Source organism: Arachis hypogaea, chromosome 19 (assembly GCF_003086295.3).
Source record: "Arachis hypogaea cultivar Tifrunner chromosome 19, arahy.Tifrunner.gnm2.J5K5, whole genome shotgun sequence".
Classification (NCBI taxonomy): Eukaryota; Viridiplantae; Streptophyta; class Magnoliopsida; order Fabales; family Fabaceae; genus Arachis; species Arachis hypogaea.
This window is the reverse complement of record NC_092054.1, coordinates 157,892,857-158,034,944: the sequence shown is the minus strand read 5'-3', so window position 1 is coordinate 158,034,944 and position 142,088 is coordinate 157,892,857. Positions and strand designations below refer to the sequence as shown.

Genomic DNA, 142,088 nt, shown 5'->3' with positions numbered 1-142,088 from the left:
TAAGGGGAAGCTATAGCTGGGGTCAGAGTGATGGGTTGGGAATGGTTCTACCGGCTTCGTGTTATGATGAACCATGATTAACCCTCTGCTGGCTACATGCCAAACTGGGTCTCATCGGGGTCCCCCTGCCCACATATATGTCTCAAGGAACTTAATTAGGGGTGAACACGGGTATTACCCGCCCAAACCCAAACAGAACCAATTAAATTGGTTCTGAAATTAAATTGGTTCTGAAATCAACGAGTAATCGAGTTCAATTCAAACCAAATCGATGGTTTTTGTTAGTGATTGATTTGAGTATCGGTTTTAGAAGTGCGGAATCCGAACCAACCCGCGAATCTAATTATATATTAATTAAATAAAAAAATATATATATATATATATATATATGACTTTTTTATTAGACAATGATTATTCATTATTAATTTGTTTGGATTTTAATGAGTTTAGTTTTTAATGTATTTGATATTTAACATGTTTGGATTATTTTTATTGATGTTACATGTTTATTATACTTGTTGAATTCAAAGTCATCGGGTACCCAATTACTCGAACCGAATCAATCTATTTTTAATCAGTTTGTTTTGGTTCGGATATATGTACAAAAAAATATAAATCCGAACCAAATCGAACTAATTACATTTTGATCGGTTCGATTCTAATTTTACTATAAATCCGAATTAAACCGACCCGTGCTCACTCCTAAACTTAATAAAGGAAATTATCAATAATATTATTAAAGACTATAATAAGTATACACTAAGATTAGTTACTAAAATCAGTTACTAATATAAATAATTATTTGGTGATTGATTTTAGTGTAAAAATAATATTTCTCTATTATTAAGGTGACGCAGGAAGGACAATGAGGCATACATGATGGGAATGGGATGCAATAGCTCTATGGAATGATGGCTCCGATCCGTGAACTCCCACTAGCTCAACAACAACCTTAGCTTGGCCCTACCAAAATCACTGTTTGAAACATGAATTTAAATATAAATTATTTTTGAGATCAAGCTAATAAGTGTGTTGTGTGTACAATGCTGAATACATATTATTGAGAGAGAGATAAAGATAGCCATTGCTAGCTGAGATTTTACAAAGAACCCACCAACGAACCAAACCGCTTTCTCTCTGCTCTGCCAATTTTTCAGGGGGTGCTCATGATGGAACATTGAACTAGTGCCCAAATAAACAGCCAGAAAGAAAAAGTCACCAACTTTGTGTTATAGGGACCAGTGGGTTTTTGGTGTTACTAGCAATAGCAAAGGTAATAATTTGCAAGTGTTGAAAGCGAGAAATAAAGGGTACCCAAAAGAAGGAACAAACTCACAAACTCTGCTCTCTCATGCTGTGATGCATGCACGTCTTCATCATCACCACTCACTCTAATTCTATTCTCTGATGGAGGTTACAGAGGTTTAAGCTAAGTTTTCTTCACCTTTCTGTACCAGTTTTTCAGTGAAGCTTTCGTCTTGCTTATTTAGTCATCGAATTCATGCTCACTCATTCATGCCAGTGTCTTGGTGATATAAAAGCAAGCTATGCTGAATCGTCCATAGCAACAACGTAACTAGCTAGCGATCAGTGATGGCAGATTCTGAGAAACAAAAGAAGCTCACATCATCATCCTCATCATCTTCCTTCTTCAGCTCTTTCACATCAAAGGGAGTGTTCCAAGAAACAGAGAGCATGATGATGAGCCCAACCTCCATACTTGACAGCAAGCCATTCTCGGGCTTCAAGAAGAACCCCTTTTGGTCAGAAACCAACAACAACAACAACAACAACAAGAACAACAAGAAGCGTTGTTGTTATTCTGAAAAGTTGGATTCAAAAGGCGTTGGTGTTGCCCTTCTTGATGAAACAGCAGAAGCAAGAATGGTGGTGTTTGGTTCACAGCTGAAGATTCAGATTCCTCCCTTACCACCAGAAGGTGAGAGGGTGTTCAAAGGGTGTGTATCTGCCACCGAGTTGGAACTGATGGAACTCTCTGAGGACTACACACGCGTGATTTGCCATGGTCCTAACCCAAGGACCACTCACATATTCGGTAACTGCATCATTCAGAGTACCCCTTCTGTTTCACCCAAGCTTGATCCTTCTCACTCTTTTCTCACTGTCTGCTTTCTCTGCAACAAGAATCTTGGGCATGGTAAAGACATCTACATGTACAGGTATGTGATATGTCTAATGCTGATTACAACTACTGCTTTAGTTTACTGTGCCAAGTGATTTAGTTATTCAATCCATGTTCAGGGGTGAGAGAGCATTTTGCAGCAATGAATGCCGTTACCAGGGGATGCTGATGGAGGAAGCTGAAGAGGCTGTTTATGGGACTTAGTTCCTCAACTCTCAACCATCAATAATAATCAACTTCCTCTTCCATTTTCAGTTTTAATTTCTAGGTTGAAACTATATATAGAAATTGTATCTGTAGAAAATAGAGTTGGGGGTTTGAATTAAAAAGTTAGAGGTTATTTTTGTTGAAATCATGAATTAGGGGATTGCTTGGCTTGCCACAATTTTTGTCCTTCAATTCAAATATGGTAGTGATGATTATTGTGTTATACTCTTATCTATGGCTTCACCTTACACTCTAGTCTCTGCTGTCTTTGTTTTATAAAGTATTCTACACACTACAGTAATAATAAGGTGAATAACAAACAATATGATCACTCACATATACAACCAATGACATCATCTTCGGTAGTTTCTTTTCTTTTCAAATTGTTTGGTACCTAGCTAGATTTATGGTGGATGTTTATTTCGCTAGAAAAAAATTATAGGATGAGAGATAGTTGTCATATTATTAAGCAATAAACATTTCTCATTTATGTAGTAGCATATAGTTAGATATTTATGTAAGGGGAGTACTAGGTAAACAATGATTATCTTAAGCAATATGAACAACTACCAATTAAATAAAAATACACTACACTTTAATTTAATGCTACTAATTAAATTTACTCTTTTAACCCTATTAATTTACATTGTTTACACATTGTTCAAAAATATTAACTACATGGTAATAAGTAGAGTAGGATAGGATTTGGAGCCGATCCTAATTCTACTTGTGTCTTGCAGGATGAGAATATTTCAACCCTAATTCTATCCGTTATTAATCTGTGGGTATTCGATCTTATCTGTGAGTTACAAAAAAGATGCAATATTATTATAAAAGTTGATGATAATTTAAAATATAACTGATTTTTATGTAAAAAAAATATTAAATTATTAATTAATCATCTTCTTTTAGTGACTAAAGATCTTTTACATTTAGTGAGAGGTCCTTAATTCAACATTTACTTAAAATATATTTTTATATAAATATATAACATATACATATATAACATTAACATTATATCATCGCTTGAGAATATAGAACACTTGCATCAAGCTTTACGAGAGAATAGCTTACTTAGTTTTTTCTTTTTTTGTCAAGTGGATTGGACAGCCCCCAATCTTAGATATTACACCCATGTTTTACACACACAACACACTCATACACACTACCACAAGTATCATGGGTTCTTAAATCAACAACTAGCCCCAACTAGAATTTGAATCCGGATATAGCATCGTATAAGACGGATAGGTATACTAACTGTGCTGTACCTCAGCTGCAGCTTACTGAGTTTATTCAGTGGAATGATTCTGTGCCATTTTCTAAACAGACAAAAACTAACGTAAATTCGTAACAGGACCCGTTTTTGGTTGTTTAAAGAAAAAAACTAACGAAACAATAACTAGTAAAATATTAGTTACCTTCTTTTGTTAATTTCCTTTTCCCACCGGGGAGGTCAAGATAAATATAAAGCATAATCCTAAGTCTTATTTTTATTATTACTTATTTTCATTAACCGCATTATCCTTAAAGAGTTTACTAATGTTGGTCCAAAAATAAAATAAAATTAAGAAATATTAATGACTTAATATTTCTCTTTCATTAAATAATTGTTTATGCTGATTTGGACCTCTTTGTGACAGTGATTTCAAACCCATCTCACAACCGGTTATTTCTTTTCTTTCTCAAGCCCAAGAGACTTTGAACTAATAGAAGGCCCTAGAACATACCCTTATCTTCTTATCATATTCATGGGTTCATATCGAAACTGAACTGAACTCAAATGGAAAAGAAACCAACGAAGAATACTAATAGGGGAAAAAAAAAACAAAAAGAAAGAAAAAAACCGTCATGAACATCTTTGAAATTTGAACCTTAATTTAATTTAATTTAATTTAATTTAATACTGATAATAATGTCATCCGTATATATGTTATCTCTAATCCCCTTTTTGCCCTCCAAATTTCCCCTTTATTCCTTCACTTCTTTCTCCTCTTCCACACGCCCCGCTCATCCACCGCGATTCCGCCGGAGAACGCGTCGGAAACCCCCGGAGACTGAAATGTCCGTCACCGTTTCGAGGTCAGGGTCCTCTCTCCGCCTTGGCAGCGACGATGCCGAGTCTTTATTGGGTTCCCGAACTGGTAAGCTTCTTCCACCGCGAAATTTCTGATTATACTCTTTTTATTGTGGAAATTCAGGTTAAAGTTATTCCTTGGTTCGAAAAGTTTCCGCCTTACGAAATTCGAGCTAGATTTTAGTATATTTCATTGCTAATTGATGATAGCATAGTGAAAAGAGGGAAATTGATACTGTAGATAAAGTTTCTATGTGGTCGTTGAATACAGTTCTTAGTTCAACCATTTCTGCCAACCAATATTAGTATTTAGATTATGCTGAATTTTAAGGATTAGCTGACACTGATCGGTTGATTGCATTGTTATGATTGCTTGTTTTAATTAGTGTATTCTGCTTGTGCTTGTTTGTGCACGATTGATGCAGGTGCAGGAAAAGGGGATACATTAACAACCGAGACAGATCTGGAAGCTTGCTCCAATAGTAAAACAAGTGTTCCTAGAAAGAATAAATACCGTATGAGAAACATCACATTGTTTGGTGTAGACTTATCCCCGGATAACATCGCCGTCGCTATGGTATACTTTGTTCAAGGTGTTTTAGGCCTTGCAAGGCTGGCTGTCAACTTTTTTCTAAAGGATGATTTACATCTGGATCCTGCTGAGGTATGTCTTCTTAGTTGAAGGGGTGTAATCAATTAAGTTTGAGCCCTTGCTTGGATCAAATGTAGAAACAACACATGTATTTGCTTAAATTCTAATCTTTGTTGGAGGGTGGTGGGATTGAATCAGTTTTACATTAGTATTTGAAGGATCTAACAATTTCTATATATTCACTAGACAGCTGTGATTTCTGGTTTCTCTGCATTACCATGGCTCGTCAAACCTCTATACGGTTTTATTAGGTAAGTTCTAACTGCATCCTTATTTCCCTCCTACTTAAGTGGGCAATTCATTGTGTTTTCCTTTTTGTATATCTCCATGGAACTAAATCTGTTAATTTTGCTCGCAGTGATTCTGTCCCACTTTTTGGTTATCGAAGGAGGTCATACCTAGTTCTGTCTGGGTTGCTCGGTGCACTCTCATGGAGCTTGATGGCTACCATTGTTGACAGCAAATATGGCGCTGCTTTTTGCACACTTATTGGATCTCTTTCTGTTGCCTTCTCAGACGTGGTGAGTAATTCCTGCTTAGTGATTTAAAGGTACCTTTTGTGGATTATTTATTACTTAGGAAGAGTACTCCTTATTCTGCTGTAGTTATCTACACTTTGTATGTTCCTGTATCAATAGGTATATCATGGTAAAGGACTTTGGGGACAGGAGTAACAACACGAAAAATTGTTTAGTGGGATAATTTAGAACTTTATATGACCTTAACAAGCCAACTTAGCCCTTAAAAAGATTGTTTTTGAACCAGATTTATTAAAAATATAATGCGAACTTTGTCACTGTGCTTCAAGAACGGAAACTAACTAACAACTGTAGTCATACTGTTAGCTCTGTTAATGTGCTTCAGGAACAAATACAACGTCACATCTCATAAACCCACCATTTCAGTCTCTTCTGTCCCAATGTTAGAAGCATTTTAGTTTGTCTCTGGTATTTTGGCTTTAGTGTTTTAGCGTCTTCTATGAATTGAAATTTTCCGGAGAACTATGTCAGAAACTAAATTTATGCTTTAGGTTGTAGATTCAATGGTTGTGGAGAGGGCACGTGGTGAGTCACAAAGCACCTCGGGATCTCTTCAGTCTTTGTGTTGGGGTTCTTCAGCTTTTGGTGGAATTGTAAGCTCCTATTTCAGTGGGTCATTGGTGGATACTTATGGAGTAAGGTACTGAAAGAAGTGATTGAAGGCGCTTCTGTTTATTGATAGCAGTATACAATTTTTATTTTATGTTTTTCTAATAAGTATATAATGTTCCAGGTTTGTTTTTGGTGTGACAGCATTGCTTCCACTGATAACATCTGCAGTTGCGGTTCTTGTAAAAGAACAACCTATGCTCAGTACAGTAAGAGGGAATAGTCTTCCTTTTGCCAGTTCTGAGTTTTTGGAAAGTTCAAAGCAGAACATTATTCAGCTGTGGGGTACTGTACGACAGCCTGGTGTCCTTCTTCCCACATTGTTTATTTTCTTGTGGCAAGCAACTCCACAGTCTGACTCTGCAATGTTCTTCTTTACGTATGTAAATATGATCATTATCCTTTTGAACATTATCTGCACATGCCACTTTCTTTCATCTTGAATATTTTTTGTTACCCTTTTCAGCACGAATTCTCTTGGTTTTACCCCCGAGTTTTTAGGACGGGTAAAGCTTGTTACCTCCATCGCATCTTTGCTTGGTGTTGGACTTTATAACGGATTTCTGAAGAGTGTGCCTTTGCGTAAAATATTCCTTGCAACTACCATTTTTGGTTCAGCTCTTGGGATGACCCAGGTTACTTTTATATTTCAAGAAATCTTTATATGTTGTTAATCTGAATTTTTAGAATACTGTTCTAAATATCTATACGTTGTCTTTAACCTCTCTTGTCAGGTTCTCCTGGTCACTGGATTAAACCGGAAGTTTGGAATAAGTGATGAGTGGTTTGCAATTGGGGATTCATTAATTCTCACTGTTTTAAGTCAGGTTATCATTATCTTCATTCATTAATTAGTTCCTGTGTGTTTATTCAAATAATGAAGTTTCATAAGTTTCGAATTTCGATTGTCTTTCATTATTTGATCTGGAAATCTGTTCTACGACTGCAGCTGAAGTCTAATGTGGTTTAATGTAATTTTATATATTAAGGCTATTTGATCTTACTACTTGTGTATTTCAGGCTTCCTTCATGCCCGTTCTTGTTCTAGCAGCAAGGTTATGTCCTGAGGGAATGGAGGCGACCCTTTTTGCAACTCTGATGTCAGTATCTAACGGCGGGAGCGTTCTTGGGGGATTGATAGGGGCAGGCCTGACTCAAGTATTTGGAATTACCAAAGACAAATTTGATAACTTGGCATCTCTGATAATCATTTGCAACCTCAGCTCATTATTACCCTTGCCTCTTCTTGGCCTCCTCCCCGGGGATAATCCTGATGAAAATCTGAAGGACAATAATGCCGATGTCGAGATGAAGTCTAATTGATTCTCGCGGTGGTTGTTTGCCACTGGCTTTGTTCATACACGCATACACACCCGGAGTTTTGCATATAGCATGAGGATAAAGTTGCCACCCATATTCTCGTTTTGTTAGTTCACTCAGAACTAAACATGACTGATTTTGAGAGGGGAAAAAAATAGCATTTCAAGTTCCTTAATCACAATTCATATCACATTTCTTAACCAACCAACAAGTCTTCACTTCCGGTGCTGTGGAGTGGCACAGCAGTGCTTCTCAGTTCTCACGACAAAGCGAAATTTGCTTCAGAAGTATTATGGGGTACCTAGCCTTTTAATTCCTTGTAGCTTGTAGTGTTTCTGTAGGATTTTTATTTTTCCCCTATAAAGTGAAATTTGATTCACAACATGTGCTGTATATAGTGAGTAGTAATATCCCTGGCCGTGTGCTGATGCTTATTTAACGTTCTCAATGTCCAGAAAAAAACCCAAAAAAAAAGGGTGAAACAAATACTCTCTACATAAAAGGATTCTCTAAAAACGATGTATTGAAATTGAATTGGTCCGAGAGTTCAGAGTTCCTTAATTAAGTGCCCAGTTATCTTCATCTTCATGTAAAGTTAAGTTGATAATTCAGAGTTATTTAATAATAATTTAGTTAAACATATCAAATTATTTTATAGTTTTTAAATAATAACTTCACATGAATAAAATTATAGCATTAAACGTGAGTATTTATCTTTTCTGTTTTTGTTTCATTCCTACTGTAAAATTAAAATTTTTGTGTCGCCAAGAATTGGTTAAAACTTTTTAAAATTGTGTCCAACTGGTTGGTTGTTAATATATATGGCTTTCTTGCAACATTTTCTCGTCCATGTTCTCTTTCCTATATTAACACAGAACATATATAAAATAGGTGGAAATCAGTTGCAGTCGACTTCACTTGAAGTTGATATCTGAGAGACTAACGGCTCTCAGATATCGACTTCACTTGAAGTTGATATCTGAGAGACTAACGGCTCTCAGATATCAACTTCACGTGAAGTCGACTCTCAGATATCAACTTCAAGTGAAGTCGACTTCACCTGAGTTTTCACCTATAAAATGAGATAAAATCTAGAGCCAAGGAACCAAATGGAAAATATTTATGGAATACGAACTGTTTCCTAATCCCCTATCCAAACAAACTTTAACAACCGTTATATATGTTATTCTGATTGAACAATAATACAATACAATGCACGATTTACACGAACTCTTAGACGGTATCCTTTTGTCGTGTTTATGTTATAATATGTTTGGTGAAAGATAAAAAGATGGCGAGGAATATGCACCCAACTTTGTGATGAAACAATAAGATGACAAAAAATAAAACAAAAGTAGATGAAATTGTATATCTAAAATGTGGAGAAGGAAGAGCGCACGTAGTTTTGGATATGACGGCTTTCATTGGTTCTCATGTGGCGGGTGGTGGATGTTACAGTCAGTGTTGCACTTGCACATGGTGGGTCTCATTCTGCTTTGTCATTCTCCACTCTCTCTTCACATCTTGGGTCCTACTTCCAAGCCATGCCATTCTTGCTTCAACATTATTCACATATGTGTTACCATTATCACCATCATTAGCCTAAACAAAATAATGCACTATCTTCTTGCAACATATATATTTACCATGCATGCATGGTGTTCTTCTAATTTCACAACTAGCATTGAGTCTCTGTCTCTGCATGCATGATCCTATTTTTATAGATTTTTATTCATCCATCTAATAGTGTTTTAATGACAATGTAATTTCATACACTCCACCATTTCAATCTGATAAATACAAATAGAATAAGGAAAAGTCTAGGGACCAGCAACTTTTGTATTTTCTGGCCAGCACTTAACCATCAAAACAAAAGTGAGTGATCTCCCAACATTAGATGTAATCTCACACCATTAAAAATACTATTGATGACCAATTGATGGTTACAAAACACTAAAATTGATGGCCCCTAGCATTCCTCATAGAATATATATAGATGAAAGAAAAAGGAAAATGTTATGGACAGAGAAAGTATCATATATAACATAAATTCTTATATATCATAAAGAAAAAGGCATTGCCTCTTTTTATTTTTTTTTTTATTCAAATTCAAAAGACCTCAATGAGATATATAACATGTTTAATATCCTTATTGATGGGGAAATGCCAGCTGTAGAAATCCCATCTTCTAGGTTTAGTCAAGTTGTTATAATGTGGCATTTATTTTCAGATTATTATTATTATTATTATTATTATTATTATTATTATTATTATTATTATTATTATTATTATTATTATTAGGTAAAAACTCAGGTGAAGTTGACTTCACATGAAGTTGATATCTGAGAGTTGTTAGATGAAAATTTAGTCAAATCAACCAAATCATTTAACGGTTCTTAAGTATCAACTTCACGTGAAGTCGAGTGCACCTGAGTTTCCACCTTATTATTATTATGCAACTGTATCATGGGCCAAAGGATTCTGATAATGCGTCAAATCATAAGAACTAATAATGCCACCAATACACAAGATAATATCTTCTTAGATCTTTTGAGTTTGTATACAGATAACGATGGATTCAATTTGAACTACATATATATACTATGTATGCATGAACAATTAAGCAAGCATTTCAGTTCTTCTCTATATAAATCAATTAACTACTATTAATTATGTCGTTACTTAGGTTGTTTCATGCAGCTTCGTTAGTTTATTTTACTTTTTAGGTATTGCCAGTTGAGATTCCTCACATATGATTGAATATGGTTACTAATACCCATAAATAATATTTCAGATAATAATTAGCGACAGATTGATAATAATAACAAAATGATCACGAATGCCCTAATAAAATACTTGTAGGTATGTGCCCCACTACTGATGAACCTTAAGAAAAGGAAAATAAATGTTCTGACTTAATTAATAGTTTCATCACCACCTAGATTTTTTGTCATTTCTTTATTGTTGTTTTCTACGGACTATTATTCACATTATATGTAAGATGCCCCCACTGCCCCCACATAATAAAGTAAATCAGTGATACACAGTTACAGAGCCAATAATGTCTAAAAGGTCATTTGGATTTTGTTCTCAATTCGATGAAGCTATTGGTTCAATAAATCTCATTGGTCAGTGAAAGATGATAACCGTTTTCGAAGACTTTTTCTTTAATTTAATGTCAGGAGTCTTGGCTTGCCACACAAGATTTTTTGAAAAATAAAATTAAGAGTAAAGTATTAAATTGACCTTTTATATTTTAACGTAATTTTGTTTTAGCTTTTAAAATTTAAAATATTTTATTTGAATAAAAAAAGGTTTTATTTAATTTTAATATAGTTTCATCGTGAGGTCAAAGTTGAATAATTAACAGAATGTCATACATAAAGCAGTATAAGAACAAGATCGATAATTTGAAAAATAAGTACAAGCTTCAGAGATATAAAATCAATCGTGAATGCAACGGTACATTTATTTGTCATTCTCTTTAGTTCTTTAAAAAATATTTCATTTAAATTGTAAGAAGAATGATAAATAAATGTATTCATGTAGGATATTCTATTATTTATTTAATTTTGATGACCTCACGGTGGAACTACATTAAAGTTAAATAAAATTTTTTTAGATTCAAATAGAATATTTTATATTTTAAAGACCAAAACAGAATTACGCCTAAACGTAAGGGACTAATTTAATATTTTATTCTAAAATTAAATATAATAAATATTATTTTTGGTCTTTATTTATTTGCTTAAAAAACAAAAAATTCTTTTACAATTCGAAAAATTTTAACCGATCTCCAACTATTCAATTAATTCGGTGGACTTTTAAATAAATGATCAAAGATAAAAAATAATACTTACTGAATAAAATAAAATAATTCAATGCACAAATATTTAGTATTAGTGCAGAGCTCAAAAAATAGTCTTATTATCTAGAGAGTGTAATATAAGAAATTTAATCTATAATTGCATTCGTAATCAATTTTACATTTAAACACGTAACATTAAAATCATACAAAAAATGAAAAATAAAAAAGGAAAACTGATAGAACATATAAATAATTTTTCTACATACATGCACCTTTGCTGTGGAGGTGGTTGATTGGTTGCTGCCTTTATAATTTTTGAGAGACAATAATAAGATTGCTAATGATGATAGGATTAGGCAGAGCCACAGATATTAATTAAAGTATAATGGTCATTGATTTGGAGTTTTGCAATGAATAATTATCATCTCCATCTAGCTATATGAAAAACTTAATTAATCAATTTCAATGAATGGCTTTCAAATATAGAGCGTGTTAAGATAACAATGATTAGTTCATAAGAATGAAATAGAAAGTATTGGTTAGCAAGTGCTAAATGATTGATTAAGCGATGATTAGTGGTTGAGTAGGGAAAACAAAAGAAGAATGTGTCCACATTAGGAAGGTAAGTGCCATGTGGGTTGCCATGTGAAGGCCATTAAATTTTTGAACTTCCAACAAATGCTTCAACATACTTCCAAACAAGTCCCATGTGAGAAATCATTGACTCATCAACTCTCAACAAAACACACACACATATATATAGGACTACAGCACATATCTAGGGAAATAGTCCACATAAAATGAGAAATAAAAATAACTTAATAATCCATATAAATTATTTTTTTTCAAAAAATATGGTACATGTATTTTTGTTTTTTTCTTGAAATATAAAAAATGATTTAATTTGGTGTCCAAATAAAAATGAATACTAATAACACAGATTCAATTCAATACAAAATGAGTTAGGGTAATGCCATGTGATGAATAATTTATATTAAGCAGCCAATCACATTTTCTTAGCTAGATTTTGTATGCACTATCGATATGCATCGGAGTAGGGCTGGCAATTTATACCCTACCCGCGGGTATCCAACTCAGTCCAACCCGTTCGGATAGGGTAGGCCACCCGACCTGCTGCGGGTAAGGTATGGTACGGTCTGTGTATGCCTACGGGTAGGGTAGGATACGGATTTAGGGTGTACCAACACATATTTTATTAAAAAATAAGTATATAGTGAAGAAAGTAAGAATTGAACTCATAACCTCACTTATGTAACGACTTACAATAAATGAACAACTACTAAACTAGTTAGTTAATTTATTAATTTAGAGCATTAGTTTTTTATTTTTTATGTTATTAATATGTATAAAATTTGAAATTGTTGAATTTTATATTTACTTTGAAAAAATTTGATATTTCTGTGGGTAGGGTAGGGTTAGGGTTGAGAGATTCTCAACTCGCAGGTAAGGTAGGATAAAATTTTAATAAAATTTTCAACTCGCGGGTAGGGTTAGGGTAGAGTCCAAACCCTACTCTACCCTACTCATTGCCAGCCCTAGATCGGAGAACAAATCATTTATCATTCGGAATTCTAAACTCAACAACAACAATGGGATAGTCTATTATCTGCCTTATAATATTTTTGTAAACACATTACTTCCATATTCACATAACCCTTAAAAGTGTTTAAGGGTTAGACTCACTTTTCCCTTTTGCATGAGGGATTTGAACATATCCACAATAATATTATTGGATCATATGGGACAACAAACAAGTAACAAAGCACACAAACAAAAAGCATAGAATATAAAACTTGTTGGGTTTTCGGAAAGGAATATATAATAATACAATTTAGATAAATGTAAAAGAAACCGACCATAGCCGCAAAATGTTCAATTCAAATGAATTGACAAAAGATGAAGTGCGTGATTGTATAAGTAATAATTACTTTAAATATTATAGGCTTGGAGTAATAATGAATAATGTAGTTTGCCATATAGAGTAAAATGGAGACATTAACAATTAAATTCCCTACAACCTTTAACCTTATCTAGTTGCATAAATTCTATCATAGATTTTGTGATGGCAGTGTTAATGGTGTAAGTAGCTTGTGACTCGAAAACATTACTTAGACACACCATTATGTAGTCCTTGTAGTTGTGCTACACCTACCAGACAAACTACCCCTTGTTTTGGAATCAATGAAATCGTCTTGGCTTCTTCTTTATGTGGACCAATTCATAATTTGGATGCTCCTCCCTCGCTTCTCAACAAAGTAACCAAACATTCGATCATATATGCAAACAAGCTTAATTAACTTGATTAATTATTTAATTTGCATGCTCCCATCCTTACTTTGGTTTCATCTCTAGATTACAGTTTCTTGATTGTAACATGTCTAAAAACGTTTTTTTATAAATATGTTTTTTAATACTTAAAATTTAACACATATAATCGATTAAATCGTGTTATTTTTGTCAAAATTAGACTAGACAAATTGATTTGACCGAAAAATGGTGAATCAAATCTTGAACTGGTCTAAATTAATATTATTTTTTATAGAAAATGACTACAATACCTTATTATAAAAAATAACTAAAATAATTTTATTATATATATTAATTTTGAGAATCCTAAATTTTAGTCCTTTATTTTTCTATCGTAGAATTAGGATTTAGAATTTTTAAAATTAATATATATATATATAAATATATAATAAGAGTATTTTAATTATTTTCTATAATAAAAGTATTGTAGTTATTTTTTAAAAAATAATAATATTAATTTATACCAGTTCAAAATTTGATTCGCCATTTTTTCAGTTAAATCAATTTGTCTAACCTAATTTTGACAAAAATAACATGATTTAATTAATTATATATGTTAAATTTTAATTATTAAAAAATATTTTTAAAAAAAGACGTTTTAGAAATCTTTATTTGAGTGGCTCCTATCTATGATTTGTCTTCATTATGAAATACTAACTGTTCCAAAATGCTTAACTTTGTTGAGGGAAACTCATGTTCCATCTAATATATATTTTAATTTCTTGAAACTATGGATTCTGAATTATTAGCTTGATAATATATATAATACGTACAAGTAATATTATATGCATAATATTATACCCAAGCTTCTGTTAAACCTTTTTGTCACAAATACATATATATCTAGTAGAATAGTAGTTAAGGATTGGAACAATATATTTGGTTATCGAAAATATTTAATAACAAAAAAAATAGTAAAAAATAATCAAAATTTATCTTATTTAATATTTATTAATTATTTTTAAAATTAATAAATTAAAAATAAAGCAAATTTAACTTTTTTTTTTCTTTAACATTACCATTTTGTTATTACTGCACATCATGATGATATTATGTAATTCATATATAGTAATGGGATAATCATGGCTAAAGACTCACATGGACATTTATTTAATAATTTTGTTGTGTCCTTTTACAACGAATTTTTACTTGCTATTAGGTGCTCTCAATTGTGTCAACTAAAATTAATATATAATCCTACCAAGCTGAGACCCATCTAATAAAAAAAAATGTGATTCCATATCTTAGGCTTTGGACAACAAATGTGGTCCTAAAATTATTACCTAATATGTGGAATTATTTCTTTGAGAAGTTAGCCCTCTCAAATCTCAATTATGATTTATGATGCTTCTCATGTAATGAACCTAACTACTTTAATTTTTGTGGCTTAATAATGATCTGGCCCTTCATGATCAGATCACTCTCATTCTTTATATTCATCATTTCAATGTCAATGTGGTAATATTAAAACCCAAAGGTACTAGAATTTTCTAAAAAGATTTAGTGCTTAAGATCAATTAATGTAAATCGAAAATATTTGGTAACCAAAGAAAATCAGCCAAAAACAACTATACCTTGCCTTATTTAGCATTCATTAATTGTTGCGACAATTAATGAATGCTAAATATGCAAACATTAACGTAAGTGTAGCGTGATCGAAATAAAACTATTTTGATGAATTAGCGGTTATACATTTTTTAAAATTCTGTGAAGATTCTTTGTATGTTAAACATTTTGAAATTCTGTGAAATGTACATTAATTTCATTTTATGATCAAATTATTTTACTATCATTTGCATTGTTTATGGTTCTGCATATTTGGCGATTTTTTTTACTAACAAAGAAAAAATTAATGCACGTAAAACTAATACTCGTAAAAGAAGTAGATTTGACTCCCAGAGATTAGAATTCAAACCAATATTTTATGTTTTTGTTTTGATAACCATAATTAATGAATACTGATAGAAAAAAATATTGGTGTTTTGAGAAAGAAATGAAAATAATAAATGTTAAACCGAAGGTGAAAACTCAGGTGAAGTCGATTTCACGTGAAGTTGATATCTGAAGGCTGTTAGATGAAAATTTAGTCAAATCAGTCAAATTATCTAACGGCCCTCAAATATCAATTTCATGTAAAGTCGATTGCAATTGAATTTCCACCTAAATCGAAACTTATAGCGAAAAACTACAGAAACAGATATCTAGGTCACAGGGGAGGGGCTTCAAACATTGAATAGAACATGCACGTTCTGTGGTCCAATTAGGTACATCCTCTTCCAAGGTACACCAAAAACTGACTTTGACTTGATTTTATTTTGCAATAAAAACAAATGAAGGTTGTGAGATCATGAAAAGGGTGATTCTCCACGCGTCTCAAGCACTACTAAATTCTGACAAGTCCAAATCTATTTGCTTGTGAAATTAAGTCAACATTATTGGATACCACATTGCAGGTGAAAGCAACATCAAAGTAAGGAAGCTAAGCCATGCTTTCCCCCACACCACACACACATAACAATGTTTACATTAATTTTAGTTTTGTTAGAACTGCAAATGTGTAATCATAATAATAATTTTATTTTCAATGATGCTATGATATGGTCAGTGTGGCGTCATATAAAATTAAAAATGATCAAATATGGTGGATTAATAAGCTCATAATAAATTAGAATCATGTGATTAAATTGTGTTCCATGTGTCCATGTAGATCAATTTTAAAGGTTGATATATATCCACTTATCCAAAGATGAATAAATGGGACTAATTTGCTAAGACAAAAGGGCAATGTTGTGTGTTTTCCTTGTTGGGGAGAAATGCAACATTGCATGTAGGTTTTTCTGGTGACTAGAAATGAAACCCGTGACTTATTCACTTAATTAAAAGAAAAGAGAAATGGTTTTATTGGTAGAAACATACGTATCAAGCTAAGCTAGAGAGTAGATGTATTATTATTGCAACTTTGAACACCATACAAAAATCTAGCAGTGTTTAGTCAATTCATTTAATTTAGAGTAAATTATCGTTTTTGTCCCCAATATTTGGGGTAAGTTTTATTTATGTCCTTAACGTTTAAATCGTTCTATTTGTATCTTTAACGTTTATAAAAGTGATTCAATGTTATTCTACTATCAATTATGCTAACAAATTAGATTATTTTTTCAATTATTCTCACTTTGATATATTCATTCTCAATTAGGTTTCACTTGGATGTATTCGATTTTAATATTATACCCACTATTTGTGTTTATATTCAATTATGTCCCTATAAAAGTAAATTATGTAAATGTTGTAGGAATTAGTTTCAACATTTGATGAGCTATTTTCGGAGTAGATCATCGATTCTATCCTAGACATTTGTATTCTAACTGCAAGAAGAGATTTTTAAAACTCAAACTAAAGCGCTCATGATGTGTAATTAACAGCAGGATAACATTGAATCACTTTTACAAACGTTAGGGATACAAATAGAACGATTTAAACGTTAGAGACACAAATAGGATTTACCCCAAACGTTGGGGACAAAAACGATACTTTATTCTTTAATTTATTGTTTGTGTCATATTCAACTGTCAAATAATGTTAAAGTGATCAAATCATGGTTAATAGTTCTGTATAAAATTAGCTTTTGTATGCACTCATATATTATCAATACTTTTTAGCCTTATATAATTTATTGAAATACTTTAGGTGAGATATTTCAAAAGGAAAAATACAAATTAAAATCATGTATTAAAATCTTCAACAACAAAGCCACATTTTATTAAGCATGAATTGAATATAAGGTATTGTATTGAAATGTAAAAATTTGCATGCTATTATTTGATATATTAACTGGAGTTGATACGGTCAATAAAGGTTTGAATTACTATTTTTTGCTTGGTATTGATTGTGACTTTGTTACCTTAGCAAGCAAAGGTCCAAAGGGATCAAAAGGATCATTATGGCAAAAATCATTACTATATCACTCAGCATTCATGGCTATATGCATACCTTGCCATGTGCTTTGAGTTTCACTCGGTTTTTCTTTCCCTTTCGAGGAACATATAAATAGACCCTGCTAGCCAAGTCAAAATAGCCTTAAATGGATAGATTCAAGACATTTCAAATCTTATATATTAACCAAAAGAAGCACTTTAAAACGAAGTAATTAGAAGACTTACACCACCTATATATATTTAGTTATATATGCATAATCATGCTAGTGATTTTTTGATATGTTGATAAAGTAGAACTGCAAGTCATGAGTTTAACTTAACCTCATTAATTAAACTACCCAAAGTGAGAAGAAATATAGAAAATTAAGTAAAAATGTTAAAAGAAGAATCTAAGGCACACTTCCTTTGTGGCCCCACCCCGTTATACATACATTATTATAGAGGTATCAAGAAAGATTCCCCGGTTTTCTGGTTTAATAAACAAGAAGTACGATAATATATAAAAAAATATTATCTTTACACTAAAATTAAAATCAGTTATTAAGAAAAATGAATATTATTCTATATATTTTATACAAATGATTAGTTTATTATTTTAGACAAAAAGACAAATATATCTTTAACCTTTTAATTTGTAAACATTTAAATTTTTAAAAATTTAAAAATACATTTAAGTTTTTGACTTTTTCAAAACTTAGATATTTAATATTAAATGTGCTTCTTGTTGTATTGACCTACTTGATACGGATGTATACGTGAGAGTTTTTAAAATTAGACAAATTAAATTTAAAGATTAATAAGTCTAAATTTTAAAGAAATCAGAAATTTAAATATATTTTTAAATTTTTAAAAATTTAAATGTTCACAAATAAAAAGATCAGGGTCGATTTGACTTTTTTTTTTTATGATAAATGTTAAGGGGCCAGCAATTTTGGTGTTTTGTAACTATCAATTGGCCATCAATAGTGTTTTTAATGGTGTGAGATTACATCTAATGGTGAAAAATCACTCACTTTTGTTTTGATGATTAAGTGCTGGCCAAAAAACACAAAAGTTGCTTGCCCCTAGACTTTTCTTTTTTTTAATATAGAAAAGTCTAGGGACCAACAACTTTGTTAAATTTTGGCCAGCATATAATCAGCAAAGAAAAGTGAGTCATTTGATGAAATTTCACACTAATCTCATACCATTAAAACCATCATTAATGACTATTTAATGGCTACAAATCACAAAAATTACTGCCCTAGCATTCCTCTCTTAATATTTTATGTAGAAGTAGCATAATTGAATGGGGTATGAATAAGAGGATTAAAGAATTGAGGAGTAGAAAGGTGGTGGTCCCCTCCGACCACCGTTGTCACATTTTCCACTGCTGATGTCCCTTAGAACATGGAGCAAATTATGCCATTCTCTCTCTCTCTCTCTAAACTCTAAAGCGCAGCACCATAATAAAAAGGCCTCATTGAACGAACAACAGACACTTCCTACTTGTTGAAGCAACACAAAAATCATGAAGTAAACAAACCAAACATAACAAACAAAACCCTTCACCCTACTCAGATGGAGATAGAATCAGTGAAATGCGAGTGTTGTGGGTTGAAAGAGGATTGCACGCAAGACTACATCACCCAAGTCAAGTCCAAGTTCGACGGCAAATGGCTCTGCGGCTTGTGCTCAGAAGCAGTCAGAGACGAAGTCAGCAGAGGCATCGATGAAGCTGTCAAAGCTCACATGTCATTCTGCCGCAAGTTCAAGTCCAACCCTGCCGTTAGAGTCGCCGACGGCATGCGGCAGATGCTCAGGAGAAGGTCCGGCGACTTGTCTACTTCTCCGGCATCCTCCGCCAAGAAGTATTCCATTTCCAGGTCAACCTCCACTTCTCAAGTCGGTGATTCTTCCACCTTCTCACTCTACTAAACAAACAGAGCACTCTGCATCTGCATGCACGCACGACAACAAAACAGAGCATGCTCTGTTTTCTTCTTTTTGTTGGAGTAATAATAATTCATATTTAGATTTTAGCATTTTCTGATTTTCATGTACAGTGGCTGTTATTTCAGATCATAGTTTGGTATTAATTATATTCCGCTAATCCTTCTATGTCATCGATCTCTTTAATTTGTTTTTGTGTTGATGGAAACGTACAACACCTGGGAACAAGTGAAGAAGAAGAAGAACAATTTTGATGCTTCTCGGTCCAATCAGTTTTTTCTTTTTTTGTGTCATATATTAATTAAGAAGCTGATTTGGGTGATTAAAAAACAAGGTATTGTGTCTCTGATGAAGTGGAAGGTTGGGTTTTCCCTAATTACTTTTCGTGTTTATTGCAGCTCCATTGATCCCTCTCTTTTTATTTATGTTAATTTAACAAAAACTTGTCTCACCAATTATTAGATGATTTATAGTAATCAATTAAATTTTTATCTAATAATTTGTAATTATTAATTTTATACGAAGTCAAAAGTCATTATTTTTAATTTATTGTCCACTCAGAAAATGGGAAACCATGAAATCATTCTTAGAGAGATAAAAAATAAGAGAAATGCTATTTATACACCAAAATCAGATGTATTTGTGTATAAATATATGTGTAATTTAATTTATTTTTAATGTGTATTTATATTCTAACATATATTTTATATTGTTGGCTGAGTTTAGTGGCTGATTTTAGTATACACGTAGCAAAATCCAAAAAATAAATACTTTTTTGCCTAGATATATTATTTCCTTTTCTTTTTTCTCGAAACAACCGAGGGAACTAAGCTAACCTGTTTTCCATGTTAAGTGAGATTCAATTTAACCAAGAGTAAGTATATTGTTAGGTTTATGATGTAATTTATAACCATTCTATTCTCCCTACTTCCTAACCTTTGAAAAAGAGAAATATTATTTAGGTTTAATTATTAAATTTATAATCAAATTTTTATTTTTTTATTTTAAATAGATTTTTATACTATTTTTTATTTTGTAATTAAGTCATTGATAATATAAAAAAATATTAGAGTTAAAAAAATATTTCTTTACAAATTGAAGATATCCACGATTAAGAGTCTAATTAGATTTTTTATCACATATTTTCTGAGAGAAATATTCTATTAATTTTAATACTTTTGACATTAAAGGGTCTAATTACAAAACTAAAAGTAATATAAAGATTCAACTAAAAAAAATATATAAAGACTTAATTATAAATTTATCAAAATTATAAAGACTAATAAAATAATTAAATATTATATTTTAAAAACAATAACAAATTAGTCCAAATAATTTAAAATTATCTTATTTAATATTTATTAATTATTATTAATATAATTATACAATTTTAGATGTAATAAATATATAATTATATATGTTATGCATAAAAATTATAGATATTATATTATATAAAATAATTTCAAATATTATCTTCCTAACATTACCCTTATTTATTATATACTCGTAATTATTCATACATTGACTTCATTTAATTTTCTCTCTTCCATTATTAAATAAAATGTAAAGGCCGATTAATTTAAATTTATAGGAAGAAAATCTTATATAATAGATCTGCTAATATTTTTGTCATGCATGACATATATACACTCAATCAAAATCTTTATAATACTAAATTAAGAAAAAAGAAAAATAAATACAAGAATTAATATAAATAATAAAATAACATCTACTGTCAACTTTTGCACTGTATGGCCCCCTCAATTATATTGCTACCATATTATATGAACGTTGACTTCATTGCAACTTGGCAGCTTAATATGATGATAGTTTTAATTTCTTCATGCTGAGCTATGCAATTAATTAATCAACAAAGTTCCATTAAGTAATTAATGAAACATATATCAAGTGGCTAAAACACCAATTTGGTTGTGGATAAAGATGGATGGCGTATGAATTGTGGTACTTGATTTGTAATCAACTAATATAATTAAGATTTGATTGAATTATAAACTCATAATTGGGTGGCAAGCTAATAATGTTGGTCATCACTAGCTCTTAAGCACGTGGAATTCGATTCTTCAACACCATATATACCTTTCATGTAGTAAAAGAAGTTATTGATTTTCCGTAAGGAACAAGGGTAATAATGTTGACCACAAATCCTTATATACCTTTTCTTTTGAGGAATACCAAACACGATGTCAATAGAATCTTAGTCTCAATGCTAGTGGAAACTCTTTTTCAAACGCCCTTCTTTCTCCTTCATGATTCATCTTATTAATTACTTTCACGAATAAATTACTATTTGTACCCATAAAAGATATAAACGCTGACAAATGTATCCATATAAGAATAAAACGATAATTGTACCTATGGAAGCTAGTTTCCGTGTACCAAAAATACCTTAACGAACCAATTGTGTAACCAACGTTCGGGTGCTCTTGGCACACGAAAGTCATCTTCTGTGGTTATAATTATCGTTTTATTCTTATATGGGTACATTTGTCAACATCTGTATCTTTTACAGGTACAAATGATAATTTATTCTTACTTCTTTTTTTTTTTTTACCAAAGATAGGAGACTCGAACCCGTAACCTCTTAATTGAGTATGGGGAGACTATGCCATTTGAGCTATTAAGTATATCGATATTCCAATAATTTTAACTAATGTCAAAATGTAAAATGAAAAGATATCGTATCAAACTTAAAATTTTAAGATGTTAAGTTAATAGATTTTTCATTTTATAAATTTTTTATTTTTTATATTTTTGTTTTTTATGTGAAATTAATTTTATGCGCTCCTCGTACTTAACAACATTAACCGCTATAGCTAAAATGTGTGTGATGCACTAATTTCCATTAATGAGGAAGGAGAAGATGGTTACCACTTACCCTCCCTGAGTTTGCTGGTTGGGTCATGGGTGTCGGGTACTTTCTCAATCCAACCAATCCATCTAGAGTTTTCTTTGTTTTGCATATTGGACATGTCTCAAATCTAAATATACTTATCGAACTTACTCACATGTTTCTTTGTTTGTTTGTTTTTTGTGCGAGAGCCAAAGAAAGTTTTCATATCAAAATATGCAATAGAACGTAACAAATTAAATATCCCATTCAAATCATATTTAACAAGCACAACGACTACAGTATAAGATTCAATAATATGAATTCAAGAAAAACAACTTTGAACCCTAGAAGTAGTAGTAGTGGTGGGAGTAGTATTTAAGGAAGTTTGCATAAGGCATAACATTTTTCAAAAGGAAAAGTATAGGTAGATAATGAAAATACTAAACAATGTGAATAATGGATATATCGAATGTTCATTTCATTAGGTATGTGGATGGTTATTTTAATATATCCGATTCAGTATTAGAGATATAACCATTAGTGTTACCTTTTTCTATCAGCTTAAGCTCTTAGGATAAGTGGTTTCATCACATGACCCTAGTACCCAGATGGTTATTCTGGATAGTATGGGTGATGTTTATTTTTTAACTCATATTGGACCAAATAAATAGCCCATTGTACACATTGTACAAATATTCTATTGGCTCCCTAGCAGGACTCAGGAAGTATAGGGAGCCAATAGAATAGTTGTACAATGTGTACAATGGAAGTTTAGGGATGTCCAATTTGGTATTAGAGATATAATCATTAGTGTTATCTTTTTCCATTAGTTTAAGCTCTTAGGATGAGTGGTTTCATGACATGACCTTAGTACCCGGATAGTTATTTTGGATAGTATGAGTGATGTTTATTTTTTAACTCATATTAGGCCAAATAAATAGCCCATTATACACATTGTATAAATATTCCATTAGCTCCATAGCAGGACTCTTTAGAGGTGTAATGTATTTTAATTTGATTGATGGCTGTTTATGATATTAAAAAAAATTATTGATTACCTAATATAACCCTTTGCCAGAATAATTAAAGTTTGAATAATTTTGATGGAGTATTTGATAGGTAATAGATATGGAGGGACAGATGGGTTGGTACTAGAATTTGCAATGTCCCAATTATGGAGGACATGGCATTTATGCTTGAGTAGGCTAAGAGTTGCCTCACTCGTGAGAATTCTTTGGAGTCTATCTGGAAACATTGATTGTGCAATCTCTTCGATAATTGTTCATGTCCCACGCTGTTTTCATTGTTTTAGCACACCATCAATAAACTCTTCGTTGCTCATTAACTTTCCCTTCAATTCATACCCCTTTATAATATTGAGAGGGAAAAAAAACAATCAAATTAAATGCTGACTGAGCTTTTTCCGTATTCTATGTTAATGAATTGTCAGTTGTCATTTTGAAAATAATTGCCTTGCTAGAATTTCAAAAACATAATAAAATAACTAATACGTGTTTAGAAATATATGTTAAGATTATCATTAGTTAAATATTTTTAGATTTTTTATTTTAACAAATGTATTAAAAACTAAAAAAAAAAAAGAGTAAAGTAGATGTTACATTATTTCGGGATCAATGGAAGACATAATAATGGTAACACAGTTATTGGTCCATTTCATGGTGCACCTAGGTAAAGGTCAATTTTCATTTTTCAAATCTCTTTTAGAGATTCTTTGAGTATATTTAAATATACGAAATCCGAGGATAACAGTGAGCAATTTTCACCTCACAATGTGAATTAGGAGAAGATGCATAACCTGACAAACACAGGTAAACTCAGTTTAATAAATGTAAGGTCATTGTTAGAGTAGAAGTTGGTATTTTTTTTTCAATCCCCCTTGACACTCTCCAACATGCATTGTTGAGTTTCCTTAGTGAGACGAGTTGTAATCTAATGACCTCACATTTGTACGTGTCCTAGCTAGCTAGCTTAGTAGTTAGCATGCAACCACATTTATTGAAGGGACAAATTAGAAAGGAAACCATGACCTACTTATTATTAATTAGTAGCAGTTACAAAACATTATGCCACGGATAATGCTGTGCTTGATCGATCATGTTAGCTGTTTTTTCAAGCATCCTTCTCTCGTTTTTTATTATTCATCATTAAAAGGCTAACAACTAACTTAAGTTAGTCAAATGGATAGTTTACTTGAATTTCGCTTTGTGCATAAAATAATTTATTAATAAACGCAAACTTTTAAATGAAATTTCAATTCGTGATGGATTAGTCATCGACCTAACTGACCGAGCGATACCTTTTGCATGTGAAACAAAAAAACTAAATTAAAAGGTCAAGTATATATCAACTTCTTGTAGGCTAATTTTTTTTGTTATGGAAGTAGAAGTGGTGATATACTTTAACATTGTAATTTTTGGTGTTTTTCAAAATTGTGAAAAGTACACAAATTGGAGGGTCCGATTTCATTGCAGAGAGAGGGGCACAAATCGAACCCAAGATTTTCTGCCAGTACACAAATCGGATCCAAGATTTTCTGCAAGTACAAAAATCGGACCCAGGGTTTTTAGTACCTCTAATCGGACGGTCTGATTTCTCTTGGACAGCCATCATACGCCAGTGAATCACCATACACCCCCATAACTCAGGTATACACCATTCCTTTCACCATATTAAAAATAAAAAGTTCCCTTCTTGTAATTCACTACTAAATTCTAGTGAAATTAATCAACCCATTTGGCAAATGGGGTCAGCCCATATATTGGATCCATCATCAAGGGTATGTATGTCATTTTACTTGAGTATTTTTTTCAAAAAAACGGTAAACATAATGGCAACAAATACGACCGTTGGGATTCAAATTTGAAAAGTTACTCAAAAGTTGAACGATTCTTCTAACAAGAACCAAATGAAAACTGAGAAGAGTGTAAAGGGGAAATAACGATCAGATCCAGAGAAGCAATGAGAAGGGTCCCTTTGCATTCAAAATCCACCGCCGCCACAATGGAAGAAGAAGAAGAAGAAGAAGAGCACCTTGAGAACAGCAACAACAGCAGCTGCTACTACCCTGGTTGCAAGAAAGATGCTAATTGCAGCTGCGAGATTTGCTTGGCCAGCATCAATGCCACCCTTGATCTCATGCCAATGAGCATTCACAAAAGCTCTCTCACCAAGCTCTCTGCTTCCAAACCCAACAACAATCTTGAGTGTACTCCAACTCCAATCTCCTTTGACGCTTCCCATTTGTCCACACCAAAGTCAACTGCTTCTCACATACTACCATCTTCTACACCTGCCATTAAGTCCACTGCTAGATCATCATTGGTTTTCAACCAGAAAATCCATAACGAGAAGGAGGACAAGAAGAAGGGAAAACAATGGTGTTTCACTGGTCTCAATATCTTGAGAATTCTACTGGGTTTAGGGTTCCTTTTGTGCGCAGATATTGTTTTCCCCAAGATTGTTTCTGGGATCATTCGCCCTGCCTTGTCACCTGAATTGGTGAAAAGGGTTGGTGAGAAATGCTGGCATGTGCAGGATTTGAATGGAAAGTTGAGGTTTTTGCAGAAAGAGTTGGCAAGTGTTGTTGATGGAAAGGTTTCTAATTGCAGCCATGTTCATTCCCTCTGGAAAATCAGCAAGGTATTATTTATTATTTATTATTCGTCATTAATTCATTGGAAAATAAAAAATAAAAATTGAGAACTGAAATTGCATATACACAGGATGGTGTACTATTGAATTCAAGGTGCACATTGTACAAATCAGCAATTGAGGAAGTAACAGTATGGGGATGGCCTTTGCAGACATCAGGATTGCTCACAACTGGCTTCTCTTCCACAACATTCACTATCTTATCTGGAAGACTCTCTGAGGTAACTAATTAACAATGATTCTCAACTATGCTTTTCTAATACTTTATTGATTTGACTCACTCACTCTGGATTTAGTGGAATGGTGGACATGTTAGCTACTTGGTTAGAAAGGCCAATGCTTCATGGGTTCAACCAAAATGGGGTGCCTCCGTGGTTCAATTACATCCCAACACATGGATTCTTCAATATCAAAGAAGCTATTGCACCAGATTGCATTCAGCAGCACTGGACTTCCTTAAATCTAGGATCTCAAGAATTGTTGGCAGAGTCAAGAAAAGTTTTTGGATGCTTGCTGCAGTGGAGGATACTTTATACAATGAATTCAGAGCAAACAATGGGATTAAAATCCCAACTTGAAGCCTAAACAAGCAAAGCTCATTTTGGAGTTATCATCAATCAAATAAAGATTAGCATGGACCAGGTTCTCATTTCTTATGAGAAGCTTCATTTTCTTCTTGCTAAGGTTCTTTTTAATTTGCATTTTTTCTTTCAACCATGGATCGATACTCATTAGTTGACTAGTCTAATTTGCCACGTCTGTTTTAGAGGAAAGCGGCGCCAGAATGTGATTTGGTCAAAAACTGAAATTACATTCTCAACTTTCAATGTGTATTTGTTGTTTTTCAATCGAAGTTTTTCAATTTTTTTGGTTTGGTCTATTTTAATGGAAGGCCTTTTTTCTTTTTGGTTAGTAATGGAAGTTGTTTTTTAATGGAAGTTCAAACACCATAAGTAAACAAATGGTTGGGCCTGATTTGTGGTACGGCCCAATATGGGTATTGCCCAAAAAGGTGTTTGAAAGCTATGCTATCCGACAAAAAATTAAAAAAAGTAAATTAACTGATTTGGTCAAATGGTCAACTTACTCGTCTGTTTAAACAAGTATCAGAGTCGCAGCAGAGACTTGGAGCTAGGGGCAGAATTTGCTGTCTCACAAGAAGTTGCACCCGGGTTCAAGTCATATGAGAGGAAAATGAATCCTTAAATGAACTCATGTAGTGTGTGTGAGTGTGTTGTGTGAGTGTGTAATACATGAGTAATGTCTAGAATTAGGGGCCGTCTAATCCATCTGACAAAACAATATATATATATATATACACAAGTATCGGAGTCAGAGACCTATTGTGGCTAGCATTAAACTCTTATCGATCCACGACGGATTAGTCCTTAGCCGATTGGATTGCAACTTTGAAGAATGAAAATACACTATGGCAACAAAAAAAAATTAAAATTGTAGAAGAAACGAAATCTATGTCGGTATGTCACACATTGTTGTTCTTGTATATGACCGTAGTGTAACTTTACGGCTATACATTATGCTTTGTAATTATATACGTAGGAGGAACCAATAATAATAATTTCATGATTAGGTCACATGATTTCATAGGAGAGATGGGTTTCTTAGTCTTGAAAAATGCCAACATCGGTGCGGTAACAGTTAGGTCGACAATATGGGTGGTCTACCAGAAATAACAGATGAACACACACGTTTATTTCATGCGATTGGACTTCCCTTTATAATGCAAATTTCCGTTAATATCTCGAACTAGTTTTGCAAATGAGCGTTACTTCAAACTCTGTTAATTAGTGGAGAGGGTTTCATAAGCTAAACTCTAAAGCTCCATGCCATTAGTCTCAAACTTCCAAACTAAATTGCATAATTTGGTGACTGATTTTATATGTATATAATATTTTTGAATTAAAGTATAATATTTTATCTTTTTTCCTCAAAGATGAACACATGCCAAAATTATATAGGTAGTGGATTATTATGAGAGAAGTAGAAAAAAAATGAGGAACATAACTTATAGTCTATAATTAATAAAATTTATTATTTTTTTGTTAATATTTGATCAACACTTTAAATATTAAATATTAAATTTTAAATCTTAAATTTTAAATTTTATATTCTAATAATATAAAAATAAAATATTAACTAAATATTGGCTAATATTGGTGAAAAAGTATTAATTTTCTAATATTTTTCAAAAATATTAGGAAATTAATAATTCCTAATATTGACCAGTAATATAAGGTAGCGTTTGGTAGAGAAACAGAGACTGAAAGACTGATACTGAGAGACAGAAATTTAGAGACAGAGATTAAAATAAATCTCAATATTCTGTTTGGTGCAAAGTGAGAGACAGAAATTGAAACAAGAATGAAGCTCTAATTTAATTTGTACAAAGGATAAAATTGAAATTAATTAATTGAAATGAGAGTATTTTAGATATAAAATGTTATTAAAATTTCAGTCTCTATCTCTAAAAATTTCAGTCTCCTGTGTCCCCACTTTTTGGAGGTACTGAAATACTGAAATTTTGGAGACAGAGACAGAAATTTTAGTATCCGTCTCTGAGCCAACAAATATGACACTGAGTTTCAGTCTCTCAATCTCTGTTCCAGTACCTCAAAACAAATGCTACCTAAATTCTCAGTTATGTTATGAATTTCTTCCTTACTATATAAGGTTTTGAGTTGATAAGATAAATAAATTTGACATCAAATTGCACAAATTTGTAAATTAGGATAAGCATAAAACAAAATTATAACCGCGTTTTCTTCACCAAAAAAAAATGATATTGAATTTCAAAGCAATTACCTACCATTTATATACTTTCTGAACGGAAATTAAATGGCAAAATTAAATGGCAAGTGTCTTCAACTAAAGGCAAATTTGAAAAGAAGTTGACAAAAAAAGGTAAGGTCAAATAGATTCCCAATGCAAGCAGTGGTTTCTTTCTCCTATATATTCCGTGCGTGTTGATGGGGTAAAAAGATATATGCAGAGAGTCGTATACTCTTATTGGAGTAGAGGCTGCCCTACCACACGCTTTCCTTGAAAAGAAACATATACTGATTAATTTGTGAGATTCACAGATCATACAATAACAATAATAATGAACAGTTACACTTAATTTCTTTATTTATATGGGGACGATCATGCCACCTTCTTCATGTGTCTTCACACAACAAAAAATTATATGCTTTCATTCTCGAAATTGAATTAAGAGCAAGGTCTAACAACAGTCATTTTGTATAGGAAACACTATACACACTATTGGAAATAAACGCCCATTCATTCAAGTAGCTAGGTAATTGTATACGACATAAAATAATGTTGTTTTGTTGGTAATTAAATAGCCTAAAAATAATATTATAAATGATATTTATTGAATTTAAAAAAAAAAAAACAAGTGATTTGACATCGTTTTTTTTTGTTGTTATTTGAGAGCTAAAATCAAAACGACATTCGAACATTATTTTACAAATTTTAGCGTGATATCTAACTATTTATATATCGAAAATTATTTTAAAAATTAATATAAATTTTGTTAGTAAAATTTAAAGACTAAATATAGATACAATTAAAATTTAAAAAATTAAATTAAAATTTATATACAAATTCAGTAGCCAAATTGAATAGTAGCTCACTTGAATGTTGTATTGTGCCGAACAAAATTTTTGCGTGTAACTTTCATCCAAGAATTTTATTGCACGTCATACATCCAAACGCGTTATTATTAGCAACTTTGATACACATTCCTTTTGAGTAACTCTAGATAAGTAGCTATCACCTATCACAACTTCTCTAGTGTTATCATCTTTACCAAGTACCAAAAGATTAGTGTTATCATCTACTTTTTAGCTTTTTTATAACTATATTCAATTACCGAAAGACTAATAACCTTCCATTATATGACGTAGAACAAGTATATCTGCATTTGCATTATTGAGTTGCATAGTGGAATAAAATATATAGTAGTAAGATTGATTTTGACTAGGGATTAATTTATGCAACTATTTCTAAAATTTTATAAATATTAATTGATCTGTTCATAAGAATTCAGCCTAATATCCAAAGAATAAATTGGCAAAAGTTAATTACTCTCCTTATAAGATAGTAATTGGGCTTGTTGGTAAAGTCCAAGCGTTAAAGGAGGGTGGTCTCCGACTTGTTTACGTCTAGGAGTCATCGTTCGAGTTGTATGTATGTGTTAGAATAGGTGGGGTGGTACCTGCAAGATACTCCGATACCTAAGTCAATAAGGGGTTAAGTAGGTTTAGAGTATTGAAACTTAGGTTTACCTGAGTGAGACAGTGTATTTATAGAGAGGATCCAATAACTACCGTTGAAATAGTTCCACTTCTGATGGTGGATAACCATCCCTTTATCTTAGAGTTGTTAGGATCTCTGTTCTAGAAGTGGGTGAGAGATTTAAGGAGGCAGTTACTCACTTGGATAAGTGTTGACTGCTTTGTTGGTGTTGACTCCAACTTCTTAGTGGAGGTCGGATAGTAAGTGAAGGCCATCCTTTTGGATTGGGTCTCTTGTCTTGATTTGGGCCTGACTTATATTTTGGGTCAGGATATGAACAGTGTCCCTACTCGAGTCCGATATCTTAGCTATGAGTTGGATTCGAGTATTAATTGAACTCGGGGATGCTTAAGTCGATTTCTTCTTTCAAATCGGGAAACTAACGTGGTTCTTAGTCTTTGAAACCGACGTAATTTTGAATTTTCAAACGTCGCGTCTAATCAAACGTCGCGTCCGTTTAGCTTTTGCATTTACACGTGGGCGGGCGGTTACATTGGTAACAGCGTGTTCTTTTAATGACTGAACCGTTTTTATGATTATGCCCCTGGTGCATTATAAATGCCTTTCCATCTTCTTTCTTTCCTTTCTTTCATTTGCTTTCTGAGAACTATTTCGCTCCTTCACTCTTTTCCTTGCTCACAAGATCCTCAGGTTTTCTCTCTTCCATTGCAGTGTTTGTCTTTCTATCTTCTTCTTCACAAAAGGTTAGTTCTTTGTATCTCCTTTTTGCTTTTTTACCTGATATGCTGCATGTTTTGAGAGCGAGATTCTTTGGTGTGGCATTGTTACTGTTCGTAGTAGGAACATTTTTGGAATTTTGCATTTTCCCTTTTGCGAGGATCTCTTTTTCTATGACTGTTATTTGCTTTTGCCTTCTGTTTGAAAAGAACTTCTTCGTTATGGACTGGTTTTTTTATGACTTCTTTTTCTGCGCAATGTAGGTATTATCCTTTTCACGTACATTTTTTTTCTTTTTACGAAGTGTCTTCCCAAATTCCTGAGACCCTCTTGAGATGGGTAGATACTTCCGTCCTTTCTGAGAACCCTTTAGTGGATACCGTCTTCCTAACTAAACTCAGGAAGCACCATAGGGTCTGTAGCCTTATTGGTGACGAATCCAAATATGAGTTGGTAGCCCCTAATCCTGAGGACCGAGTTTGTTGTGGGATAAATGATGATACTGATCCCCACTTTATTTTTACGTATGAATGTCTTTTTACCCGTTTAGGGGTTACCTTGCCTTTTTCTGACTTTGAAGTGGAGGTTCTGTCCCACTGTAGGGTAGCTCCTTCCCAACTTCATCCCAATTCCTGGAATTTTCTGAAAATTTACCAGCTTGTCAGCCGAGAGTTTGACCTTCCGATCTTTTTAAAAATCTTTTTCTATCTTTTCCACTTGACTAAGCCTTTCAGTAAACAAAACAAACAACAATGGGTGTTTTTCTGAGCCATTCAAGGCTGGAAAGTTTTTTTCATCTTTGATGAATCCTTCCACGACTTTAAAAATTTATTTTTCAAAGTCCAAGCCGTTAAAGGCCATCACCCTTTCTTCTTGGATGAGAATAATGAGCCCCGGTTTCCTTTGTACTGGGTAGAAGCCTCTCCCGTAGAGAAATATAGCTTAGCATACTTGGATGGGGGTAGAGGAGGCTATTGTTGAGTTCTTTCGAGAGGCTTGGGGACGGACTCCAAACCTGGATACCAAGAAATTTCTTCTTGAATCTCCGAGTTCTGTCAGGGCTGAGCTAGGTAGTCCTTCATTTCTTGCTCTTATAGCCACATTTCACTTCTTCGACTTGTATTAATTTATTCCCGACTTGTGTGCTAATCAATTTTTCTTTTCTTTTCAGAAATGGTGAAAAAAGGGTAGAGAGCAGCTTGCTAGAAGGTACAAAAGGCGAAGAAGAATGCTCGCGCCCGAGCTGCTACACAGGAAGTCGGAGCTTCTACTACCCCTCCTCCTCATGGGTTTGGTCAGGGGACCTCTTTCTCTCGGCCTATTTTGGTGAATCCTATTCCTACTCCTCCTCCTCCTCCTCCTCCTCCTGCTTCCCTTGTTCCACCCTCCTCGGAACCTGAGAAGAAAAACCGTAAGACCATGGAAAGCGGCTCCTCTATTGTTAGGGACGCTGGTTTTGATGGCCCTAAGTTTACTAGGAAGCACATCCTTCCATACAGCCAGATTGCTATGGATGATGCTGCTATCCGAAATCATCTTAATATTTTGATCCAGGGGGAAATTTGAACTGCTGGGGGTCTGCATCTCCCTTCTTGATATATTTGACAAAACTCATTTGAGCACTACCCAAAATCTTTGGAGGATCTCCAAGCGAGGGTTGCCATGTATTAGGAGGAAGAGAGGAGGCTGTAGGAGGAGAATAATAAGCTAAAGGAAGAGCTATCCCAGGCCCAGGAGAGGGAGAGGAAGATGATGGGCCAGTGTGCCATGGCGGAGGATTTGAAGGAGAAGGCCGAACAGAATTACGTTCAATTTTTTACGGATAAAATTGAATTGAATGAGGAGCTGGACAAGCTTGGGGGGGATACTAGGACCTGGAGGAGTCTGTGGCGGATGGTACTGAGGTGTTGTTTGAGGTGCTGAAGGAACAAGTTCAGGTTCTGGCTCCCGACTTGGATCTGTCTCCTTTGCACCCTGACAAAGTTGTTGTTGATGGTGCCATTGTTTTTCCTCCTCGTCCTGCTGCAGATTATGTGCTGAAGATGGCGGGGCATCGTGTAATAGAATCCCCTCATCGTGAGGTTGATATGCCATATTCTTCGACTACTCCTGAGGTGATTCCAGCTCCTAATGCCGAAGAGATCCCTCCGACCCCTCTGACTTCCACGGCTGGAGTTCCGACCTCCTCTCTTGGTGATGATTCAAACCCCCTCATTGGTCTGAAGTAATTGAAGCTATTAAGGCCCGGCTTGTGGGTCCTTTGAACTCTTTTTATATTTGTTTGTTTATATTTTGCGTTTGTGGTTCCTGATATTTGATCCTTTTTTCATAGGGTCTTTTAACAACAATTTTTTTGTTTCTGGTCCTTTTGGATAGGGCCTTTAACAAAGTAACAATTCTTGTTTCCGTTGAATGATTTTAAGGTTCTTACAAATTTTTGTAAAAAATATTTGTTTCGATCTTTGGACAGAAAGCTTTAATTATGTGAAGCTTTTCCGGTTCTGGGAAAACCTTTTGCTAAGTAATCTTTTTCTTTGGCAAAGTCTTTATGAAAAAATTTTATAATAGATTCCCTAAGGAACTCTCGCATCTCTTTGTTTTCCATTACTTTGGCCTCGTACGTTCAATTTTTCTTTGCCTATTGGATCGTTTATATGACTTAAGTTATTCTTGTGATACATTTTACTCTACTCTGGCTTTTCAACTTGTAAGTCGTTTAGCTATATTGTGTCTGAATTTGTCATGATCGACTTTTATAACCTCTTTACATTGACTTGTACCTTGTCGCTTTATCTTGCCAACCATGTAAGTCGGTCAACATATTCTTGCGTTTTTTCGAGCTTAAGTCAGTGCATATCGTAGAAATGATGAATGGAAATTTTAGAGAGAAAGATAAGAGGAAAATATAAAGAGATATATTATTACTAAATCTAATATGGAATTTTAAGGATGCTTTTGCTACTAAGGGGTTGCAATTTCTACGCCCTAACCCTCGCTGTGATGCCTCGTTATAACTCCCTTCAGGAAAACCCTTTTTTTTTTTTCGGAAAAAACTATGAACTCGGGAAAAAGAGTACATCAGGGAGGGAGGTTCGCTTCTAGCTGTAATATCTCTTCATATTGTAGACGTGCCACGATCTGGAAAGCTCTGATCCCCCTAGGTCAGATACCTTATAGTATCCTTTTCCTAAGACCTCAATTATCTTGTAGGGTCCCTTCCAATTTGCGGCGAGCTTCCCTTCGCCCGACTTGTTTACGCCGATATCATTTCTGATCAGAACCAAGTCGTCTAAGGCGAAGCCTCTTCAAATGACCTTTTTGTTATATCTGTTCGTCATCCTTTGCTTCAACGCTGCTTCTCATATCTGGGCTTGTTCTCGGACTTCAAGGAGCAATTCAAGTTCTTTTTTGTGAGCTTGAACATTGCCGACCTCATCGTAAAATCTCACCATTGGACTTTGCTCGTTGATCTCTATAGGGATCACGGCTTCTATGCCATAGGCGAGTCGGAAGGGTATCTCTCCAGTAGTAGAATGAGGTGTAGTCCGGTAGGTCCACAATACTTGGGGGAGCTCTTCGACCCAAGCTCCCTTTACTTCTTGAAGTCTTTTCTTAAGCCCTGCTAATATAACTTTTTTAGCAGCTTCGGCTTCCCATTTGCTTGGGGGTGCTCGACCGAGGTGAACTAATGCTTGATCTTCATGTTAAATACTAAATTTCTGAATGTAAAGTCGGTAAATTGAGTACCATTATCTGAGGTGATAGAGTTGGGGACTCCAAACCGAGTAATGATATTCTTTTAAAGAAACTTTCAACTTCTTTGTACTGTGATGGTAGCTAAAGGCTCTGCTTCAATCCACTTTGTGAAATAGTCTACTCCTACTATGGGATATTTAACTTGTCCAGACGCCTGAGGAAAAGGCCCAAGTAGGTCCAGTCCCCATTTTGCAAAAGGCCATGGAGAAGTTATTCTAATTAACTCTTCTGGGGGAGAGACGTGGAAGTTAGCATGCATCTGGCATGGTTGACACTTCCTCACGAAGTTGGTGGCATCTTTTTGCAAAGTCGGCTAGAAGAATCCAGTTTGGATAACCTTTCTGGCTAAAGATCTTGCCCCGAAATGGTTGCCGCAGATGCCGTTATGTATTTCATCTAACACTTCTTCTGTCTTAGAAGTTGGGACGCATTTTAACAATGGTGTAGATATTCCTCTTCTGTAGAGGACGCTTTTCACCATTGTGTAATTCTGTGCCTCCCTCCGAATCTTCTTGGCCTCTTTTTGTTCCTCCGGTAATATGTCAAATTTTAAGTATTCGATCAGAGGAGTCATCCATATGAGGTCTAATATGGAAACCTCTAAGACGTCTAGCTTGGTTTATATCTTCGTGACTGAGGGTTCTTGTAGAGTTTATTGAATCAGACTTCTACTGTTTTCCCCTGGTTTGGTACTTGCTAACTTAGAGAGGGCGTCTGCTCTGCTGTTAAGCTCCCGAGTTATGTGTCTCACCTCGGTTTCAGGAAATCGCCCAAGATACTCCATAGTTTTTTCTAAGTACCTTTTCATATTTGGGTCTTTAGCCCGGTACTCTCCGTTAATCTGAGAAGTCACGACTTGAGAGTCGCTAAAGACGATTACTTTGGTTGCTCCGACTTCTTTAGCTAACTTCAGTCCAGCAATTAGGGCTTCATATTATGCTTGATTGTTGGAGGCTGGGAACTCAAATTTCAAGGAGACTTCTATTTGAGTTCCTTCCTGGCTAGTCAGTATTATGCATGCACCACTTCCGACTTTGTTGGAGGAACCATCCACATACAACTCCCAGGTTGTGGAGGTCTCCTCTTGATTTCCTGCGTATTTGGCCATGAAGTCGATGAGGCATTGGGCTTTGATGGCTGTCCGAGTTTCATACTTCAAGTTGAACTCGGGTAACTCTATAGCCCATTGAACCATTATGCCCGCAACATCTATTTTTTGAAGGATTTGCTTCATGGGCTGGTTCATTCGAACTTTTATGGTGTGAGATTGAAAATAAGGCCGAAGCCTTCTAGATGCTACTATCAAGGCGTTTGCAAACTTTTCAAGTTTTTGATACTTCAGCTCAGGGCCTTGTAAAACCTTGCTTGTAAAGTAGACAAGATGTTGTCCGACCTCATCTTCTCGTATTAACGTTGATGCTACGGCCTTCTCGGCGATAGCTAAGTATAATACAAGTTCTTTCCCTGTTTTTGGCCGGGTAAGAATGGGAGGTTGGCTTAAAAATCTTTTGAACTCCTGAAAAGCCTCTTCGCATTTAGGAGTCCATTCGAATTGGCACCATTTTCTCAGTAGAGAAAAAGCGGTAGGGATCTCAATGTTGATCCTACTAGAAACCTGGATAGAGCTGCAAGTCGGCCATTCAGCTGCTGGACCTCCTTTAAGCAGGTCGGGCTCTTCATTTCCAGGACTGCTTTACACTTGTCGGGGTTAGCTTCAATCCCTCTTTGTGTTAGTATGAATCTTAGAAATTTTCCAGCCTCCACTGCGAAGGTGCACTTATCGGGATTCAGTCTCATCTCGTGTGCTCTTATGGTGGCGAAGACTTTCGAGAGGTCGTCCTGGAGGCTGGCGTCATCCTTGGTTTTCACCAGCATATCATCTACATACACCTCCATCAAATCTCCCAAATGAGGTGCAAACACCTTATTCATCAGCCTTTGATGGGTGACCCTGCATTTTTTAATCCAAATGGCATGACCACGTAACAATAATTTGCTCTGGGCGCGATGAATGATGTCTTCTCGTGGTCTGGCTTGTACATCGAGATTTGATTGTACCCCGAGTATGCGTCCATGAATGACAAGTATTGATACCTTGATCTGGAGTCCACTAGGGTATCAAAATTTGGTAGAGGATATGGGTCTTTTGGATACGCTTTGTTAAGGTCCGTGTAGTCGACATACATCCTCCATTTGCCATTCTATTTCTTGACCAGCACCACGTTTGCCAGCCAGGCCGGATACTTGACTTCTCTGATAAAGCCTGCTTCCAGTAGGGTTTGTACTTACTCTTCGACCACTTGAGCCCGCACAGCTCCTAGCTTCCGTCTTCTTTGTTGGACAGTTCGGGATCCCGGATGAACAGCCAATCTATGTGACATGAGCTCGGGGTTTATCCCAGGCATGTCGGAAGCTTTCCAGGCAAAGAGGTCAGAATTTTGTTATAGGAGCTGTGTCAGCTTCTACTTCAGTTCTTTTGTTAGACTGGCTCCTATGTTAGTGTTCTTTCCGACCTCTTGTCCGATCCGCACCTCTTCGATCTTTCCTCCGGGCTGTGGTCGTAGTTCTTCTTTAACTCTTGACTTCTCCGAGCTCGATGGTATTGACTTCTTTGCCTTTACCCCTTAGGTTAAGGCTTTCATTGTAACACTTTCTCGCCAACTTCTGATCTCCTCTGATGGTGGATATCCCTTCTGGTATTGGAAACTTCATGCAAAGATGGGGGATAGAAACCACTGCTCCAAGCTGATTTAGGATTGTTCTGCCTATTAAGGTATTGTAGGTAGAAGCTACATCGACAACAATGAAGTCAATGCTTAAAATCTTCGATTTCACCCTCTTTCCAAAAGTAGTGTGCAGGGAAATGAAGCCCAGTGGCTTGATGGCGGCGTCTGCTAACCCGAAGAGGGTGTCAGGATAAGCCCTTAATTCCTTCTCGTCCAATCCCAGCTTGTCAAATGCTAGTTTGAACAGAATGTCGGCTGAGCTTCCTTGAACGGTCAGAGTTTTATGTAGGTGTGCATTGGCGAGAATCATAGTGATCACTACTGGGTCATCATGTCCAGGCCCAATGCCTTGTCCATCTTCTTTGGTGAATGAAATAGTTAGGAGGTCGGGTCCTTCACTCCCGACTTGGTAGACTTCTTTCAAGTATCTTTTTCGAGATGATTTAGTTACACCTCCCCCGGCAAAGCCTCCGGATATCATATGTATGCGTCGCTCAGGGGTCTGTGGGGGCGAACTTCTTCGTATGTGACCTTCATCATCTCTTTTTCTTTTTCCATGATTGTCCGACCTTTCCATGAGATATCTGTCTAACCGACCTTCTTTGGCCAGTTTTTCTATCACATTTTTCAGGTCGTAGCAATCATTAGTGTAGTGTCCATACAACTTATAGTACTCGCAGTATTCATTGCGCCTCCCCCCCCCCCTTTTTGTTTCTGATTGGTTGCGGGGGAGGAAGCTTTTCAGTATGACAAATTTTCATATAGACATTGACTAGGAAAACTCGTAGAGGAGTGTAGGAATGATATCTTCTGGGCCTCTCGGACCCGACCTCTTCCTTCTTCTTGGGCTCCCTCTCCTTTTCTTTTGATTGGTTGGGGTGTCCTAGTCGCCAGCTGGGTTCTCGTAGCCTGGCGTTTTCCTCCATATTGATGTACTTCTCAGCTCTTTCTTGTGCATCACTTAAAGAGGACGGGTGTCTCTTCGAGATGGACTGAGAGAAGGGTCCCTCTTGGAGTCCATTTACGAGGCCCATTATCACTGCCTTAGTGGGCAGGTCTTGAATTTCTAAGCATGCCTTATTGAATCTTTCCATGTAGTCTCTCAGGGGTTCTCCAACCTCCTATTTTACTCCTAGTAGGTTAGGTGCATGCTTGACTTTGTCTTTCTGAATTTAAAAATGTGTAAGGAATTTACGTGAAAGGTTATCAAAGCTAGTTACCAACCTGGGGGGAGACTGTCAAACCACTTCATCGCCGCCTTCGTTAAAGTAGTCGGGAAGACTTTGCAGCGAGTAGCATCTGAGGCGTTGGCCAAGTACATCCAACTTTTGAAGTTGCTGAGGTGGTGCTTTGGGTCGGTAGTTCCGTCATACAGATCCATGTCAGGGCTTCTGGGAACCTTAACCCTCATGATATCTTCACTGAACGGATCTTCTCCCCCCAATGGGGTGTCTTCTCGATCAGGGCGAGAGCCCCTATCTCGGAGGTTAGATTCCAGCCTTAAGAGCTTTTCTTCAAGCTCTTTTCGTCGCTCGACTTCTCTCCTTAGGTTTCTCTCCGCTTCGCGCTGTCGTTCCATCTCTTGTTCTAGCTGTCTTTGGTGGCCGTGTAGCAACCCCATGAGATCGGCAGAGTGAGGTTGTCCCTCTTTCTCTGCCTTGTGCACCTCAGAGGAGATTCTTCTTGAGTCTTGGACGCTGCCTGAGGGACCCTCTCTATGTTGTCTTTCTGCTCCTTGCAGAGATATTATTGCTCTGTCATTGTTGACTGTATCTTGATACTCTTACACAGACTCCGATGCGGTGTGTCCATCTTCATGCTGGTCGTCTGCCATCACTGGTTGTTCTTCTAGGTCCCCGGTAACGGCGCCAATGTTCTATGGCTTACCTAGAACTGGATGGTGGTTGGACTTGTTGGTAAGGCCCAAGCGCTAGAGGAGGGTGGTCTCCGACTTGTTCACGTCTAGGAGCCGCCGTCCGAGTTGTATGTATGTGTTAGAATAGGTGGGGGCGTGGTACCTGCAAGACACTCCGATGCCTAAGTCAGCAAGGGGTTAAGCAGGTTTAGAGTACTGGAACTTAGGTTTACCTGAGTGAGACAATGTATTTATGGAGAGTATCCAATAACCACCGTTGAAGTAGTTCCACTTCTGATGGTGAATAACCGTCCCTTTATCTTAGGGTTGTTGGAATCTCTCTTCTAGAAGTGGGTGAGAGATTTAAGGAGGCAATTACTCACTTGGATAAGTGCTGACTACTTTGCTGGTGTTGACTCCGACTTCTTAGTGGATGTCGGATAGTAAGTGAAGGCCATTCTTTTGGATTGGGTCTCTTGTCTTGATTTGGACCTGGCTTATATTCTGGATCAAGATATGAACAACTACGAAACAGAAAATTACATTCTATAAAATCCAATTTTAAATCGGTTACGAAAAATTGAAATAAATAAATTTGACTATTTTAAATATTAAAAATATTATTTACACATTAAAATTTATCGTTATATATTTATATATAAATATATAATTTAATTTATTTTTAATATATATTTTATATTTCAATGTATATTTTATACTAATAATTTTTAATATATATTTAACACGATTGTTTAAATATACATTAACTTAAACGTGGGAGTAATTTTTGGTGTTAAAAAAGGTCGAAATAATAATTAATCACTAGCATAATAGAAAAGTTGATATCTTTACATAACACCAACTATTTTGGATTTCATGTGTGTGAGCAAAAACATAGTTGATTCATGTAAAAATTTATAGTTTTTAATATTGAATTGAATATGTCTCCATAATGAATAAAAAAACAATTAGAATTAACTGAGAAAACATGCCATGGGAGAACTTGACTTTGGAAAAGGACCACAGAAGAAATTGGCAAGAATGAATGGGAAGTATTATTATTTTTATTTCCTTTTTCATGCTACCTATCTTTTTCTAATGCAGTTAGCAACAATCTCACCTATCTTCTTCTTTAGAATCTTGATAAGAGGTTTCAATATATGATTTCATTTTTACTTATGAATATCCACCAGCTTCTAAGCTGGAGATTTGGTACCATGTGGCTCCATGTGTGATTACTAATTCACATATGGATTAGCATTAAAATGTTTATTGGGAAATACAGTAATTAAAAATTGATGAATGATTTGTAACTGGATATTTCAATCCTGTGGTAAGGAAAATTATTGCAGCTACATAATATTTACGAGTATATTTGCAACTTAAAATTCAAGAAAAAGAGAAAAAAATTGAATGAGTTCAGTAAAACAGAGTAGTCTAAATTATGTTCAATCGTCTCTTTCTTTTTCTTCAATGTTCAATTTACTAACACTATATAAATTGTATTTTATGTTGATATCATATGATGACATTAATAAATTAAATTTTAGTATATAGGATCATGTTTTTACTCGATCAAAAGTCAACGTGTTATTATTTATTAAAAGATAGCACAGTACTATTGCAATAAAATTAGTTTAAAGCAAACTACATTTTCTTGTCTCAAAGGTAAATAATGATAGGAGTAAAAAAGTCGAGCATATACTTTATGTTAAAATGAAACTCAACAAACTTGACCATTTAAATTTGGTCGTCAACCATTATAATTTAAATGGTATAATCTCTATATATTCATTTAAAAATTGTAAATTTGAATCTTTTTATTTATAATTATGAAAAAAAAAAAACTAAACTATAGTCTCACTAATAAAACAAAAAATAAAAAAATAGATTTTATTTTATCACCAGGATCTCGTCCACTTGATCAATATTATTAATTTGGTGGTTGTTATAGAGTATAGGCATTTCTAACTTAAAGGGTAGTGACATATTTATTTGGAATTAGATGTTTTCAATTATTTTTTTATTTGAAGAGATAAAGTATAATCTCTTATTATATATTTTATAGATGAAATTAAAAAATATAAAAAGTTAAAAATTATATTTTATATTTTTAATTAAAAAATTAAAAAAATTTATTTTTATTTACTGTACTTAATAATTGTGATTTCTTATGAAATTTAGTACCATAAGTTTTAACTAATATTTAAAAATTTATTTAGCTAATTTAATATATATATATATATATATATATATATATATATATATATATGCATAAAATTTTAAAATTTATTATGATCATCATTAATAGATAATTCTAAATCCCCAAGTGCTAATAGATACTAAATCCATAAATTTTATAGGAGTAAGAAAATCCTGAAACTGACGACTAATTAATTTAGTTTAATTTGTGGAATTAAAACAAGCAGCTCTAAATTAAATATCGTAACACATTAGTGCTGTTAATTTGGTAAAAAGGAATGACTTGATAATGATTAGTATCTAGAATTATCAGTTGTTTCTAATAATACAGTAATTCCTGTTTTTCATTGGGCAAGGTGTTTCCTTTTTTGAGTTAATTGATAATTATTTTTCTAACAATAATTGCTAATAATAATTGATGGAGAGATTTATTAGTAAATTAGAAGAAGAAGAAGGGCAACACAGTAACATCAAATTCAAATCAATCCATTCTCCTTTATCTCGCCACTTATTTCTCTCTCTCCATTCTCTTCACCACATCCCTTCACACAATTCCGAACTCCCAAAAATTTTCTGCGCTCAAAAGAAAAATACAAATAAAAAATCCACTTCCCCCCCTTCAGAATACTCGATCGTATCGAAAATTAGGGTTAGGGTTTGTTCAGGCCTTCTTCACACCAAGAAGCCCTTCCCCCAAATTAAGAAAGAGGGGAAAATAACTGAAACGATTAAAAACTGTTCCTTTATGGTTCTTTCTCCGATTCTTCATCGGTATTGGTTGATTTTGTTGTTAATCTTGGCGCTGCAATCCTCTGTTGCGTTCCCATCCAGAGCTACTACCATGAAGGTTCATCCCGTTGGTCCCCGAAAGCGCAACATCACCATTCAATTCGGTGTCGACGCTGCAGCCGCCGCCGGAAAGAAGCTCCGTCGCTTGCCGCACGTCTTCAGCCGCGTCCTGGAGCTCCCGTTTCGGTCCGACGCCGATGTCGCCATCGAGGAGGCCCCCGATTGCTTTCGCTTTGTCGCCGAGACTGACGGAATCGGTGACGTGAGGGCGCACGCCGTAGAAATTCATCCCGGCGTCACCAAGATCGTTGTCAGAGACGGTAGTCCAGTGGAGTTCTCCCTCGACGATCTCCAGCTCGACATGTGGAGGTTCCGGCTGCCGGAATCAACGCGGCCGGAGCTTGCGAGCGCCGTGTTCGTCGACGGCGAGCTTATCGTCACGGTGCCAAAGGGCGAAGACGAAGAAGAGGAAGCGACGGAGAATGTTGAGGATAGTGATGGCGGTAGGGGCATGGGTAATGGTGGTAGGCTTGTGCTTGTACAGTGATGAAGGTGGTTCTGATGGTGGTGATGATGATGATGATAAAAGGTGCCTTCCAAACGCGGCCTTAGTATGTGAGTTTAGATTTTCAGGTTGTTATCTTTGGAACTGGTTTCTCTCTGTGAATTTGATTGTTGCTATTGTTGAATCAGAAGGGGAAAAAAGGGTTGTCTTTTTTTCTTTGGTTCTTCACATTGTAAGAATGGTCTATATGGCCATATTCATGGCAATGGCAATCTTCGTGATTAGTTAAATGGATGATGTCATTCATTCGGTGTCTATGCTGTTTGATTGTTTCTCAATTAGGATTTATCTGCATATTTTTTGACACAGGCAACTCTGTTTTCTCAGACTAGTTAACTTTGTTTGTTCTTCAGTTGAGTGCTTTTCTCTTGCTGCAAGTTGAATTGGTATTAGCTCTAGACTTTTGTGATTTAATATTTGATGGTGGTGAACATTTGAATGATCAAGAAAGAAGATCACTCATGAATTTGTGTTGCTTTTCTGACACCCAAAGTTTGTTGTTCACGCCAACATATTATCCCTTTTAGTCTATAGACTAATCATTTTTTGTTCACTTGAAGATTGATTAGGTCCAATTATTATGAAATATAACATTTGATTAAATGGGAATGGGTGTATGTTAGTTCTATTTTATTTTTTCAGTACATTGCACGTAACATTTATTTCAGCTTGCTATGTGCTTTTTCACAAAAATGGCTAATAGTAGTAGTACTACTCTGTACACACATAAAGAGAAGGCATCACATAAAAACAGAGTTCTGTTGCTTCGTCTAGTTCAAAAGCACCAAGCATATTCTTTGCACCGCGTTGGAAACATCTTTATGAAAGAATGTGTTTTGAAAGCTAATTCGCTGAATGTCTTGGGTGAAGGTGAAAATTATTCTTCTTAATGTTTACCAATTCATGAATTTTGCTGTACCAGCTTAGAACAGAGCGAAGACACCAATATTAACATGTCAAGTGCCATACAGCACGGGTCTTCTGATCTGTTACGGGGGCTACTACGGTGGGGATTACTGGATTAGTGAGTTATATGACTACTTTGGTCACTGAATCTGTATTTTAAAAATCTAAACCAGTGATTGAGGTTAAAGTACTTAACTATAAGTTATGTACTTATTATTTAATATGTAATAAATATAAACGATGTCTCAATTTTATCCACGATTTTAACACCTATGCTTGACACTGTTTGGCACCTGTCCGCCATCGTCACTCCATAATTCTGGTTCGGATTTGTCAAACAACACCCTTGGTGATGGGGAAGAGTGCATTCAGTCACTTTGCTCCACTCTGCCAGTATACTCCATGAACACCTCTGCTTTGTGGAAACAAAGGGGATGGTGATGTGGCACCAAGGGAAGATCATGCCCCTTCCTAGAATTGTAGTTGGAAAAGGGAACTATATCTTGTCTTGGTGCATTGCTTTTTCTCTTGCATAATGATCGTAGATGATTAACTTCCTTGATGTTATTAAACTCAACAGAGCCATATATAGATGCAACGAAATCACGTTAGTTGCAACTTGCAAGCCCAATCACACACTTTCCTTGAAAGAACCATGATTACTCAACTCACAATACTTTTCTTGCTTAATATCACAATGGTCTGTTATTTCTTTTCCTGTACATTTCCACCAATATTTATTCAAATATTACAATTCATTTATGAGTATGATTAGAAACATAAGATATTACAAATTCACAAATATTATATTATGAAATTTTAAAATACTAAATACCACATAACGAAGTGCTGTTGAAGGGCTATTCAGCTAGAAATGAGGCTCTTGTATGATAATAAAAAAAAGGGTTATGTTAACTAATAATTTGTTTGAACAATTTGAACAACTATTAATCAAATAAAAATATATTACATTCTTAAATTATCTATCTAAATCTTAATATTAGAATAATTATTCATACATCTAATAAAATGAGCATTCGATATATCTATTATTCACATGGTTTATATTTTTATTCTTTTCCTATATTTTTCTTAAAAAAAAATTAACTTTGTCAGTGTAAATGGTATTGTGCATATATATCCTCTTCTGGAATTCAGTCTTGAAAAAATTAGAACACCAATGCTAGATGGGTGCGAGAAGAGCATGCCACGTTCTATTAGCATATCACTCTAATGGATGACAGGTGTCATACTGTGCCACGTGTACCCCCTTTCCACCTCTTGACCTCCGTCAAAACCTATATATATACTTATTCTGCAAATTGCATGTCATATAATATAAGCTTGAAGCTACTTTAGTGAAAATAATGAGCCAGGAACAGCATAGGCGCCCCGAAGAATCTGACCCCATCAAATACGGCGACGTTTTCAATGTCTCCGGCGAACTAGCACAGAAGCCTGTCAAACCCGAAGACGCCGCCATGATGCAGAGCGCTGAGACCCGCGTTCTCGGCAAGACCCAGCCAGGAGGAGCAGCAGCAGCCATGCAATCCGCCGCCACCCTGAACGAGCAGGCTGGCCTCGTCGGACACCATGATGTCAACGAGGTCGCCGGAGACCGCGGTGTCACCGTCACTGATATGCAAGCCCCCGGAAGACGCATTGTAACCGAATCAGTTGGTGGACAGGTTCTGTTCTTATCTTTAATTATTTTCTCTCCTCATCTCGATTTCAACTTATGTTGTTATATCCATGTCTTTTTTCCCCTGCGATTTTAAGGTTGTCGGGCAGTATGTTGAGCCGACACCGGTTCAGTCTAGCCGGGCCAGCGCGGTTCGAGAGAGTGCAATAACCATAGGGGAGGCGCTGGAGGCTACCGCGCAGACGGTGGGGAGCAAGCCGGTGGAGCAGAGTGATGCTGCCGCAATACAAGCGGCTGAGGTGAGGGCAACCGGGAGCAATGTAATCCAGCCGGGAGGGTTGGCTGCCATGGCTCAGTCGGCGGTGGCTTTCAATGCTGGGTGCCGGAATCCCCGAGATAAGATCAAGCTGGCCGACATCCTGACCGGCGCCACTGCGAAGCTGCCGGCTGATAAGGCTGCTACGCACCAGGATGCTGAAGGAGTTGCGAGTGCGGAGGCAAGGAACAACACCGGTGGCACCACCCCTGGTGGCGTGGCGGCTTCTGTGGCTGCAGCTGCTCGGCTCAATGAGAACGTTAATGTTTAATATAATACAACGATATGTGAAGTTGGGGTCGGTAATGGTATAGTACTCGTTTCTAGTACTCTTTCTGTGTATATGTATTATGTTATGTTTTGGGTTTTATAGGTACTTTCAAGCATCAGACTAAATATATTTTTGTTTGTTTGTAAGCTAGAGAGCTTTTGTAATCATATATGATCATATCATGTGTGTAGTAGTCACATGTTGATGTTCTGTTGCTTGCTTAATTTCTAATCAACTATTTGCCTCTACTATTAGCCAAGGTCATGCTTTTCTTTTTCTTGTTCTTTTTTCCTCAATTGAAACCATAGTGAAAAAGCCCAAGCAACATTGACACTCAGCTAGCTAAGAAGGGCTCAATCCAATAGGCCTAGTAATCAAACCTTATTGCAGGTCCATGAGATTGAGAAGGAAAAATAAACAGGCTGAAAAGGTATCACATGAATGATGCCTTAAATCCTTTGTACTTTTCCAAACCAGAAGATATGTCCTGAAGTTAACATACAACTTGATAAACAATGAATTATGTTATTGATAAGTCACTGAATTGTAATGCAAACATTACATTATGTTTAAGTATTCAACAAGGTGTATTAAGCATATACACATTTTGAAAAACAGTTGCATTATTAGGCAATTTGAACAAGGTCATAAAAATTTAAAAGAAAGTGGAAAGAGCAGAAAAGGTTAGAAGTTGGAAGAGGAGGGGGGACCCTGTGTTAGTTGCTAGTATTAGGCAGAAGTAGGAAATGATGGGAAGGACGATGATCACGTGATTACAATATCACATGGGAATGATACAAATACAAAACTACCACCTCAGATTCAGAACACTCACTCGCCCATTTTTGTCGCCTAGAATCCCACTCAGACACTTTTGCATTGCATGCCTGCCTGCTCCCACAGATATGCACTCCATCCATGCTATTTTATTTTTTTCTTTTCATTTTGGCCAAGCCTATATAATATCATTCAATCTTCAATCTTAGTATCACAACTCAGCTAAAATGGTAATTATGCACTTAGGAAATTCACAAAAAAGGAATCCCTGGATCAATCGAATTAATGCACTGAAACTCTTGCATTGTATGGTCATGGAAATGCGCACAAAATTTCTTCAATCAGATTTGAAATGACAGATAGGTGCGACCACACACTACTTGATATATTTCATTATTGGACGTACATTCAAATTAAACACTACTACTCACTACTACTTATCCAAACAAAATTTTCACATATATGTGATAATCAATCAAAGTTATAATTCCATTTAATTCAAAATAATATACAGGGACAAGAATCGGTCGGTCTCTGAATCCTCAATAGGGACCACCATGTGCATGAGTAGTCCTGTGTAGCGATCACGTTTTTTAATTTTTATTTCAAATATACGTTCGTTCGTATTTTTCACCGTAAAATGTATAGACATATAATACCTAATATTATTCAAACATATATTCCCTAAAATGTATGCATATCCCTAGTTCTTGTCTGTATCTCTCGGTTACCGGTACACTGATATCAATTTTACTATCAACATCAATTATTTGCATACTACCATCAATATAAGTACAAACTTTAAGAAATTCTTGGATGCAATGCATGATGTGATAAAGTAGTGTTAGGTCAAAAGTATATAGGTTATTGCAATATTTAGTTGTTGTATATATGTTGAGACATAATAAAAATAAGACAGAAACAAATTTACAGTTATCTTCATCTAAAATTAATAATCGAAAATTATTAGATCAAAATTTAGTTAAATTTAACAAATTATGATGGAAAATTAGGTGCAGTCGACTTCACTGATTTGACTAAATTTTTATTTAACAGCTCTCATCTATCAACTTCACGTGAAGTCGACTGCATTTAAGTTTCCACGTGACGGCTCTCAACTATCAACTTCGTGAAGTCGATTACACCTGAGTTTCTACCTTTTATTATATATATTGTAACATAATTTGATGTATGTATTTATAAGAGAGGAATGAAGGAAGAGAGAGAGTGTAAGATTGCAAAACGATCCAAGATGTCAAAGCTGTTCTCAAAGCACCTTCACCTCTGCTTCTTCAAGCTGAAGCACCATCCAACCATCCTCTCTCCGTCACCGTCACCGTCCACTCCCACAAGCACCTCCAACTTAACTACCTCCCACTCCTCCGAAGACCCACCTGACTTGGCCTCACTCTTCGCCTCCGACAGGTTCTTCTTCTCGTCGCCGGGCACCTCGAACTCCATCATAGAGTCCCCGGACACGCGTGCCTCCATACCAAGCGGCGGAGTGAAGGTTCCAAAGTACTCGGTGGACCCCTACGTGGATTTCTTCCGCTCAATGCAAGAAATGATTGCTTCACGACGGCGGGGTTTGGATGTGAACAAAGACTGGGACTATCTCCACGATCTTCTCTTGTGCTACCTGGCTCTCAATCCATCACACACCCACAGGTACATTGTTCGCGCCTTCACCGATCTCGTCGTTGACCTTTTGTCGTCTTCGTCGTCGTTGCCTTCACCGCCGGTAGTGAAATCCAAGTCTTGCCGGAGACTCAAGAACCATCGGCATAGTTCTAGTTTCTCAGGGCAGTTGGTGTAGCAACAATGAGTCAATTCATGCATGACATGGATTATTATAATATTAATTAATTAATTGCTTTTGGGTTTCGCTCTGTAATGGCATGTATGTAATTAATTGAGTTTGAGAAATCGAAAAAGGGAAGGTGACATGCAGATGCAGAGGTGTCTGTCTCTGTGCTCCTCCATTAATGGCAACTGGCAACTATATATGGTACTCTTTTTATGTACATTTATTTTTACGGTTAGAAATTATTAAATAATAATTTAATTAAATATATCAAATTATTTAATTATATTTAACTAATAAATTTATATAATAAACATAAATGTATCTGAGTTTTTACTTATAAAGTTATAATTTTATTTTTTAATTTTCATAATTATATTGTCATATCATAATTAGGTTGCAGAGGGGAAGTAGGATTGAAAATCAGGTGTAGTCAATTTCAGGTGAAGTTGATATCTAAGAGCCGTTAGATAATTTGACTGATTTGACTAAATTTTCATCTAACGGTTTTCAGATATCAACTTCACGTGAAGTCACTTCACCTGAGTTTTCACCGGAGAAGTAGAAACAAATAAAAATAAGATTGAGATTATTAATGAACGTTGGGAGGCGCAGTAGTTGATATTATTGGAGGTGGCAAGTACAACAAAAACCAATATTAAAGGAAGTACTAGTGATCAAGGAACACTGCTTGCTTACCCAATAATCCCCAAATGAACAAAAATCAATTATGAATAATCATGATCAATTCATGCTCACTCTCTCTTCTCTGCTTCATTCTACCTATCATGCACTAATATATATGCCAAATTGTAATTAAACAAGCTCTATTTTTGTTTTGAAATTTAAATAATCTTATCGTCAAATTGGGTACATAAAATCTTCAAAAACAAATGCTGAAGGTAGGTAGGTAATGGCAGCACAAGCAAGGAGCTAGCTAGCTTTGAAGAACTCAATTTGCATTGAATATAAAAAATGTTTGGCTGTGTTATGACTTACGAGAATGCAAATTAACTTTTGGGTTTACTCTGCTTAATTATTGCTATTTATTTTATATGCCATGTAGGGGAGAGTTGGGGACAAAGCAAGAGGATCCAAAGAGAGAACTTCAACAACTACCATATATACGGCAAAAGAATAATGGACACTCTTGCTAAAGCAAGTGTTTTTAACTTTTTAATTATATATAGATTAGAGGTAGTAGTTGGTTTAGGTAGTTTTATACTATCACCAGACCATTTGTCTTTATGTGTATGCACAATTATTATATGTCAATGTTCATTTGGAATTATAATCGAGTTTAATATGCCACATTAATTAACTATCATATATTGGGTGATAGTTTTTCAAGCCTCATTTGGTGAACTAATTAAGAACATTGTTATTTATTACATATAAAAAAGTGAATGATGAAGACTGCTTGTAACTATATATACATAGAAACAGTTATTTATATATATAGAACTATGAATAAACTATATATAATTAGTGACAATGAGTAGAGGGAAGGCCTTGTGTACAAGATTCTAATATTATGATTAATATTCTTGTTTTCAGCACAAAGAATGCAGGGGGTACAAGAATGCATGTTTCCTGTGAATTTCAAACCACTAACACAGAAGATAAAGTTCACATGAAATGTTATACTCTGTTTGCTCATATTTTTTGTTTTCTCTTGTTCAAATTCGGAATCCTTTCGCATGGGTATAGGAGAAGCATTATTTTTGTCTTTTATCATAGTAACGTGTGTTTCAAGTTTGAACTTAACAAAATATATAGAAACATTATAGGCGACAATATTTTTTTGGTTGTTTTTTTTTTAATATTTAAATTAATACTAATCAAATTTTTTTTATCGGTGGTGTTGGTCTCTTATCATTTCTCTTTTATGTTATTTAATATTAATCCGTAAGTAATAACTCAATTGACATAGTCTCCCATATTCATTTAAGAGGTCATAAATTCGAGTCTCTTTTATTTTTAATTTTAAAAAAATAGCTCAATTGAATTATCGAATTTTTTCGTAATATATGAATACTACGACTATATTTGAGAAGTTGGTCTGATGTGATGAAACAATAACATTTCAATTTTCATTTGATACCGCCAATTAGGAAATAAAGACAATAGATCTAGTGGGGTAGCCAAACCTTTGCGTATGAGTTTATCGCCGTATCTTAATCAAAATGAATTTGGATTATGATTAAATACTTTACTATTACCAAAGATGAAACCCAGCGCATCAAAGCTAAGATTCAAATGTTCAATCATAAAATGCTTGTTGGAGTCTAATTATAAAAATGAGTAAGCAAGTATTTTCCTATATCTACTAATGCTCAGTATATATCAAAATTAGTTATTAAAATGAATTATTAGTATAAAATATATATTAAAAATAAATTAAATAATATATATATTTATAAATAAATATATAGAGACTGATATAAAACAAATTAGTCAGTATTGATTAGAATATAAAATAAATAATAGTTTATTTAATATTTTTTATTTAAATAAAAGCACGAAAAGTTGATATTTGGGCTGCATTTGACATGGTGATGACTCCTCCAATAATTGAGAATAATAATGGTAATAGTAAAGTATTGTTTTTATCCCTAACGTTTGGGTAAATTCTATTTGTGTCTCTAACGTTTAAATCGTCTTATTTGTATCCTTAACGTTTGTAAAAGTGATTCAATGTTATCTTGCCGTCAATAACACATCATGAGCGCAAGTTTTAAAAATCTCTTTTTGAAATTAGAATACAAATATTTGGGATAGAATCGATGATCTACTCCGAAAAATAGTTCATCAAATGTTGAAACTAATTCTTACAACATTTACATAATTCACTTTTCTAGGGACATAATTGAATCTAAACACAAATAGTGGGTATAATATTAAAATCGACCACATTCAAGTGAGATCTAATTGAGAATGGATACATCCAAGTGAGAATAATTAAAAAATATAATATGATTTGTTAGTATAATTGATAGTAGGATAACATTGAATCACTTTTATAAATACAAATAGGACGATTTAAATGTTAGAGACATAAATAAGACTTACCCAAATGTTGGAGACAAAAACGATACTTTACTCTAATGTAAAATAAAAAGACCAATTATCTTGAAGATATATAATTGAGAATCAATTATATTCTAATAAACGCATATATTGTGGACATATATACAGAATTAGAAATGTATCCGTTCACCTACACTCTTCAAAGCCTTAATGCAATAAATAATTGAAAAGAGTAGAACATGACAAAATAAATCTAGCGGTTGTGGATAATATAATATATAAACTAATATAAACCAAATTAAATGTGACTAATTTAACTTATCAATTACAGATAAATTTTAAAATAAAAAAATTGTTAAGACCCAACAGAATTTATTATGTTTTGTGAATCTTTTTAATTATCAGTTTAATTTTTTAATTTAGTAATCTAAAAAACTTTTAAACATTTTTAGTTAATTATTGATTAAAAACAATAAATTATATTCATTCTCTAACATTTTCTTTAAAATAAACTTCATTACATGAAAATATTAGCATTTTTTATTACACGAGAATATTAGAATTTTTAAATATTATATGATAGGTGCTGATTGCAAAGATTTCGGTTGGTCTGTTAATTAATTTGTCAATTCATTTTTTTCTAAGAGAAAGTTTAGGGGTTAGCAATTTTTATGTTTTGTGACTAGTATTTAACCATCAAAAGAAAAGTAAGTAATTTTTTATCATTAAATATAATCTCACATCATTAAAAAATACTATTAATAGTCAATTGATGATTACAAAATATAAAAGTTGCTGATCTTAACAATATAGGCAGGCACTATTCTTATTCTGAGCATTACTTCTTAGACATCAAGATTGGAAGTGACAAAAACGCCATTGTCTTCTTATTAATATATATATATTGCTATTAATCTATGTATGTTACGACTTTGGGAAATGAGTGCTCTCTATAAGATAATTATATATATTCCAACAGCAATTTTCTTCTATATAGTTAAGGGATAGACTTATAGCCACTCACTGTTTTTGTTTGCATGCATAAGGACATTGCATGCTTGCTATCCATGCTTTGGTTTCTTGCTATTCTGATTTTGTATGTCGCCCGACAAATCAAACTTGTTTAAGTAACATGTAATAATTTTATAATAACACATATCTAAAAATCTTAATTAATATGTATAATGGCATCCAGCTATGGTAATATATAAAATTTATTTTCTAATTGTCAATTAGCCATAAAATAAAGCTTTTAAATTCGTAATTGAAGGCGCTAGGCAGGGTCGGCAGATGTTTAATAATAGTTTCGGTAAACTATTTCATTCTTATTATGTATTATTTGCTTCATTCCCCTGTGCAGTGACGGATGTAGGGGTGAACACGGGTCGATTTGGTTTGGGTTTAAGGTAAAATTAGAATCGAATCGATTAAAATATAATTGGTTCGGTTTGGTTTGGATTTGTATTTTTTTGTATATGTATCCGAACCAAACCAAACCGATTAAGAATGAATTGGTTCAGTTCGAATAATTGAATATCCGATGACTTTGAAATTCATAAAAAAAATCAAATTTTATCTTAAAAATTCAACAAGTATAATAAATATGTAACATCAATATAAATAATCTAAATATGTTAAACACCAAATACATTAAAAACTAAACTCATTAAATTATAAACATATTAATAGTGAATAATCTCACTAGAAGCCACTAAAAATCATATATATATTTTTATTTTTTTATTTAATTAATATATGATCGGGTTTATGAGTTGGTTTAGATTTCGCATCCCCAAAATCGATATTCGAACCAATTACTAACAAAGGTCATTGATTTGGTTCGAGTTGGATCCGATTATCCGTTGATTCCAAAATCAATTTAATTAATTCGGTTTGAATTCGGACAGGTAATCTCAGTGGCCGCCCTGTGTGTTATGATTGTTAGATGTGATGATCATCACCTGTAAATTAATTGGAGAGACATGTCACTTCAATCTTTGAAACAAGGCACTGAATGGAATGTATCATATCATGCATAGTCACTGTATTTTGGTCCATCTTTCAGTCATCGCCTTTCCGAAACTGTTAGACAACGAATCGTATATTGACTAAACAAATAAAGTAAAACTGTATGTTAAGAGTCACACCATTTATCTTCATAAAATAAAGGAGGCAAAGTATTTGATGGAACTCTTAAACAGAGTTTCATTTCATCGAGTTGTCAAAAATATCTAAAAAATTACTTTAGTTTATTTTGTTGTATTTATTAATGAGTTATAATAGTTTTTAAAGTTATTTTTAAATCATAAACTCAATTAAATCATTTAATTTCACTGACATTAAGACCTAAAAAATACAAATATCTTTTGCCTTCATTTTTGTCTTCAATTTAAAAACGAACTTTTTTTTTTATTTATTTTTATGATCTTATAAATACAACAATACTAGTTGTTAGAATGTCTCAACTTCTTTAATTATACCTGATACGGTCGTTACAAATTCTATGTTATAACTCGGCATTACACACCATAATTCGACAGTTACGTTATAACTCGGTGTTATGCGTTACAATCAGAACTCAACAGACTACATCATGGAATAAAATTATCTGACCAAATATTTATTGTTTATTAAAATCTAATAACTACTCTTCATTTCAGATGATCAACGGTAATGTAACCGACCTTTTATGCTCAACCTACAAAAGTATGATATCTTGTCCTTAACGAATACACTAAATTCTCAGTACTAATTTAAACATCGAAATGCCTTTTGCAGGTACATCCCTCCTTATTCATATTCTCCGTGACATGGTATCTCTCTGGACAAAAAGCTTGAATTATCGCAGCTTATAACTCGGCGACTCGGCGTAGACTCCTCCAACCGAGGTCACGTCCATGTTACTCTCACAAGAACAATACCTAAATATGAGAGTAATCACCCCACTCTTCTATTTAAGACGACTTCCACCTTAGGTAGCAAGTCGATGACGATATTATACCGGTGTAAACAAATCTAACAAATCTAAGGTAGGTACTTCTTTTTGCCACGTATTTTTTTATTTTCTTTTAATTTCTTTGCACGCAGAGGGAGGTTGCTAATTTTTCTCTCTAAACATGATTCTATTGATTTTCATGTTGAATCAAACACAATAAAAAACTAACTTTGTCTTTCTTTCTGTTAATTTTTGTGTGTGTACAAGTTGCATTGCTGATTTCATTGTATCGATGATTTGTTTAATGAATTATTTTATTTTAATTTTTCTTGTATTCATAATACATTCAAGAGTGTGTTTGGTTTTTTTTTTTTTTTTGTCAAATGAATTGGACATTATAAATTCACTCATACCACACTTACACACAATATTTAAAAATTCTATTTACTATTTGATTTAGCTAAATTTTGAATTTGAGCATACTTATTACAATGCATACACGATGACTATTAGATCAAAATTTTGCCATGCACATTTCTATTTTTTTTTTGGACTTGAGTCCATAAGATTCGGAAAAAAAAAAACACACCAAGATCTAACCCCTTCCCATGTTAACACTATCGCATTTTGAACTATAAACCAGAGAAAATTATTTTTCTACCTTGCCTTCATCTTTTATAATTGGAATTGTACCCTCAGCCAACCACCTTCAATGTCCACTTAATATGCTACTCGTGCAACTGTGCTAGGACTCCATCTGAATCTGGTGCGTCAAAGATTGCGATCATCCATTCTAAACTGAGATGCAGTGCTTTGCCATGGCCATTGCGAGAAGCTTCTATTCACTGTACCGTTTTGGTCCTCAATTGTATGGCACTTTGTTTCTTTTTTATTAAAGCTTAATTCTTTGTTGATCCTCAAATTTTAATCAAATTGAATTCACTTATGATGATTCTGTGGATATCTGCAGGTGGTTGAGTGCTTCAGTTATGGTGTAATGTCCCCACTTCTGCTGTTTCATGGGAGAGGAGATTCTTGTTTTTGAGAGTTCAAGTTAACCCTTTTTTTCGGTAATTACTTCATTAGCATATCAATGTCTTGAAAAATTGCTGAAATTTTTTCTATTGAACCCTTGAATTTAATTGCTTGTATGAGTTTCAAATTATCAGATTTTATTAGAGTCTTTTCCATTTGGAGATTATTAACTATGATTATGGCTTGTCTAACTGCTGTTGCTTCTGCTGCAATGCTTGAATTTGCTTGAATTTTTCCTGTGAAGCCTAACACAATTCTTTTTCTGTTATCCCTGACTACCACAGATATTGCACCAGAACTCTTTTCTTTCCTGAATGCAGCATCGACATTTGCCTTCTGCCATCCAGTTGGAGGAGGTCTCCATCTTACCAGGTTTGTTCTGTTTTCTTTTTCTCTAAGCATCATTCCTGCTTGTTTTTCTTTTGATTTCCAGTAAAGATTTTTCATAATATTTGCTTTTTTTATTGTCCACATTGGACTTATTTGTAGATGTTGAAATAGTTTGTCGTTTCTGGTCTTCCATATTTTCCACATCAAGAACCCAAAATTGCTGATTCTCTTCTCTTGTTCTTCACCTCTCACTGCTCTAATTTTTCTTATATTTTTCAACAATCAATTCCTAATAGATGTGATTGTCTCTCTAGTTGGAATATTTTGACATTCAGCCCCAAACCATGTAGCTCTTACCTAATCGCATAGCAAGAAAGTGTGTACTGTTTCCACTTCTTTAGAACAAACTTGACAAATTAGGCTTTGTATTATCTTCCTCTTATACAGGTTGTGATCCACTGACAATACATCCTGACTTGCTCTCGATAGCAGCATTTTTATTTTTGGTGGGACATCCATTTTCCATATTTCTTTCCATAGGTCCCTTCTATCTTCACTTGTTGACGAATTTCTTTGGTTCAATTCTTGACCTGCCGTTTTAGCCACATGATATCCTGTTCTGACTATGTAACTTCCATCCTCTTCCCATGACCAATACAACACATTTCTTTTTTTTTTTTTGGGACATTTCAGGGCTAAGCCCAAACCCTATTCGAACCTATAACCCAACCCGCCCAAACCCCAATCGATCTTCTCTCTCAAAGCGTTGAATTCTAGCACCAAAAGACAAGCTCCTATGGCCTTCATGACATGATGTTTAATTTCACTTTTCGATTGATCTTCAGGTTTAGAATCAAGACGCGATCTGGTTTATGAAGTCCACATCAGATTTTCTGTTAGCATCACCTCTAGTTCCTGTTTGGGTTCATGAAGTACATACATATTTCAAATGAAATGAGTCAATCTTTAGGCCTATTAGTCTATTACTTTTTTTCTTTTGGTATGGGTTATGAGCCCAATTTGTAAAGCATAGTTTTGTATTTTTCATTTTTGGTTTTGTCCAAATTTACAATTTTCCTTGCTAAATAGTTTTACTTCAAATAAAAGCCTAAGTTAAAGTCCAAACATTGGATAGAGGTGATGAGTCAGAAACAAATTTATCATGGGCTCGTAGCCCATACCCTATACCCTACAGAAACCTGTTCATTTTAGTATCTTCCCTCTCTTCCACAAAAAAAGAACTTCTAGGCTGGTGCATATAGATTTTTGCAGAAGTAACTAATAACTTAATAAGACGTGTGCAGTCCCGTTTTAATACAAAAGACTAATAAGACGTGTGTAACACTTCAAAGCTACAAAGACTTGTGCAACATTTCAACATCGTTGAACAGAATTTGGCAGATTATAAATGACGTTGACTACCTGACTTCTTGTGGAGCCAAAAAAAAAAAAATGAAAGTTACAGGAAGATGGAGATTGCGGTGAGATAAAGAATTTAATTATTGTGGGAAGGACTAGAAAATAATATTAATAATATTACGATTATACTATATATATTAAAATTACCTATTTATTAAAGTCAGTTTAAAATAAATGTAAGAATATAAATATATATAAAAAATAAATTATATTATATATATTTATATATAAATACATAACTAATTTTAATAGATGAATATTATTTTTGATAAAATTATAAAAAAAAACTATAATTTGATTAGAAAAATGAATATTATAATATAGTTATTGGATTGACCCGGAAGACACAGGAATTTGGTTGCGTTTGTGAAGAAGTTTGTTTTGAACATTAATATTATGGTTGAATACAGATAGCAGGTACTTAATTATCTGTCTGAATTCGAATAGAATTAATTAAATTGGTTCTAGAATTAATAGGTAATTGGGTTCGATCCGAATTAAAGTAATGACTCTTTTTAATAATTAAAATCAAACCAATGATTCTTTCTAATAATTGGTTTAGATAACGGTTTTAAAAGTACAGAATTTGAACCAATTCGTAGATTTGATTATGTATTAATTAAATAAAAAAATAAAAATTTGAAATATATGCTTTTTAATATGTTAGAATTTTAATGTCTTTAGTGTTTAATATGTTTGGATTATTTCTATTAATTTTATATGTTTATTGTACTTATAGAATTTTTAAGATACAAACTTTGTTTTTTTATTTTATAAATTTATATTTTATCGGGTATTCAATTATTCGAACCGAACTAATTCGTTTTTAATCGGTTTGATTTAGTTTGGGTATATACAAAAAAAATGTAAATTCGAACCAAACTAAATTTATTATTATTCAATTGATTCGATTCTAATTTTATTCTAAATTCGAACCAATTTAAATTTAAACCAAGTCAACCCGTGCTCACCACTAATTAATGTATTGACCGAAAGAGTGAAAGGAAGAATTTGCTTGCAAACACTTGGGTTATTAATGACCAACATATTTGGAGTTATGCATAACAATTCGGTGATGGGGATGCTCCATAAAGACGCAGAAAACGTCTTTTTTAAGATATTTTTAATAATTAAAATTTAACACATATAATTACTTAAATTATGTTATTTTTGTTAAAATTATGTTAGATAAATTAATTTGACCGAAAAATAATGAATTAAATTTTGAATTCGTCTAAATTAATATTATTTTTTATAAAAAATGACTACAATACCTCTATTATATAAAATGACTAAAATACTCTTATTATATATATTAATTTTGAGAATTCTAAATTTTAGCTCTTTTTTTCTCTATCGTTGTAGGGTTAGAATTTAAAGTTTTCAAAATTTATATATATATGATAGGAATATTTTAGTTGTGTTTTATAATAGGAATATTATAGTAATTTTTTATAAAAAATATTAATTTATACCGGTTTAAAAATTTAATTTATTAATTTTTTTGCTAAATTGATTTGTCCAGTCTAATTTTAATAAAAATAATACAATTTAATTGATTATATATGTTAAATTTAAATTTTTAAAAATCATCTTTAAAAAAAGACGTTTTTGACATCTTTATCTAAGGGCTTCCTTCGGTGATTAGTAATGATAGTTAAAAATTATTAGATAATTTAATTAAATTATTTAATATAATCTTTAATATTATAAACATTTAAATTATTATCTTTATACAAGGGTCAAGGGTGCAACCGTGCAACTTCTCACATTCATATAAAGCGGCAATTAGCTATTATTAGCGCGTTTTTTCAACAAAAGAATTTCATTGTTATGCTTTAGCCTGCTGGGAAAGACCGTTTCTGATGAGACCTCGAACTTATATTTTCTTAGCGGTTGACTAAAAAAAACTAAATTTTATTCTTAAAAAAATATATCTTATTCGTATTAAGTTGAACAAGGGGGTTGACGACATTCTTCGCATAATTTCTTTAATCCAAACAGTACACAGTCTCTGTTTTGAGACATTCAGGTTTAATTTTAAGGAAAAAAACACACACAAACAGACATAGTGACGTGTTATTTAATTTGTAGTGTCAAATTAATAATTTAACATCATTCTAAACTCTTATAATCTTTTTGGTTTAGACTTGATTGAATTTCATGCTATATTCTTTTTACGTATTTATTTATAAGTGAAAACTCAGATACAGTCGACTTCACGTGAAGTTGATAATTGAGAGCTGTTAGATGATTTGACTGATTTGGATTTAGGGTTTCACGTAAAGTCAACTGCACCTGAATTTCCAACAGCTCTCAACAATCAACTTCACGTGAAGTCAACTGTATCTGAATTTCCACCAATTTATGTCGTACTTTTGCTACCAATATTTATTTGGTAGAGTGGTTTAAAGGCTGAAAATCAACGGGTAGAATGAGTCTTGTCTACACACAAATTCATCTTTCCAAACAGTCATCATCATCAGCTATAAATTAAGCTAAGCAATAACGAACGTTCCATCTCCTGTGAATTATCCTATACACAAAAATGGACTTTGTAAGTTGTACAATGATCTTTGTATTGGCATGTGTGACCATTCATGCACTTTGTTTACTCTTTACAAAATCCACAAAGCCTAACTACAAGCTTCCTCCGGGACCCTCCCGGCTTCCGATAATCGGAAACCTCCTTGACATGGGGGAAAAGCCTCACTTGTCTTTGTCCAAGCTGGCGAAGATTCATGGTCCAATAATGAGTCTGCAGCTTGGACAAAAGACATCAGTAGTAGTCTCTTCCGCCGAAATGGCGAAAGAGATACTTCTAACCCATGACCACCACTTGTCAAACCGACCAATTCCACAATCCGTGTCGGTTCTCAACCATGAAAACTACAGCTTTGCATTTATTCCCATTTCCCCCCTTTGGCGCGAAATGAGAAAAATATGCAACACTCAACTATTATCCCACAAGAATCTTGATGATAGCCAACATGTTAGGCGTAACAAAATGCAACAACTCCTTAATGATGTTCACCATAGCAGCCAAATCGGTGAAGCTGTCGATATTGGAACACTAGGGTTCAAGGCTACCATAAATCTGTTATCTAACACCATTTTCTCCATAGATTTGATTGACTCTACAGATGCAGCGGGAGAGTTCAAGCATCTGGTTACCAACATCACAAACCTTGTTGGAACACCAAACTTGGCTGATTTCTTCCCCATGTTGAAGACGATTGACCCACAAGGCATTAACCGAAGGCAGGCTAAGAACGTAACAAAGGTTCTTGATATCTTCGACCGTTTGATTAACCAACGATTGAAGCTAAGAGAAAATGGTTTTCATAGCAAAAATGACATGTTGGATTCTCTACTCACCATTTCCAAGGACAACAAGTTGATTGATAAAACACTCATTGCACATCTATTCCATGTAAGTGTGCTATTTTATTTTTTTTGGAAATTTAAGGACATTTAGTTTAAGGTGAAAACTCAGGTGAAGTCGACTTCATGTAAAGTTGATACCTGTTAGATGAAAATTTAGTCAAATCAATCAAATCATCTAAGATTCTCAGGTATCAACTTCATGTGAAGTTGACTGCACCTGAATTTTCACCTTAGTTTAGTTTTACGTGAAGTTATAGCTAAGAATCATTAAATAATTTCGCAGTTTAACTAAATTATTATCTAACAATTTTCGACTGTCAACTTCTCATAAAGTTAGTTGACTGTATCTGAGTTTTTAATTTTTATTACCATTTTGACCAAATGAATAACTGTTTTTGATAGGATATATTCGTTGCCGGAACAGACACAACGGTATCTACCTTAGAATGGGCAATGAGTGAGTTAGTTCGTAACCCACAAGTTATGGAAAAGGCTAAAGAGGAATTAGGAGAAATAGTTGGCAACAATGGTAGTGTCCCTGTTGAGGAGTCAGATATTTCGAAACTACCATACTTACAAGCAGTAATAAAAGAGACGCTACGCCTGCACCCACCAGTTCCATTCTTGTTGCCACGAAAAGCTGAGATTGATGTGGACATTGGTGGCTACACCATCCCAAAAGATGCTCAAGTGATGGTTAATGTGTGGAACATTGGAAGGGATCCAAGCTTGTGGGACAATCCAACATTGTTTTCTCCGGAGAGGTTCATAGGTTCGGATATTGATGTTAAAGGAACGAACTTTGAACTGGTTCCGTTTGGTGCTGGAAGAAGAATATGTCCCGGATTACAATTGGCTAATAGGATGTTGTATTTGATGTTGGGTTCATTGATCAACTCCTTTGATTGGAAGCTTCAACATGGAATGAGATTAGAAGATATTGACATGACTGAGAAATTTGGAATTACCCTCCAAAAAGCTCAACCACTTAAAGTTTTTCCAATCAAGATAAGCAACTGATCAATAATGTTTGTGCTGTGATGCTTGCATGTGGTGTGTTATTATTCTTAAAATTATATTCTTTTGATTACAGAAAATATAAAGTAAGAATTATTCGCTAATTTTAATTATATTTCCTTCTACTTGATCTTAACCATCATTTCTTCATAGAGATGATAATTCAGTTGTTATAAGTTGGAAATGTAAAAGAATGATTTCAAACTTCAAATTAGTATCTCGGGTTTTCATTAAGTCTTGGTCAATAAAAATCCACCAACTTTAATTTACTCAATAAAAATCCTAAATTAGATTTAAGATAAACTGCTGAAATATTTCATGACCCGTTACACCATGGACACTAGAATAATAATTGACTAGAGGTCCAGCTGTACCTATCTATATATACTAGTATGTCATTGTTGAATAAAACAGTGATGTTGGCCGGCAATGCATTAACTAATAAAATGAGCACGTGTTTGGATTAGTAGTTGCAAATGGATGTTAGTGTTTTATTAAACTTAGATTAATCTATAATTTGTGTTTAGATAATTTTTACGTAATTTTGACAAAATGAATAATATGATTAGTACTTGCAATACATTATGGGAAAAAAAAGGGGCAAGACAGAGATATCGGATATGGTTTAATCACATTGCCCCTAAAGAAGTAAAGTAAAATCTATTGAGATAGGGTAGGGGTGTACATGGGCCGGGCCACATCGGGTTTGGCTTAACCCAGATCCGACCTGAAATATAGATCGGGTCTAATTTTTGGATCATAACCCGATTCTAGACCCGATGAAACCTACGCATCTTTGGGCCGGGTAAAAACCGGGTCTTTAGCATGTAAAAATCACCTAATCTCCAACATTTATTTCACAATTCACATAGTAAAATTTACTTAAAAAAAATATAACAAGAACCAACCCTTCTCTAAAATTATAGCGTAACCGTAATCAATACTAATATTGTCTAACACCAAATATTTAAATCAATACAAATAACACAATATTATGTATTTGTCTAAAGTCTTATTCATTTTAAACATAAAACATTAACTTATAATCTTATAAATGACTAATAACACAAAATATTAAGGTTTACAGTATTTAAATTCTATATAAGAATAGCCATCATCCATTACTAATAACACAAAATATTAATTGTGTATGATGATCGGGCCACCGAGCCGAGTTCGGGTGATCCGAGCTATGGCCCGGACCCGACCCGAGATAATGACCGAGTTTATCTTTGAGACCCTTACCCGACCCTAGATCCGATGAAATCACACTAAATTAGTCCCTAAAGTGTTTGGGACCAGGCCGGGTCTTCGGGCCGGGCCGGACCATGTACACCCCTAAAATAGGGGTAAATTGCCATAGCAGTGAATGGAAGATTTCCTTGAGAAAGAAGCATGTTGATAATGCTTATATCGGAAAAGAGTAAATGCTTAAAATGGTCTCTGAATTTCAAATCGCTATTCAATTTAGTTATCAACTTTTTAAAATGACCAATTAAATCTTTGAAATTCGAAAAAATGCATCTCTATTAGTCCCTTGCAAAAATACCGTCTAAACATTGATGATGTGGCATTCCAGCTGTATGCTGATGTGTACTAAACTTAAATTTGATTCAAATTGGTACCTGAAATTGCTTAATAATATTCAAATTAATCCATTTTCAATTATAAAACCCTAATCTCCAAATTATTATCTTCTCTACCTTCTTCGATCTCTCTACTGTCTTCTTCTCTTCTTCGTCCTCTCCGCTATCTTCCAGTTCATATTTATCTGAACTACAACATCAGTACACTTACCTAAAAACTATTTTAATTACAAGTTAATGTAGTTGGATTAATTTTAAGTTCAACACAAATTTAAATTATATGTATCCTTACAGGTTCGTCTATTAAACTAAAATATATTTTTCACTTTTAAGAAGGTAACCATTGTCATCATCTTCAAGGTCTTAACATCACTTTCTAAGTTTGTCATTTTTCAATTGAACTCATGCAAAATGTTTTGTGAAATGGGTGTTGCACAAACTGGTTCTTCACCTCCATCAACCCAACAGAAAAAATTACAATTGATTCCATACTGCAAAGTAAAAAAACGCATGTGAATCTAAATTCAAAGTGAAACTATCTTAACATTTTCTTTAAAGCCATAACCTTACCTCATAGTTTGGACAACCATAAAATAGTCTATCAGGATTCTCTGTCGTCGTTGAGTACTTCATCACCATCCGAAGTCTGCAATTATAGAAAATGGCGTTCTTACCTCCCCTGTTGCACATTCTTTTGCTACCATAAGGTCTCCCTACAGAGTTAGTTGTTCCTACTTGAGCTACTTTGACTTCTCTCCCCACCACCCATCATCACTCATGTAGACGAGAAAACAAGATGAACCGGAAGATAGTGGAGAGGTTGAAGAAGAGAAGAAGATAGCGGAGAGGTTGAAGAAGAGAAGAAGACAGCAGACAGATCGAAGAAGATAAGACAATAATTTGAGGATTTAGGGTTTTATAATTGAAAATGGACTAATTTGGATATTATTAAGTAATTTCAGGTACCAATTTGAATCAAATTCAAGTTTGGTACACATCAGCATATGGTTGGAATGCCACATCATCAACGTTTAGACGACACTTCTGCAAGGGACTAATGGAGATGCACTTTTTCGAATTTCAAAAATTTAATTGGTCATTTTAAAAAGTCGATGACTAAATTGAATAGCGATTTGAAATCCAAGGACCATTTTGGACATTAAATCTATCGAAAAAGGTTAAAAATCAGCCCACCAATTAAGCAGCACCACACGTGTCATATCTCATATGTCACCCCATATTGGAAAACATTTCAATTCACACCATTCAAAGTGGTTGATGAGCACGATCAAGATGTTCCAATTTCAAATGCTTTGAATTATGAAACACGTACACGAACCTTATTCCCATGTAAAATTTTCTTCACATTAATATGATGTCAATATCAATGATATATGATGCTACCGTTGTTTTTCTCCCTAGCTTGGGGTATAAGTTACGCATGAATGAATTAGATCATGAGGTTTGGAGCAACCACCAAGTTTAGAAGCAACCACTTATGATTTATCAACATATTAAAGCAAGCACAAAATAAGGCTTTTGAAATCTAAAGTGAAGAAAACTGGAATGGCTACTATTTGGGTGTAACACTCACTTCCGTCACTTGTGAGACTTGATCAACTTTAGGGAGTTTCTTGTATTTGAAAGTATTCGCCTGTTTGCGACCTCAGCACTTTCGTCTCTTGTCTTTTTTCTTTTAGATGATTTCATTCTGAGAGATTTGGAATTTCAAATTTTTAAAACACGGAATACTAACTAGAACATGGAATTACCATATAATCTAGTAAATCTACGACCAAAAAGCTACTTCAATGCAAGGATTCAAGGAACAAGATTTGCTCCTGATGCTAGCCACTAGTGGTGTACATGAGTCGGGTGAAACCTGGTTGGATGTGACTGACCCGACCCAAAATATATACCGGGCCTATTTATTAGACCCGAACCCAGTCCTAGACCCGATGAAACCTATACACTTTCGGGCCACGGTTATACGGGTAAAAATCGGGCCGTTAACATTATATTACCTTGATACCTTCTTATAAGCTAGCATGTGAAAATATCCAAATTTCCAAGACTCCAACCATTATTTGACATGGTAAAATTCACTTAGAAAAATATAACAAGAACCAACTCTTCTCTAAAATTAAAGCATAACCATAAATCCATAATCAATACTAATATTGTCTAATAACACCAAATATTTAAATCAATATAAATAACACAATATTATACATTAGTCTAAAATTTTATGCATTTTAAACATAAAACATTAACTTATAGTCTTATAATAACTAATAATACAAAATATTAAGGTTTACAATACTTAAATTCCACATAAGAATAGCCATCATCCATCACTAATAACAAAATATTAATTGTGTATGATGACTAGGCCACCGGACCGACCTATAGTGAACCGAGTCATGGCCTGAACCCGACCCGAAATAATGACCGGGTCTATTTTTGAGACCCTTATCCGACCCTAGACCCGGTGAAATCACACAAAAATAGCCCCTAAAGTGTTCAGGACCAGACCGAACCAAATCTTCAGATCGGACCGGGCCATGCACATCCCCTACCAACCGCTTCCCTTTCGAAGGGGGATTAAAAGTCAGAGTAATTGCTAAAAAAAGATGAGGCCACCATTAAGGTTTTGTTTAGCGTAGACTTTTAGGCACGACACATTATATTATGTTCACCAAACCTAAGCCCCTCATTGATTCCTTTTGATTGGAGTCGTTGGAATTAGTTAAATTCCTGAAAAATAAAATATATTTCTGGTGTGAATCAAGTGTGAGATACTAAATTCGTTTTCCACCATAATACTCATTCCCGCAAATTCTTTACCCGATATTTAAGAAAGACACATCCTGTTCTGACAACCACTATAAATTACATACTGGATTTAGCTGGCAAGTTTCTCCGAACTTTTGTTCCCTAGCCTTTGTTACACAGGGTTCTCATCCCACATCATCATCACCCTTCATTTGGAAGAACGCCAAAAAGTAGCATGTAAAAACAAATAACAGTGCTAGAGGAAGAAGAGTATGATTGTAGGGCACCCGAAATTAAAAAACATTAAACTCAGACGAGATTTCATCATTTATCTCCTTCACAGATCTTTATACCTTAGTCAACAGCTGCCAAGAAACATATTGAACGTTCCTACTCTCCTCCTTTTCATTTTTTTTTCTCCTTTTTCCTTCAAGTTCGATCACAGGATAAGCATATATAATTGTAAACATAGTAACAGTAAGTCTTTCTACAACTAAACCGAACATTGGTAGATGAGTTTTCTGATGTTTCTTGGCCGTCCTAGTTACTTCCACAATCGCCTAGTACTACGGGATCAACATTAGAAATACAACTTCTCGCCATGCAGAGCAGGAAGTGGGACAGTAGTTATAATTAACACACAGAACTTCTACCGTTAAAACGGTTAGTGATTACAAACAACATTGAGAAAGTAAATGGGATCAAGGTCGTCATATCAGTGGTTACCATCTTTGGGGATGTCATGTCTATCGGTAGTAAGCCTGCTGATAAGTTGGTGCCATAACATTTCCATAGCCACCATATGCAGGGTAGTTCATTGATGCAGCTGGGTATGAACCTGCCATAGCTGGTGCTGGCTCCGGTGAGTAAGCAGCATAGGGGTTTGCTGGGGGGCTTCTGCTTCCGTACATGTGTGGTGGGGAAGGATATGCTGGAAGAGCAGCTGGGTATTGCCCGTGTGATGGAGACCTAACAAATGCCGGAGCAGCAGGGAAAGATGACACATATGCGTTGGTCAAACGGCCAGCCTTGGCAGGAGGCATTGGGCCTCCATTGCTGTTGCTTGCTCTTGTTCTTTTGTTGGCAGGGACAACAACTGGTTTCTTCTTGTCCGTCTTGACCTTCTCCAACTGATCAAGTCGCTTCTTCAGATTTTCGGGAGGGAACTCATCCTCAAGTTTGTACTCTTCAATGCATTTAATCACAGCCCTGAGGGCAGATTGCTCTTTTCTTGCAGCTAGGGTCTGGTAAATTTTATGAAGCACATAGAAAGAAGTCAATTTAAATAGTGAACCTGCTTCAGATAAGTATAGAAAATATAACAAGGCATTTTTACCACTTGGAGCCCTTTCTTCCAACTAAATAAGAAAAAGCAGCACAAATGAATGAGAAGAATCAGAAATTAAATCAATACTGAATAAATATTAACACACTGAACTCTGAAGGATTTAACAGTCCCTTCCCCTTTCTAAGATATGCATCTAATGCAGTCTTTCTAAACTTCATACTATATGCATAAAAGAAAAGGAAAAATTCTGGACCTCTATCAATAACACCAGTGATCCAAAATCAAAAGATGTTGAAATCAGCAGTTCAATGAGGAAAAAGACATGCTATTAACAGTGTACAAAACGACAGTTTGGTTTAAAATACATCAAACAAGCAGACTACAAAAAGAAAAAATATTGACAAGTTGTAGGTTACTTAAGAACATAAAAGTAAATTACCGCAGCTCGGCCTGCATTATTAGGATCTTCCAATATAGATGATGCAACTTTCTTTGCATCCTTCAAATAAGATTTGAGTAGCGGAACAGGAGGGAACTTGTCCACAAGACCTACTTCATATGTAAAGTGCACTGCATCAAGCTGCTGGCCTTTGCTGATTAACTCTTCAATCATATCTGCAGTGCATATATCAACAAACATTAGAACTCAGTACCACATGCACTACAGACTATAGTTATGACCAATTGCCATTATGCACAAAACACAAGAGGCAGAAATCGAATAAGCTTAACCACTAGATAGCTTAACTAACAGCACCTTTTTATTTGTTCCCTTGCACACTGATTTTAACATCCTATGGCTAAAATTCCGTGAGTCACTCCATAAGTGAAAGAAAAAGGTTAAACAATACTTAAAATCATGTTATTTAAAGACCTCCTAAATTAATATGGCGCCAAAACGAAAGAGATCAGCTACATGTCTTTCCCCTGAATGAGGAAGGAAGACCAGAAATCTGTGACAGAATAGTGGAGACACTCTGTAACTATCTTCTGAAAATCAAACTCAACTAAACAAATACAATATTGCTCACTGTGTAGTATCACTTGACATTTCTATAGTCATCTTTCATTTTGAGAGAGAGAGAGAGAGAGAGAGTACCAGGCATTTCATCAGCAAGACCGAGGGAAAGAGCGAGCTTAGGCATCTGTTTCCTCCAGGCGGAGCCAATGACAAGCTTCCTGTACAAATCTAAGTCATCCTTCTTGACAATCCCAAAGGTGACAAGGTGCTGCAAGAACGTGTGCACGTCAGGGGTCTTCACGTTCTCGATCCCTCCCCTCTCTTCAAGGCTCGCCTTCCAAGTCTCAGCGATCTCCTTCGCCCTCTCCTTCACTGCCGGCGTCACCATCAACCTCGACTTCCCTATCACAGGGTCCACCACCACCGGGATCAGCGACTCCAGCACCAGCACGCACGCCCAACCTAGGTCCCCGCTACCTACCTTCTCCCCTCCTCTCTTGTCCACAGGAAACACTTCCGATATCGCCTCCAGCACGAACTTCGCCGGATCCACACACTCCGACAGCGCCACCGGCATCTCCGACCTCAGCGCCTCCAGTTCCTTCTTCTTCCCGATCACGAACATCCAAAACCCTACCGCATCCATTCTCAGGCAGAATGACTTCAGCTTCAGCACTAGGCCCTCGCCATTGTCCACCTCACCATCGCCGGCGGCGGAGTCGCCGCAGTCAGAGTCGGTAAGAGCGGAGAGCGCAGCGGTCCGGTTGTTGTCGAGTTTGCGGAGGGCGATCTGGACGCTTCCCTCGATGGAGGACTCGCGGTGGTCAAGGAGTTTTAGGGACTGAGCGGTGTGGTTGTCGAAGGTGCGAATCTTGAGCTTGAGTGCTTCTGATTTGCTGACTAGGTCCTTCTCAAGTGAGGAGAAGTGGTCGGAGAGCTCCTTCCAGAGGAGTGTGCAGCTGGTCATAAGTGAGGTCTGACGCTGGAACTCGTCGAAGCTCGGCGGAGGAGCAACCTCGCTCAGCTCGCCGGGATCGGGGATGGACCCCATGGCCGTGGTAGTTGTTTCTGCGCTTTGCGACTTACTGTGGAAACCCTAATTGGAGTGGCTGAAACAGGAAGATGGAGAAGAAGAAGAGAAGACGAGCGACGAAAGAGAAAAGAAGTGACAGAGAGAGAGAAAGAGTAAAGGTAGGAATTAGAGAGAGAGAGAGAGAGAAATTGGGGAACAACGAAGGTTGGTGACGTGGACGGAAGAGACGGGGACACGTGGTTATGTGTCCTGAAAAAGGTAGTTGAGGGGCGGTGCTAGAATGCGCGGCTAGTGCGCATTGGAGGCCTTGGTGTACAGTCTAGGTAGTAGAGGGGTGGTGCATCAGGGGTGTTCGGTTTGCGATTTTTGGTTTGGTTCGGAATCTTGACAAAAACACATTCAATCTAATGTTATTTTAATTATGCAGTTCAATTTGGTTCGATTTTTTCGATTTTTTAATTAATTAAAAAAAATTCTAAAAATTGCAAGAAGTGTTAGAGCAACACTGAAAGTATAAAAAAATAGTAAAATGTAAGCAACTAACAAACATTTAGTCTGTACACTTCCATCAAATATTCCTAATTTTATGTAATTGGAATTAGAATTCAGTTCCAAAAAAAAACTAGTAGTTATTATTTATTCAGTTCGGATTGATTTTGAACGCTCCTTTCATTACATATGAATAGGATATGGAGGGTGGGGTTAATTTGGTAAAAGCACAATATGGGATGAGGATAAACCTATGTTTCCACTTTGGTAGTATTATCATATCTATCATATGCCATCACCTCAGATTTTTAATAGTCTTATATCATATCATAGACATACTATACTCAACTCATAACTATGTAACTAATTATACATCTGCTTTGCTATTTTCTTTCGTTTTGACTACATTGATTAACTCTTGAAAACTGGTATTAATAATTTTTAACCATGTACGATAATCAATTTTAGTTACGTAATAGTCAAGCTAATGCGTCTTGTAAACTTTTTAAAATAAAAAATGTCTGATTTGAATATTAAGATGTTTAACAAGATAAAAAGGCTACACTATTTTTTTCTATTAATTCCTTCCATTAACTCTTGAAACCTGGAATTAAGATTTTCATCATGCATGGATAACATGTATAATTAATTAATTACGTAAGAGTCCAGCTAATACGAGTTGTATCAACTTATTCCCGATTTATGGATATACTAAGCTTGAGCCTTGATGCATTCAGTTAGATACTTGTGTCGTACTAAAATAATAAAAATTGTCATAATAGCAAAGAATGTAGTGCAAATAAAATATATGGAAAAAAATGTGCGATAACCTTAAAAGAGGCAAGATTAGATTAGAACAGAATGGAATAACGAATAAAGAAATAAGAAAAATAGAAGATACACACAAAATACAATGATTAATAGCAGCGTGTAACGAGTTGCGTATACAAGAATATGGAATAGTATAATGTGGAAGGGTAGTACGAGGGTATTGCAAAGGAGTGGTAATAGAACTTTCGCGGAAATCGAAGAGAGATCAAGAGAGAGAATGGGTGGGTGGGGAGTGTGTGGGACAAGACAAGAGTGGTGAGCGCCACATGGGAAGAGTCAGAAAAAGAAAAAGTAAAAATAAAAGAGAGGTGCAAGTGTAGTGAAACAGCATCTAAAGCAGTTAATCTGAAAGGGTTAAAAAAACAAAACACATTGTGCTGGAACTCAGTGTCTGCAACCTGCAACCAGACACAGGCATGCGTACAAATGCAATGTTCCTGTTTCAGATAAGCCACTATCATTCACCACCTCTCACACTGTCACACACACATGTGAGATTCACAAGTCAGAATCATCTCTCTTTACATTTTACATTTTCTTTTTATTTTTTGAAAAATCAACGTAACATACATATATATTTTTTAAAAGCTAAAAAGTGCCGCATATTATTGCGATTTACAGACTTATTTATATGACATCATCTAAAATTTTTTCTTCCGGTGAATTTCGGTCATTTTAATTGATAAAATAATCTCTTCATTTAACATAGATGGATGGTAATAACGAATTCATGGGCACTGGATCATGTTAGTGGGGAGAACCCAAGTCCATAATTGGTTAAAACCTATTACATAATAGCCCAAGTCCATCTCCGATGTAGGGAAACCACTTACCCAGATTGGCCAATTGGACTCCTTAGGAATATAAATTACAAAAAACAATAATCCTTCTCTTGTGGTGATGATCCTTCTCTACACCAATCACTGTTGTTCATAGATTAAAATAATCTTCCTACCCATTATCTACGTGTGTGTAATTTGCTGTTCCATAAGCACCATGTGGCAATAACTGGGTTACACGGAAAACCAATAAAAACCACTTTGTAGACGAGTAATAACTAATAAGCATGCATGGAACACCACAACATGCAATGATCTTGGTATAATCCTTTAACACATTTGAACACATTATATAAAGGCGACTCTATATAACAGCCACAGAATCCAAAAAAAAAAAAAAAAAAATTCCATTTATACATTGGATTCATCTAGGGAAAGCTTAAAATGCAAAACTAGACTACAAGGATCATTCATCATCATCATCAATTCATCATCACCAGTGTATACTCCCAATGCCACCTCCAAGAATTTGAAGTAAAAGGAAAAATTAAAATTAAATTATAAATCAACTAGGGTTAAGGTGATTAGAGGGATTCATGCAAGCAAATCAACTAGAAATTGGCTGGGAAATCATAGCTAATAATTTCCATGACATTATGACCAAAATGGGTAACAAAAACGAAAGCAAACAGTTCCCGTCCAACATGGGGAAAAGATAGGACAATACTAAGTCTAAAAATTCCGAACATTTGACTTAAAATTGAGTGCATTCCACGGTGTCAAATGGTGAAAAGGCAAACACATCTTCCTAATGCTTCAATAGTATTAAGAATATACCACCGGGAACTAAATAAAAAATGATGGCAACTTGGCATCCTATTGCAGCCTTGGAAAACGATCAATACAACATAACATAACATTCAGCATTTATCATCTTCAAGAATCAGGACTAATTATCATTCAACTGGAAAGACTTTTTTCCAGAAGAAGCCACAATTCTTTCATTCAAGTGCACTGCTATTCCATGTATAATTCATAGAAACTACACGGATTGTTTGTATTCTCTCCTGCTCTCTATGACTGCCTTCTTCCTTGTGTCAAAATCAACTTTGTCAAGATCAAAAGCAGTTCCTAGATAGCCATACAACACCCTCCTTTTATCTCCTTTTTTCTCATCCACCTTTACAAGGTTTGGATTGTTCTCATCCTCCTTCCCAAATGTTATGACAGGCTGTACACGGGCCCAATCTTTGCGCCCATGCTTTTCCTTCTCAAAGTGTTCTGCAAGCTGCGTGGCCCCCTTAAGGCCTGATTGATCCCCAGTAAATTTAACCAGTGTTATGCCCAAATGACCATCTCTTCCGTATAATGACTTTGATTTGCCACTCACACATCCAAGCTCTGGAAAATTATGCATGAATATCAGATGGAAGATATATATTGTCAAAAGTTCACTATCAAATATTTGACTGGATGATTCCCACAACCCAATGATTCAGCTAGCTTTTCCTAAGAATAAGTTATTGGCGGTTATATCAAACCGAAAGTTGAAAGAATGACAACAGCAATGGCCAAAAAATGTTGCTATTCCAAGCAACTTGCATCATTGAGTAGACTTTAGCCCAGCATAATGGTCTGTTAGGAAAACTATCGGAGAGACACTGATGGAAGGAATAAACGAGGGAAGCAAAAGGAGTAAAGGAGGAAAACTGTGGGAGATACTAAATCATGCTATGACTAGATGATAAAGAGAATGTACTACAACTTACAAGGAAAATGCAGATTTTTTTCTACCTTCAACAAATTTCCATCCACCAGTGTCCCCATTAGGACAAATATCAAGATATATAGTATGACTAAAACATAGGACTGTAAACAGGTATAAACGAATTAACTCGCATGCTACTCAAAACAACTAAATAATACCAGGTAAGCACTACGATAAAATTAGTGTCAGTCACTAAAATCAGCTGAACTCAAAAGCTACTGCCTACTGGTATGTAAAGGGTTTAACAGATCCCAGATCCCGTGATAAGGGGATTTAATAAAGGGAATAACTAAATAAGAAATCAACAATCCCCCAAGAGGGAGAAAACAAATATGCAAAAGACAAAATTCCCATTTCACTCATCAAAGAGGAGAAAATTAATTTAATACAGTCAGGTCAGGCTGAATCCAAGAATGAGCAAAACAATACCTGCTCTACTTGCATTATTAGGATTCACGACAATCACAACAATTAAAAAAAAAAAAAAACAGGTCAGAAAGCCTATAATTCAGATCACTTCCTTCTTGCCATTAATTAAAATCAACGCAAGAGTATAATATTGAATAGATATAAAATTCACAAAATATATAGCCTCAATGCTATGAATCAACAAGAATAATGTATTAAATACTACCACATTATCGTCAGTGTTCACCAACTTAGTTGGATGTAATATCAACGTCATCAAAATGTCTGTCCACTTTTAATTTATTGACGATCATCTATAATCCAAATAAGGGATCAGGTAGTTCCTTCAATTATTATATATCACTCCATTTTTTTTTCCATCATCCATATCTATTGTAAAAGCCACACTTTCTACAAAGTTTACATCAGATTTGGCCACATGCCACTGATGCCAGAAGTCATCTGCTTAAAATTCAATGGCAGCAAATTGCAGATGACACAAGTGGACACTGCTATTCTGGAAATCTATGTGAACATTTCACAAAAAGGCTTACACAATTGTACCATTCTTCATCATCAAATGAACAAATCAAATCCAGTCTGGAGGACTGGCATAGTCGTATTGCTTCTACATCTCTCATTTCAAGATTGATCTTATCGAGGAGCTTAATCCTAAATTTCTAACAGAGCAAGGACTACTGTCAAAGTGCCCAATAAAAGGACTATCATTCTATTGAGATGCATTCATCCTATCAGTGCAAAATCAACATTTCTGACTACAACCCCCATAAAGTTAGTATTTTGATTAATTACAGAGAAATTGGGCTATTACCTAATGTACGAAAATGATTCTATCGACTACAATCCATCTACTCTACTAAAAGTGAAATGTATGAACAAATCATCATATATGTCAAATTTTCCAAATTCTTATCAAAGTAAATAAGGGGTAAAGTAGAATGAAACTTCAAAATTATAAAAGCCAGTACACAAATACTGCTAGAGGTCACAAGTTAGTGTTTGTGTAAATTATGCTTCAGTCATTGAGACTGTAAGAGCATATAATTAAAGGATGAAGCATGTCAAGAAGACATTGAAACTTGCAAAACCAAGATCAACTCCTACAGAGTAGTTCAAAGAAGTAATAAACGAAAATCGGAGAATATAAACAGCTTCAAAAAAGCTGATTTACATTATTGTATTCTAAACCTAAATCAGTCCCTTGACTTGTAACCGTGAATGCAGATGAGTAGCACAATGAAAGAGAATTGATGAAAGGTCAAACAAAATGAACCAGCCTTTCATAAGAATAAATCGGACATAAAAGAGTATTAATGAAAGCTCAAACAAAATGATCCATCCTTGCATAAGAACAAATTGGTTACCTCAACAACAAAACCAGAGCAAGAACGCAAAACGTATAATACAGGTCAACTCCATCCAAAGTGAACAAATAGTAATAAAATGAAAGAAATAAGCTTGGAGAAATAACTCCAAGAACTCTTAAAAGAACAGAAACTATTTTGGACTCGCAATTCCTCATAATCTGGAAGCTGCATGCATGACTAAAACAAAAAAATATAAAGTGAAAAGCAGAAAATATTAAAACAACTATACTAGTCAAGTGATAAAGCAACCATAACAAGTAATTACACCAGAGTCATAACAATCACCACCAGGCTTTATACCACTAGATGGGAAAGGTGGTTATGTGCACAGAATTCCAGCTACACCGGACTTCCTATCAAATATTGAAATGGACAGATATACAAAGCCAATATTGGCTTACCAGCTACATAATGCAACAAACAAGCAAATAAGACAGTTTAAGAATATAGTCCAAGCAACAAGGGGGCATAGATAAACAAAAAGTAAATCTTAGCCCTCTGAAGACGCTGATTGGCAACCATTTCAAAAGCTAGATGTAACTCTACTCTCTTTTGTGTCAAAGATGGTTTAAGTGGTTCATAACTTCAACTTTCTCAAAGTTGGCCTAATTTCAACTTAAAGCAACTACCAAATCAAACTGATCTCTTATCTCGTTAGTCTATAATGAGATAATGCCATAAGAGTCTTTTAATAAAGATCTGGCTAACCAAGTCATATTGGGGAAGATCACGGAGGATTTCTGGCAGAAACTGCTATAAGTGAGCATGCATGCATGCAAGGCAGATTTATCTGAACTACTCAGGCTTTTTAAGAGAGAAATTATAAGAGAAGATAAAAAAAGAATGGAGGGGAACAATCTACCTCTAATTATATTGTCCATTGTTTTGTTTCCCAAACCCTCCATACGTCCTTCTTTATTTTTTCCAGTATTTGTGTTATGAATAATCACCAGTGGCGGCCACATGATCAGATCATCCTGATTTGCTGCTGCTTCATCAGCAGAAAGAAACTGATATGCTTTTGAGTTATCAGGAGGCTTTGAGTAGTTCCAACCCATTAAGACACACAGAGCTTTGTGTAACCCCAAATGATCAACACGCAAATCAGCAGTATCTGAGTTGTAAGTGTGCATAATGAGAGCATGAGTATCTGGAAAATCTTTAGCTGACCTGAAAGTTGTCATATCAAGGGCATTGAAGAATATATTTCAGGTTTCATACCATAACCTGTAAGTTACAAAAGGAAAACTAATATAGAACCATTGAACACCTAAAATTTACAGCTAACAAAGATCTAGTTGTGCTAAGCAAACAGAGAATCTACGTCCTAAGTTACATTAGGGCATCATGCAACCAAAACAATTGTGGTGAAATCTCCGCAATTCGGTATCATAACATGGTCAAGTAATGAACTATTATAGGTACCTAAATTTCGTTTGTCAAGGATATATAGCCCAAAACACAGAAGACCTCAAAATTGTATAATTACAAAATTGAAAACATTTTATGGCATCCATTGTCCTTCCCAAATCATGAGTTGCAAAGGCATAGTATGTATACAAAAATAATAAGTATTTTATTGTAGATGATTATACGGACATTCATACTCTAATGAAGCTCTCACTTTAAGGATACCGAATGAGGGTTCTAATCTGTAACAAATTATCCACAATTCAGAGGTATTCACAAAACACAACAATAGAGAAGTAATGTGCTTAAGCCCATTAACAGGAGGGAGGTAAGCTTCGCACGGAACAGAGTCTAAAAGGGACTTCAAATATGCAGATCAATTATCGATTTTGAAACAAATAAAAGGTGAGCAGCTCCATAACCCTCATCTGAGATAGTCACAAGAGCTAGTAACCAATGCAGAAGTAACATAATGACACCAACTACATTGAACAAGGAAGGCTACACTACTTCTATAGGTTAGAAATTGATGGCAGGGTCAGCAAATTTATAAATCAAGGAAAAAGTACAACATTAGAAGAAAAAAGAAAAGGTGAACATAGCAGCATTGTTATATTAGAAGCAATAAAGGGCTGCAACCATGGCTAATAGGCATTGAATAAGAGATCCAATGCAAAACAACTCCTCAAAAAGTTTTGCAAGGCCAGGTTAGAAAACTCTAGCCATGGCAGAACACAAAAGAGCTCCAATGAATGACGACTCTAGCAAAAGATAGCCAGTCACCAAAAGCATTAAATTACATTAAAATCATCAGTGTGCCATATAAACTACAGACAGACAGCAACCATAACATTAATAGTATATCTCTTGAAAGAATCGAGTTCTTCGATCCATTAATCCTACAGAATCATCAACTAACTACATATGAACTAAGTAAGGTTTGCAAACACTGCTTGCCTGACAAAACCCAATATTTTTAATGCAGAGGCTATAGCAACAGCAGAAAAATATAAGCTCTAGTTCAACATGGATGCTACTGCTTACTTATGGAAATAACTCCCTATAAAGATTAAACAACAAAACTGAAATGCTGTTAACCTGAAGAAAGGCAATTAAATCCCACTACATAGCTAAGCGGACTGAGCTGAAAAATGTTACAGAGCAAGCAAAGCTGCTTTTTCTACAACTAAAGGTGATTCATTTCTTAAGAAGTTAGAACTTAGAACTAATGACATCCCAAAAAATCAATACTTCCTTTGTTTTCTCCTATGCCTAAGCTAAAAGGGTAGTCAAAGTTGGCTTAAGACATAGAGGTGAGGCATCAGAAGGGGTCAGAATCTCTTGCTAGCTTAAAGGCATGCCTTTCTACTTCAGGCAAGGCATACCATTGGAGCCTTGGTAATATAATCTACCAAAACAACCCATATGCTGATCAATTTTCTAACTTGCTAAGCATGCTAAAAAGATTATTGAAAAAGAAAAAGACATTTAACATACTTTTTGCATCCTAGCATCAGAGTCTTTGGCCTTGATGCTATCTTAATTTGCTTTTAATGCTATAAACAAATTGCAAGCATAAAAGTATAAAAGTAACAAGCAAAATCTCAGCTAAATCCTTTCTACGAAACCTGCCACAAGCAATGCACTGAATTCGCCCTTGCTTTCCATCTTCCAAGTAAGACTTCTTCTGGCTGGGGTTCTCGTTAATCAACCTAACGAAATGAAGAAACGCCTTCTTCAAATTTTCCTGACCAACCTGCTGGTGGTGCTTCACACCCAAACCACCACCACCAGCAACAACCCCATCAACCCTTATCTGCTTATTAGGCCTCAATTCACTGGGACCAGCAGCAGAAAACCCATTATTGAGATTCGCGTTCCGCAAGAGCTGCTCCCTTTGCTTGGCGAGCTCGTCCCGTCCGCCGCCACCATCCTCGTCACCAAACTTCCTCTTCCCGGAAGCTTCCGGGGGCAGGTTCCGGTAATCAGGGTGCCTAGGGCGGTCGAATCGAGAGGACGGGCTAGGGAACCGGTTATCAAATGGAGCTCCGCCGGCGGAAGGGAGGTCAATGGGGGGCCGAGCTGGAGGGAGGTGGTGGTAATCGGGTGGGAGGGCGAAGTAGGATCGGACGCTGCCGTCGGCAAGGACGATGGTACGGCGCTCCAGCATGTGGAATCCGTAGGCCGGGGAGGGGGCGGAGGGAGGGCGGGAGGCTCCGGGAAAGAGATTAGGAGTGGGTGATCAGAGGAAGGGCGTTTGTTAGGGCTAGGATTATGATTATGGTTAGGGTTAGGGTTGCTTGGTTTGGTTTTAGGGGAGGGTTTGGTATTCTTGGGATCGTTATTTGGTTGGGGATCCGCCGGAGATTTAAGATTGTTGGCGTTGGATTCCCAACGGGATTTGCGGTGGGAGGAGGAGGAGGGCGGAGGCTTGGGGTGGTTACCGCCGGCCATCCCTATCCGGCTGTCGCTATCGACACTAGTCTTTGTTGCCAATAGCAGCTGCAAGCCAAGTTTTTGCCGTTGAAGTTAGGATTTTTGCATCAACTTTTCTGAGTCTCTGTATTTAAAGGAAGAAGGAAACAATGGTGAGTGGTGAAAACCGAAAAGTAAAAAGGTAAAATTTGTTATTAAGAAAAGGTTTGGGTACATTTTGTAAAATTGGAAACATATGATGTAATGACCATTTTGACCTTGTCGCTTTGGATAAGCCATCTGTTATGGTTAGTGCAAACCAATGAAGTTGAGGCAGAGAGATTTTGGGTAAGACATTCTCGTTTCTTCCAAATCCAAAGTTGTAGGCTTCATTCTCCCTTTCAATTTTTTGCTGTCAATTCAGATGGGCTTCTGTTTTCAGTTCCTCTCTAATGTTTTCATTTTTTCAGCATTATAAGTTCTACTTAATGTCTTAAAATACATGATTATCAATCATTTAGTGTAGTACAAAGTGGATGAAACTTATGAATTTCATTGTCATGACTCAACCAAGGTGAAATGCTATGCTTCGCTAGCAAGATTGTAAGATACCATTGCAGCCTTGTGTATTCGGTGGATGTAGCTTAACATTTCTGAGATTTATTTACAAAGAAGGATGGCAATTATCCTTGCAGCAACCATGTGTTCCATTACAAGTTTCAAACCAGCTCAAGCGATCAAAACATTTGATTTTGAGGGTATGTGTGTGCTAAAAACTCAACAACATAATTGCACTTAGGCCTTAGCAATAGGTCATTCATTTATTGACAGCTTCTACAATATAACAGATAAAGTGCAATCCAGGTCTAATATTGCACTGCCTCCTTCGGAACCTTTGTCGAGTCGCAGGCAGCTTATAGTCGGTGCTGGCGCTTCATTGGTTACCACGGCGTGTTGTTATGGTTTATCTCCATCAATGGGGTGGGCAGAAGAGAAATCATCTGACAAAGAGGATGATGATAACAAAGGGATTGTTGGGGACATCACATCATTGTTTGATCCTAATGAGAAAACAAAGAAAGGGAAGGTGTTGCCAAAGGCTTACTTAAAGTCAGCAAGAGAGGTTGTGAAAACACTGCGTGAATCTTTGAATGAACCACCTGATGACATTGCCAAATTTAGAAGAACTGCAGACTCAGCAAAAGAGTCAATTAGAGAGTATTTGGGGAGTTGGAGGGGGAAGCAGACTGTTGTTCAAGAAGTATATACTTTCTTTCAACTCTAAGTACATTTTATTACATGTCTTGTATAAAAGTAGATCCTTCGTTAATAAGATCATGCATCCCAAATTACATGTTATTCTATTACTGCTTGTTATCAAATATATCATCATGTTTTGGGTTTATTGCTTGCAGGAATCATACGTTATGCTGGAGAAGGCAATTAGATCTTTGGCGAATTTTTACTCAAAGGCAGGGCCATCTGCACCATTGCCGAAGGAGGTTAAGTCTGAGATATTGGACTACCTAAATATTGCTGAGGAATTTTTGTAGACAAATCACACCGTTTCAAGCCACAACATCTTATGATATATAGTATTTACTTTGAGAATCGTTAGATGATAATATAGCCAAACATAAAAAAATCATCTAACATTCTTAACTATCAATTTTACATAAAGATAATTACAATCTGCATGTAAATTGTCAATTTAATTTTATACCTTTATGAGAGGTGTTGTTTAGATATCTCGGGGGAAAAAATAGAATCAATTTCATGTCCCTTTTTTTTTCCCTTATGCCTAGACCTTGTCTTTGGCACGACATGCTTGATTTCTTAGATTCAAATCAAAAGGTTTTTAAATGGATACAAAATGACAGACAAAGGAGTATGCTGCACGCACTAGTTAAGAAAAGCAATACAAGAAGATTTTTATTTCTATCTCCAAGAGTAAATGGATGCTACAATATGGTTTTACAGAGGCCAGTAACTTTTATGACAAATACAGGCACACAGCACTGGCGCTTATCATCTTTGACATCTATTCTAAGCACCTTCATTTTGGATGAAAGTGTGTGAAGAACTATGGAAGTCCGCTTATATAGATAGTAGGAGCTCAATCCAATTAACTTCTTGACAAAACTCCTTTTGAACTGCATATATAAAGAGGAGGCATAATGAACATATTTAACAAGTAAATTTGATATAATCTCATTCAGATATAAAACATAAACTGTACGATTGATCGGAGAACTGAGAACATATTTTTAATTAGACCCTTACTACTTTACCAACTTTCTCGCTTTAGAGGAGTATGATTGTTTTATGAAAGGACGAGGCAAAAAAATGTGAACGATTTCTAAATTCCAGCAGAGTTATATAGTGGATAAATAAGATATTCATAGTAGAATAAAATCAGGTCCAAAGATATCAGACCTTGGTATTGTTCCACGGCGACGTGGATCGTACTCTGTTGCTTGTCGAAGAGCCCTAGCAAAAGCTTTGAAGGTTGCCTCAATAATATGATGGGAGTTTTTTCCGGCAAGCTGTTCACAGAGGAATACATATGTATTCTGTTAACAGGTTGTTAGATTTGTAATAAAAGAACACCGACTAGAAAAAGAATAAAACCAGAGAAATTTGAAGTTTGAAAATGTACTCAACAAATGAAGACCATAGAAAGAGCCATGAGGCAAAAAGAACCTATATTTTCTAACCCATGTAGCTAAGGACTAATTGAGAGGCCTAGCCACCTAGTACAACATCTATAATAATTATACTTCTGTGACGATATGCAGAACTATACTTCCAAATGCAATTTCTATAGCTGATTAAAACGACCAAGAGCCGATGTCTCAATACCTGCCGAATGTGGAGTGTCATGCCAGAAGTATTCACCAGGGACTGGAAGAAATGCTCCACCAACTACATACAGGATACCAAGAGTACTCATCAATGAAGAATAGAAATAAAGGGAAAAGTATAGCCAACAGAAAATACAATAGAGTGTCACATTAAAATAAATCTATGCTGGAAAAATTAGGGGCTCAACAGTCTAAAGCTTATTCAATAAAATTCTAAGCTCAATGATGAAATAATCAAATGAAAGTGCACTACCTGAGCATCATATGTCCCAACCCTCTGGGTAGGGATATCCAAATTATAACTTAAATGTGGCCGGCCAGATAAATCCTGGACAAGGTTAGGAAGAAGGATGTAAGTATTAAGAACAAGCAAAATTTATTTGAGAAAAATAAGCTTACAACAAATGGGAACATAATTCACACACTTCAATAGTCCCAAATTATTTTTATGTACATTAATCAGCATGATAATATCGGATTGTTGAATTTGCAAATGTAATACCAAACCTACTCCAATTATCATATGCCTAAGCAAGGAAAACATCACACCTTCTCCCCTAATAATAAGAAACAACTAAGCATTGTTCCACTATATGGGATTGATACATGGATTAACATCAATGTGTTCTATAATGAAATCCTATTCACACCGTTTAAATTTAAACTTTGACTAATGCCTAATGATCATTTCTGCAATTGGTGTGCGAATTACCAGTGAAACGTGTATTAATGCTTCATCAAGTGGAGCAGAGAAGTCACCAAACCGATTAATACCCTTTCTATCGCCAAGAGCCTGTAGCAAAGCCTGAAGATGGAGTAATAGACAACACTTAGATTAAACATAATAGTTAAATGCAAATATCATTTTTTTTTTAAAAAAGTGCATAATTATAAATCTAACTATTATAAGGTAAGAAACTGAGAACTAACATATATACTGTTGCCAAATATCATATAATGAAGCATGTTACAGTTTCTAGGAACAGACCAAAAAAAATGAAAACACAGTTCATATAGCTGGTGTTTGCAGTACCGTTCCAATAGCAAGAGCAACATCTTCATTTGTGTGATGATCATCAATATGTGTGTCACCTGTAGCCTTGACATGAACGTCGAACAACCCATGTGAAGCAAGTTGCTGAAAAAGCACAAGTCATAACCATGTTTAGTTCATGTGACTCATTTTTAGCAGCCATGATTTTTATTTCCAAGTTAGAAGGAAGCAAACTTTTTATGGACAAAATCAATTATGAAATTTAGAACAAATCTTTATCAACAGTTCTGAAGCTGTGGGCTAACAGGAAGTGTGCTTGAGCAGTAACTGAAACTTCAAATAACATTCTACCAAAGAAGCAAACATAAATTGAAATTACTGACATCTAGCATATGATCAAGGAAGGGAATTCCAGTACTACTATCAGCAACTCCACAACCATCCAGGTTTATTTTGACTGAGACATTAGTCTCCTTAGTGACCCTTTTCACCTCACCTGTTCTAGCACCTGAAAATGATGAATTAAGACATTCAAACTCATTGGAAAGCCACCATTTGAGGAGAGAAAAAGGTAAAAGGAAGAAAGCTTGAGGTTTTGCGTTGACCTGAGTCAACTGGCAAAGCTGATGTAGCTGGAGAGTTGTTGTCTCTCACCAAAGCAGCACAAGAGACGTTTATGAGAGGGTCCATTCGGGTGAGACTGCGGTGATTCACTGAAAAGATTGAAGCTTTGGAATGTAGGGGTGTTGGATTCAGCGTCCTCTGAAAAAACCTAACCCTAGATTTGAGAAGCAGGGATGATGGGCATTTTGGAAGACATGGAGGTGCAGACAGCTCCATTCAGATTTCAGAGGACGGAGAAAATCGCAATTTTCAAATCGTGATTTTTCATTTTTCAATATTTATTCACCGGTTCCTCTGTTTGCAAGAGGATTTCCAGTTTTCCACTTGTCATCATTACAGTATCCTATCAATTAATTATGCATTAAATAATTTATTCATTAAAATAAGAGTTCTAAAATAGCGTCCTTAATAATTTATTGGGAATTTTTCTTAAAAAAAGGAATTAAAATTTCTAATTCATTAAAAATATTTTAGATCATTCCTTACAAAGATTAGGTAAAGCCACAAACATAGATTAGGTAAAGCCTTAAAATGACAAATTTATCTGTGAAATTATAGTATTTTAAAACTTTTTACTTTTTTTGTTTTTTTGTTTTTGAGAAAATAATAAATAAGTCTTTAACTCTCTATACTTATCTATAAGGTTGTGGTTCAATCTCCTTATTTTTGGTCTATGGACATTTGGGTTTCGAGAATTGAAAATACATTTAAGTATCTAATCTTCTCAAAACTTGAACACATTGATTTCTACTGTTCACTTGAGTTTGTCAAACCTAAGACCCGATACAAATGCCTATATGGGAGAGTTTTTAAAATGAGACAAATTAGACCTAAGAATTAATGTGTCCAAATTTTGAAGAAGTAAAAAACTTACATGTATTTTCAAATCCTCATAAATTTAAATGTTCGCATACCGTTTCAATGATATCCCACGATCAAGACAATTGGCTGAATCCCGTGAAACCATTTCATAGAAGTTCATTGATATCCTCTTTTTTTAAAGCAAATCGACTTCGATTCTTGAATAATCAATATCACTTCTGTTTCTATTGTAACAAAAGATTCTCTTTTTTTGTGGAAAGGGCCTGTATCAATAATTATTATTTTACGTATGGACAATTCCTCAAAATCTTGTTCATTCGGAACAAAATATTTTCTTTGTGCGGCGGTAAAAAAAACATGCTTTCTTGGAGAGAGATACTATTCCACCAATCGAGTCACAGGTATCTAACATATTGATATCTAACCATTTTCCGCAAAGTGGTGACGAAGGGTATAACTTGTACAAATCTTTCCATTTTCCAATTCGATTCGATCCATTCGTTCGTAGAGCTATTTACTCGATCGCAGACATTTCGGAAAAACTTTAGCAGTAGTATTGGTCTTTTGTAGTTTTCGTATTTGAAGGCAGAATAGAGATATTGTTGTTGTTCTTTTTTCGAAAAAAAAAACTAAGAGTCTAATTTCAGTAGAAAATAGAATTCTGAATTGTAATAAACTATTGTTATCATTCATTAGAATGATAATCAAATTTTAGTAAACAATTTCTACTTAGTCTATTTAGTACTTAGTCTATTTATAAAGTAGAACATTTTTATCAGTCTCTTTTTTTTATTTAATGAATAATGATATCTTCTTTATATTGCTATTTTCGATTATTCCAATAATAAAATTTCGAAACATTAAAAAAAAAGTAAGTGGACCTAACCCATTGAATCAGAACTATATCTACTATTCTGATATTCAAATTCGATATAGATGAAATTGATCTTTTTTTTAGACTTCTTTTTGATTTGTACTTCGTAAGAATTAGTCGATATTTACGATTAAATTCTCCCGTTCCTCAAGATTCTATAGGAATATTTTTATATTCCCTTTCTACAGCTTATTCCAAGCTCCAAAATACAAGTCATTTTTTTTTTCATTGATCAATATGTCATTTTTTTTAATGCAAATATACTCTTGAAAGTTAAAACCCTTATACCAGATCCAGACAAATGAAAAAGAAAAAGAAAGGGAAAGTCAGAGAATCCTATTTGTGCGTCCATACCACAAAATTGGCACTTGCAGCTGCAGCATGTTCATTTCAAAATTCCACCAGCTCTTGAGCAACAATAATGTACATAAAAGCTCTCAAAATGAGGAAGGAGCTACTATCCTAAACGACCATAAAAGTGTTACAACAATATAATTCTACATCAAACATCAACCTTACATTGGTTACAGAAAGAAAAAAGAACAAAAAACAAAACCTTCCCAACCCATCCAAACATCCCCTTTGCTAAGAAACTTCTTAACATCATACAGTCAGAGGATGTTATCTACAGCAACACAGTACACAAAAGGATAAAGTTCGTGTTTTATACGAAAATCCCATTTAAGTCTTCATTTTGAATTGCACAGACCTTTTGAGGAACATATAGACAAAATTTCTGGATGAGGAACTTGGGCAGACATGGATCAAACAAATGAGCAGAAGGTGCTGTGGATTGGAAAAAGAACTTTTGGTGTCTTGCTTTCAGTAAATGGCCCATCAAAATGAAGACAAGTCAATAAAAAATGCTGCCAACCAAAACCAAAACCTAGTCTAGGTATCTCCAACTGACAATGTCATGTGAGCAAATTGTGAATGCCACACAAAGGTTGAGAAGGAAGACTAATAAACTCCTACGGACTCAGACATCAGATATAAATGTTGTGAATCATAATCATCTACAAAGGATCTGCAGGTGTACAGAGGATCATCGCATATTACAGGTCGGCAACCTCAACCATTTGATTGACACGCCTCTTCAGCTAAAAGCACACATCCTGTGCAAACAGCTCCTTGAAGCATTATGGCAAAAGGATAATTGACATGAGATGAGGTCAACTTGGAACCTTAATTAGTTCGTACTTGTTGATACAAGGATCAATTTATTTTATCTGTCCCTTGAATCAATAGAGAAGCTATTCAGCCTTGAAAACTGATTGCTTACAAGGCATTGAATCTTTTGAAGAAAACCTGTGAGATTAGTGGCATGGGCAGTAGTAGACTCAAAACATCAGCAGCACCAGACTAGATCAATGTTTTAAGCTGGATCAGTTTCAGAACTAGCACCAGATGCCCTTGGGCTAGTTTCATCCACACACATTTCACGTGATGCAACCTCTTTGTCCAAATTCTTTTCTCCCTCTAATACAATTTCATCCTTCAAATCAGATTTCACTTGCAAAGAACTCTCATCAGCATGATTGGGAACAAAACCAGACACATCCACGACTTCATTTTTCTCCTTCGTAATTTTACCCTGAGATAAATTCACTGATTGATCACCTTCAAGAACCTCATCACGGGCATCATTCATATCAACCTCTTTAGAAGACAAAGCATTATCTCCCACTTGAGAATCCAACCCTGGATTAACGTCATCAGTGTGCGTGTGACATTGTCCATCAGAAACAGGTTGTGCCAGATTTTTCGCAGAATCAGGGTCCGAACATACATTCACCGAATACAAAGCAGCAAGTTCATGGCAATCTGGAGATGGAGAAACTAATGGAGGACTGCTCAAAGAAGTGTGATTTTGACATTTCACAGAGGGATGCAATTTATTATTACCAGGAAAAGCTGTCACTGTTTTATTGTTTGTTTCTAGCACATCATCCCTGGTACTAGAAGGAGAAACACATTTATTTGAAACAAAATCAGATGATCTATCTGCAGAATGAGATTTGGTGCTGTCAACCAAAATGTGATTATCCTGTTCTTGAGAAGCATCACTAGAGTCGTCGTTTATCTCATTGTCAGGATTTGAATTAGCATGATCACTTCGTTCAGGATCTTCCAGAGCTGAGGAATTCATATCCAACTTACCAGCCATATTAGGCTTAGTAACAAATTCATCTCTAGTTTCCATTTTCTCAACACCTGATGAGAAAGATAAGTGAAACATGGGTACCATCAAATAAAAGTAATTAGCTGAAATTAGAGTTCAAAAGAAAATGCAGTGGTTATAATACCATCAAGTTTTCCTTGTTTGGCTAGCACTTTCTCCAACATATCTATACCAGGGAAGACCAACATATTCAATGACCTCATTTCCTGTCTGAGTGATTCCTCAAGATGCATGAAGCCAAAAACTGTTGTCCATGTATGAATCAGTTCAGAGATTGCTGGAATAACCAATTTCTCAACCTTCAGAGAGCAAAGGGCCTTCAAATAGGGAAATAGAGAGGGGAAAAGAAGAATGTAAGTCAAACTTTTGTATAGACATTGGATAAAAGGAAAATCACAGAAAATTTCCATGTTTACCAATTCAATGGCAGAAAAAAGCCTGCGCAACATCCCCTGATGCCTATACATATGGCGAGTTCCAATGAATGGCATCTCTGCTAACTTGGTCCCATGGAACCTAAGACAGCATATTAAATGGCTTATAGTTAGTTCAGTCTCCTTTTTCACAGTAATAAATAAGGACAAACTGAACACTTTTAACCGAAATCACCATAAATATGGAAAAAGTATATGCATGTCGTTAGCGATTTTGGTCTTCACAGTAGATTTAAGGGACTAACATTTTTCCCTTGTATTTTCCTACATTGAACCAACACTAGCCAACTCCCCATTTTTTTTTTTTTCACTTTTTTGGTCCCCTAGCATTCCCCATGAGTTAATAAGGATCTAAAGTTTATCCAAATACAAAAGACAGTCTGAAGCATGCACCTGATAGAAGCTGCAGAAATTATTTCATCGCCTTGCTCCAAAATCGCAGTATAAAAGCCAGTGTAATTCAACCGGCTGAAGTTTGACCTACAAGAAATAAGACAGCAAATAAGTCTATTAAGTAAACTGCAAAAGTGAGCATGTTGCAGCAAACAATATGAACTCAGCTAGAGGGAACAAAGCAAACTATGGTCAATGGTAAACAGGGATATAGAGATTGTAGTGACCAATCCACTTGGTAAAATCATTTTTGTAGATTGACCAACCCCTTCCTATTTGAAGTTTTAGAAACTGTATGAATATAATTTTTTTCTTAAAAGAAAAAATCACGTCAGAAGAATGAAGTGCTCACAAATCAAAACTATATGCATATTATATAAAAAAGAATATGCATATTATTGCTTACCCACTATTATATAAAACATTATGTATTAAATTGACCCCACTTCTCCTATCAATAACTGGCAAAAAGCATTCATCCATCACAGTCAGTGCAACTGCTAGCTTGGAGTTCCATTCAACCCTCTGCATAATTCCCCTACTAGATGCCTCCGAGTCATCTTCTGTTCTATGAATGAGAGACCATGTGAAGCCTCCATCTATTTCATGCCTGGTACCAAGGTATTTCTTCAAGTGCTCAGAAAGCTGTCAAAGCATTAAAAGTATACTTCAGAATCAAGCCATAGTGCTACCTGAGTTATTTCTGTCAGTTTCACTGCTTCTTTGCTGTTAAAACGTAAAATATATAAATTCCTAGAAAGAAGAGTTCTCCGACACTTAAAATGTAAAGTCTTATAAACTGCTGCACGACAAACTGTAAAGGGTACCTCTTTGCAGTCCCTTCCGCAAAAGGAAGGGCTTGACATATCGGAGTTAGTAGGAAGGGTTTTCATCTCCTTAGCACAACATTCATGAACTACAGAATTGTAAACACGTATATTAAACCTTTAAAAAAATGACAAGAGCACAGAGCATATCGAAAGGAACTTCCAATCCAAACAAAGAGAGAGCAATTGTATACATTTTTTATCGCATAAGTTGCATCTATGTAGGGCATTTAAAGTTGATTCATCTTCTTTGTTTACAGGACCACGGACTACTCCACAAAATTTGCATGTGCAATTCGGACAATGCCATTCACCGGGGGGGAGCATCTGCAACAATTATAGAAGTTGCTCAGAATGGGAAAGAAGCTATCTGTGATGCCAAACTAAGCTATCTGAAGTTTTCTTTTCTTTTCTTTCTTCTTCCTTCTTTTTGGAAGGAACAGGGTTGTAGGGAACATTTTAAGATATATCTTCTTTGGTGGAAGAGTGTCCATGAAATCCAATTATTGGGATCTTTGATGAAGTGGAAGAAGAAGGGGGAAAAAAAGAAGGAAAGCATAAACTGTACAGAGAACGATAGATTAGGCAATAAAGAATAACCTTGACATGACATATTACCTGTATATTCAAGCAACTCAGATGAAACGTTGATGGACAACCATCACAACAGATCAAATCCCCTCCATCTCCACATATACCACAAGTATCATCATTTGGATCATTACCATCAATATCTACTGCATGGAAAGCAATTTTCTCAGAATTCTCTTGTTTATTCCATGCATCTATCTGGCACTGTAGAAGAGAATCTCCAGAATCCAAATATATGTTTTGATATGGCTGGCGCAATTTACTTCCTGCATGAAGCCCAAACTTGGAAACAGTGAGTATTTTACTACAGCAACTACAGTGAATCCCATCCCTGGTGACCCATCCCTCCTGCATTACACGTTTCCTTCTACGATACTGAACCTTTTGGCTTAACTGTACAGCTCCAGAGTCAATCAACCAGGAAAGCACCGTTCGTTTGCCCATATATGGAACATAGTCATCAGAATCTGAATTTGACCCTATGTTGGAATTACGAACCAATAAAGTGCACCTTCCATGTTTCTTACTTTTCCTCCCATGTAGTTGATGAGGATCATTTCCTAAAAGTGATTTTTCAGTTCCTTCATTTGTGTGAAGGTCAACTTTCTTGCTTGTAGATCTACAACTGTTAACAGTATTTTCAATCATTTTATTTTTCATCGACTTACACCCCCGCTTTAAAAAGGAGCTTAATTTCTCTTCATCACTATCACTTTCCATGCCATTCATATCACGCTTGTTGCTTAAAGATCTCCTAATGCGAGGTTCTTTTCCACTATCACTCTCACTATCATCTCTTTCCTTCTTCTGTTTCTTCTTCTTCTTCTTTAGTTCTCTCTCCATCTTCTTCTGAGTATTCCTTGTTAACTGACTAAGCACATCATCTCTGATACGAGCAAAAGAAGAGCACTCCCCTTTGGGCTTGGCCCCAGGGTCGTCAGCACTCAATTGCTTCTGAAGCGCCTCATAGGCCTTGATGATGGACCAATAGGCTGTACCCCCAGGATTAATGTAAACTGCATCAAGATAGTCTCTCTTCCTCCGAGGACGATAGTCTATGGTCCAACCTGCATTAAGAAGCATCTCCCGTATCTGTTCTCGTAGCTTCTGCTTTTCTGTGCCACTACCACGCCTTATTTTCTCCTTTTTAGTTCCTGCTGTAGTTGGGGTCTTTTCATGCTTTATTTTCTCCTTTTTAGTTCCTGCTGTGGTTGGGGTCTTTTCATGCTTAGGAGTCTGTTCATCGTCCGAGGTCCCCCTCTTTAAAGACTTGAAAGCTTTAATGCACTTCACTCCCACATTCAATGATGTGCCACTGTTATCTGAATCCTGGTCATCACCCTTACTGTCGTTACTTGACAAAGATTTTCTTCTTGCTGCCAATTTCTTCTCTGTCCTAGCATGTAAACCTTGTTTCTTAACAGGGCTTTTTTCCAAGCAAGATGAAGGATGGATCAGAACATTCTTCTTGGCAATGCCCTCAGCCCTCAAACTTCGTTGCCCTTCTACATGTTTGCGATTATCAACGTGCTTTGATGGCTTACACATCTTCTTATTAACCATCACCTTTAAAACACCATTTTTCCCTTGAACCCTAATGGATTCATCAGACTTAAACTTCTCCTTCGGCATGGGCTGAGGATGCTGAGCTGCATCCCACTTCTTTAATTTACTATCTCTTGGGTGCAAGTGACTTGCCTTATCACAATGGGAGTTCTTTCTCTTATTAAGGGTGTGTCTGCTTGAACCAGTTTTGAATTCCCTATCAGTGCCACCTCTGGCAGCATGCATTGCTCCCCCAAGCCTTTCCCCTCCAAAGCCGCCCCCATTGCTATCTACATGGCTCCTTCTCATCATGTCTGCATCCATAGCATCGTATTCATCGAAATCAAACACATCAATCTTACTAAGTTTCTTTTCCCTCCTCTCTGAACCATTTCCCTCCCCCATCTCATCACCGTTATGACTAACGTCCTCAAACCTCTCCCGCTTCCTTCCAGTTCCACCATCACCAGCCTCGTCCCGCTTAACAGCTGTCAAACCATTGCATACTCGAATGGTCTCAGGACCAAGCCCTCTAGAAGGTGGCATCAATAGCTCCTGACTCGATTCCGAATCGCTACTACTTAACTCAACCTTGGGCCTCTTCTTCCCTTTCTTTGATGCATTCAACTTCCTGGAGCTGAAAGAACTACCAACCCCACCACTCAATCCATCACCTTTCTTCCTAACAACCAAACACCCTGAAGATCTCTTGTTCTTCACCAAAGCCCCAGAAGGGCCATCGGATCTCATGCCCGGTTCCATCCAACCAAGAGAATAAAAACCCTAAATTCCAAAACGCACCATCCCTCGTAATTCACCGCAAAATCCTAACTGGAGAACCCTAAATCAAAGGCAAAACAGATGCCTCAGCACAGAGCCCCAGATCCAAAGGGAGAAAGCCCTAAACCCAGCCAAAATGGTAGAATTTGAAATTTTTTTGGGGAGGGGGGTGTTTGGGCGAGAGTCTTACCTCGCCGGAAACGAACCGAGAAAAAAGGAAAGCCTTGCCGGATGATGCTAAACGATGACGCAATTCGCCAGATTGATACAAAGACGAGGACAGAAAGATTTTTATTTTTCTAGATTGGGATTTGCACTGCTGCTTTTATGGAAAACAAAAAGGGCAAATACGAAGCTACGTTCTTTACAGTATTGTTTTTTTTTTTTCCTTGCATTCGATGTAAGTGGAATATGGGAAATTACCGCTGTTTATGATGGCGCCACGTTAACTGTGTCTTGCAGTGTTTTGGTCTTTTGGACTTTTATGATGACGTGACACGCAGTTTGGTTTAGATTGGTTCGGCCGTACAAGCACAGTACTTCCGAGTTCTTATGAATTCCAGGAGTACTTCGTACGTACTGCTCCATTTTTTTTCACATGAAATTTTTTTTGGAGCATAGACAAAATAAATTAATTTTTTTCCACAGATTATCTTTAATTTGCTAACATAAATACATAATAACAATAACAAAACTTCAAATATGATATAATATATGATTAGAAGGCACTGTAAAAAAAATGAGAGAAGAATGAAATGGAAGTATTACAAGGAAGGACAAAGGAGCTATAATTGTAAACAAGGATAGAAAGTACTACAAGAATAATATTTATTGGAGACGGCATCTAGTGCCATTTCGACATCAAACACCAACTCTACCTCCACCTTAACTTAATTACAGAGGGAAACAGAACAAAACCAACACTTTCCCCACCCCATACAACATCCCTTTACATCATAGAGGCAAACAAAGTGCACCGGAAGATAACGTTCCGGTTTCTATCCGAGAATCTTATTTCAATGCCTTCAATTTTGGTAGGAGGAACTGGGGCAGACAGATCACACGGATGGATAGAAAAGATGCTGATCTTCCAATAACAATTACATAAAAATAAAACATAAAAACTAAGTTTCTTGCCTCCGTCAAAATGTAGACAAGCCAATAAAACAATTCTGCCAATCAAAACCGAAAATTGATCTAGCCATCTCCGATTGCTGATGTCATGTGATGAATTGATTTGGCCAAATAGTGAATGGCACACAGCTTGGGAAGAAAGCCAAATCCATATCATGAAGACTCGTATGAATGAAGAGCATCAGCAATATTCTTCTAATGTCAGTACAAAGGGTCTACTGAATTGTTGCAAGTACAGGACAGCAACTTGAACCATTTGATTGAGACCCATCCTAAGCAAAAAGGCAAAATGGACCAATTTATACTTCACTTGAATCAATAGAAACTATTCATACTATCCAGATTAAGCCATGACCAAAAAAGCCTTGAAATTGATTGCACACAAGGCGATTAAATCATTGGAAGAAAGCTTGTGGGGAAAGTAGTATGAGCAGAAGAAAATAAATTATCAGCAGGACCGGATTCGGCCATTTTTTTATGCTGGATCAGTCTCAGAACTATCACCAGATGCACTTAGCTCAGTATCATTCATATGCATTTCCCGTGAAGTAAATCCTTTGTCGAAATTTTGTTCATCCTCACGAGCATTTTCATCATTCAAATCATATCTTACTCGCAAAGAACTCTCACCACCTTGATTAAGAATAGAACAAGAGATATCCACGTGTTTATTATTCTCCTCAAGCAAATTCACTGATGGATCAGCTTCAAAAGCCTCATCATGGGCATCATTCATATCAAACTCTCTAAAAGACAAAGCATTACCCCCCACACGCAAATCCAATGCTGGATTGATACCATGCTCCGAGGGATCACAATTCATATCAGTGTATGAGTGACATTTCCACGCAGAAACAGGTTCAACCATATTTTCTGCAGAATCAGGGTCAGAAAAAGCATTCTCGGAACCCAAAACTGGATTTTCATGGCAATTTGAAGCATCTATTGGAGGAGTACTCATACAATTGTCCTTTTGAAAATTCGCAGAAGGATGCAATTTATCATTACCAGGAGAGGCTGTCACTATTTTATTGTTCGATTCTAGCACATCATCACTGGTACTAGAAGATGAAACGCATTTATCTGAAGCAGAATCAGATAACCTATCCTCAGAATGAGATTTTGACCACACATTCCTGTCAACCAAGATTTTGTTGCTTTGTTCTTGAGAAGCATCACTAGATTCATTGCTTATGTCATTGTCAGGATTTGAACTAGCATCATCGGTTCCATGAGGAGTTTGCAGGGCTGAGGAATTCATGTCCAACCTACTAGCCATACTGGGATTAGTATTAACCTCATCTCTATTTTTAATTCTCTCAAAACCTGTTGGAAAAGAAAAGTCAAACATGTGGATAGTAAAACAAATAATTTGCTGAATGTAGAAAAAGAAAACAAAAAAAAGCATTTTCCAAGGTTATAATATAATACCCTCAAGTTTTCCTTGCTCCACTAGCAGCTTCTGCAACATATCTATACCAGGGAAGACCAACATACTCAATGACCTCATTTCTTGTCTGAGTGATTTCTCAAGATGCGTGAAGCCAAAAGCTGTTGTCCATGTATGAATGAGTTCAGAAATCGCTGGAATAACCAGTTTCTCAACCTTCAAAGAGCAAAGAACCTTCCAACAGGAAAGTAGAGAGGTAAAGAGAAGAATGTAAGACAATTTTATATAGATATTGAAAGTAAGTCACATAGTAAACATCAAGTTTTACCAATTCAATTGCACAAAAGAGCCGGCGGCACATCCCCTGATTCCTATACATATGGCGAGTTCCAATGAATGGCATCTCAGCTAACTTGGTCCCACGGAACCTAAGACAGTACAAGAAATAGCCCACGGGTAACTTCAGTCTGATTATTTTTTTCGCAGTAATGAATAAGAAAACTCAACATATTAACCCCTAGACTATATATAAAAAACAGGAAAAGTATTCACTGTATGAGTATAAGGCTCTGTAAAGTTTCATAGATAATGAAAGGCAGGGTCTGAAGCATAATACCTGATTGATGCGGCGGAAATCATTTCATCCCCTCGCTCCAAAATAGCAGTATAAAAACCAGTATAATTCAACCGACTGAAGTTTGACCTACAACAGAAAAGAAGGCAGAAATTCTCTTTAGGCTAAGAAGTATGCATGTTGCAAGAAAGAAATCATACAAACTATGCCATGGAATATAAACAAAATTAATGGAAATCTGTAACACAGTGAAGAAATGTTTACACAAATACAATGTTATCCCTTAAAGTCTGTCACGATGACTGTCTTGAGCACAGATTGAAGGTTGCGATTGCAGTAGCATGTCCCAGCTATCTAGGTTTCAGCATAAGACATATTTCACTGGCCCTGGCAATAGGTTACACCCTATCAAAAGCCAACATTGTACTGCTGATACTGTATCCCATGCCCTATTAAGCAGTATCTAATTCACCATAAATTTGCTTTAAAGAAGGCTTATGTTCAAGGCTTCTGTATTCTCAGCTTAAAGCCATTCCAAGTGGGCTTGTCTTTCTTATTCAGAGATTTGCTCATCTTTCTACGCCTTGACAACATCTTATCCTCCCACTTTCTGTTCTTTCTAACGATTTATTTTATCATGAGAAAACTAATTCTAACACAACAGAATGTAAAGCATTTCCTACTGTTTGTACTGCGGCAAGAGTTAATATTTAAAGTTCAGCAACGGATGGTATATTTAAGCAATTCTGAAATTTTGTGAAACAATATGCATCTGGTAAAACCATTTTATGTATCTATCAATCCTCTTTCTAACTAATTAAATTTGCAACCAAGTAACTCAGATATGGAAAAGAAGGAAAAAGGAAGCACTAGGTGCATTCCTGACGCTCACTAGTTCTTACCCAGTATTATATAAAACATTATGTAGTATATTGATCCCACTCCTCCTATCAACAACTGGTAAAAAACATTCATCCATCACAGCGAGTGCAACAGCTAGCTTGGAATTGCATTCCACCCTCTGGCTAATCCCCCTATTAGCTGCATCTGAGTCTTCATCTGTTCTACGAATGAGAGACCAAGTGAGGCCTGCATCTAATTCATGCTTGGTACCAAGGTATTTTTTCAAATGCTCAAAGAGCTGCAAAAGGATAAACATAAACCTCAGAATCAAGTCTCAGTGCTACCTGAATAATTTCTATTGTGCTGCTGCTTCTTTTTTCAAGTTTTGATGTAAGAATTTAAAAAACATATTTCCTAGAAAGAAGGGTCCTGCAACTCATAAAATGTACTTAAAAACTACTGCACAAGAAACTGTAAAGGTACCTCTTTGCAGCCCTTTCCGCAAAAGGAAGGCCCTGAGAAATCAGAGTTAGTAGGAAAGGTGTCCATCTCCTTTGTACAACGTTTATGAACTACGAATTCAGAAACACATATACTAAACCAATTAAAAAAAGAAGTGCCAAAAGGACATCATAGCATATTGAAAGAAACTATAAAACTAAACAAACAAATAGAAATTACATACATTTTTTCTCGCATAAGTTGCAAATATGCAGGGCATTTATAGTTAATTCATCTTTGTTCACAGGTCCACTGACAACTCCACAAAATTTGCAGGTGCAATTTGGACAATGCCATTCACCAGGGGGAAGCATCTGCAACAAATATACGGGTTCCTCAGAATGGGAACAATTCTCCAGGATAAACTATTATGCAGCCAAATTAAGCTACCAATATAACCACTATCAATAAAAAAAATACAGTTGTTTCATCTTTTATCAATTATAAATAAAACTTTCATCCAAACATTTGAGAAAGAATGATGATCCCAACAATGAGATCCAACTGTCTCTCTTCCACTAAAACCATTATTCACACAATATATTTTAAAATTCCCTACTGCTCCCACTGAGAGACAGAGAGACTTGTACAATCAGAATTTAAAGAATCATGCCATCACAAATGGCAAATAGCTGGATAAATGTATGTATACCTGTATGTCTAAGCAACTCAGATGAAATGTTGATGGACAACTATCACAACAGATCAAATCCCCTCCATCTCCACATATACCACAAGTATCATCATTTGGATCATTACCATCAATATCTACTGAATGGAAACTGATTTTCTCAGACTTCTCTTGCCTACTCCATGCATCAATCTGGCACTGTAGAAGAGAATCTCCAGAGTCTAAATAAATGTTTTGATATGGCTGGCGCAATTTACTTCCTGCATGAAGCTCAAATTTTGAAACTGTGAGGATTTTACTACAGCAGCCACAATGAATGCCATCTCTTGTGATCCATCCCTCCAGCATCACTCGCTTCTTTCTACGATACTGAACCTTTTGGCTTAACTGTACAGCCCCTGAGTCAACCAACCAGGAAAGCACTGTTCGTTTCCCAGTATATGGAACAAAGTCATCAGATTCTGAACTTGAACCTATGTTAGAATTACGAATTAACAAAGTGCATCTTCCGTCTTTTCTACTTTTCCTCCCATGTAAGACATGGGGATTGTTTCCTGGAAATGATTTGTCAGTCCCATCATTCGGTTGAGAGACAATGTTCTGGCTTTTAGAGCTACCACTGTTGACAGCATTTTCAATCATTTTAGTTTTCATTGACTTACTTCCTTGCTTTAAAAAGGAGCTTAGTTTCTCTGGATTGATTTCACTATTCATGCCATTCATGTCATGCTTGATGCTGGAAGATATCTTAAATTGACGCTCTTTTTCACTGTCACTCTCAATATTATCTCTTTCCTTCTTCTTCTTCTTTAACTCTTTCTCCATCTTCTTCCGAGTTTTCCTTGTCAACTGACTAAGCACATCATCTGCAATAGGAGCAAAAGAAGAGCTCTCCCCTTTGAGCTTGGCCCCAGGGTCGTCATCATTCAATTGCTTCTGAAGTGCCTCATAGGCCTTGATGATAGACCAATAGGCCGTACCAGCGGGATTGATGTAAACTGCATCAAGATAGTCTCTATTCCTCCGAGGGCGATAGTCTATGGTCCAACCTGAATTAAGAAGCATCTCCCGGATTTTTTCTCGAAGCTTCTGCTTTTCTGTGCCACTACCACGCCTTATTTTTCCTTCTTTAATTGCTGTAGTTTGGAGTTTTTCATGCTTAGGAATCTGTTCATCTTCAGATGCTACTCTCTTTGAAGACTTGGGAGCTTCACTGCCTTTTACGCCTACATTCAATGAAGTGTCACTGTTATCTGAATCCTGCTCATCACCCTTACTGTCCTTACTCGATGATTTTCTTGTTGCTAACAGTTTCTTCTCTGGCCTAACATTTAAATCTTGTTTCTCAATAGGTTTTGCTTCCGAGTAAGATGAAGGGTGTATCAGAACATTCTTCTTGGCAATCCCCTCGGCCCTCAAACTTTGTCTGCTTTCTACAGGTTTGCGATTATCATAGTGTTCCAGTGGCCCACCCATCTTATCCTTCTTAACCATCACCTTCAAAACCCCATTTTTCCCCTGAATCCTGATAGTTTCTCCACAGTTAAACTTTTCCCTCAGCAATGGCAGAGGGCGCTGAGCTGCATCCCTGTTCATCTTGAACCTATTATGGTCAACATTATCTCCTGGGTATGAGCCAGTTGCCCTGCTGTGGTAGGAGTTTTTCCTCTTATCAATAGTGTGTCTGCTTGAACCAGATTCAAACTCCCTATCAATGCCAGTTCTAGCAGCATGCATTGCCCCAGCAAACCTTCCTCCTCCTAAACCACCCCCATTATTTTCAAAATGCCTCCTTCTCATCATGTCCACGTCCATAGCATCATCATATTGATCAGAACCAAACGCATCAATCTTACTGCGCTTCCTTTCCATCCTCTCCAACCCATCCTCCTCAGATAAATCATCCCCATTACGCCTAATCTGCTCAAACCTGTCCCTCTTCCTGACAATTTCACTGCCACCAGCCACGCCTCGCTCGAATGCGTTCAAACCATTGCATACTCGAATGGTTTCAGGACCAAGCCTTCTAGCAGGTGGCATCGGTAGATCACCACTTGATCCCGAATCTCTACTCAGCTCAACTTTGGGCCTCTTCTTCACTTTCTTCGATTCATACATCTTCCTGGAGCTCGAAGAGCTGCCAACCCCACCACTCAACCCATCACCTTTCTTCCTAACAATCAAACACCCTGAAGAACTCCTGTTCTTCACAAAAACCCCAGGAGGGCCACCGGATCTCATGCCCGGTTCCATCAGACCAAGCGGAAAATATACGAATTAAGCAAAACAAAAAAAGGCTTAAATCCCCCAAAATATCATCCTCAATAATTCACCACAAAATCTTAAAGGGAAAACCCTAAATCAAAGTCACCAGCAATCCCTCAGCACACAGTAGCAGATCTGAATCGTAACCAATCAAAATGCAACCAAGCCTCCCACACGCCAGAAAGAAAACCCCAAACCCTACCAGAATGGAAGAAAAAAAAAAGAAAACAAAAATGCGAGTTCTCTTTTTTTTTTGTTGGGGAGGCAAGGCGCCGAGAATCTTACCTCGGCAGAAAATTGAACCGAGAAAATAAACCTCGCTCGGTGACGTCGATCAGCAGCGTAATTCAAGAACAATGCGACCCACAGAGAAAGAAAGATGGGAAAAAACCCAATAGATAATTTAAGGTTCGGATTTGCAGTGTGATCGCTCTTCTGTAAAAAAAAAGTTTGGCAATTACCGAACTACGCTGCTCTCTCTCTATCTACCTATCTCTGTCTCTCTCTCCTTCCTCCTTTTTCTTTACAGTGGTTTTGTTTTTCTCTTTTATTTTACGTTTCTTTTTCTTTCTTTGCATTCGGTGGAATTGAAATTTGGAAAATAAACAGAAAATACGCGCAGTACGTAGAATTCTATTTTCCCCTCCAATTTTCCAAGTTTGCTTCAGTGGTTACTGGCGCTGTTGACGCTCTTGATGGCACCACGTCATGTAGACCCTGCATGTTGGACTTTTTGCGTGACGTGGCATGATCGGAGCGGTCCTGATATGGAGTTGGAGGCAGTTATTACACGAACAGTTTGGCCGATGGGAAATCCGATGCTGGGTACTATGATGATGAATTTTCAAAGAAGGAAGAAAAGGAAATTATTTAAAATTATTTTTTAGCAAAAATTCATTTACAATTATTTTTATATAAATTTAATAGTTAATAATTATTAAATAATTTTTAATTAATTTATTATTTAATAATTTTTAATTATTAATTTTATGTAAAAATAACTGTATATGAAATTTTATTCTTTTTTAATATTAATAAAAACCTGATTGTAAAATGAATCATAAATAATTAAATGAAGATTTTTGGTGTGTTTAAATTTAGCTAATTCATCCCCACAATCATTCTTTTTTTTACATACATGAACATGATTGAGCATTACACTCATTTGTTAGCAAGTTTGGATTACCGCTACAAATAAAAAAGTTGCATAAGAGTAGTGCAAAATGACAGAAATTATTTTTTTATGGGAGTTAAGGTGGTGTATTGACTAAATATTGAGAATGTAGGTGTATTATTGAATGGTGGGATTCAATTTTAACACGGTGGGAGGCGTGTTGACAGTGCCTCAGAGACGTGTTAGGCAATGAAAATACGCATGTCGGTGTGGTGAGGTGAGTTAGAGGGATGTGTGGCACAGTTTTGCCAACACGGAAGAGACGTATTGTCTCTGAATCTTGACAGGTCAGCAGAGTCTTTGCTCTTTTTCGAGGAGTCTGGAACAACACAGGAGGGCGTGTTGCAGGTGGTCTGCATACAAGAGAGAGTCTCCCACTCCGGTAATCAACAACGTTCAAAGTTTCATTCAAAGTCTCTCTATAAATTGAACTTTTGGAACCATTTCTCATGCATGAATGCTTCATATGTTCATTATGAGAGAAGAAGTTGAGAGAGTGAAAATAAGTGTAAGAGTTAATTTTTTTTATGTTGTTGTTGAATGCTTCACAATTTGATCGTGAGAGAAGAAGTTGAGAGGCTGAAGAAGAGTGTTAGAGTTAGGGTTGTTTGAAAAAAAAAATATATATATATATTTATTAATTTGTAGTGTTTAAAAATGGTACGTAATTATACGACACCTGAATCATATCATCAATTATTTGGATCATTCAGTCTATGTAAGTTCATAATTTTATTATTTTATGTATTTAAATTATTTTTTTATTTTTGTTATGGTTAGTAATATATGAAAATATAATATTATTATTTTGGAATCATTTTTTTAATAATATTTATGAATAATATTTTTAGTTCTCAAATATAATTATATATGTTTTATTTTATATAAATGTAAATATTATTTAAACTTTTTTTTTAATATAAATGTTATATATGTTCATTTATTTTTTAATATAAATATTATTATTATATTGGTTTTTAATGTTTTTTAAAAATAAAAATTATTATTTGTACTAATTATTATATATAATATTTAAATAAGGAAATGTTTTTTAAAAGTCTCTCTCAGTGCGCTTCATCTTTTTTATTTATTTCGGTGTATTATTTTAAGTTGCCAAATTTTTATTGGGTAGGTAATAAAAAAAATCAAACTGAAAATAATAATTTTAAAAGACACTTACTAATTTTTTAAAAGAGACATCCAGTGCTTTTAATGGATGAATAGAAATAATAATATTTTATATTTATGTAAATTATAATTATAAATATATTTTTTAATATTTTTTATTTATTTAAATTAATATTTAGTGAATAAATATGTTTTTGTTGAACTAGTCAAATAGGAATTTGATGGTTCGTAAATTGGATTTGTCGCTGACGTGGAATCCGATGGTTGAAAATTACTTACGCTCAACGGGATTCTACCACGTTTCTAGGACTGGGTTGATAAGAGGATTTTACCCCTTATTAGCTGTTTTGGTAGAAAGGTGGAGGCCAGAAACTCATTTGTTTATATTGCCGATGGGTGAGGTTACTGTAACACTGGAAAATGTCACTCATATATTTGGCTTACCCATTGATGGAGAGCCTGTGAGCGGATGGACAGATAGTAGTAACGACTTCGTACAGAGCCAGAGCATTGCGATATTCGGTCACCAACCGGCTCTCAGTAGTTCTTCGAAATCTTATATTAAGTTGGATTGGGTTCGAACTATTAGAGACTCAGAGCCATTGGATACCGAGGAGTCTATTAAAAGATATATCAGATGCCAGATTTTTTGTTTGTTGGGTTCAACCCTATTCACGGATAAGTCGACCGCATATGCCCATGCGAAGTATCTACCCTTGCTTCGCGATTTCGAGCAGATACATACTTATAGTTGGGGTCAGCATGTCTCGCACATCTTTATAGAGCACTATGTCATGCATCACGATATGATACTAAAGAGATGGATGGTCCTCTTAATTTGTTGTTTGTTTGGGCATGGGAGCGACTGCTGTGTATTGCGCCCGTACCCAGACAGTCCCTTCCACCAGTTGAGATACCAGTTGCCATGAGGTAACAATTTCTATTTTAGTCCTGCATTATATTGAGAATGCATATTTGATTGACGGGATATGTTTTTTAATTTTTTCGATGAACCGTATTTCAGGTGGAGTCGTCCATATCGGAGCAAAGCTTGGTTATCAAAGACCGTAGAGGTATTTAGGCAGGAGATAGACAACATGGATGAGGTAAATATTTAAGGGTCATGTGATTACCGTATCCAAACTTTAATATTGTTGTATCCAAACATTAATATTCTAATATTATCTGGCAGTTTGTGTGGCGGTCGTACGAAGGGTTGATCATACTCGATGAGTTACATGGACACATTGAGGTGTGTGACATCGTTGCTCCATTATTGTCATTCGAGTGTGTCGAATGGCACCCTGCAAATCGAGTGATGCGTCAGTTTGGCTATGCACAGCCCCCCCGGCAGTAGCAAGAAAAATTCCATTAAGTGAGCATAGTGTCATTATTCGCAGAGTGCAGCTTTATGATTGGACAGTTTTACATGGGAGATGGACAGAGGAATGGGGCAACCGCCGTAACACTTGGTTGCGGGATCTACACCCCCTTCCGACTTGGGACTTTAGACCGTCGGTGGAATACCGGGATTGGTACGTGGGTTTGCAATGCTTGAACGCACTAATGCATGGATAGAAACTCCAGAATACGTGGTAAAATATTCTGACACCATCCGCCTCCTCAGTCCCATTGTACAGTGGTCATATTTCTATTTGGACTATTGAGCCAGGCATCTTCTAAGTCATGACCGAGAGCCACCATGGCAAAGCTTGATAAGAATCATCCCAACCACCGAAAACTTTGGCTATGGACTTCTGCTTTGCCAACCAAGCCTTTCGGTAACTGATGGTGTAGTTAAACCTTGACTGAACTTCTGCAATTATAGATTTGACCTTGATGGACAGTTCACTCTCAACCAATGGCATTATAGCCTCAGCAACCGTGTTCGAGTCTAACTTGGAATGATCTTATGAAATCGTTCCCATGGTGCATGTGTGTCTGCCGTTGTATCTCTGTATCCCCCAACAACCTTTTTCTGTATCAAACTGACTCGGATAAGCCAGTCGCACCCACGCCCATACGTCTTGCATTTTGCATAGAAAGTCAATGGTTCAGACTCAAAAACATTGTAGTCGACTCCTCTAGAGATAGTGTAACTTCTAATTGCTGCGACGATAGACTTTCTAGAACTATACTCCATTCCTATCCTGAACTCTCCGTCCTCAAGATCAACAACACCTATAAAAAGCAGAAATCATCATTCATTAATCCATCCGAAATATAAATTTACAAAAATATATTATTCACTCATCACGTACCTATGTTTGCATATTCTGAAAATTCCGGTGCATTCATCGCATCAAGATCCAAATTACGTATAAAAGGTGGGACGTTCATCGGTTGACTGACTGCGGGGTGAACCACCACATTCTCCATTTCTGCTTTGACTCCCACATCACCATCATCGTCTTCATTGCCAGCTTCATAAGTGCCTTCGAAGTCCTCTTCGCTGTCACTGTTCATTCCTTCATACACTACAGCTCTATCATCCTCTATATCTAAATCATTTTAAATCTCATCTGCCTCTACGTCTTCAAACTCAATATACAGCTCAATCTGTGGCTGTCGCATTTGAGTTTGCCGGTAAATCTGGAACATATTTTGCATACTCTCCTCGTCAGTGATCGATATGATATCAAACTGTATTAGACCACTAAAAACTATAATTGAATTCTGGTACAATATACTGCTCACTTTCCTCAATATACTGTTCTCTATGCTTTGACAGAGACCATTTTGAAGCTCGATAAACGTCATGGTCATGGAACCACAAACGAAAACAGTTTCTGACACACAAACCTCACTCCCTTATGAGTATTTCGTATAATCTCACCATTACGATACACTATCACGTTTGCGGTACCCTCCATTACACTGGCAACATACTCAAAGAACACTCTTCCTCGCAATGAAAATGGTACCGGACGTTGCCTTATATAGATAAAGTACTCAGCACGCCTACCCCCGTGTTGCGATCACCAACCAACCAGCTTTCGACACGTGTAACACGCCCCCCGTGCTGACTCAGCACGCCCCCCATGTGTTGCAGGTTCGTGCAACCAAACTTCGCCAAGTGGCATTCACGCCCACCCATGTGCTGACTCAGCACGCCCCCATGTGTTGCAGTCTACAAACAACACGTACCCCCGCATGTTGAAAGTGTCTTCTGACACCATCAACTGCAAAGACACACACTGCACCCATTTTAAATTCAAACACCAATTGTAATCCCATAGCCAAATTATTTTGCCGCAAAATGATTTCAGCAAAAATTTAAGATTATTCTAGAATATACTTCTACTTGGATGTTACTATATCTTTATTAGAAAGAAATAAATAATAATAACAATAAAGTCTTGACCCACTAATTAAGATCGGTTACATGAATCAAATGACGTTATTAAACTCTATTATTTTATAAAGAGGTCATTTACATGTAGATCTCATTTTACTACCTCATAGATGGTCTTCTTAAGTCTTTCTCTGTCTTTCACCCCTTATCCATCTTCTATCTCATCCACCCTCCTGACTGAGTGTTCTGTCGGTCTTCTTCTCACATGTCTGAACTACCAAAGCCGCGATTCTACCATATTTTCTACAATAGATGCTACTCCAACTTTCTCTCTCTTATATCTTCATTCCTTATTCTATCCAATCGCGTATAGCCCCTCATCCATCTGAACATCTTCATCTCTGCCACACTTAACTTATGTTTGTACTCTTCTTTAGCTGCCCAACACTTTGTACCATAAAGTATAGCTGGTCTGATAGCAATGTGATAGAATTTACCTTTAAGTTTTAAAGGCACTTTTTTGTCATATATAAAATCTAACGCACTCCGCCATTAACCAGCTTGGATTCTATGATTTATATCATGTTCAATCTCTCCATTATCCTATATGATGCACCCAAGATACTTAAAACTCTTAACTTTTCGTATGATGTTATCTCCAATCTTCACCTCTATGTTAGGATTTTTCCTTCGCAGGCCGAACTTACATTCCATATATTCCGTCTTGCTACGGCTTATGCATATCATACACTTCTAGAGCTTCTCTCCATAACTCAAACTTCTTATCTAGGTCTTTCCTTGACTCTCCCATAAGGACGATATCATTGGCAAAAAGCATGCATCATGATACAGACTATTGAATATGCTCTGTAAGTACTTTCATGACTAATGTAAAAAGGTATAGACTTAAGGATAATCCCTGGTGTAATTCTATACCACTAGAAAAAAAATTCCTTTGTCACACCTCTTTGAGTCTTCACACTAGTTATAGCCCCATTATACATGTCTTTAATTGCACGAATATATGTGATCCTTACTCTCTTCTTTTTTAAAACCTTCCATAAGACCTCCCTTGGCATCCTATCGTACACTTTTTCCAAATCAATAAACATCATATATAGATCCTTTTATTACTATGATACATCTTCATCATCCTTCTTAACAGTACATTGTTTCAGTGGTGGATTTGTCTGGCATAAAACCAAATTGGTTCTCTGTTACTTGTGTCTCTTGTCTCATTCCCCGTTCTATCACCCTTTTTCATAACTTCATGGTATGGCTCATGAACTTAATCCCTCTATAGTTTTCGCAACTTTGTATATCTCTTTTATTCTTTTAGATAGGTAATAAGATGATATTTCTCCACTCATCTAACATCTTCTTAAACCTTAAAATCTCATTAAAAAATTTGGTTAACCAACTGACGCCTTTCTCTCCAATACCCTTTCAAACTTCAATCGGGATATTGTCGGATCCTACTGCCCTGCCATTTTTCATCTACTTTAGAGCCTCTTTTACTTCGAAGTCTCAAATCTTTAGATAGTAGTCGAAATTTTGATCTTCTTACTTCTTGCATAACCGACCAAGACTCGACATTAAATAACTCGTAGAAGTAGCTCTTCCACCTTTCATTGATCGTCTCTTCTTGAGCCAACACCTCCACATCTTTATCCTTTATGCACTTAACTTGATCCAAGTCTCTCGTTATTCTTTCACGGCTCTTTGCGATTCTATATATACATTTTTCTCCTTCTTTCGTGCCTAAGGACTGATAGAGATTCTCATATGCTCCTATTCTTATTTCGCTTACAGCTACTTTTGTTTCTTTCTTAGCCGTCTTACATTTTTTTTAATTATCTGCATTGCACTACAAAGACTACTCTTTAAAGCACACCCTTTTTGCCTTTATCTTTTCTTATACCCTCGCATTTTGCCACCAAGGCTCCTTATCTCTTAGTCCTATCCCTCTAGATTTACCAAAACTTTCTTTTGCTGTTCTTCTAATAACTTCTACTATCTCTCTCCACATCTCCTTCGCGCTTTTGTTCCCATCCCACTTTGCCTCTTCTTCTACCTGTCTTAGGAAGCTTCTTTGTTCTTCACCTTTCATCTGCCACCACCTCGTCCTTGGGTTCTTCGTATGATGTCTTTTCTTCAATTTTTGCTCAATTTGAAAATCCATGACAAGCATCCTATATTGTGTTGTTAAACTCTCTCCCGAAATAATTTTACAATTAATGCAAAAAATTTTGTCGACTCTCCTCAACAAGAAGAAGTCGATTTGAGAGCTTGTCATTCCACTCTTATAGGTTATAAGATGTCCGTCTCTTTTTTTAAAACATGTATTTGCAATGAAGAGATCAAAAATTAAGAAAAAATTCAAAATAGTTTTACACTCGGTATTGATCACTCCAAAACCATGGCCTCCGTGAATACTTCCACACCCAATCGCTTCTCTTCCAACATGGCCATTTAAATCTCCTCCTAAAAAAATCTTATCTCCAAGGTATGTCTTGGACCAAACTCTTGAGATCTTTCCAAAACATTATCTTGTGTTGCTCTTCCGAACCCACTTGCGGTGCATAGGCGCTAATCACATGAAAAGTACCTCCTTCTACCACAAGTTTGAAAGAGATTATCCAATCTCCCACCATTTTGACATTCATTACATTATTCTTCCACTGCTTATCCATGATAATACCTACTCTATTCATATTCTTCATCTTTCCTGTATACCAAAGTTTGAACTCAAAAGTATCCAACTCCCTAACATTCACAGCAACCTATTTTGTTTCTTGTAGGCACATGATGTTAATTTTCCTCTTTGTCATGGTATCCACCACCTCCATAAATTTTCTATTACGGTGCCTATGTTCCATGTCCTAAATCCCAACCTTCTGTCGCCTCGACCTTTACCTTTTTATTTGTGAACTAACTTATTTGCCCTCGTCCGTTCACAAAAACACAGAAACCCTTGCTTATTTAACACTATACCCGGACACCAATGTAGTGGCTCTTACTCATTTGACACTGTACGCGAGCCATACAACGCGTTGCTTCTGGGTAACGACCTAACTCTAGTACAATAACGCTTTTGATCCATGTTATAAAAATTTGACTAAATTTTTATGTTGATTGTCGAATACCTAGCACAACTCTCCTCCTTTATCTAGTTTTGGACCAGTTATGTATCGCAAGTGTAACATAGGCGTAGTTATTGGAAAGAAATAAAAAGTCAAAAAAATAAATCCGAAGAATCTAAAGTTACACTAAAGGCTGCGATAAAATTGTAATGGTGATTCTAAAAGATGCTACCAAATGATGCTAATCCCGAACCTATAATTAATCCAATGTGTTGATTTTTATCCAAAATTTCGATAGAAGATATTAAGTTATGTGAATAATTGAAAACTCAAACACTTAAACCTTATTTTTATACGAACACTCCAACAAAGACTCATATTTTTCGGTCATACTCAAACTTTGACAAAGACACGAGTCCAGATAGCAATCTAAATTCTCAAACATGTGACATTTACGTTAGTACCAAATGTTATAACAAGTTATACCCAAAAAAAAAAGGGGGGGGGGGGGGAGGGGGGTATTAGAACCCCATTGAAATTAGGAGTAACTTCTTTTAGATTGTTATCAATCGAATTTAAGAGTTGTGAACTCCAAAATGTTTGAAGGAAATTGCTAATGCAAATGCTAATCCAAATATTCTTCGCTATTGGAGTTTTGGACAATTGCGGAGAACATGGAGTATTAATTCCTCTACATCCGCATGCAACTCAAAATTCTTAGATATATGTCGCCGAATAAATTCCTAATCGGTTTAGGATAGCATTATTACTGACTAGCCATAAAACTTTATTGCATCCCCAATGACCATAACTAAAACAAGTTTTATACACGTATTTACAGCGAAAATTTCTAAAAGGCTCTGTGAACTAAGCAATGCAATTCACTCTCTCTTCTCATTTCTCAGATCTCATATGTTATCAGTGATTCACCACCGCTATCCCTCTTCTGTGTCGCATGCCGGAGGCATTACTCGCCGCTGGTGCTCATCCTTTACTCTTTCTTGTCGTTTTCTGTTGTTTTCCTCTATCTCGACAGCCTCCTTCATTGCCGTTAGTCATCACTTGCTGCTGTCTTCATCGTCGTCTCAATTTTAACTTCTTGTGGCAATGAAAATATATGCAACTAATAAATTCAATCAGTCTTGTTATACATTTAAATTTTTTTGACAATTAAATCCAATTAAATTAGTCTAAATCCAACAAAAATAAGTTTAGAGCGTGAATACATGAACGTGAACGTTCATATCCTTTTTCTTTTTTGCGTTATTCCTTTTTCTTTGCATTTTTCTTTTTTTCTTCACGTTTCTTCTCCTTCTTCGTATGTTTTCTCCCTATTGTCGTTGTTGCTGCGTTTTTTTCTTTTTCTCATTTTTTTCTTAATAATTTTGCAGCATTAATTTTTTTCTCTTTTTTTTTGTCTTATTCCTCTTAAGAGAAGGAAACAAAAAAAATTATGAAAAAATAAAATAAGAAGAAAAAAAGATGAAAAAGAAGAAGAAATAGCAAAAAATGAGAACGAGAAAGAGAAAGAGTTTTGAATTATACAGAATTTATCAAAACAAATAACACCGAAATTTTTTAACAATAATATATAAAGTTATTAATTTTTACACCAAAATTTTGTTATAAAAGTTTAAAAATATCTTTTTTAATACTGTATTTTTTTCTTCTTCTTTTTATTCTTATTTCTTTCTTTCTTTTTTTCTGTTACTCTCATTTCTTCTTTTATGAGCACTGCTTCTCATATTAGACTTGAATGAACATGTTTGTAATATATTGCAATCTTATTTAGGTAAATAAATCTAGGTTTTTCCTCTTCTTTATGATTTTATAGCATTATGTGTTTTTTTTCTTATTTTTATTCTTATTAAGAGAGTAAAACAAGAAAAATCATGAGAAGGTAAAACAAGAATGAAAAGATGAATAAGAAAAGAAGATAATGATGATAATGAAGAAGAAGAATGAGGAGTAGTTTTGAGTTATCATTAAGTAATTTTGGTGTATTCTAGATTTAAATAAAATGCATTTTTGGTATGTGCTTGTTTTGAATTGAGTTCGTTTGTGTGACGTCATCATTAAATAATTTCGGTACATTCTAGATTTAAATAAGGTGCACTTGATCTGTGCTTATTTTAAATCGAGTTTGTTCGTGTATCATCAGTAACTTTGGTACATTCTGGATTTAGTTTCGGTACATTCTAAATTTGAACTAGTTGAAGTGTTTGAATATAATGTTCTGTCAAATGTACAAGGAATCATCCTCTTTATAGAGGAATTACAGAAATAGAAATAACTAGAAAATGAAAAAAAAAGAAAAAATACTAGCCTAAAAAAAGGAAATATTTCTAATCATAAAATTCCTAAAAAATAAAGCAAAATCATAAAAGGAAAAGATTTATAACTAATTCTATTTATATAAAAGATTCATGAAAGAAATTAGGAATCTAATTTTGATTTGATCTAATCAACACTTCATTTCTTTCCTAAAGGCTATTGACAAGTTATTATTAGAAGTGACAATTTCAGATTTACCTGAAAGTTCCTGAAGTACTATAGTTGGGCCGTCTTCCGGATTTTCAGATTGGGTTGGTACAGAGATGATGGATTGGTCTCTAGTTTTCTTAGGATATTTTCGAACATAATATTGAAGCTCCTTTTTTTATTGTGGTATTTCTTTTTCTGTTTGGATTCCAACTAATTCTGGCACAATTTCAGAATTAGTTGTCACATCTTGTTTTGCAATTGTTTTAGAATTTACTTGATCAGTGAAAGTTGTATCCTCAATATGTAAGATAGGAGTGGGTAAAGATTCATACAAAAAAAATTCTTCACTTAGACTCTCCCCCGAAGAAAATTTTTCTGAAAAAAGGTTTTATGTTCCAAAAAAGTAACATCCATGTTTACATAAATTTTTTGGTGTGTGGATTGAAACATTTATAACCTTTTTGACTTGGGAAATAGCCAATAAAAATACATTTTTCTACCCTTGAATCAAGTTTACTTCGATATGAAGGTGAATGCAAAAACACAGTGCAACCAAATACTTTTAAAGGTAAGTCAGAATGCAACTTATATGCTGAAAAATTCTTTTTGAAAGTATCCAACGTTGTGCAGTAATTTAAGACACACGTGGGCATTCGATTTATGAGATAGGTTACTGTTAGGACAGCATCTCCCCATAAATATTTTGGAACATTACCGTCAAACATAATGGTACGTGCTACTTCAAGAAGATGTTTATTCTTCCTTTCAGCAATGCTATTTTGTTGGGGTGTATTGGGACATGTAGATTGAAGTTGAATATCTTTCTTTTGAAGAAATTCACCAAGATTTTTATTAAAGTATTTAGTGCCATTATCACTTCTTAATATTGAAATTTTTGTGTCAAATTGTGTTTCTACCATTGTTGAAAAATACTGAAAAATTTTAGAAACCTCGAATTTTTCATGCATAAGATAAATCCAACATAGTCGTGTGTGGTTATCGATAACAGGTACAAACCATTTTTTTTAAATTGAATTGTTATTTTCGATGGACCCCATACATAATTATGAATCAAGTGAAAAAGTTTAGATGCATGATAAGGTTGAGAGTAATAAAGAACTCTATGACTTTTTGAACGAATACAACTTTTACATTTAAGTAAGGAAGAATCAATATTCTTAAACAAACATGAAAACAAATGTTTGAGATACGAGAAACTAGGGTATCCTAGTCTATTGTGCCAGAGCATTATTTGGTCCTTTATAGATATAGAACTTATACTACTAAATCTCTGAGCTACTTTATCTTCCAAAATATTCTCAAAATGATAAAGTTCATCTATCATCTTAGCACTTTCAATCATCTTCTCCGAGGTCCGGTCTTGAAAAATATCATGAGTGTCAAAGAATGTCACAGCACAATTGGAATCCTTGCAGATTTTACTAATAGAGAGAAGATTATAAGAAAGCTTTGGTACATATAAGACATTTCTTAGGTCAATATTTTTGGACAATTTAATTATACCTTTTTCAGCAATAGATAAAAAACTACAATCAGCAACTCTAATTTTCTCATTTCTAAAACAAGGAAAATAAATTTTAAATAAAAGGGAGAGGCTGATCATATAGTCAGATGCATCTGAATCGACAATCCATAGTGCATTCAAGTTTGAGGTGCAGTTAAGGGACATAGAAATACTAAAATTACCTATTTGAGTCAAAGAACTACTAAGAGTACTAAACACAGAACTGGAATAATTTAACAGTCTTATGAGCTGCTCAACCTATTCCCTACTCAAGAATGATTTTTCAGCCTCATAGGCAGTTGGGGTAGAACGTATTTTGGGACCAGGTTTGCTGCCTTTAAGATGTGCTGAAGAATCTTCCAACAGGTTTTTCGGGTGTGACGAGATTTATTGTAGTGGTCACACTAAAGATTTGAGGGGTGCTTCTGATTTGATGAACTTTTAAGTGCAGCAGGTGCCACTAAGAGTGCATTAGACTCCAAAAAAATATGTTCAGTCTTGCCTTTTTCCATCATCATAGCTCTACGAGTTTCCTCTCTTCTAACTTCAGCAAATACTTCTCCAATTGAGGGTAAGATTGCTCTTCCAATAATTTTATCACGAACTTCATCTAACTCCACGTGGAGGCCTGCAAGAAATTGGAATATCCTCTCTTCTTCCACTGTTTGTTAGTGGTGTTTAGTATCAGCGGCTGAATTCCACTTGTAATTATTGAAGTGGTCAAGATCCTGCCACACCTGCTTCAATGTGTGAAAATATTTAATGACATTGTCACTCCTTTGTTGAATTTCTCTAACTTTTAGAGTAAGTTCATAAATTTGGGATTTATTCTAAAGATCAGAATACATCTCCTTGACACTATCCCACAATTCTTTGGTAGTGGTAGTACATGTAGTTACTACTAATATCCTCCTTCATTTAGTTCACCAATCATGTCATCACCATGAAATTTTCGGTATCCCACACATTATATTGTGGGTCAGCGAGTTAGGCTGGCTTCGCTCACAGGTGAGATATTCAATCTTCTCTCTTCTACAGATATACATCTGAATTGATTGAGACCACCTAAGGTAGTTTGACCCATTAAGTCAAAATGTGATGATCTGAAATGAATAGAAATCACCACTAACTAGTACCTGTTGTTCAGATTTTAAATTTGATGGAGTAGGAGTGATGTTCTTCAGGATTAATGATTGAAGAACCGTCAGCCATAGCTATAAATTAGAGACACGGTGCAGAGATCCTGCTCTGATACCAAGTTGAAGTGTTTGAATATAATGTTCTGTCAAATGTACAGAGAATCATCCTCTTTATAGAGGAATTACATAAATAGAAATAACTAAAAAATGAAAAAAAAGGGAAAAATACTAGTTTAAAATAAAAGAAAGATTTCTAATCATAAAATTCCTAAAATTAAGCTAAACTAAAAAGGAAAAGATTTATAACTAATTCTATTTACATAAAAGATTCATGAAAGAAATTAGGAATCTGATTTTGATTTGATCTAGTCAACAGAACTATTGTACATATAAAAAGAAGACGACGATGATAACAATAATGATGATGGAGTAGGAAGTGGAAGAGGACAAATTAAAGAAGGAGAAGATAAAAAAAAATTCAAATGAGAAAAGAATGAGATGGAGGTAGTGGCGTGGTGGTGGTGACGACAATAATAAAAGAGAAAGATGATGAAAAAGGAGGAAAAGAAGAAGACGACGATGATAACAATGATGATAATGATGTTGATTATGAAGTTGGACAAGAAGAAGAAATTTAAATAAAAAAGGAGGAGGAGAATGAGGCGATGATAATGACAACGATAATAACAAAAGATAAAAAAAAAGAGGAAAAAAGAAAAAACAGTAGCAACATGAGAAAAAAAAAAAACAGTAGCAACATAAATAAAAAAAAATACATGCACATGAATTTAGAACTCTTATAACAACTTCGTTTAAATTTAAGTATTTTACTTAATTATAATTTTTTCTTTTTAGATTCTACAGATCATTTACAACGTTAATTCTACAAAAACTAACAATTTGATTACATAAAAAATCTAATGATCTTTTTAAAAAAGAATTTGGTAACTATTTCTAATTTTTTAGATCAAATTTGATATAATTTTTTCTAAACTTAATAAATTTTTTACCAAACATTATAGAAAAAAATATTTTTCTCAATAAAATAAGATCATCCCCATATTTATATTTATGTTTTATGATTGTGATCACAAAACCTCCTTGTATTATTTATTTATCTATTTTATTTTTTCAAGATATATTTTATTATATATAATTTATAAAGTAAGACGTTTTATTATTTAGCATCTTAAGTTATTATTATTATTATTATTATTATTATTATTATTATTATTATTATTATTATTATTATTATTATTATTATTAAAATCGTCTCCGACCTTTTTTTGTTATTAAAATCATCCTCAACGTTATAAAACGTTATAAAATCGTCCTTTTTCACTTCAATTTTATTTTTTTACCATATTACCCTTTATTATTAATAAAAATAATTAAAAATAATATTAAAAAATTAAAACAAATCCCCTCCTCTCCCACCCCTCAACCCTCCCCCTCCCCCCTCCCTCACCCTCCCGTAACCCCATCAGCCCACTCCCTCACCCCCCACCCCTCAACCCTCACCCCTCCCGCCTCCCCCCTCCCTCACCCTCCTGTAACCCCTTCAGCCCACCCCCTCACCCCCCACCCCTCATCCCTCACCCATCACCCATCACCCTATCACCCTATCCACCCAATCACCCCACAAAACAAATTAACAGCAAATCAGAAGCAGAAGAAGCATAACAATTTCAATAATCACATCAATTTCAATAAATAATAATTCAATAATCATCAACTACAATTTTAGTTTTCAGATCCAAAAGTTCAATAATCATCAAGTTACAATTTCAGAAGCAGAAGTTCAAGTAGAGTAGAGGAAGAAGCAGAAGTTCAATAATCATCAATCATGTATATGTTCTTCAAAAATTAAAAAAAGAAAAAACAAACATAGCAAGAACGAAGGGTGGCGGGTTGGACACAGGGGCGGCGGTGCGCGGGTTGGACGCAGGGGTCGCGCGGGTTGGACGCAGGGGCGGCGGCAGTGGGGTGAGGGGGTGAGGGAGTGAGGGAGTGGGATCTGATGAAGAGAGTGAGGGAGTGAGGGAGGTTTGGGGTGATGGGGTGATGGGGTGAGGGAGTGAGGGAGGGGGTTTAGGGTGGAGGGAGAGACGAGAGATCTGGGTGTGGGTGTGGGTGGGGGTGGGGTTTTATTTTATTTTTTTAATATTATTTTTATTAATAGTTAAGGGTAATTTGGTCCCAAAAAATAGAAAAGGATGATTTTATAACGTTTTGTAACGTTGATGATGATTTTAATAACAAAAAAAGGTCGGGGACGATTTTGATTTTCACCCCAGACCTTAGGGACGATTTCAGTACTTAACCCTTATTATTAATACACTGGTGTAACTAAGTGTCAAGTAAGGCTGGAAGTGAGTCAAGCCAGCTCGAGCATGAGTCAGTTCGAGCTCGACTCATTAATAGCTCGATAAGTTGAACTCGTGAGTTGGTGAGCCAAATTTGAGCTTGAAATTAAACTCATAAATTAAATGAGTCGAGTTTGAGTTTGGATAAGTTCAGCTCATTAACTCATGCGTTAGCTCGATTATATATATAATATTAAAAATATAGATTAAATACATATAAGATATGCGTGTATATATATATATATATATATATATATATATATATATATATATATATATATATATATATATATATTAATGTTCTTAATTGTTTAAAATTTTATAGTCATTTTTTATATATAATTTTGATGTAGGACACAAATAAAAAATTTATAGTTGATAGATAGACAATATATAAAATTTATCTTTTTTTAATATTTTTTAATATATATAAGTTATAATTTATTGATATAGAATTATAGATTATGTTCCTATTATTTGAGTAAGCTCGTGAACTTTCGTTGAGTCGAACTTGAGTTTACGAAATAGGCTCGATTGTTAATGAGTCGAGCCGTGAGCCAAGCTTAATTTTCGTAAGTCGAATTTGAGTTTAGTCTAACTCGACTCAACTCGGCTCACTTTTAATCCTAGTGCCAAATTTTTTTTTTTTAGTTATGGGAAAATTTAGATTGTAGCCTAAATTAATATCAGAAAATGTGAATATATATTAGATTCAGAGAAAATAATTCATTACCACGTCATATATGACTTTAATTTAATAAAATTGTGACGCAAGTTAAAGTTAGTTTAGAAACTAAGTAAGGATCCGTTTAGATAGGTTCATAAGTGACTTTTTTTTTTTAATTTTTAACTTATGAAAAGGTGTATATTAATGTTGGGTACAATTTTTAAAACAAAATTGCAACTTTCTAAAAAGTTATTTTGATACTCATAATAAAAAACTTTTTATCACTTTTTTCTTAAAATAAGTACTTTTAGAATTAAAAAACTAAACACAAAATAACTTATTTATAAGCTACTTTTATAAACTGCTCACTTTGTGTTGATGGATATCACAAAACCTCCCTGCACTACTTCTTATGCTTCCCATTCCGATTTATACGCCGATGTTCTCCAATCCGCTATCAAATTCAGAGACCCTTTTGTCGGAAGATCCGTTGATGCTCGAATCATCAAACACGGCCTTCACTTGGGTGTCCTCTTGATGAACAATCTCCTCAATTTTTATGCTAAAGCTGGTTCCTTCTCTGATGTTCACCGCGTGTTCGCTGAAATGCCGCTGAAGACCATTTTCTCCTGGAACACCATTCTGTCAGCTTATGCCAAAAGGGGGAACTTGGAAGCTGCACAGCGAGTGTTTGATGAAGTTCCTGAACCCGATCCGTTTCCTAGACTTCCATGATAGTGGGGTATAACATGTTGGGTCGTTTTGATAATGCCATTCATATGTTTCTCAGGATGATTTTATGTGGAGTGTCGCCAATCCAGTTCACATTCACCAATGTTCTTGCTTCATGTGTTGCAACTGAAGCACTGGATATTGGTAGAAAGGTTCACTCTTTCATTGAAAAACTTGGATTGTCCAGTGTTGTTCCTGTGGCCAATTCACTTCTTAACATGTATGCAAAGTCAAGTGATTCAATAATGGTGAAGGTTGTGTTTGACCGGATGAGGCTAAAAGACAAATTAACTTGGAATACTATGATTTCGATGCATATGCATTTTGGTCAACTTGACCTTGGACTTGCCCTTTTTCAGGAAATGACTGATCCAGACATTGTCTCTTGGAATTCAATCATTACAGGATATACTCATCAAGGACATGATGTCAAAGCCCTTGAAAGTTTTTCGCTTATGCTTAACAATTCATCTTCAAAGCCAGATAAGTACACCTTGGGAAGTATTCTGTCAGCTTGTGCCAATCTTGAAAATTTGAAACTTGGGAAACAAATCCATGCATACATGGTAAGAGCTAATATAGACATATCTGGAGCCGTGAGAAATGCTCTGATCTTAATGTATGCAAAGTCTGGTGGCACTGAGATTGCTCATAGGATTGTAGATATTACAGGTATCTCAAATCTTGATGTTATAGCATTCACATCACTGCTAGATGGCTTTATCAAAATTGGGGATATAAACCCAGCAAGAGATATATTTGACTCATTAGAATTTTGAGATGTAGTTGCATGGACAGCCATGATTGTAGGTTATGCACAGAATGGTTTACTTAGCGACGCTTTGGATCTCTTCAGGAAAATGGTTAGAGAAGGTCCAAAGCCAAACAACTATACTTTAGCAGCGGTTTTAAGTGTCTTTTCAAGCTTGGCTTCTCTTGATCACGGTAAGCAGCTTCATGCAACTACCATAATATTGCAAGAAGCATCATCAATTTCTGTTGGTAATGCTTTAATTACCATGTATTCAAGATCAGGAAGCATCAGAGATGCAAGGAAAGTATTCAAACAGATATGCTCTAACAAGAATAAATTGACTTGGACTTGCATGATTATAGCTCTAGCTCAACATGGTCTTGGAAAAGATGCCGTAGAACTGTTCGACACTATGCTGAAACTTGACATAGAGCCTGACCAAATTACTTATGTTGGTGTCTTGTCTGCTTGTTCGCATGTGGGATTGGTACAACAGGGTAAGAGTTACTTTAGTTTAATGAAAAATGTTCATCACATTGAACCCACCTCTAGCCATTATGCTTGCATGATTGACCTGCTTGGGCGTGCTGGATTGCTTGAAGAAGCATATCATTTTATAAAAAACATGCCTGTTGAACCAGATGTTATAGCTTGGGATTCACTTTTGGCTTCTTGCAGGGTTCATAAAAATGTGGATTTAGCTAAAGTGGCAGCTGAAAATTTGCTTCTTCTTGATCCCAACAATAGTGGGGCTTACTCAGCACTTGCTAATACGCTTTCAGCTTGTGGAAGATGGAAAGATGCTGCTATGATTAGGAAATCAATGAAGGACAGAGCAGTAAAGAAGGAACAAGGAATCAGCTGGGTTCAAATCCAGAACAAGGTCCATATTTTTTGGAGTTGAAGATGGGCTTCATCCACAAAGAGATGCAATATATAGAATGATTTCAAAAATATGGATGGAGATAAAGAAAATGGGCTTTATTCCAGACACTGATTCTGTCTTGCATGATCTAGACCAGGAAGTGAAGGAACAAATCCTTAGACACCATAGCGAAAAACTCGCTATTGCATTTGCTTTGTTAAATACTCCAGGATATGCCACACTGAGGATCATGAAGAACCTTAGAGTCTGCAATGACTGTCATTCCGCCATAAAATATATCTCTAAGCTTGTCGGTAGAAAAATTATTGTAAGAGACTCCACACGTTTTCATCATTTCAAAGATGGTTCATGTTCATGTCAGGATTACTGGAAGAAGAAACAGTGGAATTTCATGAAGAATCCGCCTAGAACTGATGAGTAATTTACAAGTATATTAAACTGAAAATATATAAATGTACACAGGAGCTTAAAATCATTCACCTTTTTAGATGAGTTTGCCTGAGGTCTGACTTCAAGTGGACGCGCGCTAGAATGCTTCTGAGTCAATCAAATTGTGTTCTTGTTCATGCCTGTCACAGATATCTTGCAGTTGAGGTCTAATCTTACCAAATTGGAGGCGGCACATTTTCTATAACCCTGGATTTGAATCAATCAGTTCAGATAATTCGGTGGTCTCTCTTTACCTGGTCTGCTTTGGTTCATAGTACCCACACCTATTTTAATTGACTTTCAATTTCTTGCATCTGATTCATAGGCCTGAGGGAAATGATTTTTCATTTTTTATTTTTTTGGGGTATATTGATGACAGTTAATCATTGTATTACTCATAGTGGCTTAAGGGAAATGTATCCTATAGGAATAGGAATGTAGTTTGTAGCAAGATTAATAACATTAAGACGAGCATAAAATATGTAGGTGTGATGCTCTGTCGATAGTATATCTGTAAAGCACAGAGTAATAAGTAATATGTAAGATGGAAATTTACAAGAACATAATTGACAGAAGTTGCTGATTTTATGTGTTATTTGTGTTATTCATTGGGAATAATGAATATATGTCCATGGTAGTTTTAATAAAAGCTTGGAAGATATATCCGTTAAGCAACGTAATTTTGCTTAAAATCATGGACAAGTCAATATGTTATTTTAGACAATGATGGATCCGCTATGCCGGTGTTGATAGTACGTAGCTTTTGCTTTTTGCTTTCCAACTAGCAACTGCCTAATCTCTATTATATTTACCGTTCAATTCACTTGTAAAGTGCCATTACTTTAAAGTTGAGTTATAAAAGTATTCGTCTACGTGTATAAATTATGATGCATTTCTTCTTTCATTCGTGTACATGGCCGTAACCTTTTATATCTTCCTCTTATCCTATAATGCCATGCCAAATTGAAGTCTTTTAATGGTAAAAATGGTGGACACCATACCCTGTCTCTCCAGCATGTGCATTAATGACAACAGATAATCATCCAAGAATAACAGTGCCATCACATTATTTTTCATTGTTGCTGATGTGTTATACATGGTTAATTCTATAAATAATCTTGACTTGTCTCATTCAGGTGTCTTTTTCTTTAAGATCTAAATTGAGAGTTTGAACCTCCTTCATCACCACTGTTACATTTTTCTGTATTTTGCTTATTGTATTCATATTTATGTCTAATTTTGATATAAAAATAGTTACATGGCTCATTTATAAAGTGGCCATTTAATGGATAGGGACCTAACCTATTTATACCTTAGAACTTTCTATTATATTAATGTGTGTATGTATATATACCCTACCAAGTTGGCCACTAGTTATATGCAGCAGCAAAACTACATGGCCGTTGTTATGTTTGTGTGTTCATATTTTGTAGAAGGGTGAACAAGCATCACACAAATTTGTTGCTTTGTCCTTTGAAACCGCCCCACAATGTTTGTCAGAGGGGTCATCTGATCTTTGGCGTTATCCATCAAAATGGAGAATAGTAGGTAGGTGTTGGTCAAGCTACCTTTGTGCATGCATATATAAAAATCTAAGATATTTTTCCCCTGCATTCTAGATAAGGTATGCATACAACTCACACTGGGGAAAATTAAAAAGTAACAAGAAAGAAGAAAAATATGAATGTATAAGAACTTGTATTATATCAAATAGAGCATTTTATGAACCAAGCATACAAGAAAGCATTTCACAACAATAGCATCTCATAAGTAGGTACCTCTAACTAGGAGATGGAGTTGCAACACAAGGGGAAGATTTTGCTTACATTAATGTGATTGTGTTAATCTGTGTATGATTTACATCTGACTCTTTTTCATAACATGTCAAGTTCGAAGTGATTTTCATAGAGAAAAGGGTGCCTAGAACTACGTACACTAAGTTATATCTGGGTTTTCTTTAATTTTACTTACAATGATGCCCCATTTAATGATGAGAAAACTATGGAAACTTGAGTGGTTTGGAGATTCTAGACATCTACTGCATCAACAGGAAGAGAAGTGGCCCTGTAAAGAGACTGTGGAAGCAAAGCTCCTGCAAAGAAATCCTTGGCTGTGATCATTTGTTCTGGACTGTTAGCCTCACTTGTCTCATCACCATTTTGAACCATTTGATCAGCCAAACTTGTGCACTTCTCAGCATCAACAAGAAAATTGTTACCACAAACCATAGGCCTCAGCAATGGTTTCTTGTCCTGTAACTTCGAGTGGGATGTAGCTGATAGCTCTAATTTTTCGGTGTCAAATTTTGGTTTACTCCCTAGTTGCTGGTCTCTAAGCTCTCTTAACTGCATCTGGTACTTAGCTTTTAGCCATCTCAGTTCTTGTCTAATTTCATTCTCATAGTCCAGAAGAACACAATCCGACGAAGGAATAGAAGGTAGCTTTCTAGCATTGAGATCACTTTGGTCATCCACATCAATAGTTCTTCCATCATCCTTGATGGTTGATTGATTTGATGTCTCATTAGACTTGTCATCACATTGTATGTCTTTTAACTCTTCAGAACACAAGTCTGGTTCATCGCGCTGCGCCCAGATATCAGTACAACGAATGCCTTTGGGTTGGTATGATGGATCTTGTGCACCTTCTGTAGCACAGTTTTCAGACCCTTCAACTTGATAAGTAATCTCCTCGAATCTGCCATGAACTGCTGCGCATCCGTTCTTAGAACAATGGAAAAATTGCAGATTCTTGGCACATGGATTATCTGATGATGCATAATCAAATAAAGAACCGTTTCTAGCACAATTGTGGCAGAAATTTTCACTTTCACATTGTAAACTTTCCTCTATTCTGGGTCCCCTTTTCCACTCAGGGACCAAGTTTGCAATTTCATTATCTATCATATCTGCTAACTTTGTTACATCTTGGTCAGTTATGTCAAGTTCAGCTATCATTTCAGAAGCAACGCTCAATGCAGTATCAGTCTCGGTGTCAAACGGGAAATAGATGTTTCGAACTCGACCTATGTAGAAGACATTGTTAATATGGCTTGTTTAGTAACTAACTACTGAGTAACCAAGGAGAATTAAAGAGCAACAGAATATGGAATCATCAAAGACTGAAAATGTTGAAGAAGGAAATAACAAGGGAAATGCCAACCTTCCTTATCTGCTATTCTGATTCTCAGAAAGATGCCATCATCTTCTCTTCTCCTACCTTTAATTGAGGCGTCGAATTCAGCTAATTTTTCGTCCTCCTCACAATCAAAGAGATCTATTTCACTTGTTTCAAAATCATCTTGGTGATAATCCAGTTCAGATACAGGTCCATAACCACCAGGATTATCGGTGGAGCCACTCATTAAGGTGGTGTTGCTGCTATGAATTCCATTAAGAGACTGTCTAATTATTGGGGTTACTTCAAAGCAGTCTCTTTGATATTGGAATGGTTTCAAGTCATATCCATAATCATCAAGTTGGAGAAAAGGGTCCTCCAATAGTTCCTTTGCTGAAAGTCTGAGGGACACAGTTGCTAAGCATTTCTCTACGAATTGCCGAACCTCGGGATCATTTACTTTGTAAAGAGCCTCTGGCATTTTCCCCTGAAAAATATGCATTCCTGTTAGTAATTTGGACAAATATAATGAAACCAAATTGCAAAAATAATCATGGCCAAAGAAAGAAATAGTTCTTACAGAGGAAACTTTCTTGTAAATTTGAGCAGGATGGTTGCATTCACTGTAAGGATATTCAAAGGTGACCATCTCCAACATGCACATTCCAAAAGAGTATATGTCAACCAATTCATTGTAATCCTCTTCATATACTTCAGGAGCCATAAACTCAGGTGTGCCTAAATGAAGTAAAACAATGAAGAGAAATAAGCCATGCTAACAAACTCATAAAATATGCTGAGAACATCATAAAATTCATCTGAATAGTTAATTGTGGAAAAAGGCATAACATGTGTATTTGATCATTGTGACAATAAAAAATAAAGGCTAATTTCATGTTGTTGTCTCACCAACACAGCGAGCGGCATTAGATTTGCGAAGAATTGCAGCAAGGCCAAGATCCCCAATTTTAACTTCTCCTTGGTTGCCATTGATGAAAATGTTATCACACTTGAGATCTCTGTGGATCACAGGAGGGTCATGGCTGTGTAGATAGAGAAGCCCTTCCAAAACCTGCCTGCACCAATGCTTAACAGCTCTGATGTTAACCCTTCTGTGTTTAAGCCTGTACCTGCAGTTTGTAAAGGCCAAGATCAAGAAGCTGAAATGACATGCAAATGAAACCAAGCATTGAAGGTAAGATATAACACAAAATGGATAAGGCTTACTGTCTTAGAGTCCCAGAAGTGAACATCTCAGTGACAAAATTTATGTGTCTGTTGGTAGTATCAACCCAGGAAGTGTAGAACTTCATGATGTTCTTGTGTTTCAATGTCTTGAGAAGATGAATTTCACAGTATAATCTCTCAAGGTCTTCTGGATTCTGCAGAAAGTCGTAAAGCTTCACTTGGTTCCATGCAACTTCTATCCCTTCATACTCATCAAATGCTCTATAACTGCAACAAATGGACATGACCTCATATTAAAAACAAAAATCTCATTTTGGTGGCACCCCACAATTTTTGCAAAAAGAAGAAAATCTAAAAGAAATTGAAGATTTCGCTTTGAAAATTTTGAGGTGGCTCTGCTGAAAAACAAGATAATAAAGGATATGGTGCATACACTGTCTTGGAAGCTCCTTTACCAAGAATTTCATTATACTGTCAAAACATGGAATTCAAAACCAGTAATCAAAATAAGTCCCTTGATAGCATAATAATGTGTAAATTACTTTGAAAAAAAAAAAAAAAAACCAAAATCTGAAGAGTTGTATAAAGTGTATTGTATATACTCTTCCATATCTTCCACTAGGATCAACTTCCACAAATTCAGAGTACTCTGCCTCTGCCTCAGCACTTGCACCACCATTCATGCTTTGCTTCTTAATATCTATATGCTATTTTCTTTTGTTTTTTTATTGATTTGCACTCCACAAAGCCTTTTATTTGCTTTTATGTGAGCACAAAGATAAAGAACAACAGAAAAAGATTTTAAAAAGCAGAAAAAAGAAAAAGGTATTAGTTTTGTCAATGCATATGGAATATGGAAGGAAGAATCAGATGAAACCAAACTAAACTAAACAAAACTTTGATAACTAATTTTTGGTATTCCGTGACGCTAGCTAGAGAGAACAAAGAGAAAGAGAGAGAATGTGTTTGTGTGCCTAGGAAGTTCCATCAAAAAGACAAAGTGAAATGAAGTTAATTGCCAACAAGTGCCAACTAAACTACCCTGGAATACAAGGCAAAGATTTTCACAAGGTTGGAGAGTGATACCTCAGTCATACCTCTAATCTACCACCACGCTTTCCTGCATAAATATTATGTATTCTATAAATATTTATAATATTTTAATAAAAAATAATTTTATTTAAAATGAATTTAACCATATAAATATTGTTATAGTAGGCATGTGATTTAAGAACATGTAATTGATCACCATAAAGAAGCTGACAAAACACACTCTCCTTTTCTTCCATCTCATCACGAGCTGTAAAACCATAATCACTCTCTGAGTCTAACAGGTTGCACTTCATGGGCCAACCAAAGTTTTAAGCTTTTCTTGTTAAACAAATAATTTATGTGGTGTTCAGGGTGTTTGTATCACAAAGGAGTGAAATTTGGGTCATTTGCATTTATGGCATGGGAAGAGGTTGCTTTGCATCACAAATGTTCTATCTACTTGGGACTATGGTGGTCTTATTATTAGAGTTTCTTTCTTAGTAAGATGTAAGACTATTAATACATAGTTGCTTTAATATAAATAATAATAAGATTACAATCCAAATATATTTTTCTTCCTAAGTTATTCTCCTTTCCAAAAAACCTTATCATTTTAAAGAGTTTAGATCACTAGTTAGCACTTAGCAGCAATCTAATATGTTTAAAAATTGAGTTGTTAGTTTCATCTATGTACTCTCCCTTAAATAGGTTGTGTCCTTTTCAGAGTTGTGTACTGCATAGGACAGGTAGCCTACAAATTTTTGGTGTTAGGGACCACGGACCACAGATGATGAGGATTAGAGTGGAGAAATAATTGGTTAACAAGTAAGTAGGGTGGATCAACTTGGTGGGCCCCAATGTGGAGTAGGGGACCACTCATACTCCTATTCCATTCTAGACCCTCTACCCTAACGTGCATGCTTGGAACTTGCAAGATTTTTGCAACTCAATTGCTTTGTTTCACACCTCATATTTTACTTTTGGTTTTTGGAGCAATACCTTATCAAGTTTAATTAGGATATAGGATTTTTTTTCTTTTCTAGTTTTGATAAGAATTTAATTTTGATTCATTGTAAAACGTTTTATACTATTATCCAATTTTATTTGTTTTTTCGGATGACTATTTATGTGATCAAAATAACTATTTTGATTGACGTATCGTTATATATAAAACTGTATTATTCTATTTTATATTCGTAGTGCATCAAAATTATTTTTTTTTTATAATAAAAAACCAGCACTTGGATAAATAAGCATGCATGCCTCTGCCTCAGGATATATACCAAACAAGTGACCTAAAATTTTGATGTATGTGCATTTCTTTGTAACAGATGTTGGTATAATATATGGCTATATGCATAGCACATGCTGCCCCAACTGGCTTTTAGTGGTTTCCATCATTGAGAGGCCGGTGGCAGATAAGGCAAAAGGGTTGGTTTGGTATTCTATTGTTTCTATTGTGCCTTAGCTTGCCACATTTTGCAGCTTATAGGAACCAGAATCTTCCTTTTCTGACAACCATTTTGTATGTCTTTCGGTGTGTATTTTGTTGGAATAAAAATAATAAATAAAAGATATCAGAAAGTAAGACCTGATCCATGATAAAGCTTTTTGTACCATTCAATAAGCCTGGAAAATATATACTTCATCATTTAATAGCATTGATATATAAGAAACTAGAAAAGGTTTCGGTTTAATTGAATTGAATTGAATTGAATTAAATTGAATTGTGATGTATATCAACATTAGTCAATAATATTCAGTATACCATCACTATCTGTTAATTTAGGCCTTTTCTTCTTTTGCTTGCTTGCTGTAAATGATTGTCTAAAATCCCAAAGCTTCTTGCTTGTGTCTAGCTTAATTGGTTGATGAGCCTGTTAAACTCATACATACATGCTTCAATAACTTAATTAAGCATTGTATATAGATTCCTTAGAGTTATGTTTGTAAACTTTTTTTAGCTCTTTCACATAGCTTTTCACATCTTTCCTTTTTGCTACTGTCATTGTCTTGGCCCTAAAGATATGTTTGGTGTACTTTTGAAATGTGGTGAGAGGCAATAAGAAATTAAATGAGCTTTCAACATAATTACTAATTAAACATGAGAAGGAAGGAAAGAAGTATTAAGTAACCTAATAAAGGTGATAACTTTTTTTGGTTATACCCCACACGCCAAGCACTAATCCGTCGCGGATCTGAGCTCTATTTAAGAGTTTGTCAGAATTCAAACCCCCGACACTTGTTTAAATAGATAAGTGAGCTAATCAGTCGACCAATCCCAAGTTGGTTACTAAAGGTGATAATTGTTTTAGTTGTTTAAACATTATGACTCAGATTCGATTTTTAAAGTAAATTCAGACGAGACTGAAAATTAGTTGTTGACTCTCTCAATTTTCAAATACTAGAAAGTTTACACTTAGTACCCTAAAAAAAACTTATAAGTTCATTTAATAATTGCACAAAAATTAAATAATCCTCATGCATTGTCTGGTCTTTTGGATCAAACACCTTCATCATAAAAGATTTAATAAGCGATAAACGATAGAACAAAAGACAATAATAGAAAGTCGTGTAATATGAGTAATAGTAGTAATACTATAATCAAAGTGTCCAAAAATCCAAAGTTATGTTTGTCTTGATGATTTATTATTTATATTATAGTGATCCAATAAACGATTTCCAGGTGCAAAGTGTGTCTGTCCAAAACAAGAGGCTACAGAGAAGTTCAATTCCAATTTTCTTTCTTTTTCAAAATTCCATTTAATAATAAGCCACATTGTATTGATTCTTTTAATCCCCTAATCTTGTGTTTGTCATTAGGCTTGAAGACAAAACAAATAAATAAATATTCGACAGTGTCTGCATCATTGCATGTGAAATTCTCAATTTTCTGTCTACTCTTTTTCACTGAATCCTTTTTCCTCGGAAGGACTTGAAACCTGGCTTCTCATATAATATCGAATTTGTTTACAGGCACGAGATGAGATATTGACATAGACATTGTGTACCGAGACACTGAATAGTAAACCATATTTCAAGTCATGGTCACCTTGCATCAAACAACAACAAAAATTAGTCACACATCCTTCAAGAATGTGATGACCATCATTATTGGACAACATAACTAACATGATCATGATCATCTAAATTCATTGCATGATGAAATTTAACATGATGCAGGACATATAGCAGTTTGTTACAATTTTCTATATGTTTCCCTTCAATAAAAATATTTTATACAGTCGTGCAATCATATCCGATCCGTTCTTTTAGATGACCATTCACGCGATCAATGTGAAAGGTAGTTATTTTTGCTGATGTGACATTACGTAATTAGATGCACGTGTAAAACTACTTTTCACTAACAGTGCATTAAAATTAAATTCTTAGGTTAGAGTATCTTATAGTTAGTGGCAGAGTTAAGATTGTTGAAGGTTGCTTACTTGTTAGTCCTTTGGCGTCTTGAAGAAATGGTTTAACTCAGGATGTAGAAGCTAAAATTTTAGGTCATAGCATCTTATTACATAAAAAGAATAAGGTAACTTTGCTTTCATCAAAGTATTAAGAACTTGAGATGTTCTAAATATCCTTCAATTTTAGTAATGTGTTTTAAGCTAAAATGTTCTAAACAACACATAATTGTCACAAAAGTATATTTAATTGTCTCATGTGTCGCTTAAAAAAGTTGTAACTATTGATTTCCTATTGGAAAACATGGGTCACATGACTAAAAATAATTCTAATATCAGCATATCACACCTCTTCCACCACCTTTTCATAGGTTGAGATTACATTTTCTCTGCAGATTACTTTGTTTTGCAGAAAGCGATTTCAACTACCAAATAAATAATCTAGCCCCTAGGGGTGTACATGGCCCGGCCCGGCCCAAAAATCCGGCCCAACTCCGAACACTTTATGGGCTATTTTGGTATGATTTCACCGGGTTTAAGGTCGGGTAAGGGTCTCAAAAACAGATCCGGTCATTATTTTCGGTCGGGTTCGGGCCATGGCTCGGGTCACCCGAAGTCAGCCCGGTGGCCCGGTCATCATACACAATTAATATTTTGTGTTATTAGTGATGGATGATGGCTATTCTTATGTGGAATTTAAGAATCGTAAACTTTAATATTTTGTGTTATTAGTTATTATAAGACTATAAGTTAATATTTTATGTTTAAAATGCATAAGATTTTAGACTAATGCATAATATTGTGTTATTTATATTGATTTAAATATTTAGTGTTATTAGACAATATTAATATTGATTATGATTATGCTTTAATTTTAGAGAAGAGTTGGTTCTTGTTATATTTTTCTAAGTGAATTTTACCATGTCAAATAATGGTTGAAGTCTTAGAAATTTAGATATTTTCACATGCTAGCTTATAAGAAGGTGTCAAGGTAATGTAATGTTAACGGCCCGGTTTTCACCCGGTTTTTACCCGGTATAATCGTGGCCCGAAAGTGTATAGGTTTCATCGGGTCTAGGGCCGGGTTCGAATCTAATAAATAGGTCCAGTATATATTTCGAGCCGGGTCTGAGTCACATCAAACCCGGTTTTACCCGACCCATGCACACCCCTACTAGCCCCTAGTAGTTTGGTTACTATGGCATATACATGTCAATGTGACTGCTTCAATGCCTCCATAATAGTCTAATATCTTATTTTTATGTAATTTAAATACCCAAGTTACTTTCATTGGTCAACTTCAACGAGGGAAATAGAAGGAACAAACTACCATCTCAGCAACTTTAAAATAGACATAATAACAATAACTAACATCATTCAGAGAGAAAAAGAAAAGAAGTTGTATAAGAACATAGTAGATCCTTTAAGAACAAAATTGAAAGAGAATCAAACCATTCTGCTTTGATGCTACAAAAGTTATTAAAAGAAAGAAGTGAAAAATAAAATAGTCTCTTTATGTTATATGAACATTAATTATAAATATTTTTATGTACATTAGGAGCAGCCGCTTCTGAATGTGTGTGATGCTATGTTCCCATGGCTTTTTATTTTTTGGATGGCAAAGAAGGGGAATGTGATTCCACTAGTATAGACCAAAGGACATGCACATCTTCATACTGACAAGATTTGACATCTTCATACAGAATGTAAATCCCTCTTCCTGCAATGTTATTAGGAGAAGAAACCATGAGATAAACAATGTAAACCAGCATCATGAAGAGAGAACTAACTAAACATAATGAGAATGCATACTCTTGTTTTGATTCGAATTCAACCGAAACCAGAGCTTCTTCAAGGGAGAGAGGAGGGATTGAAGCCACCCCATTTGGTTAAAAACTAGTTGTGACTCATTCAGAGGAAGCAAACTCAATGAGAGAGAGGGGGTAAGATAGATAAAGATCAGAGAGCAGAGACCCTCTAACCTTCTTTTGCTTAGACAAGGGTGAAACTAGTATATATTGAATTAACATTGTTGTTGCAGGTACAGTGTCCCTTTCAAACATTTTCTCCCTTATGGCATAAGAACAATAAGACCAATAACATGTGGATCATCACCACAGAATAGAAGCATCTATTGGTATCCATTTCACCTTTCCTAGTTGACTTGTTCCTCAAGAAAACCATGGTTTTCACCAAGGTGCTAAAAGGCACTCTCCTCTTGCATTTGAAGCAAGTATATGCCTCTCTTTTTAAGAGCATCTACCACAAGCCTCTGCTTCCATGTGAGTCCACCTGTTCCACAAGGTTGCCTTATAAGACTGCTAAATTTCACTCACTCACTCACATGTTTCAATCTATTCCCATCACTCACTTCACTTACCTTAGTTTCAAAACTTGTTACATGAATAACCAAGTTACTAAACCCCTAAACCTTAGCATTCTCAAAAGTTCCTTAGAGCAAATTTATTCATTCTATTTATAACTATTTTTAATAGGGCTGCACATAGATCGGATAATATCCGCATATCCGCGATAATTATCCACATCCGATCCGACTTTTGCGGATATTATCCGATCCGCACTATGATAGGATCGGATTCAGCAGTGATATCCGCCGATCTGATCCGCAAATCCGCATATCCGCACATCACATATAAATAGCATAGTTTAATAAAGTAAACTTTAAGGTGATATGAATTTTAGTGTGTTATTTTATGAATTTTATGATATTTTGTTTTTAGTTTTTTATGTTGTATTTTAACTTAGAATAATTAAACTTAAATCTTGTGTTATTATTTTGTTTTTATTATTCAAGAGAACTATTATTGATAATATTTTAGGAGTAAATAGGCTTAAATAGATAAAAAATAAATTTTCTGGATATTTTTTTGTCAAAACAGCCAAATAGAATCTTAAAATAATTTTTTTGAGTTACGTGGATATATCCGATATCCAATCCGATCCGCAAGTATGCAGATCGGATCGGATCGGATCCGGCCTAAAAAAATACAAATATCGTATCCGATCCGATCCAATGAATTCAGTGCGGATCGAATAGAATTTTAGGTTATATCCAATCCGTGTGCGGCCCTAATTTTTAAGGCATGAATTAGTAAATGCACTATAAAATAATACTAATATCAATGCTCACTTTTATATCCAGCAATGTCTAATCCCTTTGGTTTGTTACCACATGAAAAATTTTGGGATACGGAAAAGGTCTGAATATATATGTCACAAAAATAAACTTTACATTGATACTTAAATATGACCTACCAATAAAAGATTAAAATTTTATATGAATTCCCACACCTATTCAATACAATCTCACCTAACACTCTTTGTTGGACAAAACGTTGAAAAAATCACTACAGAAAGAAGCATTCTATCCTACACAATTGAAATTTCGACTTTTAAGTTTTTTTTTTCCTTTTTTCAAAAATGAAAGAGAGAATTTTTTTATTTTATTTGAATTGCTTAGAGAAATTTAATGTTGCAGAAAATCTTTGATTAAACAATGGTCTACTCTTCTAGTTGATAGTAAAATAATCTACAAATTACTCCTGGAACAAAATCTAGATATAACTAAATTATATTAAATTTTCAAATGAGAAGGGATTCATTTATCTTAATACTGACACAAAAAGATTTTTACTTGATTTATCTTTTTTTTTTCCAGCTCACTCGTCCGCTTAACTAAGTGTCGTGAGTTCGAACCCCGCCTTGTGTATGCAGCAATTCATTGGCCAGTGGTAGACTCTTAAATGGAGCTTAGATCCGCGACAGATTAGTCCTTAACCTGTCGGGTTAGGGGATACCGTTTGGGTAAACTTGATTTATCTTTCTTTTTTTTTTTGCACTAGGGTATCCATCAGGCCGGAAGCCCAATGACTAATCCCTCGGGTACTGCAGAGGTAAAGTGGGCGACCCTCCCAAGCAAGCAAGCTCCATTCCCATCCTCCAATAAATATCGAACCCGGGAGAGATGGTTAAGGGACACAGACCCTCATCCATCTCTGCCAACTTACGTTGGTAACTTGATTTATCTTTTACTTTCTTTTTTTAGGACCTGGGCTATACCCAATACTTTTTTTATACACTCTTTTTCTGATAAGCTAGTAAACCCCCCAAAAATGTAGCCCAAGAATGTACTTTAGGGCTTAAAGTTTTAAGCCCAGTTATCTATGTGGGCTTAAAGTTTGAAGCCCATTATCCATGTCCAACTCAATCCCCCCCCCCTCCCCCCAAAAAAAGAAAAAAGAAATTAAAGTATCACAAATACAGAAATACTTAATTTAATTGTATATTCAACTAGTGACAATCCATCATCACCATGCATGCAACATACGTAGGAGCTCTCAGCGATTTCTATACTGATTCTGTTAAATAACATATACTCAAAATAAAATGAATTAACTTTAGAGCATTAAAACTTATATAAAGCAAAAATTCATATGATTATTTTTACCTTAGGATTAGGAGATAAATGCAGATGCTACACTTCATTCGTAGTAGGATATGCCAAATTAGAGACAAGATACAATTATTGGATGAGTAATGATGAATTAGATGTATCTCTGAAATTTGAACTTGCTAGCTAGAAACAGATATTCACAAAGTAATTATTGCCTTTTGCCCACACAATAGTCTCCTCTACGTCGTTTCTTGAAGGATAATTGATCCTTGTGTTGACTAGAAAGGGTTACAACAGTCATATGTATATTTGTCTTTTGGGATGATGGTTTCAACCAATAAATAATGAAAAAGTTCAACTCAATTATTAATTAATGGAAAAATTAATCAATTGCAAAGTTAGTTATGAGGGGATTCAAATCATTCAATCACCTTTATTTAGTCCTCAATATATTAATATTAGTAGTTATATTGCTAATACACCTTTTAAATATCATATTGAATCGCAAACATATATATCCAGTTTACTCTTACAATTGATAGTAGTTAGATTGACCAATATTAAATTATTTAGATTGGTTGAATAGTTAATTTATTGATTCTTTTAAATAACTAACAAAAATTAAAATTTTACGATCTTATATAAATAATAATTCATTAACTAACTATGAAATACGGATACTTTGTTGAGTTACCATATCTGCGTGTTCAACACATTTCGAACACAATACTTACCGGTATTCGTCCGATACACATATCAGTCGTATCCAACCGTGTTTTAATAAAAAAAATAAAATAAAATAAAATTTTTTTGGACACACTAAATTCAAAATACCATCACGTATCAGCGTGTTCAGCCTTATTATTCTTGAAATGAATTTAGAAATAATATATATTATTATTTATTAAAACAAAAAATATTTTAAATACTTATATATAGTTAAAAAAATAAATTAAAAGCAATTAAAAAATTATTTTATATTTTAATACCAATAAAATATTATAAATTTATTGTAATTTATTTAAAAAATATTATATATATATCGTTTTTTGTGTCTTATAAAATTTTAAAATTTGTGTGTTTGTATATCCCATGTCATATCGTATCCTGTATTTATGTCAGTGTTCATCATATTTAACTAACAACAAACTTTTAAATAGAATTTAATTTCGCAGCAGACAAATCCTTTACTTATCAACTTAATCGTTATTAAAATTCAAAAAACAAAAATAAAAAAAATTGAACAACATTACTTATTTTCTGCTACTTACTGCTATAATTATAATTGTGCATGCCACTGCACATATCAATTATCGTCATAGCTCTAACAAATATATATATGATAGCCATACAATTTAGCATCATTAGATATTGTGTGTTTCATTGTTTTTACATCTTTCAAAATAATTAGCTTATATATGAAACAGTTAAAGGAAGGGATATATATTGGTGAATGCAATTGCAATTTTTGCAACGGTGGGTCCATATGCAAATTGCAGCAACGAAAAAAGGCAAAGGAACAGATCACAAATGCAATACAGTAGTTCCTCACAGGCACAGCACCACTATCATCATCATCATCATCTTCATCCTTTGGACAAAATAATGGGGTGCTCCAACAATTACATTCATTATTACCACACTAATCCAAAAAGCTTTGAATCCTGCAACTGTAAAATGATGGGTTCTTGCCACTAATTAATTACCCCTTTACCCCTTTTGCTTTTTCTAAGGGATGGTTAAGTCCTTGTAACATTTTTATCACATCTTTATCTTTATATAATGGTAGAAACTCAGGTGCAGTCGACTTCACGTGAAGTTGATACTTGAGAACCGTTAGATGATTTAACTGATTTGACTAAATTTTCATCTAACGACTCTCAGGTTTCAACTTCATGTAAAGTCGACTTCACCTGAGTTTTCACCTTATATAATACATTTCAATTGGATCATATTCTTCGCTTAATTAGTGACCATTGAATAATGCGCCACTAAAGGAAGTACAGTCTTCCATGTATTATTTCCATATGGTTGAGAAAAACGTCAAAGTAGTTAAATTAGTCAAATGTTTTTCTATTTTAGAGAAAGAAGCTATGTAAAGTGATATGGTTCTTTAGGTCGAAAATGGAAACAAATTATTGGTTCTATCTCTTTAAGATCGAAAAAAGTTTGAGCACGCATGGACAACTTTAAACTTTTTATTCACATGGAATAATGGGAGTTTAAGGTCATTTTCTTTTAACGTGACATTTAATTATTAATTTATTTAAAATTGTTATTTGTACACTAAAATTAGTTGCAATTTATTTATGTACGAATACATATATTGTTTAATTTATTTTTAATATATATTTTATATTTTAACATGTATTTTATATTAATAGATTAATTTTGATAATTAATTTTAATGTACAATTAATTAATATGATTGTAATTTATTATATAAGGAAAACTCCTTTTAAACCGTTGCTTATTTTGTGGGCAAGCTTCCATTGAGATGCTAATAACTAATTTCACTCTTAGTTTTGAGCGAGGTTTGGGTTAGGAGTGTTCATGACCCGGTCCGGTTTGAAGACTTGGTCTGGTCTCGAATATTTTAGGGACTAATTTGGTGTGATTTTACCGGGTCTAGGGTTGGATAATGGTCTAAAAAAAGACCCAGTCATTACTTTGGGTCGGATCTGGGCCATAGCTCGAATCATCCGAACTCGGCCCGGTGGTCCGGTCATTATACACAATTAATATTTTGTGTTATTAGTGATGGATGATGGCTATTCTTATGTGGAATTTAAGTATTGTAAACTTTAATATTTTGTGTTATTAGTCATTATAAAACTATAAGTTAATGTTTTATATTTAAAATGCATAAGACTTTAGACTAATATATAATATTGTGTTATTAGACAATATTAGTATTGATTGTGGTTATGCTTTAATTTTAGAAAAATGTTGGTTCTTGTTATATTTTTCTAAGTGAATTTTACGATGTCAAATAATGATTGGATTCTTGAAAATTTGGATATTTTCACATGCTAGCTTACAAGAAGGTAACGTTAACGGTCCAATTTTCACCCGATTTTTACCCGATATAATCAGGACCCGAAAGTGTGTAGGGTTCATCGGGTCTATAATTGGGTTCGGGTCTAACAAAGAGATCCGATATATATTTCGGGTCGGGTCTGGATCACATTAAATTCGGTTTCACCCGGCTCACGAACACCCCTAGTTAGGGTCATGGATAAATATATGTAGGATAAAGTATCAAGTGGGTGAAAATTTATGTAACTAATAAAATTTTTTTAAAAGTATCAAGTTATCAACAATGAATAATTTTCGAAAGACTGAAATATGTGACAAAATAATATATAAACATTTTTTTTCATATTTTGTTCCAAATGACTGAATTTAAAAAAAAAAATTAACAATCAAATTTTGTTTTAATTTTTATATGCACAATTTAAATGGTTATCCAAATGTTCTGAAAAAAATTGCAGCGCACAAATTATTAGTAGTTTGTTGTTTGTCACTTATTGAAAAATGATATTCTTTTTTTTTTCATATTTTTAAATCTTTTAAAAAAGTTATTTGTTGTATTGGTATTTGTCAAAATTATTTTTGTTAGCAATGTAAATTTTTAATTATCATTTTGATAATTTATCTATAGACCTCTCCCAACAATACTTGTATATATTTATATAATACTAAATAATCTAATATGTTAAAATGTATTATATATATTTTTTGGTGAACATAAGCCTAAAAGAAAAAGCAAACCGAAAAAAAATAAGAAAACAAAAAACAGAACATTATATATGATAATCCTTATAGTTTCCTTAATGTTTATATCAATTAGTGATGATACGTGCATATATATATATATATGTATGTTCCTAGGCACGAGGTATACAGGGGAGGTCCTATCCCTCCCCAAGATACGTCATTATATTTTTTATTCTCTCACTACCATCTGCATGATTTTTGATTTGAGCGTTGGAGTGTCATTGCAAGTGACACCTCCTCTTCACATTGCAGAAGCTTGGTAGATCGTGAAGTCTCCATCTCTCTTTAGCTGAACCCAAATCGAGACTGGTTCTTACCATTCCATTTTTAGAACTCCACCGATCCGTTCGAAAACTGAAGTACCGAACAATATATATATATATAATTAGTACAATTTTTTTCTAAAAGTAAGAAAAAATGTTGTCACTTAATATTTTTAAACATCAAAAAATAAAATTTAAAACTTTTTTATTTAAAATTAAGAAAAAAATTAAAAAGGTTAATTAAAATTTTAAATGTTATATATAATTATATTATATATATCCTAAATATACGGTGAGCAAACTTTTGGTGGAGAACATGGCATTTTATGAATCATGAGTGAGGTATGTCCCAGAAAGAAAGAAATCCATAGCTTTCACACTTCCACAGTTTTTTATAATAATAATAATAATGTGAAGCCGTATTAGTGATGAGTAGTTTTGTCCATTTTCATGTCCAAAAAGCAGACATCCAGGCCCTACCTACTCAAAATCTCATCAAATTAAATTTCATATATACAGTCGCTTCTAAATTTTTCGCAAACAAAAATAATATTTGAAAAATTAAACAATCAAAATTAATCTAAATTAGTCAAAAATTATTTTATTTTATTTTATATTTTTTAATTATCTTTAAAATAAATATTTTATATTAAATATAATAAACATATAATTTTAGATATTATATATATGAAATTATAAATGTTAAATTATAAAAATTACTCTTTTGCAAAATTTCTGTATTTAAAAATATTCAATACAGTGAAAACCTACTATTTAGAGAGAGAGGGTGAGAGAAGCTAGACTTTAAGCCAGGTAAGAAAAAGTAACGTACACTTTGAATTTAAAGGGGATAATGATTCAATCATGATGTGGCTATAATATAGTATATAAAAAAAAATATAGTATGCACCATGTGTGATGTGAAATAATAATATGCATAGTTGTTTATAAAAAAAAAATTTAAGTGTATCGATATATTAACCAATAATTTTTAACCGTTAATTTTAATTATAAAAATTATATATAATATATAATTAAAATTAATGGTTAAATTTACTGAAATATCAGTGTATATATATTAATATATTTAAAAGCTTTTCTATATGTTGAGTTCACAAGGGCAATAGAGAGACTAGGGAGGGAGAGAGTAGGGACTTTCAAATTTTGAAATGAGTGAAAGAGATATATGTCTATCATATGAGTAGGTGAAATAAACAACATCATCATCAACAACTTTAATTTAGTTTAAACACCGGCCATGTGAGAGATTTTAAGCAATTACTATATTATAACTTAATCATATTAATTATGGACAATGTTACGATAAATATTATTATTTTTAGTCAGCATTTAATTAATAATAATTTATATTTATATTTATAGATATTTTATATAAAAAATATATAATTTATATTTATATTTATAAAAAATTTATATACATAAAATAATATTAAATATATATTTTTTAAAATTTATACATATAAATTAGTAAATTTTATATTTGTACTAAATAAATAATAATAATAAAAAATATTTAAAATGGTTGACTCCTAAAATTTGTTTATTAATTATTTGACAAACAGTTTTGTAATAAAAATAAAAATAGAAAAAAAAAAAACAGAAAAAGTACTAACTAATCAAATATATTCTTTCTTGTTTTTATAAAGGCAGAATATAGACAATTAAATAATTAATAACCTAATTAAACTTTCTATTATGTTATTTTAATTAATATGATGTGAAACTAATGATATATATCTATTCATCTTCTCTTCCGCCATAGACAAAGATAATAATAATAATAATAATTAACCAGTCAGGTCAACAACTATGCCAACCTGACCCCAAATTAAGTTTAACATTAATTGTATTAAAATACTAGTTTATTTCTAGAATCCAAGCTTCGATCTCTTAAGGTTTATTTAATTTTACTTATTTAAATATGAAAAAAAAAAGGTGATACACAGAATCTGTGTGAATTTTGAATGAGGACAAAAGAAAGAAATGTCACACTAAATTCCAGCTTTGTGAGTATTAGTTTAACCAGAACGATAAAGCTTACAAGATTACTTTGGAAATACCAACTTAGCAGCCTAAATAGCGCTTGAGCATGGTGATTAGTGATTACTTTCTCTAAACCCCACAAATCTCACTCTTTTCTTTCAGTTAACAGACGAGTATATGCTTTTATTCGCCTTTCTTTTATTATGTTTTATTTAATATTTATATACAATATATTTCAGCATATTGACTTTGGCTTTCGAAATAGGGCTACGTACTTCTAGACACGCCATTATTTAATTAAACAACGCAAACATTGATAGCTAAGTAAAATTAATAACTAATTGAGAAATCATTTATGAAAAAACGAGGAAAAAGATCTGGTACTTATTATTAGTTAGAGAAAAAAACCCAAAATAATCTTGGACAATTATTTCGAAAGACAACGAGATCCTTAAAAAAAAAAAATCAATCCGGTACTTCAAAAGGACAACGAGATCCCTGTGCAAAAAAAAGGCAATGTTATGTTTTTTGGCACATGGCTAATCAGTTCCAAAAAAAAAATATCAGAAGTCGAATTGGGTAAAAAAAATATTAGGAGTCGGATTTGGTGTTTTTTTTTTTTGGCCTCGTTGTCCTTTTGAGATAATTGTCAGGAGTCGGGTGGAGTATTCACTCTTAGTTATATCATATGTCTAAAAGATTTAGGTTTTAGGATTGAAATTTAGAGTTTAGTATTTAGAATTTAAAATTTAAGATTAAAATTTAGTATAAAAAAATTATTTAAAAAGTTGGTTAATAACTTAATATGAATTAGCAAAAGTTGACTTTTTTAATTAAATTCTATTTGAAAATATAAAGATATTTGAAAAGTTGGTTAATATGGATTAGGGTAATGTTAGGGAGACAAAAAAAAAGCCAAAACTTGCCTTATTTAGCATTAATTAATTGTCGCAACAATTAATGAATGCTAAATAAGGCAAGTTATGGCTGTTTTTGGCTGATTTTTTTTATTACCAAACATTTCCGTTTTATCTTTTGTTTAAATTAAGTAGACTTAATTCTAAAAATTGGTTTAATTTGATTTATAAGAATGATCTCATATGAATAAAAAAACTACATATTAATATACTTTATGCTTATGCAATATGATATGATACTTTAACTTTTTCAAGTCTAAAAATTAAATTACTAAGAGGATGATATATTAAAACAATCTATCACTATTATTGTTATATTTATTTCAAAATAAAAAATTTGACATGTAGAGAATGTCTTGGGGATGAATCTAATTAATCAATCTAATTAATCACTCTCTCTGTGTTATTGGTGGGTCACCGCCGTGAGGACAACGGGGCTTGGACTTCTATAAACATGAGAGTTATTTAGTGTTTAATTAAGTATGTGTTTTAGAAATTGCATGGAAGGACAAGTATCAAGGTTTTGACTTTTGGAACCAAGTTACTAGTACTACAAAATTTGTGCCTTTGGAACAATGTTCTCCTTGTGTCTAGCAACACCGTGCGTGTGTTTAATTAATGAGATTTCTATTCATGAGATCTAGTCATTTATGGAGCGTCTTTATTTCATCATGCATTACTATGCATCGTTCTTAAATTATAAAAAATATATATAATATATATTAATTGAAATCAGCGGTTAAAATAACTGGTGCACCAATACTTTTTGGTGTATTTAAAATGTTTCTTATACTATAATAATTAACGGTAATGTTTAGAAAGATAAAAATAAAAAATAAAATTTTTCTTATTTAATATTTATTAATTACTGTAATAATTAATAAGTATTAAACAAAATAAATTTTGAGAATAATTAATGAATACTAAATAAAATAAATTTTAACTGATTTTAGTTAAATTTTTTTAATTATCACATATTTTTTAATAATTAATAATGTTACTATGCCTGTTCATTGTCATTCATAACGCAAAAGGTAAATTCAATATTAAATCCTAAAAAAGAAAAAAAATAATCAACCAACATGAGTTATGAGTTATAAATGTGTAGTTTTTGAATTTTCAAATATTTATGTTTTGTATATCTCCTAACAAGACAGTAAATTTGATTACTTATTATCATAGTACTTTATTCAAATAAGTAAATTAGCCCTTAACTGCTTTTACTATTAGCTAATATTATTAGTAGTATATATAATTATGTTAAGTATATAATAAAATAAGTTATTGATATAAAATATATATTAAAAATAAATTAAATAATATTTATATTTATATATAAATATATTAGAGCTAATTTTGATATATTCATAATAATATTTTTCATAGTATAAATATATTATATATATAAGTCAGAATTTGATATTATTAATTATATCCATTTTGGAAATTATGATCATGGATTAGAGTATAAAAAACTTAACTTAACTTATCGTTCTTTATTTTATTTGTTTTATACTAATAATTATTTTATTTTGATGATAATAAAAATTAAATTCTAAATTTTTTTTATTATAAAAATTTAATCCTATATTATGAAATTATTGTTTATTAGTAGAAATTACTAAGACTCTAATCTAATTTTATCTTGTAGATATTTAATTAATAACTAATCCAATCTATAAGAGTGATTCTACGGTGTCTACAATTACAAATTTTGTGTCAAAATTACTTAAATATAAGTGTTAAGATAGAGATGAGACTCGCTCTTTTATGAAGTTAAATTATGTGTATTTTGTAAGCACTATAGAACACACCGATCCATTATATTATTGATGAATCATGCATGCACATACATTATATGAATAAAAAAAAACACACATACATATATATGTGAAAATTCAAGTACAATTAATTTGAGGTGAAGTTGATAGTTGAAAGTCATTAGATAAAATTCAGGTATAATTAACTTCACGTAAAATTAATAGTTAAGAATCGTTAAATGAAAATTTAATTAAATCAATCAAATTATTTAACGACTATCAACTATTAATTTTACATAAAGTTGACTATACCTGAATTTTTCGTAAGATTCCGAGGCTGGCGCGAATAATGATTAAAGAAATAAAAATAATGTATGTATGTGTATACATTATGTTGCATACATGCATCCAAATGATTCTTCACACGAAAATTCAGATTTGAGAGAGCAGAGAATAAAACCTTTTTCTCTTTTGGAGGAGGCACATAAAAGGACGAGAATCTCCCATCAAATCTAAACAGCTAATAATAATGGCGGTGACGGTTTATGAATATTCCCTTTAACCCGCCATGCAATAAGAACAATCTGATACCAAAAAGTTGGACTCACCGTTTTCTACTTCTACGCCAAAAACATACACAACACTGTTCACTACTCCTTCAATTCACCACCACACACGCAAAGGTTGTAGTAAACCATAATTCACATAGGTGAAAGCATAGACATTGACGTGAATTTGTGATTGAATGCTATCTTATAGCTATAGACACGTACATACACCTACATATATATAGATATAGGTATGCATGTATGTTGAGTATAGAAAATAACAAAAATTATGATTCCAAAAGTGACACACAAAAGCCTTAAGACAAGTATGGTGATGTCCATTTTTATCTTTACCCATCTTCTCTCTATTTATATGTTACTTCTTTTTCGCACCAAAGGATTATAAACATACAATTTGTCATCATTTCTAGCAAGTCACTTCATACTTTATTTACACCAAGTAACATGCCTCATCATGCATATACATAGGAACAAAATTTTAATTCAATAATTTTCATAGGAGCCGAGGTTTTTTTTTTTTTTTTAACCTGAACATTTAATTATATAAAATAATATAGTGAGATCATCATTATTTTACAGCCACCACTTCAATATAAAAAAAAAATTGAAGATTGGATTAACTCTTGAAAATTAAACTTAATTATCAAATAAACATTATTACACCAAAACTGAAAAGTATTAGTATCATATCACAAAGGTAGCGTTTGTTTTGAGGTACGAGACAGAGATTGAGAGAT

The 142,088-nt window shown here is 34.6% G+C and overlaps 16 protein-coding genes, 1 long non-coding RNA gene and 1 pseudogene across 27 annotated transcripts; 11 read left to right on the top strand and 7 right to left on the bottom strand.

Annotated features, from left to right (window-relative positions):
* Nucleotides 1-866: 866 nt before the first annotated feature.
* Nucleotides 867-2,573, top strand: LOC112775793 (FCS-Like Zinc finger 8). 2 transcript variants are annotated; one of them, XM_025819640.3, is made up of 2 exons: nucleotides 867-2,180; nucleotides 2,263-2,573. In XM_025819640.3, the coding sequence occupies exons 1-2, from the start codon at nucleotides 1,594-1,596 to the stop codon at nucleotides 2,345-2,347; spliced, it is 672 nt and encodes a 223-aa protein (XP_025675425.1). In that variant the 5' UTR covers nucleotides 867-1,593; the 3' UTR covers nucleotides 2,348-2,573. The 2 variants fall into 2 exon arrangements, with proteins under 2 accessions (XP_025675425.1, XP_025675427.1); XM_025819642.3 differs by having other exon boundaries at nucleotides 870-2,180; nucleotides 2,244-2,573.
* Nucleotides 2,574-4,053: 1,480 nt separating this feature from the next.
* LOC112776182 (folate-biopterin transporter 1, chloroplastic) lies at nucleotides 4,054-8,129 on the top strand. The gene is made up of 9 exons (XM_025820227.3): nucleotides 4,054-4,494; nucleotides 4,853-5,091; nucleotides 5,266-5,330; nucleotides 5,438-5,600; nucleotides 6,110-6,258; nucleotides 6,352-6,606; nucleotides 6,694-6,862; nucleotides 6,962-7,054; nucleotides 7,248-8,129. The coding sequence occupies exons 1-9, from the start codon at nucleotides 4,266-4,268 to the stop codon at nucleotides 7,548-7,550; spliced, it is 1,665 nt and encodes a 554-aa protein (XP_025676012.1). The 5' UTR covers nucleotides 4,054-4,265; the 3' UTR covers nucleotides 7,551-8,129.
* A 10,758-nt stretch (nucleotides 8,130-18,887) lies between these two features.
* LOC112778009 (uncharacterized) lies at nucleotides 18,888-19,926 on the top strand. Its single transcript, XM_025822379.3, has one exon. It carries the CDS (start codon nucleotides 19,179-19,181, stop codon nucleotides 19,533-19,535), a length of 357 nt encoding a protein of 118 aa, XP_025678164.1. The 5' UTR covers nucleotides 18,888-19,178; the 3' UTR covers nucleotides 19,536-19,926.
* Nucleotides 19,927-25,239: 5,313 nt separating this feature from the next.
* LOC112779635 (uncharacterized) lies at nucleotides 25,240-26,959 on the top strand. 2 transcript variants are annotated; one of them, XM_025823967.3, is made up of 3 exons: nucleotides 25,240-26,061; nucleotides 26,145-26,294; nucleotides 26,390-26,959. In XM_025823967.3, exons 1-3 carry the CDS (start codon nucleotides 25,381-25,383, stop codon nucleotides 26,399-26,401), a joined length of 843 nt encoding a protein of 280 aa, XP_025679752.1. In that variant the 5' UTR covers nucleotides 25,240-25,380; the 3' UTR covers nucleotides 26,402-26,959. The 2 variants fall into 2 exon arrangements, with proteins under 2 accessions (XP_025679752.1, XP_025679751.1); XM_025823966.3 differs by having other exon boundaries at nucleotides 25,241-26,061; nucleotides 26,370-26,959.
* A 10,439-nt stretch (nucleotides 26,960-37,398) lies between these two features.
* On the bottom strand, nucleotides 37,399-38,034 carry LOC140182445 (uncharacterized). Its single transcript, XM_072228654.1, has one exon. It carries the CDS (start codon nucleotides 38,032-38,034, stop codon nucleotides 37,399-37,401), a length of 636 nt encoding a protein of 211 aa, XP_072084755.1.
* A 4,321-nt stretch (nucleotides 38,035-42,355) lies between these two features.
* Nucleotides 42,356-43,219, top strand: LOC112775049 (uncharacterized). Its single transcript, XM_025818520.3, has one exon. The coding sequence runs from the start codon at nucleotides 42,356-42,358 to the stop codon at nucleotides 42,944-42,946; it is 591 nt and encodes a 196-aa protein (XP_025674305.1). The 3' UTR covers nucleotides 42,947-43,219.
* Nucleotides 43,220-44,531: 1,312 nt separating this feature from the next.
* On the top strand, nucleotides 44,532-46,358 carry LOC112775050 (late embryogenesis abundant protein D-34). Its single transcript, XM_025818521.2, has 2 exons — nucleotides 44,532-45,558; nucleotides 45,650-46,358. Exons 1-2 carry the CDS (start codon nucleotides 45,238-45,240, stop codon nucleotides 46,097-46,099), a joined length of 771 nt encoding a protein of 256 aa, XP_025674306.1. The 5' UTR covers nucleotides 44,532-45,237; the 3' UTR covers nucleotides 46,100-46,358.
* Nucleotides 46,359-48,086: 1,728 nt separating this feature from the next.
* LOC112775051 (transcription repressor OFP11) lies at nucleotides 48,087-48,692 on the top strand. Its single transcript, XM_072228653.1, has one exon. The coding sequence runs from the start codon at nucleotides 48,087-48,089 to the stop codon at nucleotides 48,690-48,692; it is 606 nt and encodes a 201-aa protein (XP_072084754.1).
* A 6,168-nt stretch (nucleotides 48,693-54,860) lies between these two features.
* Nucleotides 54,861-57,029, top strand: LOC140181756 (uncharacterized). Its single transcript, XR_011876927.1, has 3 exons — nucleotides 54,861-55,513; nucleotides 55,616-55,715; nucleotides 55,965-57,029. It is a non-coding gene; the product is annotated as an uncharacterized lncRNA (long non-coding RNA).
* Nucleotides 57,030-59,409: 2,380 nt separating this feature from the next.
* On the top strand, nucleotides 59,410-61,958 carry LOC112779529 (geraniol 8-hydroxylase-like). The gene is made up of 2 exons (XM_025823827.3): nucleotides 59,410-60,862; nucleotides 61,219-61,958. The coding sequence occupies exons 1-2, from the start codon at nucleotides 59,978-59,980 to the stop codon at nucleotides 61,834-61,836; spliced, it is 1,503 nt and encodes a 500-aa protein (XP_025679612.1). The 5' UTR covers nucleotides 59,410-59,977; the 3' UTR covers nucleotides 61,837-61,958.
* A 4,529-nt stretch (nucleotides 61,959-66,487) lies between these two features.
* Nucleotides 66,488-71,804, bottom strand: LOC112777222 (FRIGIDA-like protein 4a). The gene is made up of 3 exons (XM_025821555.3): nucleotides 68,582-71,804; nucleotides 67,922-68,097; nucleotides 66,488-67,438 (listed from the first exon to the last, which is right to left on the bottom strand). Exons 1-3 carry the CDS (start codon nucleotides 69,492-69,494, stop codon nucleotides 66,941-66,943), a joined length of 1,587 nt encoding a protein of 528 aa, XP_025677340.1. The 5' UTR covers nucleotides 69,495-71,804; the 3' UTR covers nucleotides 66,488-66,940.
* A 404-nt stretch (nucleotides 71,805-72,208) lies between these two features.
* On the bottom strand, nucleotides 72,209-79,197 carry LOC112777223 (uncharacterized). The gene is made up of 3 exons (XM_025821556.3): nucleotides 78,178-79,197; nucleotides 76,002-76,309; nucleotides 72,209-72,976 (listed from the first exon to the last, which is right to left on the bottom strand). The coding sequence occupies exons 1-3, from the start codon at nucleotides 78,717-78,719 to the stop codon at nucleotides 72,618-72,620; spliced, it is 1,209 nt and encodes a 402-aa protein (XP_025677341.1). The 5' UTR covers nucleotides 78,720-79,197; the 3' UTR covers nucleotides 72,209-72,617.
* On the top strand, nucleotides 79,191-80,745 carry LOC112777225 (photosystem II D1 precursor processing protein PSB27-H2, chloroplastic). Of its 3 annotated transcripts, none has more exons than XM_025821559.3 (4): nucleotides 79,191-79,312; nucleotides 79,539-79,722; nucleotides 79,813-80,225; nucleotides 80,380-80,745. In XM_025821559.3, the coding sequence occupies exons 2-4, from the start codon at nucleotides 79,641-79,643 to the stop codon at nucleotides 80,515-80,517; spliced, it is 633 nt and encodes a 210-aa protein (XP_025677344.1). In that variant the 5' UTR covers nucleotides 79,191-79,312; nucleotides 79,539-79,640; the 3' UTR covers nucleotides 80,518-80,745. The 3 variants fall into 3 exon arrangements, with proteins under 3 accessions (XP_025677344.1, XP_025677346.1, XP_025677345.1); XM_025821561.3 differs by having other exon boundaries at nucleotides 79,254-79,312; nucleotides 79,829-80,225; XM_025821560.2 differs by lacking the exon at nucleotides 79,191-79,312 and having other exon boundaries at nucleotides 79,320-79,722.
* Nucleotides 80,746-80,870: 125 nt separating this feature from the next.
* On the bottom strand, nucleotides 80,871-83,830 carry LOC112777224 (imidazoleglycerol-phosphate dehydratase, chloroplastic). Of its 2 annotated transcripts, none has more exons than XM_025821558.3 (8): nucleotides 83,428-83,830; nucleotides 83,206-83,330; nucleotides 82,862-82,966; nucleotides 82,541-82,633; nucleotides 82,082-82,156; nucleotides 81,827-81,889; nucleotides 81,401-81,510; nucleotides 80,871-81,117 (listed from the first exon to the last, which is right to left on the bottom strand). In XM_025821558.3, the coding sequence occupies exons 1-8, from the start codon at nucleotides 83,660-83,662 to the stop codon at nucleotides 81,090-81,092; spliced, it is 834 nt and encodes a 277-aa protein (XP_025677343.1). In that variant the 5' UTR covers nucleotides 83,663-83,830; the 3' UTR covers nucleotides 80,871-81,089. The 2 variants fall into 2 exon arrangements, with proteins under 2 accessions (XP_025677343.1, XP_025677342.1); XM_025821557.3 differs by having other exon boundaries at nucleotides 81,401-81,537; nucleotides 83,428-83,808.
* Nucleotides 83,831-85,481: 1,651 nt separating this feature from the next.
* On the bottom strand, nucleotides 85,482-92,415 carry LOC112779189 (uncharacterized). Its single transcript, XM_029295654.2, has 9 exons — nucleotides 92,085-92,415; nucleotides 89,597-91,955; nucleotides 89,173-89,305; nucleotides 88,979-89,067; nucleotides 88,558-88,796; nucleotides 88,152-88,238; nucleotides 87,741-87,840; nucleotides 87,449-87,641; nucleotides 85,482-87,356 (listed from the first exon to the last, which is right to left on the bottom strand). Exons 2-9 carry the CDS (start codon nucleotides 91,874-91,876, stop codon nucleotides 86,518-86,520), a joined length of 3,960 nt encoding a protein of 1,319 aa, XP_029151487.1. The 5' UTR covers nucleotides 91,877-91,955; nucleotides 92,085-92,415; the 3' UTR covers nucleotides 85,482-86,517.
* Nucleotides 92,416-92,658: 243 nt separating this feature from the next.
* Nucleotides 92,659-100,072, bottom strand: LOC112776037 (uncharacterized). The gene is made up of 8 exons (XM_025819988.3): nucleotides 96,989-100,072; nucleotides 96,521-96,650; nucleotides 96,319-96,407; nucleotides 95,895-96,133; nucleotides 95,035-95,121; nucleotides 94,747-94,846; nucleotides 94,460-94,652; nucleotides 92,659-94,354 (listed from the first exon to the last, which is right to left on the bottom strand). The coding sequence occupies exons 1-8, from the start codon at nucleotides 99,218-99,220 to the stop codon at nucleotides 93,504-93,506; spliced, it is 3,921 nt and encodes a 1,306-aa protein (XP_025675773.1). The 5' UTR covers nucleotides 99,221-100,072; the 3' UTR covers nucleotides 92,659-93,503.
* A 16,388-nt stretch (nucleotides 100,073-116,460) lies between these two features.
* Nucleotides 116,461-118,927, top strand: LOC112775954 (pentatricopeptide repeat-containing protein At2g22070-like; annotated as a pseudogene).
* Nucleotides 118,928-120,575: 1,648 nt separating this feature from the next.
* On the bottom strand, nucleotides 120,576-124,745 carry LOC112775955 (probable serine/threonine-protein kinase WNK9). 6 transcript variants are annotated; one of them, XM_025819876.3, is made up of 9 exons: nucleotides 124,449-124,745; nucleotides 124,286-124,319; nucleotides 123,802-123,958; nucleotides 123,633-123,670; nucleotides 123,239-123,466; nucleotides 122,921-123,141; nucleotides 122,592-122,749; nucleotides 122,057-122,498; nucleotides 120,576-121,919 (listed from the first exon to the last, which is right to left on the bottom strand). In XM_025819876.3, the coding sequence occupies exons 3-9, from the start codon at nucleotides 123,880-123,882 to the stop codon at nucleotides 120,922-120,924; spliced, it is 2,166 nt and encodes a 721-aa protein (XP_025675661.1). In that variant the 5' UTR covers nucleotides 123,883-123,958; nucleotides 124,286-124,319; nucleotides 124,449-124,745; the 3' UTR covers nucleotides 120,576-120,921. The 6 variants fall into 6 exon arrangements, with proteins under 6 accessions (XP_025675661.1, XP_072082664.1, XP_025675663.1 ...); XM_072226563.1 differs by having other exon boundaries at nucleotides 124,297-124,319; XM_025819878.3 differs by lacking the exon at nucleotides 123,633-123,670.
* Nucleotides 124,746-142,088: the final 17,343 nt, after the last annotated feature.

Bases quoted from the DNA above. Each gene is read 5' to 3' on its own strand.
- LOC112775793 (XM_025819640.3), top strand. From the start codon at position 1,594: ATGGCAGATTCTGAGAAACAAAAGAAGCTCACATCATCATCCTCATCA. The intron at 2,181-2,262 runs GTATGTGATATG...ATCCATGTTCAG, and splicing joins AAAGACATCTACATGTACAG to GGGTGAGAGAGCATTTTGCA.
- LOC112776182 (XM_025820227.3), top strand. From the start codon at position 4,266: ATGTCATCCGTATATATGTTATCTCTAATCCCCTTTTTGCCCTCCAAA. The intron at 5,092-5,265 runs GTATGTCTTCTT...TATATTCACTAG, and splicing joins TACATCTGGATCCTGCTGAG to ACAGCTGTGATTTCTGGTTT. The intron at 7,055-7,247 runs GTTATCATTATC...TGTGTATTTCAG, and splicing joins TTCTCACTGTTTTAAGTCAG to GCTTCCTTCATGCCCGTTCT.
- LOC112778009 (XM_025822379.3), top strand. From the start codon at position 19,179: ATGGAGATAGAATCAGTGAAATGCGAGTGTTGTGGGTTGAAAGAGGAT.
- LOC112779635 (XM_025823966.3), top strand. From the start codon at position 25,381: ATGAGAAGGGTCCCTTTGCATTCAAAATCCACCGCCGCCACAATGGAA. The intron at 26,062-26,144 runs GTATTATTTATT...GCATATACACAG, and splicing joins CCCTCTGGAAAATCAGCAAG to GATGGTGTACTATTGAATTC. The intron at 26,295-26,369 runs GTAACTAATTAA...CTCTGGATTTAG, and splicing joins TATCTGGAAGACTCTCTGAG to TGGAATGGTGGACATGTTAG.
- LOC140182445 (XM_072228654.1), bottom strand. From the start codon at position 38,034: ATGATATCCGGAGGCTTTGCCGGGGGAGGTGTAACTAAATCATCTCGA.
- LOC112775049 (XM_025818520.3), top strand. From the start codon at position 42,356: ATGGTTCTTTCTCCGATTCTTCATCGGTATTGGTTGATTTTGTTGTTA.
- LOC112775050 (XM_025818521.2), top strand. From the start codon at position 45,238: ATGAGCCAGGAACAGCATAGGCGCCCCGAAGAATCTGACCCCATCAAA. The intron at 45,559-45,649 runs GTTCTGTTCTTA...TGCGATTTTAAG, and splicing joins CCGAATCAGTTGGTGGACAG to GTTGTCGGGCAGTATGTTGA.
- LOC112775051 (XM_072228653.1), top strand. From the start codon at position 48,087: ATGAAGGAAGAGAGAGAGTGTAAGATTGCAAAACGATCCAAGATGTCA.
- LOC112779529 (XM_025823827.3), top strand. From the start codon at position 59,978: ATGGACTTTGTAAGTTGTACAATGATCTTTGTATTGGCATGTGTGACC. The intron at 60,863-61,218 runs GTAAGTGTGCTA...TGTTTTTGATAG, and splicing joins TCATTGCACATCTATTCCAT to GATATATTCGTTGCCGGAAC.
- LOC112777222 (XM_025821555.3), bottom strand. From the start codon at position 69,494: ATGGGGTCCATCCCCGATCCCGGCGAGCTGAGCGAGGTTGCTCCTCCG. The intron at 68,098-68,581 runs GTACTCTCTCTC...TATGCACTGCAG, and splicing joins TCTTGCTGATGAAATGCCTG to ATATGATTGAAGAGTTAATC. The intron at 67,439-67,921 runs GTAATTTACTTT...AAAATTTACCAG, and splicing joins ATAATGCAGGCCGAGCTGCG to ACCCTAGCTGCAAGAAAAGA.
- LOC112777223 (XM_025821556.3), bottom strand. From the start codon at position 78,719: ATGCTGGAGCGCCGTACCATCGTCCTTGCCGACGGCAGCGTCCGATCC. The intron at 76,310-78,177 runs GTTTCGTAGAAA...GACAACTTTCAG, and splicing joins CAGTGCATTGCTTGTGGCAG to GTCAGCTAAAGATTTTCCAG. The intron at 72,977-76,001 runs GTAGATTGTTCC...ATAATTTTCCAG, and splicing joins AATGGACAATATAATTAGAG to AGCTTGGATGTGTGAGTGGC.
- LOC112777225 (XM_025821559.3), top strand. From the start codon at position 79,641: ATGGCAATTATCCTTGCAGCAACCATGTGTTCCATTACAAGTTTCAAA. The intron at 79,723-79,812 runs GTATGTGTGTGC...ACAATATAACAG, and splicing joins CAAAACATTTGATTTTGAGG to ATAAAGTGCAATCCAGGTCT. The intron at 80,226-80,379 runs GTATATACTTTC...TATTGCTTGCAG, and splicing joins AGCAGACTGTTGTTCAAGAA to GAATCATACGTTATGCTGGA.
- LOC112777224 (XM_025821557.3), bottom strand. From the start codon at position 83,662: ATGGAGCTGTCTGCACCTCCATGTCTTCCAAAATGCCCATCATCCCTG. The intron at 82,634-82,861 runs GTACTGCAAACA...CTCCATCTTCAG, and splicing joins TTGCTCTTGCTATTGGAACG to GCTTTGCTACAGGCTCTTGG. The intron at 82,157-82,540 runs GTAATTCGCACA...AACCTTGTCCAG, and splicing joins CATTAATACACGTTTCACTG to GATTTATCTGGCCGGCCACA.
- LOC112779189 (XM_029295654.2), bottom strand. From the start codon at position 91,876: ATGGAACCGGGCATGAGATCCGATGGCCCTTCTGGGGCTTTGGTGAAG. The intron at 89,306-89,596 runs GTAATATGTCAT...TAATTGTTGCAG, and splicing joins TGAGTTGCTTGAATATACAG to ATGCTCCCCCCCGGTGAATG. The intron at 87,841-88,151 runs GTGCATGCTTCA...ATGCTGTCTTAG, and splicing joins ATTTCTGCAGCTTCTATCAG to GTTCCATGGGACCAAGTTAG.
- LOC112776037 (XM_025819988.3), bottom strand. From the start codon at position 99,220: ATGGAACCGGGCATGAGATCCGGTGGCCCTCCTGGGGTTTTTGTGAAG. The intron at 94,847-95,034 runs GTATTATGCTTC...GTACTGTCTTAG, and splicing joins ATTTCCGCCGCATCAATCAG to GTTCCGTGGGACCAAGTTAG. The intron at 94,355-94,459 runs GTATTATATTAT...CTTTTCCAACAG, and splicing joins GGAGCAAGGAAAACTTGAGG to GTTTTGAGAGAATTAAAAAT.
- LOC112775955 (XM_025819876.3), bottom strand. From the start codon at position 123,882: ATGAATGGTGGTGCAAGTGCTGAGGCAGAGGCAGAGTACTCTGAATTT. The intron at 123,467-123,632 runs GTATGCACCATA...CATTTGTTGCAG, and splicing joins AAAGGAGCTTCCAAGACAGT to TTATAGAGCATTTGATGAGT. The intron at 122,750-122,920 runs GTGAGACAACAA...TACTTCATTTAG, and splicing joins TAATGCCGCTCGCTGTGTTG to GCACACCTGAGTTTATGGCT.